The sequence below is a fragment of the Lepisosteus oculatus genome, chromosome 1 (assembly GCF_040954835.1).
Source record: "Lepisosteus oculatus isolate fLepOcu1 chromosome 1, fLepOcu1.hap2, whole genome shotgun sequence".
NCBI lineage: Eukaryota > Metazoa > Chordata > Actinopteri > Semionotiformes > Lepisosteidae > Lepisosteus > Lepisosteus oculatus.
Genome location: NC_090696.1, coordinates 4,626,385 through 4,750,500, shown reverse-complemented (window position 1 = coordinate 4,750,500; position 124,116 = coordinate 4,626,385). Strand labels below are relative to the sequence as shown.

The 124,116-nt window shown below is 37.3% G+C and overlaps 1 protein-coding gene and 1 long non-coding RNA gene across 2 annotated transcripts; both read right to left on the bottom strand.

Annotated features, from left to right (window-relative positions):
* Positions 1–2,885: 2,885 nt before the first annotated feature.
* lbx2 (ladybird homeobox 2) lies at positions 2,886–6,398 on the bottom strand. Its single transcript, XM_006629102.3, has 2 exons — positions 5,309–6,398; positions 2,886–4,159 (listed from the first exon to the last, which is right to left on the bottom strand). The coding sequence occupies exons 1-2, from the start codon at positions 5,631–5,633 to the stop codon at positions 3,699–3,701; spliced, it is 786 nt and encodes a 261-aa protein (XP_006629165.1). The 5' UTR covers positions 5,634–6,398; the 3' UTR covers positions 2,886–3,698.
* A 10,223-nt stretch (positions 6,399–16,621) lies between these two features.
* Positions 16,622–72,413, bottom strand: LOC107076979 (uncharacterized). The gene is made up of 3 exons (XR_001478100.1): positions 72,307–72,413; positions 67,267–67,358; positions 16,622–16,820 (listed from the first exon to the last, which is right to left on the bottom strand). It is a non-coding gene; the product is annotated as an uncharacterized lncRNA (long non-coding RNA).
* Between the last annotated feature and the right edge of the window lie 51,703 nt (positions 72,414–124,116).

Here is a 124,116-nt window from a genome sequence, read left to right as displayed (position 1 = left end):
AAAGCTTCAGCAGCTACAGCTCCTAACCGGGGCTTATCGGGTGCAGTGCAGCACGATTCTGACTGACGCCAGACGAGCTATGACGTACACGCCATATAAAACTATTTTAAGGGTCTTCAGGATTCCAACAAAAGCCTCACTGATTTTATATTTTTAAAAATATTTTTGAATACATAGAAAAATTGAATCAATAATCCAAATTTTCAGCACTCCATTTCCCGCTCTCCCACTACATGCGTTTTTATTCGAATCCTTTGTTGGTACCTATTGTTACCAGATACTGTGGGGACACAGTTATAAAGTATTTCTTAACGCTGGTTTGTACAATAGTCTATGACGTATCTCACCGACGTAAAATATAATTTCCTCCTAGCTAAATATATTAACAATATAACGGCAATGTGTAAAAAAATAAAAGTTCTTTTGATACAAATACAAGAGCTTATTACTGTGATAATAATGATGACGATACTTTAATTATATTACCGACAAACGATATCATGTATACATCACCGAGGATTTATTTATTTTTCAACCATTTTTTTAAACAAATGGGGTTTCGTCTCCAAGTCTTTCAATACGTTTGACGTGAAAGCCGATATGTAAATACACTAAACCTAATTTAACTTAAGTTGAAGACATTCCTATATTTAGAGAAGGCTAGCTTATTTTCCTGATATAATTATAGTTGCCAGAGTTATCCATGGTCACGAAGTTAAAAGACTAGCATCTTCTGCATGTTCTGTGATGTTTTGTTGGAGTTAAAAAACACATCCAGCTCACATTTCAGCGTTTGACGACCTCAGTTCGCTGTGTCAATTCCACACGCCAACAAATCATTTCCTTCGTTTAAAGGGGTTTTAACTGTGGAGACGATGATGTTTAAAACGCCCCAGACCAAGTCATGACTGTATACGTTTTATAGAAAATTAAATTTAGATTTCCCAATTTGTTTAATTTCATGATTAGGGAGGTTACTGTAGTCCGGGGTGCACTGCAACTTTTATTTGCTACCACAATAGCCATTATATGCACACAACATGACAGGTCATTGATATTTATATATATATATTTGAAATTACATAAAAGAACACAATGAAAACTATATTATGATTTTAACTGAATCATAACATTTTTGCAACAGAGGGTGAAACATAGCCTAATTAATTGCAAAGTTTAGATTAAACATGCAAAAGCATATCAAAACACCTCATTGACTGCAAATGTAGATTGAAAGGAGAAACTACATTTTTTAGCATCGCTTTATTCCCTCTAGCTACGTTCCTTTTACTGAGATTTACCTAAAATTATCATTATATATATTTGGTGTGATCTGTATTGATTTCTACATTAACAAAATATTTTTCGTGCTTTCTTATTGTATCGATTACTACTACTAATCTTGCAACGCTGAAAACAATCTGACGCCGTTTTCAGAAAAGGTCGCATTTTCGACAGGCCCCGTTCGTGAGCTCACACGACAGACATACTCCAGATGCCAGAATTCTAATAATGTACAGCCTGAACATCACAACCAGTATCAGTTTCGAAAACTTTAGCACTGAATAGCTTAGCGTGAGGGAAGAAATAAATAGCAGCATTTCTCGAAGACGGTATCTGAAGTTTCATAACTTTAAAGGGTGACAACGAAACAACTGCGGACCTGGGGCTGCAATTGTGTAGGAAGAGAAAGAAAACGTGTTTAATTGTGAAATGGTGGAAGAAAAAAAAAGAAGTTGTCGGTCATAGGCTTACTGGAGAGAGAAAACATTTGCTGTCGTGCAATAAACGTTCTGGCAACAATTTGGGGATATTTCTCAAAGCAACAATAAAAACCTGTTTGACTTTTCAACCTCTCAGCAATTCCATCCGATTGCGCCAATTGTGCACTGCAGCCCCGTCTCTCACTCTTTCCAAAATAGCTCTCCTTGATCTGGTTAAGTGTTACAAATGGACTGAACAACGTGCCAGCAGACAGCAGGCTTGAACAACACGGAGGCAAGGGAAAGAAAACAGTCTCCTTATTTTAACCGGCCTCCTATTGAGATTTATTCATTAGGAACCCCTTGCTAATCAATTGCTATTCATGGGCGTTTTTTAACACACACATTAAAAGAGGCACAGATGCGTAGCATTATTGCTGCTGGCTTGGGGAAACTGTTAAAGTACGTAGAGGCGGGTTAAACTAATCAATCATGCTGACTAGTTTGTGCTGGAGAAAATTCATAAACCATATGGCACAGGGATGCTCGCAACTTTTTCTACATCAGCCCCGAGTCCGAACTCCCTGTGACAGTTGTTAGTTGAGAGAAAGTGAAAGGGGCGATAAGTGTACAATTGACCCTAATTGAATAAGACTGGAGGACAAAACGCCAGCCACTTAACATAAAGTGAAAGTCGCCCAGTCATTGTTTGGGAAAACAAATTGTTTTGAATATCAAACGGCCTGTAGCCTTACAACGAGTAAATTGAAAGTTAACTACAGTCAGAAAACGCACGTTAAGCTCAAAGGCCCTTTTCAGTTTTGAAGTCTCCTTAGGTGAGTTATTGTAGGCTAGGTCTTGAATATTAATTGCTCAACGATAAACAGCACATATTGAAAAAATAAAAACGTAGATTTATATACCACCTCGTTTATATCTACACATATTCACTTTGTACAATTTATCATATCAGGGTATGCACATCTCTCATTCTCAAAGACTTGCGGTTTATAAAAGGCATCCCTCCATATTATTAACTCTAGCTGTGCATTCCCATACAATCGCAAATGTATATTCCATACCAGATATCCTCTTCTGTACACCCTTTACGTTATTTATATTAACACAAATGACGTCCAGCTGTTTAAAGAAAGAGCAAATAAAACATTACAAGAAATTTAGTATAATAAGATGTCTCTTATTTTTATTTAAAATTATATACACAGCCTATAATAACCGTTTTGGTGATAGGTGCTTGTTTACAATTTACTGATTATAGAAGGTTATCTGTATTACAACTCAATTCGTAAAGGAAATAAAATGCTCAACATGTACGAAAACAAATTAAACGGGGCTTTTTTCTGCTTTCGTAAACAAACATTTTTAAAATTTGAGGGCCGCAAGAGAAAACATCCATATAAATTTCTCTGTCCACTGAACAGTATTTTTACGAAGAAAACAGAAGTATCCAAGTCCCAGGAACATAAATTATTTTTACCTGCAGCCGTTAATATAAAATGCCATAATCTGGCAAATGTTTGTTTTGTTAGCAGCGAAAAAAAAAACAAAATTATGTGGTTTGAATGGATATATAAAAAATGACAAATTGCACTATTTCCCTCAAAACGCTGAAGAAATTATGACATACATACACACTTTGCAGTAGCTTATTTCAGTCTTAACTCTGTACCTGTTCAAGAAACGACAAAGCTTTCTTTAAAAAACCCAACAGATTTTCAAAACGTCTTCTCTATTTTCAGTCCTCGGGTTGTTTTGGTTTGTTTTGCGGAAGGTTCATAGGGAATCAACGTCCCCACCTTTAAAGTTGCATGAACGTAAAACCTGCTGATAAGGAAGAAAAAAAAGGACTACTTTGTACATTCCTTTAAATAATTTAAGAAAAGAAAGTCTCCTCCGCTTTACACTTGATCCCCATAATTGTTCGTGTCCGTTCAGAGCTCCAAAAGCGACTGTCCCGCCTCCCGCCTTTTCGTTTTAATCATCCACCTCAATTTCTTCGTCTTCTTCTGAGAATTCGTCTGTTGTTTGGTCTCTGGATGAGGAGGGGGACTGAGGGAAGACCCCGTGCCCCTGTGAAGACGGGGAAACGCTGGGGGACCCTGCCCTGGAGCTTCCTCGGGGGTCATCAATGTCTCCCATGGAAACCAGCTTCTCCAGAGCCTGCGGGGGGATCTTCTTGAGCGACTCCACGTCCGCTTTCATCTCCTCCAAGTCCCTCTTGAGCTTGGCCCGTCTGTTCTGGAACCAGGTGATGACCTGGGCATTGGTCAGCCCCAGCTGCTGTGCGATCTGGTCTCTGTCCGCCGGAGACAAGTACTTCTGATACAAAAAGCGCTTCTCCAGCTCGTAAATCTGATGGTTGGTGAAAGCGGTGCGGGATTTCCTTCGCTTTTTCGAGGCCTGTCTCTGGCCGAAAGCGTTCAGGTGCTCACGACCTGAAACGAGAGCAAAAAAAAAAAAAGAGCGTTAAAACTTCATCCGCAAAGGAGGCTGTAAATACAGACGATGGGGTTAGGACGTATCTAGCAAACGTCTCGCGATTAGAGGGAGGAAAAAAAAACATTTTTTCCTCTTCAACTTTCTAGATTACATTGTGTTGTTACAACGATTTAACAACAACAACAACAATAATAGTGCATCCACAGCTACATGTGAAATTCTACTCTGTATGTATTACACTCATTCCTTTGATTCAACGTTGTGCTTTGAATACTCTACATGTATCTCCAGACACATAACACGACTCTCCGAGTAGCGGTTTCTTTTTTTCGTTTTCGTTGTGTAGAAATTTAATGTTCTGTTATTTTTTTTACATTCCATGTCAATCAATCTATTTATTTTTTAACCTAAATAGCTTTGCCTCTTTATCATTCGGTTTTGGTCTTCATTTGATCATTTTAAAAATAATTCGCGTTACCAGTAAGGTGGGCACTTGATTTGTGAAGGCTGCGGAGAACTGAATGATATATATATAACCCCCTTACACGATAACATTGTGATTCAGACATTTGCTGTGAATAGATAATTGTTATGAACCCAGCAGTGAATGTCCCGATACAAGAACGTACGTGAGGCTACCGCGACTCATGTATTGCAATATTAAAAAACGAAGGGAGTCTTCAAAATCAATAAAATTATATTTTAGAATAAAATTAGAGCATGGAGAATGAGTGGGAGATTATTTCATTTGCAGTTGTTTTTAAGACAAACGTATAGCTTACCAGCACTTGTGTACCGCAACACGAGACTTAAAACTATCAAATCACAATTTGTGCACTTACATAACTACTTTATTAAAAAGTTATAAGGTATTTCCTAACTGTAAACCAGCTAAAATGCTTTATAAACGCATTACTCTTTATGAGCTGTTTCAGATTGTCTTTACGTTCAGCACTCACTGTTTTGTAGACCTCCGGCCATTGAGCGTTACCGTACTTCATTTTAGACGAGGAAAATATCGATATATATTGCAGCAATTGCGTTTCTACGTGTAAATAAAACAGTTTACGTCAAAAAATAAATAAAACCCCGTCTGAGACGCGCATTGTTCCAAACGATTAAAACACAAAATCACGCAATGATACCTTCGGCTGCTTGTATTACGCTGACTTCCAGCCCTTTAAAAGTTTTGCTGGCCAGTTCCTCCAGCGCGCACAGCGGAGAGGACGGAGTTGTAATGCCGTTCCTGGGCGTGTTGGAGCCGTTTACTTTCTCCAAAACCCTCGGAGGGCACAGAGCGGCCGCCGACTTCTTTATCGAAGGTTTGTTTAAAATGTCCTCGATGCTGAAGGGGGTTAGCGGCTTGTTGGGGTTGGCCGGAGGCGGCAGCTGATCCAAGCCGGCCCGTCTCCTGTCTTCGCTGCTGGATTGCGGTACTGTTCCTGCCTTCATATCTTTAGTGGAGGTCATTGCACTTCCCAAAGAAAATGTTTGTGTCTAAATTCGGCGAATCGTATCGCATTCAAAGGAAATTCAAACCTGCCAACACAAAAAGAAACGATCTGTTCTTCTCCTTCCTTGTGCCTTATATCAGGGCTTTAAAAGTTCTCTTTAGTTAACTGTCTTTTCCCCCCAAAAAAATCATGCTTCAACGCCAGCTGAAGCATTACAGACACCAGTATTGTATTCCCTTTAAGAAAGCCGGAGTCCTTCTGAGACACTCCATGAAGACCTCTAGAAAGTATAACAGCACTGTCCAGGGGCTGTTTTGCTTCAAGGAAAAAAAAAGAGGTCTCAAGGAACAAGAAAAGCAAGCGATTGCTAACGAGTTATTGTTGATTGGGTGAAGATCAATTAGAGAAACACTACACCACTTACTGACCCGGCGCAGAGTCTTAAAGGGCCAGGCCACATTAATTAATTGGGTACTGGAATGGGAGGAGTTTTCCAGTGTTACCAAACTTCGAAGAAATCGCTTGAAAGGTTTATGCTTCTGCCGTTTTACTCCCCACTTAGGGGAACCACGTGCTTTTCGTGTATATTTTGGTGGAAAGAGGGAGTGAACGGCTTCTTTTAGCAATGCATCAAAGCCTGTACGTCACGACTGGGTGATAATAGCTGTACTGCCGGGTTTATTAGTAAACTTTTAAATCTTCCAGCAAATAGGTCTGAGAAGGGTGGGAAAAAAAAGTGTCGATAAATTATCTGTTTAATTTAGAGTTAAGAAGGGAGGGGACGGTATACGGATTAGAATGCTTTATTGAGGGGCTCAGTTTCCTACCAGAAGAATAATATCGCAACTGTCTATGAAAAAGCTCACTCTGTCTCATGCTGGCGCAGACCAGCACATGGGATTTCATTAATAAAGCAAGAGATTAAAATTAAATGGATTATAAATGAAAGATCTAAATGTGTTTAGATAACCGGGTTAGTGTTGAAGGTGTGTTTTACGAATACCTGTAATACTCTCTTATCCTTCGCAAAGGGATATAGATTAATAAAATGGAAGTATCCAAGAGTAAGTGGAATGGCTGAAAGGAATCACATTAGCACCGTATGGCCACTAAAATGATCTTCCTTGATGTAAGAAAATACAACGTTAATGTTCCAATAAAATGTTTCTTACATAAATGTAAGAGACAAGTGTACGAAAAAAAAACTAATTTCCACTGTACTGGTGCCGTTTTAGGAAAGCGGATTAATGTTGTATATTTTTTTTTTTCATTCTGATGTAGTTGGACTAAACTAAAAAAAAAATATGAGAAAGCCAGAATTGGGGTTTCGACCAGATGAAACTCCTATCCTTTGTGGCTTCGTTTAATTTATTATCTCTTCTTTTTTCCCTAATACACCATAAAAGACAGAGAGAGCCTGGAAATGATTAGTAGAGAAAGGGGGATTTTGTGGGGTTTTGAGTTACAGTGACCTGAAGCTCTATAAAATCTCTTACAAATAACTCACCGATAACGCAACCCCGCGAATAGCTTCCCCTGTCTTCTTTTGATTTTTCCCCCCGTTCACCGTGTGCAGCATATCCAGGTAAATATAATCTCGGAGGCCCGCTGTCGTGGCCCGAGTCATCACCATGCAGATGAAAATTAACATTCGGATGTCGCACGGTGGGCTTGTCTGTTTGACAGAGCCTGAATGACTGCAAAAGTCAAGGTGGACTCAAACGAGCAGGTAGGTTTCAACGCTTACGGATTCATTTTCCTATCTGCTATCCTCAATAGTAATAACACTCCATGCTGCAGAGGAAGACATTTTATGCGTTTAAGTCTGGAGGGTTGCTTAAGATCGCATAATACAACCGAAGTGTCATCTTTATCGAAGTCAATTAGTTATTTGTTCGTTATTCGTGAATGTGTTGTACATATACATTTTACTCTCTGCGCGCTGTAGATTCATTTTTCAGCAGCGTTTATCATAGACTAATACACAAGCATGAGGAGCATTATAAGTAACCCAAGCGCATGGTTTAATAAGGCAACGTGTTTAACATGAATAAAAAAAAGGGAAAGCGTTAAAATACATCACACCGGTTGTCAGATTTTTCTTATTATTTATCAGACCTGTTAGTTTAAATGATAATTTTAATATATAACAATGTCTAAACATAATTCAGATACCCTAATGTTCTTAAGGCTCGTTTAGCACGGGGCCTTGCGAGGTAAATGTTGGGAAATTGTTGTTCTGTCAGAGTTACAATCACTTTTAAATTAGCACACCATAAGCAATATCGCGAATTAGCTGTATAATGCATTGATGTATTTAATTATAGGCAGATACACATTTTAAAATACTTGGTGTTATTAGAGTTATTGCCAGTAACATTTACTGTAGCTAAACAGCTTGGGTAACTTTTATGTTATAATGAAACGGACACTTGAATGCAGTAAACCCAATTTATTTCTTTATTCTGTAAAGCACACACTGCAAAGAAAACATCTCCTAGCAATAATACTAAATTGGTGACATAGCTTATTTGGGAAACACGTGTTATATGGCCCAAAATAATAAATGAACAAAAATACATGTTATACCTCCAGGGAAGCGTGCATTTATGTTTTAATTCTTTTTTTTTCTCGAAAGCGTCTACAAGAACTGATGCTACGACTACCTCTTAAATCCAGCGAAGTCTTTTATTCTTTTAAGAAAAAAATGTAATCCGCCTCATAAAATGTAATTTCTTTGAACAATTAATTTCGATTCCGAAGGTAAAAAAAAACAATTTTGACAGTAGTTTTCATTTTATATGAAACGGTGGCTTTTTGGAATGAATAATTCACAACATAAACGTATTTCCCTTCCCTCCATTCTGACACGTGATGTAAAGATTTACAAATTAAAAGTGACAATTTTTTAGTTTATTCTCTTCGTTTTCGCCGCGCGTGTCAACAAAGTGAATTATTTTGAATTGTAAATGCGATGAACTTCAGTGGGTTTACGGAGGGAAACGGGCGTTGTCGAGATTTGATCTGTTTTAATAATCGATTGGAATGATAGATGTCCTTTTTACACGAATCATTAGAGATGAATGGAGTCCTTACAGCAACATCACATTGTCCGTGCCAAGAACACCATATGGTGACATCCGTGTAGGGACAAAATAGGGCCAAATAACATTGGAGTTATTAAACAGCGTGAGATTCTATTACACTAGACGGAGATTAGGAGGCGCGGGTGTCACAGAACACCGAAAAGAGTGCATCCATTAGAAATCCACATTAAAAAGATATACAAGATAACTGCTGATATAGCCAACACTAGCAGCATTATAATATTGAAGAGTTACGGATAAAGAATAAAGAGAACTGAATATATGTGGAATTATAAATGTCACTGAGGCTCACATTTTAAACATAGGGATAAAACGGTTTTAAAACAGAATAATCTCTTTAAACACCAATATATCTGGTAAACATAGATCGCATAATAAAAATGGAGGATCACTGGTAGCGTTAAAGAGCGCACACACACAAAACAAAATGTTTCCTAGGAATCTTTTTATTATATCGAAGAACCCCAACTATATTTTATCTTCCAAGATATGAATGCAGATTAAAAAGACGTAAAATTATGTACACATAATTGATAACAGTTAGCAAATTAAACGTATTAAAAAATATAATTCAACAAAGTAGAAACACGTCATCTGTCTAATTTACATAAATCAGATCAAATGATTCATTTGGAACCTGTTCTAAATTAAGCGCTTTATTACATTATGCAGTATGTTTATACAATGTGGGACATCTGATAATGACGCTTTTATGGTAGCGTATTAATGTCTTCATTGGTTGGACCTTTTTAGTTATATTATTTTTTACGATAGTCTTAATGAAAGCAAACATCTTGAACAGTTGAACACAATATACTAAACAATACAAACACAATGTCTTTCTATATTCTGGAAAGCACAGACCGCAAAATAATATTTATATATCTCCGGGAAACTAGACTACGAACTTATATGTATTCTTATAAAACAACTGGATTCACTTTCTACACCCTCACTGTACTTTTATCAATAATATTTTATTTTCAACGATCCAGTTTTAATAGACATTACTCATTTCTTTTGTTCTTAACATGCTATAATTGTTTATGTCAATTAACTACATTTTAGATAATTATTATGACCATTTGTTGACTTTTGCACGGTGTCTTTAAGAATCCATATTCTACATACAATAAAAGCAGAAAATCATCAGTGCATCATTTTGTAGTTAGAACTAGTCATAATATTTTACCTTATTTTACATCCTGTTGTATTTTATCACAAGACTTGTAACTTCCTCATTATTTTTCGTTATTCGTTTGAAGAAATAGACCAACGTGCGCCAATTAACTAAAACACCTTTCTGTGAATCCTCATTACCTCTCACCTCGACTGATTGATATAAACCTCCTGCAAAGGATTTGAAACGAAACGTAAAAATAAAAATGGCGTAACATTTCTCACAAGTCTTGGAATTATTAATAGATCCGAAGCAAACACTACAGCTATCTCTTTTCAAAACATGTATTAAAAGATCTTTACGGTCTCCAGCGGTGCAGTGCTAATCCAAAAGGTCTTCTTTGGCCTAATTTAAACGTTAATTAGAAACAGAACACCTGACATCATCAATCATCAAGTCTCTCAGTTCTTAACTGGAGGTGGACTTTGTTTTCTCTCTCAGCTGTATCGCCTCTTTTTCGCGACACCTCTGCGCTCTCGATCAGATGAGCTCTTTGCCGTAGCCTAGACTATCTGCATCACACCCCGCGAATGACAAATTGTGCGTTTCACTTATTATTTAAAATCATCATCATCATCAGTAGTAGTAGTAGGCATCGCAAATGCAACAGGAGTGCGCTTCTACCACGTCGCTGACAGTGGACACTTCTCGGTATCAGAGCAAACACTCTTTCATCTGCTGTCTCTCTGCTTACCCATGGAAAGACATTGACGATTTAATTTCTCTTAATGAAGCAACTAAGCGAAAACTAGGCAAAAGCACATTGTGACGTCTGCCTTACGAACTTTGAAAAAAGCTGAACTGGGTTGTTAAAGTGATATCGCATCCTCGTATGTTACCATCCTGTTTTGCTAGGGATAATGCACAGAAGCGAAGATTCTACGAAAAAACGGGACTGCGATGTTTTGGAACTTTGTTCTTGAATTATTTAATGAAGATATTTTGTTGAACTACACACAATTTAACATAGCTCACAGCTGTAGTCTCTGTTAAGTGATTACTACAGTGTGTGGTTGATATGATAAAGAGATTAAAATCATTTAAAAGACTGAATTCTTTAAGCAAGCCATCTTTAAGTAGAAGCACGATGTTAATTGGTTAGTTACTATCAACCCTGCAAAGAAAACTTGCTTTTGTGTGATAAGATGAAAAGGAGAGAAGGCTTGTTTCATTGATGCAGCTATACGTTACACTATATAAAAAGACGGAGGGTGGGTGATGGGGTTTGTTAGCTTTTTTTAGCATCAATCTCACAGATTCAGAGTAACACAGAGTGACACAGTAACACGCAGTTTTTTTAGGAGCTGTAAGAATTTGTCAGATTTGAGAGTATGAGCCCATATCTATCACTACCAGGTCTGGAACCCATGATCTGGAGTTAAATGCATTTACAGTACAAAATACAGTACCATATATGCAGAATTAGGTCTAAGCATTTCTATTCATTTTGCATTGAACCCTCACTTGGTGTACCAGTATAATGCACCTTTGTTTGAATCGGTGCTTGAAAGGGATAAACACAGCATTAGGACTTTAAACAACCAGGTAACCATATCTAATGTGCAGCAAATTTAACTCTATGCTTTGATTTAAAATGAAAAAGCCCTGTGTTATTGTATAGTAAATAGAAAGTCTGTACTGAAAAGTGAAGATACGGGTTTAACAAATTTAGGTATTCTTTTCTGAGATACTGTAAGAAACATATGCAGATAACACATTAAATATCAGACATGTAAACTCCTACATGTTTGAGGATAATCAATCAAGTTGCTTTCAATTTTGATCAGCTGCTAAAAAACAGAGCCAGTACCTACAAATCAGAAATTACAATCCTTTGACAAATCCATTGATTGCTTGCTCAAATAAATGTGACCCAGATCATATGTTTCAGCAAATATTGTAATGAAATCTGAAGCATTAATTGATATTTTAAAAATGCTGCTTTTTGAGAGTGTTATTCTTCAGAGTGGGTCTTGTTCAGGACCCAGCTACACTGAAGCAAGCTCACACATTTTATGGCTTCCTGTGCAGGTAAATATTTTATTTTTCAAGATGGCATACGATAGTTGGAACAGCTTTGGAAAGAGGAGGTTATTTGTTTGTTGAAACACTGACCTTGGCCCCTTGTAACGGGGAGCAGTTCACACCAACAGAAAAATATTTGCTTCACAGGCTATGATGACATTTTACATTTCAAGTTCCTAAGTGAGGATGTACAAAGTAAAATAAAACGGAAAAGATATAATGATTTCCTACAATGATTGAAGGCTTCTCTGTGAAAGGTCTTACTTCCCTTTAGATTTCATTTTCTCCTTCCCTGCACCTTCCCAGCTTCACAGTCCTTGGATCCTGGGGCACCCTTCTGTGTGGAGTCTGCATGCTCTCTCCAGGTCACTGTGGATTTCTTCCCACTTCCTGTAGACATGCTGTGTTAATGGGTATCTCTAAATTGAGCACATGGGTGCCCTGTGAAAAATCCACGAGTCAATCATCAGTTCACATTTTCTCTCATCATGTTCCGTTCCATACTGTAAATAGACCTGTTGCTGTGGCATGGTGGTTGGTGTTTAGACCCACTATTTCCCACCTCTTGCGGCCTGGTTTCAAATCCAAAATGGGGTGGAGCTTGCATCTTCCCCCTGTTTTCTCTTGGGTTTTCTGGCTGTTTTAGTTTCCTTCTACCCTGGAACGACATACTGGCTTGGTTAACTGGTGTCTCTAAATGGTCCCAGTACCTGAGAGGCGTGGGGTGTATGTCCTGTAATTTCATCCAGCGTGTAGTCTGGTCTTGTACCCTACGCTGTTTTGCACAGGCTCTGTGTTGCCATGATCCTTAGCAGGAATCGAATTTTTACAGCTTCAGCAATTGAACACGTTCAGCAGCAGATAGAAACTGAAGTTGTGTATTTCTTCATGGACTACGAGTGATGATACGAGGACTGCATTCCTCACTGTATTTCATAGTCATTATTTGTCACGGTAATTGTTATTTTTCTAAAATATTAAGGCTCACACTGCATGAAACATCTCTGCGTATGGAACTAAACACATGGCTGATTTTATTTTTAGCCTACATTATTGCTGAAAAGCTCTGAGCGACATATCTTGCAACATAAAGGTGTGATCCTCTGGTATGTGACCCAACAGCACTCCGTCATGGGTGCAGTGCCCATAATGCACACTGATATGGATATTTGGCTGTTATACCTTCCAACATGGAGGCCCTGGTGCCCGACGTGGGACACGAACCCACTATCCTGAGATTATGAGGCTCATGCTCTACCAGCAGAGCTAGTTGGGGTCCCTCATGCTAATATGATCCACTTAATAAAGATCTGTTATTTAACATCAAGGGTCAAGTTTAACACATGTCAATTAGTTGAAGTTCTAGTGGACAGCTGCCTCAGTGTGCAATGTCTGCAACAGGCAGAGAAAGGGCACAGAGGAGGTGGGAAAGAGAGGCCAGGCAAACAGAGATCTGAGGGAGAGGTGCGAACACACCCCTTGTTATCCTTCCTCTCTTTCCCCACACCTGAAGAAGGCTCGACAGCCAAAATGTTGTTTCTTTTGCTTTTCGGCGTGGAATTACCTTTAATTGTCCCTCTATAGTTCTGGCTCTCAATGGGAAATAAAGAAACATTATATCATTGGAAGTGCTGCTTTTCATTTGCATATTTTTTAAAGTGTTTTTTTGGCTAATTCAAAACGAATAAACGGAATTTGATTTAAACTAAATATGCCCATACAGGGTGCTTCACATAGACAAAATTCAGATCACCGTGTGACAATTTGGTATCAGGAAAACATCTTTTCATTCATTATTTAAGCTTGTCCGTAGCTATGCTAGAAGGACATTTGTTTCTCATTTCAGGTTTACTGTATAGATAATCAACTGATTATCAAATTTATTCAGATTTTAAATAACAAAGACTGTGCCACTGTGCTCTACAACCCATCACACACACCCTTAGCAAATACGTCCTAGGTTGACATCATGTGAATGCAATCAACAGCAGAAACAGGCTATGTAAATAATGTATATTGTATAGACATTTTCGACTTTGAAAACATTGAATTAAGGTATTTGGTGAGAGATTTATGGATGCAAGCCAACAGCATGAATTTTTATTGTATTAGTTCATTGGTGCATTTTATACTCATTAGTTTGGACATTAAGCAAACATAGGACACATCAACTGAAGCTTGCTCTGAATAGTCTAGCTAAAAGGTTAATATATTTAGATGTTTTCCTTTTATTGTGCAGGCTAATGTAATTTGCAATGGATTTTTATTGTAAAAAAACCTGAGAGGTGGATTGCAATAAGGAACCCCACAGAGAGAATATCAGTGGATGATCAGTCTCCCTGGCCATCAGTATTTAGTTTTACAGTTTTACATTTTTACATACAACTTAGAAGCATGCTATACTAAGCAGTGCAGGTCAACCATTCTCTGAAGGGCTGATTGAGTGTACACCATTAGTTAAGCATTAGTACTTTTTTCATGTCATTGTATTTATGTTGGTAAACCAAGATATGAATCTTTAGGACTGACCGAAAAAAAATGGTAGGGACAGAATTGAATATTTGCAAATTATGTGATTTATGTACAAGATGATTTACAATGAAGAAATTTCAAAAATAAACTATTGTGTTATCACAATAAAGACAATTTCTTCTTAATGTGTCTTTAAAAGATGAAATGTATAACAACCATTACACAGAGGATCCTCTGGGTCATTCTAAGTACTCAGTTGTTCTGATCAATTACTGGTTAAATTAGTCACGATTTACATGATCTTTGGTCACTGAAAAAAAAGATATTCAGCTGGAAAGACTGGATCCCTTCACGATAGTTGCACTCAATGTAGTTTTTAAAAATTACTTTTTATTTTGATTAGCATTTTTGTACAATTGTTTCTTTGTGAGAAAAGTGAACATATTTTAAGACGAAAATGTTTAAAATGTCTGTTGCAGTGAGACAAATTGTACCTCTAATGTACCTCCAACGATTTCTGAAATACGCAAGTCGTTCATAAATAGAAGAAGAAACCTGCAGCTGGACGACTCAGGAAAATAAAATCTTGAATTCGGATGATTTATATATGTGTTTCCGTGTGTCTGTGTACCTGGCCATTTGCTAAACTCCCGTCTTTATGTGTTTGCAGCCTATAAAACGGAACTGGGAAAAACCTCGGATCTGGTGGACCAACACTTCTCTCACCTTCCTGATCTATTTAGTAAATACTCCGGGTTCGCTGCCATACTACACAGTACCTGGGGGGCGGCAGCAAGTGTTAACGTTATATATCGGAGTACATGCTTCAGTCGTCGATCTCTTAAATGAATACACACTGGTTTATAGTATTTATTATTCTTGTATCCCCGACCTTACATTTTGTCAAACGTTAAATATGCGTTTAGGTAGAATGAACGTACCTTGTTAAGGTTAATATTAGATTCAATTTTCTCTGTTTACCAGCTTTACTAATACGTTATGGTTACATGCTGGCAGAACGGCCACTCTTTTAACTATTTAATCTTAACGGAAATTCGGTCAGATCAGGCTGTGTTGACCATCTGTCGCAACATCTTCTCCAGCAGCAGCAGGCATCTGAATGCAGACTTTGCACTCTGCTACAGTCCATATTACATTTGGCAGTGTCGTGTTCCGCGGTGTTTAGTACCTGTTGTTTCATTTCCAGCACTACATGACAAATGTTTGGATTCTCAGCAGGTCACCCCGTGCTCCTAACAAGGCCAAACGGCTCCTTGACTTTCTCACCTCCGCCGAGCTCATTTTCTCCAGCGGGTTGAGGGACTTCTAATCCCCGGAGAGCCGTGGCACTCAGGCCTAATACCCCTCGGGGGTCCATTTAAGATCACACACAGAGGGATTAGGATGTTTGGAAAGAGAAACTGAGTGGGGGTAATTAAAGGTAATTACGAGGTGTAAGTAAACAAACATATCAGGATCGAAATACATATTCAATTATTAACAGCATGTACTTAAAAAGTGAGCACGGGCTAATTTTGCTGACGAAATCAAAATAAAACCTTACCGTGTCGGAACTCCAATTGCGAAAATATCACTTTCTGAAACATTCAGGTACATATAATTGTATATTTGGTGGAACAGCATGACCAAAATGCAGGTTACAGCCGACAGAGAGAAGCGCTTTTACAGCCACTATTGAAAATTAATTACCGATTATAATAGCAACAAAACGACAATACAGCTTACACGACTGACGTGCACATATTCGTGATCCGTTAACTGCTTATCAGCATTCCTCTTAAAATGTGCTAGATTATGAGCTGACAGTTTCATTTGAAATATGCTCTTCAGTCAAAGCAGCGCAAGAGCTCGAATTTGAGATGGAAAAGAGAGTTTTTACACATTGAAAATTCGCGTAAAATTTCGCACCTAGTGTTTATTTATTTATTGCTGCTATTTAACATACCATGCTTGAAATGTATCGTATTTCCAGGGTCTATAATATTTAATTATGTGCATAGATTCTGTGGCTTTTCCTAAATATATTTATATATGTTTCGATTTATGTTAGAATTCATTACCGAATCTATAAAATAGGCCTTGTGGTTATTTTTTTTTCCAGTTAACCCAGTTATTCTCTTTTATATTAGTTTTCGTTTCGGAAGCAAACGTGATCATTTGGAACTGTTTACAGCAGTTATTTAATTTGTACTAGTTAAATCATCAAAACCAGGCAGTCGTTTATTTTTCCTAGTTATCCAGAAATATGAAGTTTTCTTAATGTGGGGTTAAAAACAGACGTCTTCCGCAATAATTATTACTGGCAATGGAGAAAGAATGAAGATCTCGAGATCTGTGTCCTCTTGAACGTTGAACGTTGAAAGGTGTTGAAAACAATTTTCTCTGAATATCGGGTTTTCTGTGGACAAAAAGAAAAAAAACCTCAGTTTGCACGCTTAAGCAGAAAGCATTACAGTCTGAAACACTTAACAAATACTGCTGCTGATGACAATAATAACTACATCAATCATTCGTATTATTGTTGTAATTATTGCTTTAGTCACTGTCATTTTTGTTACTTTCACTGACGGTCACGGTATTTTCGCTAAGCTTCTTAAAAATCTTCCCAGAACAGGCTACAGGCTAGGCTTCATTCACTCTGTCTTAGCCCAGCAGAGTCAGCACGTTTGACAGCGGACAAATACGACTGGAGAACAAGGGGCTAACTGGGCTTCCAAACATTTTCCATCCAAGTTCCTCTTGAGAGCTCATTTCTGAATTCACAAATATTCGGTAGTGATGAATGTGACACAATCATAAGTGCTCCTTCACCTGAGCTGGAGTGAGAAACAGGTTATGCGGTAGAATTTCATAGCAGCCCATGTTCAATTCTCAAGACACACATTTAAATCTACTGGAACGTGATAGCGTTCAGGAATTTCTCCCTTCGTGGCTGTACAGCCCTTGTGCTGAAAATCGTAAATAAACTTTTGCAAGTTGTTATCCGGTAAGTATTTTATTGTAGGAGTCAGTAATAACAGAGCGCGTCAATAAATTGAATTATTTCTATCCCTAAAAGTTCAGAAACGATAAATTAAACCCAATAGATTGGAAAGAATTTTGCCTTATTGAAAGCACCATTTTATAGCGCCTCGTAGTTTATTCTGTGAACCGGTGCACGAATCATTGCTGAAGATCAAATTTTGTTCCAATAGTTAAAAATGTTCTCAGTTCACAAGATCGAGAAATCTACATCTAAGAGAATGAGGCTAGCACAATTTTCTTTCTCGATATTTTTCTGCCTTTGTGTTTTATCTTTAACACTACCACATATTTTACAAGCTATATCTTTCCTATTACCTAGTTAAACTGTTAAACTACTCTTTTTATCTTAGAAGTTTCCAAGGTAATATTTGGCTTTAATATCGACGATATCCACCGATGCTACAACAACAAAAACAATAATAGTAACTGTTTCTCGGTTATTCTACTTTTTCCCTTCTTGTCCTGTAAAAGACCTCTTTCATCAACACTTTAATTATAGCGCCAGAATTACGAGTACAAGAAATCTGAGGGCAAAATCATTATTAGAATTAATTAGAGAATAAAAAAAAAACATTTCCGTAAGCTTGGGTGGAAGAAATTGAATGTATAAAAGAGCTTTGTAATTTCAACTCCAGTAATTCATTCTTGCTGCAAAAGAAGCAAAACGTTCACTGTGAATTCGGTACACATCTCCCGACATTTGTCTTTGAAATAAATGAATTGATCTGCAGTATCAGGGAGCGGGAAAACAGTACAGCGTCCTTTGAGGTGAAAGATAAGGGGATTGAGGGGATTCAACACAAAGAGAGATGCTGCAGAAAAACGAAGACATTGCAGTTTATCGACGATACTTCTCTGACTTTAACACATGATAAATTGATCACTATATAAAGAAAGACGCTTGTCATTTGACAAAAACACTACAAGTGAATCAGTGAATGTTTTTTTGAGAGAAGGATCTTTGCGTTTTGAGAAGTATAGTAGAAATCTTCAGCTGATCAAAGGAAACAACCACAATGTGCCAGACATTTCTGTGCTGATGGTTCAAGAGAAATAAAAGATTTAGATTTTAGACATGAAACTGTACAAAAACTAAGTCATTTGCATCCCAATGTTTAGACAATTAAAAGCAACATAAATACATACAAAGTATCATTTAAATTTAGGATGTACTGTTTGCATATTATGACCATGTAAAAGTAAGATATTGAACTCTAGATAGACTTCCAACTGCAATAAAGAATTATTATGATGTATTATTAGTAATAAAATATATAGATGTGAAGTCATTCAAAAACATTTCCAAGACACAGATTGTTTAAGAAACCTAATTTACTGCATGTAGCTTTAGATAGATTGTTGAAGACATTGTTCATATAAAAAGTTCTATGACTACATGACATTTTGTTAACTGGTTGGACTTGTTATAAAGAACTAATCTAACAACAACAACAACAACAACAACAATAATATTAAATAATTAAAGTAATTAATGATCTTTTATTTCAGATGGATATTCCATACATACATATATATCTTAAACTGTTTTATTAATCTTTGGAAAACTTCCTGAATAACTATCACATACAGTAAAGGATAAGGCTTTTCAAAGAAATAGTACTAATGTGCTAATAACTTTAGCATTAGTAAAAACAAACACACTTGATACAAAACGCATGCACAAGCAAACTCACTACACCACTCAGTTTATTCTGTCAGCTGGTGCATGAAGATATTCATTAAGAAAAGCAACCTATAATAACAAAGTGTTGCTTTTGATCTGAGAGAAATATTAACTACACAATAACAAGATTATTAAGAGCCTTATTTAAGACATTATACAATCGCTTATCAACCACCATTTACTTTCATGTATATGGTATTGAAATATTATTTAATGGTATACAGTGGCTTTCAGTGAAATCTGTCCTTTGTTAAGTGTGTGAGTTTGTGAGTTTTTATAAACAGACAAAGAATAACAGCCAGCATCTTTGTTATCTGTAACTGCCAAGAGTATTAACGCATTTTAATGTTTAATATTAATGGGAGCAATATGAGAGCGGTCACTGAAAATAGCAATTTCATCATTTGGAGTGCTGAATTATTTTCGCTTTTACAGAAAAATATAATTATGTGAATAGCCACTTGCAATGTTCAGTACCAGATAGCTAAGAGTTAGCATGAATGCTTAATGATTTCTACCAAAGATTGAAAGTTATAAAAAAGGTTTTGGAAGCATAATCGGTGGTAAGATCTCCAGTAAAGAAGATAAATTCCTTTTCTTTGCACCCTTGAGCACACAACATGGGTCAGGCAGAATAAGAGTTTCTGCATTACATCACTGTAATTCTTTTGGCTACCACTTGGTCATCTGGACAAATTTTACAAATTTGTCCCTTAATGTCAGTGATAATAAATGTAAGTCGCAGTAAAAATGTACAAAGGACAGAATAAAAACTCCCCAGAGATGTGTATTTTTTTTAAATATCTGAGTGCCAGGGACACAGAATATCTTAGCTCTGAAAACATCAGGATTTAATTAAGCTGTGATCAGTGGTTGCCCTCTACCTCTCTTGTTCTCCATTGCTCAAAATAAAATGAGGAAATAGCTCGTCTGGCCGCTGACAGACCCTGGGTTTGCCGTAAAGATAAATGACCCAAAGTATTAAAGTTTAACACTTTGACAAAACCCACCTGATCTGGGGATTAATGCAATGAAAAATCCATCTGCAGAGTTCTCTGAGGGGAGTGATATCAATACTCCAGGAAGGTCACACACTTTTTAGGATAAGTACATATCCAGCACCGAGAGTAGAACTTTCCCAAGCAATTTACAGTAAACACACAGACACCCACATACATAAACAGTCCCACAGTGAAATTGCAGCATGTGGTTTTGCATCACCATCTCATTGGGCACAGATAGACGTTTACCTTTTTAAATAGTGAGCAGATAAGTTTGTTAATCCTTTGAGTGGTATTGTTTTTTAAAACAGCTAAATACTTCGCTCAGGTCTGGTCATTTCATAAAAATGCTAGGTAAAATTGCCGACATGTGTTTCTTAGAAATGTAATGGGATTCTGATTAACTCACATTTTCAAAACAAGTTAATGACTAATTTGTGTAAATTGCCATTCACAAAGCTGCATGATTTTAATGAACACAAAATCATGAAATATTCAGCCACGCCCCACCTGATTAATGAAGCTGCTGTTATGGAAAGCAGAGTGTGAGAGAAACTGCCCAGAAAATGAGACTTTCTGATTCAACATTCAGCCGATGCATCCAGAGGAACGAGGAACCCGGCTATAACCCAGAGAGTCACCATGCTGGCCCAAGACTGTCACAACTGCCTGATTCATCTGCGTAACCGTTTTCAGACTGCAGTGGCAACACGTAACCTGCACATCTGAGGCATGGCTGTAGATCACACAGATGATCCACACGCTCCGAAGCTGTCCAGAGGTAAGACTGACAGCTGGGAAATTGAGACGCCATCTTTTGTGGGCCAGATGACATCTGGCAGAAGAGAGAGTGATGGATGAATGACAGTTTGCTGTAAACAGACCTAATGGAAGAACATAAGAGAAGTTGATTTGGCAAATCTAGCCTATAGTGGTTGATTGAGCCAAGTATCTCATCCAGACTTTAATTGAAAGGAGGCAGAGTAGTGATTCAACTATATGATTGGGTAGCTTGTTCCAGATGTCTGCAACCCTCTGAATAAAGAAGTACCTCCTGTTCCTGGTTTTAAAGGCATTTTTATGTACTGTAGTTACCACTTGTGTCCTCTGATTCATATTTCTCTCTTCATTCTGAAGATGTCCCTGGGGTGACTTTGTCAGTGCCTGAGATGATTTTTGAATACTTGTATCAGTTCCTCCTGCAATCTTCTTGGTTCAAGGATAAAGGAGTTCAGTTCCTTCAGTCTGTCCAGTCCCAGAGAGCATCTGTTTACTCTTCCAGAGTAGCAATATCTTTGCTACAACACGGTGGAAAGACAATGTGTAGAGACATCACCATAAGCGTTATGACAGAAGTGGAATTGTATGGGGAGACATCACCTTTAGCACATCCTTGCTGTCCAATAAAACACGGATGAGGTCCAAGAGATTGTCTGTTCCTGCAAGCCAGTCCATACGTCTGCCAGCACAACAATGCTGAATGTTTCAGTGCTGGGAACAGTTTCAGGAAAATAATGTCATCAATTTACTGTGGCCAAATCAAGTCACACGATCCCATTCGAGTTGTGTTGCAATTTGTTGGTATTTGGGAAATGTGTGTCTCTTATTTTTATGTTGTCATGGAAATCCACTCCAGAGTTGGGAGTGTTGAATGTTAGGCTTGGGGATGTATCTTGAGGACGCCTTCACCCTTCCTGTTTCTAGAATAATCACAATCATTGCTCTGTATGAGCTAGCCTCCCAAACTACTTTTCTGACCTAACATTTAGGTATAAAGAAGTTTTCTTCTTGTTGGAGTAGCAGCCATTCCTCTAAATTTGAGATTCGTTTCTGATCATTTAGCTGCTTTTAGGTTACTGCTGTAGCTGATCTAAATCCTCCAGAAGCACAATTCATTTTGACAGGCAGCGCCAAAAGGTCTTAGAGCAAGAACAATACATCACCAAAATGATGTAGTTTTTGTAGCTCTCTTTACTGATAGGCTTTTGCAAGTGTGGAGAGACGCCCCTGGCTGTCACACCAGTGCAATTAGCAAGCACTGCATTGTGTTTCATGTCAGAATTGAAAAATATGAATAAAAAATACCAATAAGAAAATATTTAAAATCAATAAAGACAGTGGACAATCACCATGGGAAAAAAGAATGGATATTCATTCATTTCTCAGGGAGGTTCACTGATTGCTAAACAATGAGTGGGGAGGTAGCCAGTGAATTAAAGGAGAACTTCCTGATACAAACCCTCTTTAAGTCCCTCCCCCTGTGACCCTGCAAAGATCCTCAACACATTGAGCCAAGACCTGTCTAGTGAGGGGAAAACATACTATTGATGAGAATGTTGACATTACTCACAGTTGGTCTTGGATCAAGTGTTTGCAGACCTATCAAGAGACTATTTTCAGGGCTCTTGAGGTAAATGAACAGCACTAACTACTGTGTACTCATTAAAATAACTCCATATATAGCAATTTAAGCTAACACATATTTTGGCATAATATTGCTGGGGGGGGGGGGATTCTTGAATGAGGATTTTAAGAGGATTAACCAATGCACAATTAATGTAGTGAAAAAGCTTTTTAGGATTTGAACAGATTGAACAGATGAACATGATCAATTGTCTATGCCAAATAAACAACAATAAATTAATAAACCTTATACTTATATTGCACCTGGACATTCAAAGTGCTTTACAGGTAATGGGGACTCCTCTCCACCACCACCAGTGTGCAGCCCCGCCTGGATGATGCGACGGCAGCCATATTGCACCAGTCCGCTCCCCACACACCAGCTCTCAGTGGGGAGGAGAGCAGAGGGATGAAGCCGGTTCAGAGATGGGGGTATTAGGAGGCCATGACGGGTAAAGGCCAGGAGAAACTTGGTCAGGATACCGGGGTTACACCCCTACTCTTTTTGAGAAACACCCTGGGATTTTTTAATGAGTACAGAGAGTCAGGACCTTGGTTTTACGTCTCATCCAAAGGACGGAGCTTTTTTTGCAGGATAGTGTCCCTGTCACTATACTGGGGCATTAGGACCCACACAGACCGCAAGGTGAGCGCCCCCTGCTGGCCCCACTAACATCTTTTCCAGCAACAACCTTAGCTTTCCCAGGAGGTCTCCCATGTAGGTACAGTGGGTTTCCAGTTGTGAGTTGCAGGGTGATATAGCTGCTGGCTAGAACAGGCTCTGTAAGAAATGCTGATCTCTAACATTGAAGATGATCAATGTCAAAAGGAAATGCAGAAGGGAAAAATTCTGGTTTCTGTCTTCTGTTTTGTGCACTGTGCTCACTGTGCCACTGTGCTCTCCCTTTAGCTATAAAAGCACAATGGCTGCTTATGACCTACCCATGTGCAGGAAGCCATTACAAAGAACCCTAAATTCTGACTAAAAGATGTCTCTTAACATATGTCCAATCATGTTGGCAGCTTTCACCATTTGGTAATGTTTCAAGCATAAAATTACTTTGCTGATTTCAGATTGAAAACCAGCAACTTAAATGATTAAAAAGATGTCATCTACATTTAAAGGTTCTGAGTTTTCAATGTCCCTTTTCATGTGGTTCTCTTTTGCACTGAGGGTAACTTTGTGGAATCCTTCTGCATGGATTAATGTCTTTGGCTTCTTCTAGTATTTTTCTTAACACACTCACAGCACATGAAAAGAAGGAGAAGGATTCTTATGAATCTTCTTATACAGAGTACTGTATATGCAAAGATATCTGTTTAAAGTACATGCAAAAGTGTACATAGATGGGAAAGTCAGCTAGAATTTGTTTTAAAGAAAAACAAATTTCATGAAAATAAAAACACAAAGGGATGCAATGCCACTAAATGTAATGAATATTAAAAACAGGTCCATACCAAACCCATAGTACAAGGAATAGCAGATCCTACTAAGACACATTTTATAATCTCTTTTAAGAGAGTTTTTAATGCCTTTGAATCTATTGCTTTTCTGTTTATGCACACTACTTGATCCAAGTGAAAAAGTGTTTCACTGCATTCTGTTGCTGAGGTTTTGCAATTTTAATCAACTTACTAATTTAGTTTTTTTTCCTGTTAATTTATTCGGCTGATGTTTTTGGGCAAACTAACTTTCATTTATAAAGGAATTGAAGAAGACACTTGAAGAAGAAGACACTTGAAGAAGGCCCCACAGCCGAAACATTGTGTTTCTTTTCTTCTCTTTTCAGCAGGGAATAAACCTTTACTTGTAATTTTCATTCATTCCAGTTGCTTCAGGTATTGTTTTTATTATTTCTTTCAAAAGCTTGGTTTTTCTCCGGAATTGAATAAAGACTCCGTGTTTCTACAAAAGCAGCTGACAATGAAGTGATACTGGATTTGCCGTGAGGGAAAGGGAAAGAGAAAAAGACCAAGGGAGTCAATCAGAGAGAGATGAACATCGACCCCGACAGGATACTGTTAACGATAGGAGATAAAATGTCTGAACTCCTACTAGCAGAGATCATTATGGTAACCCAGGGGGATAATAGTGTATAACTATCGATCATCAAAGTTTATGTTTCAGGCTGCTCTTTAGTTTTCCTATGTCCCATGGCTTGGGGCACATTATTATTATTTTTACAATTATTGTTACAATAACTAGTATGCCACGTGGACTAATTGCTTTTCTATATGTTAACCTCAGTTAAATTTTAAATATGTTTATGTTTTGTCACAGTTCAGAAGACATCTGCTTTGTGTCTCCCTTTAAGTCTCACAGAGAAAAAATAGATACTGTAAATCACTACTTCTTTTTTGGAAGCTCCTTGTGAGTAGACTAATTTTTTACTCCTTAGAATCCCTATAGATTATTTCCTCATGCTTCCTGTGGTAAGGTCATTACCATGAATGCTTATAGAAATGCGTACAATAATAAAGGCACACAGTTTGTGTCACACGCTATAACATAAAATGGTTATTCTGGAGCAGGAGGACAAATCACAGACAGAGATTGGTTGAGTTTACTGCAGTCTGGTTTGGAGTTGTTCAATTCTCCATGTACTGTAGAAGTTGAGCCTGGTCAGCACTGGGAGGAAAAGTCTCTGAAGAAACCAAGTCGCTGTTGTAAATGGTGTTAGTGGAATAGAAGGAGGGTCAGTAGGCAGTCCTCTTCCCTGTGGACCAGAATTTCCAATCCAATGTGACTGAGGATACAGTGCCGAAGGCTGAAGTCCTCAACTACGACTTCACCTTCAGTTTTTGTACCTTCTGCTCTCAGAACCTTCCCGGCTTTTGACCTCCTAGCTTTTGTCCAAGACTACGTCTTTGTCCCTTGATTTGCACTGAACCACAGATACCTGAATTGCCACACACCAGGTCCTACTGTACCTCCCGTTGGCTAGTGCTATGTGACACTAGGCTAACCTGTTAACTTTATCTGTCCTCCTTTTTTTAAAGCAATAAAGAAATTGCAATTTAATTAATCAGAACCATGTCTGGTTTTCTTTATAGAGTCTAACAGGATGGTAAGTACTATGTAAATCCAGGTACATGAAATTGCTGTTGTTATGAAACAAGAGGCGCAAAAGAACAAGTTCACTGACGATTCCTGTGAACACTTACAGCTGGAAGCAGGTCAAGGTTGAAGATTATAAGGTATATTCATATTCATATTATGAGGTATATTCATAGAAGCATTTACAATGTCTAATCACATTTGCTTGTTATTCTAGCTAAAACAGCTTAGCATTATTTTGTATGTGGTGATGATGAAACAGATCTGTTATCAGTCCAACATACTGTAGTCAACATAGTTGAATGAAATTGCTTCACCGAAAATAGCAGTTCACAAAGTAGATTAATGATCAAACTTGTGCATGTCTTTATATCTCCTGAGTGCAAGCGCCGTTGTGTCTATTTTAAGAAAAACTGGGTTTTTGATACTTGAAATTGCTTCATTAAAATTTTTACATTGTGGTTATACACTGCATTTTATCATTTGTAGGAAAGCAAATGTAATGTTTCTTGTGTAATTACCAACATCTTATAACAAGAATAAAGCAATACGTTTTTTAAGAATTGAATAACCCATTCATCCTAGCACACACAAGTTTAAATGTTCCCCAGAATGAACTAATTCATGAAACAGGGTGTTAAAAGCTTTGCTTTCATGTCCAAAGATGTCTGCTACAAATTACTAGTGGGACTACTGGAGAGTCTCTGCCAATTAAACTGCCCTGTTTTAAATTGTTTGATTTTACATAAAACACTGAGTGTCATGATGAGACTTCGCCCCTGAAGACACATTCCTGGGAAACACATACTAATCAGTGTTTGCTACTGTGGAACTATGCTGTATTTCTCCAACTAAAACATTGAAATCCTTTCCACCAACAAAGATTTTTCATTCTCTTTTTAGCAATTAGGCTGTTTGCCAGCACTTAATTCCATTCTATAGTAGTTCTTTGAAAAGAGATTTCCTGATTTGAGTTTGCAGACAATACCACTCCATTTGTTACATTTGCTGACATAATGGTATTTACCACATCCCTAAAAAATCCAAACCACTGGGAGAGATTCTCTTGAATAGCTGAAAAAGGCACAAGACATTATAGATGTGACACTCGTAGATGTCTGTGAACTGTAAGTTTAAAATCGTTAAAGAGTCAGATTTCAGTCAGTCCAATAGTCAGGATTACCAGTCATCTGTGGAGATAAGTGCCAAAGCAGTTGATCATGAAGATGATAGGTATGGTAAAAAGGAACAAGTAAAGGTTAATTCCACGTTACAAAGTAGAAAGGAAAGACACAGTGTTTCAGTTGTAAGGCCTTCGTCTGTCAAACTCTCAGTTGCACCTGAAGAAGGCTTCACAGCCCAAATCTTGACTTTTCTTTCTACTTTTCACGAGGAATCATCCTTGTTCTTTCACATCTAATGAATGCTGATGCAGCTCCTCGTTGATACCTAGAATGTAGTCTTAATCAAACAGACCTGCACCAAATCCAATGCTTTCGTGTCACAAATGGAAATTGCTGTCCAATACCTATTTGCTGGCCTTAGTCAGTGCTTCATTAATATCATATTAAATGAATGTAAATAATATTCTAAGAAGTTAACACAAATCTCACTCTTTCCCCCATTCACCACACACAGAAAAATACTTAGTTTAGTCAGATACCTTTAGAGTTGCTTCTGATACAAACAGAAAGGTTTCACTCTGTCAAAATGCACATGAAGACTATTTTTTATTGATCAAGTAGCCGTAACTTCCTGTAATTGGCCACACTTCAGAATTAATATTTATTAAGGATGCAACAATAAATATATTTTTATATAGATGTGATATGTCATAGTTTAGGTGATACTGAAAAAACACATACCCAAAACATCCTTAATTGTTTGCCTAATCTTCTTTTAAATATTCTCGGCCTCACTTGAGTATGTGCTAGATGGTGATGTGTTGCACGACAGAAAATAATTACTAGCTCATTTAATTCAGTGATACTGCAAGGTCTTAGTCAGCACAGCACTTACGCTGTTTTAAATATAGCTGTGCCTGCCAGCACCATCTTTTAGTGTAAATAGGAGAAAAGAGATAGTGGAAGCATTAAGCTCTCCTATGCTCTCCTAAGAAAAAGCAATAACATCCTTCAACAGATTTACAATAAAAACAAAAGATAAATCAAAGCAATGCCATATTATTTAACGTACAGTAGTGTAACCTGCTTATCTGAGAAGAGAAAAGACAGACCAATATTACAGCCCACAGTAGAACTTTCGAATCATCTTGTTGTCTCTTATAAATTACCTCCCAGTGGAACACATTACTTTTTATGAAAGAGTAAAAGTTTTTTTTTATTATTTTCCCTTCCAGCCTTCTAATATTTCAATAAAGGATTCATAAAAAATGCATTTATGAAATAAGAAAATAACAGTAGTGAGTAATTGATAAAAGATGCTTATATTTGTTTCAAAGTTTGGAACAAATACTTTTTTTCATTTGGTGTTGTTTTATTAGCATTACTATTATTAGTAGGAGTGTTACTATTTGCAAAAGTTGTCCTGTGGAGAAAAGTATATAGCTACAATGCCTCAGACATAATAGTCAATTAATGACTTTAAAACACTGATTGAAACAATTAATTCAGCATATCTTTCCCCCCGTAACTGAAGTATTTGTTGAATATTGTTTTGAAAAAATAATCTGTATATGAGCAGAAAAAAAAACCCTGTCCATAGAAGCTCAAGAGCTGATAGTCACTTTCTGATTCCTTGACAGTAGTTCCTTTGAAAATGTGTTGGTTGACACATTGACAGTAAGCAAGGCATCATTTTGTCTCTCTATTGAAAGCATAAGCTCTTCCCTTGCAAGCCACATTTTCCAAAACAGGAAGTGGCCCACAACACAGAAACAACAATCAATAAAGCAAGGGTTTCATTTCCTCTGTGGCTTTTCCATGTGACTGGAGCTGTAGATGGCACATCTGTTCAAGTACGAACGCCAAGTGCAAACCACTATCACTACGAGTGTCAAAAGATACTAATGTAGGGAATGTACAAATGACATGTGACAAATATCTCCTCCAAACCCTTAAATCCAATGTCAGAAGGCCTCTTATCTATTATTGGGTGGAGATATACTGTATGCAGGAGCCTGTGACTTGCACGTAAATGGGCAATTAACCTAACCAGCATGTCTGCGCAAGGAAACTGGAGCAGCCAGAAAAAACCCAAAGGGAATGTGGGGAGAATATTCAAACTCAACAGAGAAGTAACCGAACCAAGGACACAAGAGCTGGGGGGAATAGACAACATCAAGAGTAAACTACCCTACCGACTAGGATTCCTATAGGATACAGAGAATCCTATTCTGCTAGTGCCATGTGTGGTTGAGTAATGAACTGGTTTCTTCGTCAGATATATTATTAACAACTCCTTGCATTTATAGAGCAGTTTCATTCGGAGTATCCATAAGTGCTTTATATTTAGGAGGAGAATCCTCTCATCCACGATGGATGTGCCGCCCTCCCCCCGAGTAACACACAGCAGTCCAGCATCAGTGTCCATCATGTGGAGAGGCGACAGACTGCTCCAGCAGCTGGATTTTAAACAGAAGCTTGGTAGGCCAGATTGTGGAAACCCACAGTGCCACAGTGTTCACAGAGCAAGGTTACTGGCAATAACAACCTTACTTTCAAGAACAGTGCCATGGGATCATTCTGAAGGAAGGTGCTTCCTATAGCACAGTGATACTGATTCCCATACTGGACTGCATTGGTTTGGAAATCCTGGACCAGAAGGAAAAACACCACCTACTGGTCCAACCTGTAGTAACACAAAAACACCACCTATTGGTCCAGCCTATAAATCCACTGACTGGAGCAACGTGGTTTGCCTTGGAGGTCTCCCATTGCAGTACTGACAAGGCTCATCTGCTTAGCTTCTGAGATAGGATGAGATCGACTACAAGGTGGTAATTCTATACAGCTGTCTGTCTATATGGTTACTTATATTTTCCTTACTATAATGCAATCTAGACTCACTAGTTTTTTTAGTCAGTTTTAATGTGTGTCCATTATGTGTGCATTTGTACGGTAAGTACTATGATTACCATAACACACTTTTTATTATTGAATATAAGTACCCTGTTGAGAATACCCATAGGAACGTTAGGGTTCAATAAACAAATCAAGAACTCTTTAGTGACTTCCACAGCTGAGAGTCATCAATCCAAAAACGGAACACTGGCTTCACAGTGACAAATAACATGGCCCAGAGATCTAGTTTTTTACACACAAATCACTTGATATTTCTCCTAATTTGAATTCTATCCTTCTGATTTACTTAGTCTTAGGCAAAGGAAGTAATTATGCAATATTTATTTGAATTAATTTTTCACAATATGAATGATATGTTGATTCAAGTAAAATAAATATTGTTCTATATGACTAATGTTTTAAAATTTGTTTTACCAACAACATACCACACCCGGGCAATTTTGTTACATATCTTTGAAGAATTAACACATATCTGTTTGAGAGCAAAATGATTCTATCATCATTCAAGCATAACCATGAAATTGTACAAATAAATTGTGCTACATGAAAGGAAATACAGAACTCTGGGTTCAATTAGAAAATTGGAAAGGAAAAATGAATAAATGAGTTTAAAAACTCAAAGCTGCACTTTGAACTGGGAGATTAGAAACAAACTGATATTGTTGTAGTCACACAAGTAAAACATGAGTAAAACATAGTTATATGAAATAGCAGTTTTAGAAACATATCAAAGTCACATGAATTTTAACACAAGGGTAAAAGTTTGGAGGTATTTGTAATTGGTAAATGGTATAATTATTATTTTTTGAAATATTGTAGGGATTAGATTTAGGAATTTCTCTACCAACCTCTATCACTCAAGGATAATCAAGACAAATAAAGCAAAAACATATTATTTTCTGCTTGGTATGTAGTGGCATGACAAACCAGCATAAATTAAATAATACAGACTTTGGAAATTTACTTGTGCAACAGGATGAAAGAAAAGACTGGAACAAGCGACTGCCTGGGGCGCCCTTTCATGGTTTGGCTTAAAAGAAAATTACAAAATACTTCAAAGAATGCCAATGAAAAATTAGTATTTAGAGTAATTTAAGCTGTCAGTTTTTTTAAAACATCATCATCATAATAGCAAGATCAAGTTCACATGAATCTTTTGGACGTCTCAGGTTCTGTATTAGATTTTACACAATGTTTTATTTCTGTTCTCCGAAATTATGATGTATTTTGTCGAAATATTTGTGGAAAACCGAAGAATAGCGAACGCGTTTGCACTGATGGTGCCTTTGCAGTACCTCAGTGTATATTAAACAGGCAGATGATAACTTAACAGTTGAACGTACGTTTGCAATAAGTATTTCAAGGACAAGAATCGAAGTATTCCAGAGAGGTATAGTCAAGTCCTAGCCTGAGGCTTTCTTCACAAGTCAGGCCTGTGCTGTGGGTTATTTGCCTCAGGGCTATTTAAAGGTAATACACTTTCCCCGAGTGTATTTTACCCCAACTTTTTACTTTTAATTAACCTCTCAAAGATACTGTGGAGTTGTTTTTTCTGTCTGTGTCATTGGGGTTAATGATTTCTATGACCCTCTCACTGTGGAGAAAGGACAGATCAATACGCACCTCTGTTTTTGATCCGTGTGTTCTTTTCCCGTTGCTGCCTTGATTGAAAAATACACTTTTATTTCTTCCCGTCCTTTTGAATTTAAAAACAACCCTTAAAAAAATCTGCCCTACCTTCAGTGTGGAAGCTGGTAGGAGAAATTAAGGGCTTGTTGGAGGCACAGAGCAATGTGAAAATTCTATTATCTCCATGTCTCACAAAGGGGTGGCGGGGATGGGGTGGGTAGTTTAAATTATGATATATGAAGGTCTTTTTCTGCCTTTTGGGCAATTTATCAATTGCTGTTTGGTTAAATAATAAAGGAACATTAGTTATTAAATTTTCATTTTGTGTGTCAATTGCTTTTTGCGCATTCACGCTAGAAATATTGAAAATTAGATTTCCCTGTTGCTTTCTTCTCTGTATTGAATCAATTATATATGCGTTTATTCTACATTTCAGTTCAAGGAAAGCTACGAACGTGATCTATCACAAGGAAATCATGCAGTGCCTAAAGGTGCAGATATTTAACCTCTGCATCTTAACGACTTCTCAGCGCCAGCTACAATATAGCTGCTTTATTGAATTTGGTTTTCAGTCACTGGATGCAGGAGGAAAAGGGAATGAAATAAAAACACCCTGTGAGGCTGCTTTGAGTACAATTATAATCATATGCCTGATTTTCTGGTTTTAAATGTCCTTTAGGTTCAAGTGTTTTCACTTCCAGAAAAAAGAAAACAGTTCGATAAAACACTATTAATTATTATTAGAGAATGTTCATTGTTACTTAATTTAAATCTTGTTTTGTTCTAAATTCCCCAAAGTTATGTAACAGAGAAGTGTTGTTTCCGTGCTGACATCTGAAAACTATATTGATTACGAGGCTTGTAAAACTATTTCCGATGTACAAACTGAAGTATGTACTGTTGTCATTATCCGAGTAGCTCTGGCTAAACAAATATAAATATTATTGTAAAATGTTAGCTAAGTATTAATGGATATTATTTCACAAATATGTTTATACATATCAATGTGTATGGACAAATTTAATTTCTAAAAAAATAATGTAAACTGAATTCTTAAGCAAGAAGGCAAATTGTATAGTGCTTTGCAAAATTTACTAATTACTCTGCAATTGTAACTTAAAGAAATATGAAGACAAAACATGTAAGATAAATTTCAATTAATATTAAAGGACATTAAAATGTGTTATACAGTGCCTTCAGAAAGTATTCAGATCCTCCACTTTTCCCACACTTTGATGTGTTGTAGACAGATTTCAAAATGGATTGAAATGATTCTTTTTTGCCATCAGTCAACACACAATGCCCCATAATGCCAAAGCGAAAACACATTTTTAGGAATTTGTGCAAATTTATTAAAAATAAAAAACTGAAACCTCCCATTTACATAAGTATTCAGACCCTTCACTGTGACTCTCCAAATTGAGCCCAGATTCATCCCATTTCTTCTGATCATCAATGAAATGTCTCTAGAACTTGATTTTCCTAGGAGTGAGGCTAATAACAGCACTCGGCTGTGGAGCCTTCTTTAGGTGTGGCCTTCAGTAGGACACCTGAAGAAGGCTCCACTGCCACAACTTTGCGTCTTCTTTCCTTTCCTTTACCCGTTCCTGACTCAGCTACCTACTGGAACTTCTAACAAAAGCTTTGACAATCTTCACGCGGAGAATGAACCTTTAGCAATGTTAAAGTGTGACATACTGGTATACATTATGCCCAGTATGTAGAATGTTGCAAATAAAGGCTGCTTTTCAAAGGTAAAAGTAGACATTGCTGTATTGACTGTGCTGTGTGATAAACACAGTAGGTAAATCATTTTTCTACTGCGTGTCCTCTCAAGCACTGACGGCACTGAATCCTGCACACGGAAGGTAAGTGACAAAACATTCAGGGTCCAGTTATGAAGCAGGATACATATTTTGTTTCTCATGACAGATAAACTATATAACTAAGATCATTAATCAAAACTAAACCGACAAAGGAACAAGACATTTGACTGCCTTGGGCCCATATTTTATATTTAACACAAATATCAAGGAAGCACCTCCTGGAATGTTTATATTATATTGAAGTTTTCAGTGAATTATCACATTTAGTAACACCTTCCATGACGGACTGTATCTTATTTACAACAGCCAGGAGCCTAGCTCAATATTTCTATCTGTATATTGATGAATCATTTAAATTAATTAAGATGAAACCGAGAATCGTATTGATGTCTTGTGGTGGCTCAACAACCTGACACATCTATATTTATGCAGGACATAGAGACCTGAATGATTCCCAGATGTTCTCCCGTTCTTTGAATGAAAATAATTCTCCTAACTATCTTATACTAAGTGACCTGTTTTTACGTTTTAATGAGACAAAATCTCTGAGTGAAGGAAAATGTGCATACAGAGAAATTTTGTTGCTGCTACTGAGGCTTAAAGCCTGCTTTTAGTTTAGCATTCCTCTTGTCTGTGAATATTTTTATTATTTTCATCAACATTATTATTTTGGGCTCATCTCTTATGACCAGTTCACATTGGCAGTTGTTACATTGTAGATCTGATTATATTAGTACTGTTTGCATTTACCTCTATAGCAGTAACAATACAAAAGGGTTATGATTATTACCAGGTTCATAAAAAATACAGAAGATACACCATCAGCCTGAGTCAAATTTGGAATTCCATGACACTCCTCAGTTAGTTCCAGGTTGGTGTCACGAACCGCACGCAAACACGCAAAAACGCTCCTGCATTCTCACGAGCACTCTTCACCGTAAATGCCCACGCACCAGTTAACACCACACACTCTCTTATTTAAACCCTCACTCTCCTCTTGGCCCTCCCTCACTATTGAGGTTTCCCCACCGAGCTCCTCTACAACTTCCTTCTCCTGGAGACTAGCTTTTCTCTCGTCTGTCCTGACTGGCTTTTGACTCCTTGCGACCGTTCTCGACCACGACTTTGCCTCTCGTTTTTGGATTCGTTTTTGATTCAGAACCTTATCTACCTCCTGACCAGACGCCACTGGAGACTGTTACGCACAGGGTCCTGCCTGCTCCAGCCTGCTCCTCCCTGACAGTTGGAACATCAATGTTGACTATGTTGTCATAGCACAGGACTGTTTAAGAGGCAAATGAAGAAATGAAAATCCCAAACAGTGTGATACATTTTGGTTTTAGCATAACTGTTGGCTGCAATACCTGTTCTTTGAAGAAGAAGATTACCTCCATCAACACCTGTGTCTCCAGAGCATCGACACAATCCCCACACTCCTATCTTTATTCACAACTGTAATCTGCTGTAGTTATAGTGGCTTGTCTCTTCAAGTCCCTGCATTAATCAGGAATAGACTGCTGAGAACTTTTTATATCCTTCAAAAAAGAAAAGAAAAATGAAAGCAAAAAAAGGCTCAGAAGAGTTTCTATCGAGTGACCTTTTAATTCTCCCCCATATTCGTGGAGATTTCAAGATTGTGAGCTCACATAGAACACAATCTATTTTATTTCCTGACATTGATGGTGTGATTATATAGAACAGTGCCAGATCTCTGATGATAATAGCCTTTCATGGATGGAGATGCACATTTTACACAGATGACTGAAAACATGTTCTTGGATAATTTTATGCAAAAGTACTTAAAAAATCAATTTAATGGCATATGTACATCACACAAGAAATTCGAAATAAATCTGAAGACGTTGACTGGCACAAACTTGTTGTGACTCCAAGTCAAGTGAACTATTTCTACAAGGCGCCCTGCCTACATACTTGGTTTTGTGATCTTGAGTGGGATATCTCAATTGAGGAAAATCTGTCCTTGCTCTCATGGAATTTTGGTTCTGTGGGCCTCTGTTCAGAAGCGGAGCCAGCCCAAATTAATCATGTCTGTCGGGGGAATTACATCATAACATTATCTAAGCATGCAGAGCAGTTCATCTTCTAGATAAATACCAGTTATTTAACTTGCATCCTACTCCGTGAGAAACTTAGCTTCATCACTTTGAGGCAGACAGGTCTTTGCTATGAACTTCGGTTTAAACTTTACAAAAACCAGGTGAACTTATAGCATGTGTACTCTTAGATGTGGAAATAAGGGATGGACCATAATGGCTCATTATGAAGCAAGGAAACTCGTGAAAGATGTTTATATTTTATTGCCCTTAAAAATCCAGTCATCTTCTATATTGGTAAATTTTGTATTCGTTTACAGTTTTGCAGCTAGTTATATATCTGATTTTAAGATTTCATACCACGTGGTTCACGTATCTATAATTCCTGGAACGTTTCAGATCTCATTGTTTGAATTTTGCGATTGCCATTTTGCAACCTTCCATAAATTGCTTACTCAGCAGGCCAAACAACTTCTTTAAATAAGTCTGATTAATCTAAAGGAGACTGTGCAAGCCCAGAGTGGAACTCAACCAGGTCACTGAGGATATCACCTCTACTCTTATGAGAGATATTAAAATATTGCTTTAACGTCTCATACAAAGGACAGCACCTTCTACAATTTCCATCAGCACTAAGAATTGTAAATTCACAATTAAAACAATAACAATTTTTCATGACAAATTATGGGGCATGATTACAGAGGGTATCTGTTATGTGAACAGGATCTAGCAGGGTCTTTATCTTCTGTAAGTCTCCCCATTTAAATTCTGTAGTTCAAGGAGCCAATAGGAGTAAGAAAATACATTTCCTAAGTGGCCACAGGTAAATAAGGTTAATGTTCACGTTTTGTTAAGAAGTGGAACAAGAGACATTTGTCCTGAGTTATTGGAGCACAGGTGCAGTCAAACAAGACATATGCTCAAGATACACAAACATGTGCAAAATGAGGAATACTAGGCTTTAAATATAAACCGAGTTAGATTGAGGCCAGTTTGCAATCATCAAATAACCAAAAAGAAGAGTTCTTGAAGGTCTTTTAGCCTGTACCAGTACTGAGAATAAATGGATTTGATCTTTTGTTTAAACATTGTTGAGCCACCCAAACTTCCAGATAAGCTTGGGAAATGAATCATTAGCAGTCTGGGAAGAGAGCACGATTTCTTTTGTTTGTTTCTTGTTTTGAAAGTGTTGAAGGCTGAAGCTCTTTGTTGGTTCCCCAACAACAACCTGCTAATGAGAATGAAAGCACTAGAGACAATTTCAATTACATCACCAGTGTGCAGTATTTTGTATGCTGGAGGATGAGCTAAAAAGCCTGGCTGAGGTGAGCAGCACCCCAAGGTGGAACATTCTTTACTGTTATGCTATACTGTTATGCAGCACTTATACTTTGCTGCATAACAGTACTGTTAGGTCATTAAAGCATATTAATGCAAATTTAACAATGATCTCAGCAGGTAAAGCATCATTTTCACTCTCAAGTAAAGGTAATAAATTAACCTTTAAGTATATATCTAAGCCTCTCATGCTTGGGAGAGCAGCAGAAATGGGAAAAGGAATGAACTATGACCTCCAAACTCTTAACCTGTGCCCTGGATTCTCCACTCCTCTGAGCTCCTTGTGTCGAAGATCACAATTAAATATCACTGCATCTTCCAAGGGTCTTCCGCCGAGAAGCTCTGGGTCGCTCTTTAATAACTGACATTATTTATTGCACTTGGGAAAAAGGCAAGGATTGATGAGAAAGCTTATTAAAATTAAAAATAGAAAGAGAACAATTTCTTTATTTTGGTCAGAGAAGGTGGGAGTAAGGAGAAACTGTGAAAGATATGCTGACAAGGAGTTACATGTGTTAAGTGGATTTGAGTTATGTACAGCTGGGTTCTGTTTGTTTAACTAGTAGCAACTTCTTTAGACCGTGATGTCACTGCCAGCAGATAGCTTCCCCCAGTTTCCCATTTTGTTCTGGTTTCAAATATATATATATAAAGAGTGTCGTATAATCCTTCATTTTCATTTTATTTGCTTTTATCCTGTTAAAAATGTATGCATTTAAAAATAAATGTTTTAGCATTGGATGACATATCCTATATAGTATTTATAACATAAAATGTGCAATTTTTTGTCTTTTATATTTGTATTATTTTGTAAATTAATACAATAGTATAAACCCGTTGGTGTTCTAGGTGTGTTCCAAGGAATTTCGGCCACATCTGAGGTACAAACTTCCTGAATGTCGCAGAAAGGACTGCCAATAAAAAAAGTACATACAAATTGTTTCAAACAGAAAAGGCTAATCCATCAGCTCCCTCAATCATGTTAGCAATGTTATTGAGGTGCACTGATGTTAACAGGTGTTTAACATACTTAATAGATCATTATTCCATGTAATGCAAATACTTTATAACTGTGCTGAAACACAAATACAAGTGCATTTAAATCAAACCATCCCTGACATTAACAGTTGACATTAACAGTTCAGAACTAAAACTATATATAGCTAGACAAATGTAGGGAATTTCCTCATATTACACAAAGATTACAACAGAGTGATGCATTGCAATGCTGATCTTTTCAAAAATCAAACGTTTCAAACTGGTTTTCAAATAACTGCAGAATCGAACTGTATAAATATTTAATTTGACCTGGTTCTGCACTTAGAATATGAATTGAAAGAGTGAAATATCAAGCCTCAAGACATTTCTTTTTTGAGTATCAATCGATTAAAAACCAATAGGAATATGTTTTCAGAATGAATTTTGATTGGTAAAGTAATGCAAACATTGAAAATGTTTTCTTGCATAAATTTTTAAGATGCCTGTTCCTCAAATTCACCTAAAAAGTATCTCTACAAGCTGTCTTTTAAGTTAACGAACAGGATAAAAAGAACAATCATGAATAAAAGGCTTAGAAAATGAAACTTAGTAAGGTAGCAGTTAATGTGATTCTTCCATAGGGTTACCATCTGGTCCCTGATAAACTGAATTTTCACATAGGATGAGCCTTAAATGTTGCTTCTAAATTGAAACAAATGTGTAAATTGAGGAAATGGTTTATTCTCTTTTTGCTAATCAAAGCTTGCCAGCTTGCCTTTGTGAAAAGGGATGTGTATGAATTAAATTCCTAAATCCAAATAAAGAGTATTTGTACGTGAAGTCTAACTTTAGTTTCATTTTGTTTAATAAAACTGCTGACCTATTTCAGTTCTGCCAAGTAGTAATTGATCAACATCATCCATCTGGCAAACAATTAGTGAATGAACATGAACGTCGATATATGCTCTAATTTAGAGGCAGGATGAAAAACCAGGTCTGTGTCTGTTCCAGTATCCGGTCAATCCAGACTGAAAATCTGTGTAGCAAATGCAAAACATGTATGTGCTTGTAGTGCGTGAGGAGCAAGTACACCGGAGGTGACAAACCGCGAATCGGTGAGCAGGTGGCAGCACTAGTGGCGAGCAGCAGTAACAGGACCGGCTGTCTTGAGATTGGAACTCTTATGGAGGGCAGTGCATGACTCTGGGCGACTGAAAGAGTACTTACTGACTGTAGAAACTGTGAGAGAGCTACCAGTTAGCCAGTGGCCGTACTGGCTGCTTTGAGATTGGAATTCAATGGAGGGCAGCAGAAGATACTGCCGTAGCCCAGAAGACTAGCCTGATATGGAAGAGATCTGTGGGGAATGCCATACCCTGGCCATAATATATGACTTGGAGCCAGCATATCACCAGATAAGTGTGTGATTTGGTGGTCTGTCACTGTTATTAGCTTTCAGAACCCCTCCGAGCTCCTAGGATGTACCGATGGACCCCTTTGGCAGGCATCACAGAGGTAAAAGATGTATTATCCTCCATTTCTCTTCATCCTCTGCATCCCCGCAATACATAGTCAGGGTTCCGCTTCTATGGGAAGATATATGTTCTTTATCTCCTCAGAGATCTCCTGCCATGCCACACTTGGCTTAACCCTTTTGGCTCCCAGTTTCCAACTACAATCAATACCACTCTACAACTCTTTAGAGACTATGGAGGTTTCAAAGTATTGCACAAATCACATAGTATATTGAGCTGGACCAACCGAAAGAGAAGGAATAGCACTTTTGGGTGGGGATAGCATGGGGGTGAACGAGAAAGCCTTTATCTAGTGCTGACTGATGCCATGTGTTTGCACACACGGGGTGGCATGAGAGTCAGTGACCGGGAGTTCCTGTGAGAGAGAAAAGAAGAATGGGGGAGAGAGGAGAGACAAAACAACATGTAGGTGCGGCGGGTTGGACTTTCAGAAATGGAAACAGAAGAGGGAAGGAAAGGAGAACGGAGCGGACGAGGTAAGGAAGAGAGAGAGGGAAGGGAAAATGGGATCCGCCGCGGGGACAGCACTCGCGATTGCTTGGGAAGTACGAGAGACTCGCTGACATCAGAAGACCTGAAAAACGTTGTGGAGGACACAGATTCATTTGTTTTAGTGGAGCGTTGAGATTGAAGGGGTGAGAGTTACCCCGTTCCTGGTTGAACACAATGAAGGCAGGGTCCCCGTAATTCAAAATGAAACGCATGTCTATGACGAAGCAAGATATTAAGTGCTACAATGATGTGCGCAGATCTAGGTTCAGCCAGTGAGCCTTTATGCACAGAGAAGCAGAAATGTGAAATTAGAATTTCACCTCTATCTGAACTTGTGTTCAATAATGCCATAATTCCTAATAAAAGACAAAACGATTCAATTAAGATTCTTGAAACAAACCACAGGGTATTAACTGTAACAACATGGCAAGGTAACTTTTTCCAGACTCACAAGCCTTTCAGCAAAAAAAACTTTCCTTGTCTCTGTTTCAAACACACGTTCTGGCTTTTAAAGTGTATATAAATTCTGTTATTTTAGTATCATCTATGAAGTTTACTAATTTATGTAAAGGTGTTTCATTAGAAATTTGGAAAATTGTTGATAGGAATTAACTCCTGATTGTTGGAAGACTTGAGTGACCGCTGAAGAGCTTTTTTTAATAGACTATGAATAACATCTTGTTTCCATAAGTACAGTTCAGATAATACTAGCAGGTCTTGGATATTTGTTATTCTTAAATTAGTCATAAGTTCTACTCATTCCTGTAACACTTCTGAATATCCTGTGTGAATACTCTTTAATATATAGAATTTTGTCTTTACTCAGCTTGAGATATACTGTCACTTTGTCCTTTGTTAAATACCTCAGTGAAACATTTAATACACTAGCCATTTCCATTTCATCAGCAAAACATTTCCCATCTCTGAGCCATATTATTTCATTCCTTTGCTGTTTGTTTGCAGTTGTAAAATACTGAAAAAATGTATTGTTTATTTTAACACCCAGCGCAATATTATTTTCTTCTTCTGTTCTTAGAATTCATTTTACATAGTTTCTTTAATTGTGTTTGGTTTTAATTGTTTTTTTAAATTTTCTTTATTTTCTTCTTTTCCTTAATTTTTAACCATTTCTAGACAGACATTGATTAGTTTAATCTTGAAATACATCTGTTCTATGGTTCAAGGAAAATATATCTGTAAAATTGTCATAACCCTTACTACTGATTCTTTTGTATTTTCTGTCATAGTCTACTTTTCAGTCTACTTCAAATCATACTATTATGATGAATGGTGATCACAGTTCTTAATAGGTTCTCTCAGCTCTGTTTACATTACTTTGTCTTGACTGTTTGAGACTTCAGGAAAGTAACAGGTTGCTGCTGTAAGTGATGTTGATGGACCAGTATGTGGCAGTCTTCTTGCTGGACCAGAATTTTCAAAAACTAATTTATTTTGGTAACTAGGAATATTATTTTTCTATAGGGGTTCTATCCTTTGAATACCATCTATGGAAAGTGAGGTTCTGACTTCATCATAAACGATTCCAAGGTAGGTAGGAAAGGTAAGATTGTTAACTCCATTATACTGGGCTTTCTCATATTGCATTCTCTCTTCACTTAGTTGATGAAGCAATTTCTCACTTATCCACCTGATCTGCTGTAAATTGGGACATTGGGTTCATAAAGCACTACATACTGTAAATGCAATTAATCAAAATATCATTAATATAAGAACTAATTAACTCCTCTTATTAATTAATCTGAAGCTAGACAGTGCAGCAAGTACAGCATGTCAATAAACAGGCTGTTGAATTGAGGAGTACTGAAGCCTATTTCTTACCATAAGAGGTACCCCATTAAGTCAGCAGTACAAATGTTCTTGATTAAATAAATACGTATATCAATATTTCTGCATCAGATTGGCAGATCTCAGGTCTTAGTTGGGTAATGTTATGAAGGTAAAAGAACAATGCCCTTGTGACATTCTTAGAATGCACTTTAAATTATAACACAAGATCAAAACCAACACCAGACAATTTCAACACAATCAACAACAACACTGAAGTCGCCGCACTGAACTTTGCACAGCTAATGTCTTGTCACAGTTTATATTAAGAGAGGGTTATCCAAAGGTTTATTAGTCAAATTACTTTGGTTATCTCAAACATTTACTCCTTCTTTCTAGTTTTACAGGATTTTTTGTTGTCCAGTGTTCTGAAATACAGTAATGAAATATGCTCCAGGAAATTAAATGATTGATCTTAGTATGATTAAAGTTAATAAAACAAGATCCATTTCAGTTGGCAGAGAAAAGCTTCCATGTTTTGTTAGTGTTTTGTTTGAACTACATGTACATGATAAATGTATTTATATAACATCCACTTATTTAATCTCAGTAATATCAGAATTCTTATTGGGATATGAAACACGGGTGCTTTTGGATTTGCTTTTTTGAAACAATTTGGTGAGCATTTGTATTTGAATGTATATTTACTGTAACCCTGCACCAAACACTATAGATTTTAAATGATAATACATTTATCTATTTAAATGGCAGTTTAGGTTCTGTAGATAGCACAAAATGAAATTAAGGAATCTTTTGCATTAACAGCAAAAGGTCTGTCTCATAACAGCACAACACCAGCACACTTTTGATCTTTTGATAATTTGTGTGTGTTTGTCTTTATCCTTTATCCAGGCACAGAACTGATAAACCTTTGGCAGTGCACACTTAGGTTTTCACTGTTCTGCAAAATTACTGACCGTTTCGCACAATCCTATCCGGTTATCCTTAACCCCATTAATGCCCATAAATGCCATTTTATTTTCATGGCTGTAGCTTGAGTGAACACATTGATGCAAAACCCAGTTGTATTTTTATGCAGAAAATAAAGGAATACTGAGTTTATACAAGTGAACACTATCTGCTTCTTCCTGACATCTGTAATGAGAGTAATGATTGTTACACTTCAATAACATTTGTCTTACCAATAAGTGAAGGGAAGCAGTCCATGAATGATCCATCAGTCACTCACTTATGCAGCCTCTCCCAAACAAAATACAAGGGATTTATTCATATTTTAGGAATCCTTACACATTGACAATTTTCTTCAATCATTCCTGGGCATATGTAGAGGCAAATCTAGATGCAGCTGGAGATGTTTATTTCCAGTAAAGCTATTCAGTTAAACATCAGATGAAATACAGTTTTTGATAGCTCACATTTCATTTATCATTGTATTTCTTGTGTTTTTTTAACACATATTTCTCCCAGCAATGTAGGTTAAGATTTAAAGTGAAAGAACTAACTGGTATAAATACTTATTTAAGCAACCACTGAAATCTGAAGAGCAGAAATTACACGCATTAACACACAAATACAATGCACATTGTTAATAATCCATGTAATAGAATGTTTTCTATTCATATTCTAATCGGTTGCTGCTCGAGGACAGAATGTTTCATACGTGAACCTTCCTTGGGAGATATATCTCTTGTAGCTGCATCTTTCATTTTCACCAATTACAAGTAAAGCATCTCTAAACGAATTACAGCTTTTATTGAAATGTTGACATGTTTAAGCTGTTTGTCCCGAACTAATTACCCTGTCTTTTAATAAAATGGTAATGGATCCAGTTTTTAATCTCAGCCTCCTGAATTATTAAGCAGTTGCTCCCTCCCTGACAGTGTTTGTCTTGATCAGGGACAGCGGTTTCTCATGCTAAATTAAAATGTGCAGATATTATGTAGACAGTGTTACATAGGACTGAAGCTAAACAAAAGGAACCCAATTTCTTACAGTGTCACACTGGGAGATAAAATGACTGGTTCACAGATGGTTTCAAGTCACCTTTGAGATGGGGAATTAAGTCATTATATTTAACATAGAGGTCAGATTTTAGTGAGGTGAAATATACAATGTGAAATTGCTCCAGCAAAATACTAATTGCTGGAAATTGTGTGCAAATGTTGGTGCAGTACAAACAATAGAAATGAAACAGATTATGATGTGAAACTTAAGAGCAACAATAGTAACAATTATATATGCATAAGAATCTGCGTATATAATAAAGAGATCTGATATAAACAAGATATGTAAGGAAACTTGCCTTCAAATGGTAAAATGGTGCTTATATTTATATAGATATAAGGAATCGAAATATAAGGTGAAATTATTGTTAAAACTTTTGAATGATTGAACAAATCTATGGTATGTAACAAATAGAAAACTATAAAGATGAACAAATACCTTCATTGAAATAAAAACAGATCAAAGGTTATGGCAAAATATTAAGTTTCAATCATGTAAGAAAAGGGTTTATCATCTGAATGACTTTTTATATGACGTAAAATATTTATCTGAAATGTCTTGTTACTTGACCATCAGAAACTGCAACAGGGAGAATTTCTGCCATAGTCTAGGCTATAATACTTACAGACACAGCTTTATAATTTGATTAATACAACAGTGCTTAGTCTGGTTGCAACATAGACTATCGACCCTCATATAAAGCCATGAGGGTTCAAATCAATAAAACCTCTTTCTAACAGGTGAAATAAAGTATAAAGTGGTAGGAGAAGGTTCATGCTCTTTCTTTCAGCATGCAGTTTTTCTCCTTCGCTGAAATGTCAAAGTAACTGTAACCACAAAGGTCAATCTAGTACTAACAGCCAGACCAGTTTTCATTACAGACACTGCACTATGTAGGGAATAACTTTCAAATGTTTTGGCACATATTCTGACATTTGGTTTGTTTCTATACAGTGTAGTGCCTCTCAGAACAGTATCACTCAATAAAGGTCAACATTAGTGTTCTGATATCAGGCTCCATTTTGTCTACTGCACCTACAGAAGAAACAATTTACTGCATTTTGAAACTACGGGAGTAGTATCTTTTTAGACCTGAGCCACTTTAAAATGATGCTTTTCATTGAAAAATACATCTGAAACAACTTTCCATTTTCCTCTCACTGTATTGTGCAGTGATATTTATTGATTCAAGTATTTAGTGCTGGTTAAATGTACACATCCCTATTAAAGTTAAGAAAGGCAAAATACTGCCTGACATTAATTTTGTATTAGCATGCTAGTATCAATACAGTCAAACATAAAATGACATAAAATGGGTAAAAATTTCATCCCAAAGTCGTATAGTATACAATGTAAAACTCACATATCAGGAGTACTTATAGGGAATATTCCTATAGGCACAAATTGCATTAAAACATGTTTTATTATCTATGAAAAATAAAATTATTGAATTTAATCTTATATAGTACAATTTGATCTTTGGTCCTTTGCATAATTGAATAAAACTATGACTGAATCTAACTGTAGTACAAGTTAACGTGTTTAGGGACTGACACGTGAATTGACATTTCACAGTAACCCAGCTGGAGGGGCAAGTGGCAACAAATGAAGAGACTGGATTGACTCCACAGACACTCCCCCCAGGCCAGAGGTTAATGAATGATTACTTCTAAGCCTAGCAGGAATTGTCTACTCTCATGTGACTCTGAGTGTGAAAGAAACCTGATTTACCAAGTTAAAATTACACCTCACATGGGGCAATTAAATTACAAATTGTTATTAATTCAAAACCAAGTTTATTGCAATGAAATGTAAAATTAAAGAGAAATATTCATTTTCTGTGTTTCATACAAGTACAGTAATTTACCTTAAGAAGCAGATTTTTAGTTCCTCAACATCATTATATTTTTTAAAGAAAAAGAGTCCTATTTTTTAGTGTTGTTAAACAAATATGTATTTCAATGATTAAATGCTCCCATATGCACAGAATAAATATAGTTGACCCACTATTCATTATATTAAGTACTAAAATAATCCATTAGAAATGTTTCTGTAGCTAATCTAAATGCTCACTTGCAAAACATTTCTCACATTATACGGAATTATTAAAATTAAGCAGCACTCAGAGAAGCATATTAGAGAAGATTGTCCATAATTTTCATTTTAATAACAAACACTAGACTTGATTTAATCCACCCCAGCTTGATCTGTAAGAGCAACGATTTTCTTGTTTGTATTTGTGTGTGCCTTAAATATGCTGATGTATACTTGTGATCATTCAAATATGAGCAAAAGGTTAATGTTTTTTACCGAATTTATTACATTGAATTTCTGTTACAAAGCAAGGGGAAAACAAGGAGAAGTACAGGGCACAATCGTGCTGAACCTTTATTCTTTCGCTTATTCTTCGATGCGGGACTAATACAAAACATTGTTATTGGTGCACGTTTTTGCTGAATGTACAAAGAATGGTTGGCAAACAATTAGATATTTTTATTTGAACAAAAAGAACAACTCATATAGTTAGATTTAAATCTACATTAGATTTAATGTGAAATATTAAATTAATATCTTGATTTGTATATCATTTATTTGAATAAATATCAGTATTGGCACTGGAAATGTGAGCAAAATGTTTATGAATGGAAATTCTTGGTTTGTCACTCAGTAGCACAGAAAGATCAGAAATATGCTTAGGTGTTGACACAACATATGGTTTATACTATAACGAATTATCTGTAAAGATACAAGTAAAGGTTTATTCCAAGTGTTACTTTTCTTCTCTTTTCAGCATTGGATAAACCTTAACTGTAAAGATACAGCATACAGAGTATATCAAGATACTGTAGGGTATATTGGTAAGGATGTTTGTTTAAAGGGGAACTGCAAAGCTATTTTTATATTTTGGTGTTAGAAAGAATCAACAAGAATAAGAGTAGAATATAAACAGTAACTTGTAAAACCTCCAATTTAACATCACAAAATATACAACATTTCCAGGTATGCGTGGTGCCATATTCTGTGATTCAGAACAAAGCAACCAAACTTCCGATTGTGAATACATCTCTTTTAATCCAAAAGAAATATTGCTCTCAACTGTGAGACGGTTTTTCCAACAAATACTACTTACTTGTTAACTCTCCATGTTGATCACGCTTGAATATTTCTGTGGTAAAATGTCTGTTGCACAACCTGTTCTTATTTGTCGCTACATTGCATTACATTAATCATTATAGTGACTAGTGAGCAGGAAGGGCTGCATCATGTCACAGTTTGTAGGAACTCTCGCTCTCGCCCATGGTGAGACCTAGCGTTTATGGTAACATGACGACTTACAGTACTTTTACAAATCTCATGATTTTGTGCTTGATTTAAAATTTGTACAATTTTTCTTTAAAATATATTGAATTTATTTTATTACTGAAGTAAAATAACCAGTCTGAGAAAATTGAAACTGCAGTTCCCCTTAAAGTCATTTTGACAATTATTAGTATTTGTACATAGTTTTGTGTAATACCATTATCCTTCTTTAGCATTCCAAGATTATGGTTTGTTTGTTTTTTTCCTCTGTAGTAAAATATTCTAACATGTTATGCACATTTACAATTTATTTGTTTTTATTTTAGAACATTCTGGGAGATCATTTACAGTCCCACTAAAGTCCAGGAAGACCATTCAGGCTTTTTCTTCACAAGCAAGAATATCAATTCCATATACCAGTTAGCACTGTTAAAAATAACTGCTGTGGAAAAGTTATTTGTGTAACAGACTGCTTCTTGGAAATTTCTCAACAAGAGGCTGTGGTGGAGGTGGGACATGGTGTCTCAGGCTCTTCTGGAAGCTGGCAGAGTCTTTTAAAAAGCAGAGGAGAAGGTTGTTGGGTTGCTGTAATACCAAGGGAATTTACAATTGCTACAGCTCTTATTATGAGTGGAAGAGGCTTCAGGGACCCCAAACTCAGGCTGAGAGCAGAGAGCAGAACAGCACAGTACATGTCTAGAAATTGGTCCTCGAGAGCCCCAATCCAGCAGGTTTTGAAGTTTATTTCTACTTCAATTCCATTGTCATTCGATTTGTTAAGTCTAAGTAGATTGATTCATCAGTAGTTTACAGATATTGTCAATCTTTAGAGACAGGACTCTGAACTGGGCTGGGTCTCTCCAGGACTAGGACTAAGGTTAGAGATGCCTGTCCTGAAGGGTCTACTGGGATTGATATATTTAGTCACTTATTGTTCTTTTTATTGCTGGCTTGCAGACAGAATCATACATTTGAATACTCAGTGGATTTCCCGCGTACACTCTGTAGCATATACTGTAGCAAAGCCAAATATTGATAGGGAAAGATTGCTAAAAAAAGAAGAAGAGAAGTTTGTTTCTTATTACTAAGGTGTTACTTTTAAACGCTTACATCCATTTACAGTATACAGCTGTGTATGTTAACTGGACAAATATGAGCAAAGTACGTTTCATTAGCATGCAACAGCAGTTTGGAATTCACTCCCAAAACTTCCTATCAGGGGCCTACAACTCTAACCTCTACTCCTTGTACAATAGCTGCCTTGCTCCTAATACCACTACTTACAGTAAAATGAAATGTGTTCTGATGCAAGTTACAAGCCACTATACATTTGATTTGCTCCTTAACCTCAGGAAACAGTGCTGGGGATTTTATGATAGCTGTCAGTCAGGTTGCCACCTCGAGGAGCATTTGGGATAGAACAGAAGTCTTCAGTAAGTCTCTGGGTTCATGAGTCGTCTGCAACATGTTCAATTACAATGATTGATCAAATATTTATCCCTGATTTTGTCACCGTTCTTAGAAACTCTTGCAAGTCGGTGACCTACCGGAAATAAAAAACGAACAAGACAATTTATAAAATAAAAGAGAAATGTTTTAATGTGCATAAGGTTGTTGTTGCTTACTCCAGTATAATCACTTTACCTTATCTTTTTTCCCAGCTGTTACACTGAGAACAGTCTGACCAAAGGAAACAATCAGAGAGAAAGTTCAGGATAGATTCAGTTTCATATCTGGCCAGGTGTTTGCTTTGTACTCCCTGAGAACCACACAAGCATATGGACTTTGAGTGCTGCCCTGAGTTATTTATGCCAGAGTTTACTTTTGCACACATTTTTCCTGTCACAACAGTTTTTATTAATCAAACTTAAAAGGTTAAAAGTCAGGCGCTGACTTAAATTTTCCATGATTACTTACTGAATATCGGGCCCTTAACCATTTATCACATTTTGCTACTATGCTCAAGGATTTTTACTACAGTTCACTGGTTTTTCAAGTAAGCGCTCATAGCAGCTCAGAGCCCTTGACAAATAAAAGCTGCTGGTAAAGAAGGCACTAGCACCCTTTTGTAGAAAATTCTTATAAACATTGGATTCAAAATGTCAATTTTTTATGTCTGAATTAGTTTGTTCCTAGAATTGATTGTTTTTTGGCTTGCATAATTTATGTATCATGTTGTTTACAAAGCAGCACTTTAAACGTAGTAATATAGTGTATGCGAAGGCTTTTGAACATCAGGAATTTGCTTCACATGTTATTCTTTAAAATATTAATTTTAAAAAGCTAAAAAAAAATAATTGTAGGTTCCTAGAATATTTTCTAGCATTTCTAAATGTAAATACCTTTAAAATAGAGGCTGAATTAAAGTACAATACATGTAATTTATTCTATTGCTTGTCAAATAAAGTCTTGGATTGTAAATATTTTTAAATTATCCATCCATCCATTTTCTGTTGGCTTTATCCAATGGATGCAAGGGAGTGTACACTCTGGACAGGATGCCTGTCCATCACAGACACACACACAGTCATTATCTCACACACTCACACCAGGGCCAAGTGGACTCCAGAACCTCACATTTGGAAATTATTAGTAGTAGTAGCAGTAGTAGTTGTATTTTAAAGATATCAATACCCAAAGATCCTGTAAGAGAAGAAGGCTCTGTCACCTTTTCAACAGTGTAAGAAGGACTGATCGTCATATTTCATTTTAAAAGTTGCACTATTCCAATGCAAGAAGCCCTTACAATATCCTGGAAAGACCATTCAGAGCCCCAGTGCATCATAAAGTCCACTCGAAAGACTCACAGGGAGCCATAATAATTTACACAGGGTAGGAGTTATGTGGTGATCTTTTAGTACTTTAAGTTTCACAGCTCTGGTCACTGTATTTAGTACCCTAATGGGCACTCAGGTAAATAAGGCAGTTCAGTTGTCTAATCTTGATAAAATAAAAACCTATTACCAATACTTCAACATCACATACCCAGAGCAAGGATGTTAACCGAACAATGTTATTCAGCTCCAAGTGACAGGACAGATCCAAAAGTAACACAAAGTTTTCTATCTTCTGTGAAGGGTTTAATTCCAGCACTGTCAGCAACAGCAATAAATTAGTCTGGCAAAACTGCTGCTGGGAGTCTATGAGCATAACCCCAGTCTTCCTACACGTTAGGTTAAAAAAATTGGCTTCATCAGAAAGTTTACAAACAAGGAGCCCATCTATCCTGTTGGGCTGCTAGTATCTAAGTGATCCAATGATCTGATTCATTTCACGCCTTGAAAGATGCCAGTGTAAATTTGGCTTTATCCACACGGCTGGGTAGCTTGCTGTAGACTCCCACAGCCCTTTTCATGAAGAAGTGCCTCCTTTTTTGAGTGTGAAATGTGGTTCAGTGCAGTTTCCACACTTGAGCTGATGCTTCGCTGTAGATTTTGATGAAGTGTACTGGGTTGACTCTGTCAGTGCGTTTGATGCTTTTTAATACTTGTATGTGGTCCCTTCATAGTTGTCTCCTTTCAAGACCTAAATGATTCAATACTTTTAGCTTGTCAGATAACAATGTTAGTCATTAAAATTGAACTTTACTAGTTTTATCCCTTTAACTGAAAAGGTTATATTTTAGAGACTATCTGACCCATTGACTAAATTCAGAATAATAAAAAAGGCAGTATCTGTTTCAAAAATTATCTAAGCAAATATTCAGTCGATGAGAGTTATAGTAACATAGATTTCACTCTAGGGGTTTTACTAAACTTTCAAAAATCTCTTTGATTTTCTCTTACATGCTGCAATTTAAACATGCAAAAATGATGAAGAATTATTATTAGATTGGATTATTAACTGAAGGAAATAATAAAATGATAGAATAAGGTGAGGGTCACTCACTTACAGTTTACATCAGCAATAATGGTAACTGTTGTTATTGTTGTTGTTATATAAACACCAATCAATCATTTATTTTGTAGACTTAATTTCTTCTGTTTTTTTCCTTACTTTCATTCCAAGGCATAAACATTAGTCTGAACCCTAGGCACCATTTTCATTTCTCACTTACTCATTGGACAGTTGTCCTTTGGGTTAATTACTCACAGAAGATTTGAACTCCCAGGGATGAAAGAAAACCCCTTGATTCCTCATTAATCATTGTTGTTTTCTTTAAAGTGATCTTTTCACCCGGGTTTTAAGAACCTGTCTCTTGGCTTGAGCTTGTCTTAGGTGCAGGAGGCCATTTAAGGTCTATCAGTGCAGTGTGCCCTCCTCTTTCTGGCCTCCCTGAGCTCGAGATCAGGCTGAGAGCTTAATGGATTCTGTAATGGCAAATTATAAAACGTTACAAGGGGAAGATTAATCTGAGGTAAATTCTTCAGGACTCAGACTTCAAGGTAATCCGAGATGGTTAACATTGTACTAAAAAACCCAGACAGTTACCCCAGTGACCACAATAGTACAAACATATAAACTCTCAAACATGACATTTTACTGTGCTGTTTATTTGCCTTGGGCTATCTCACCAAAAACCATTATCATTTGTAAAATTAACAAATTGTTTTGTCAGAATTTTCAGCACCACCATAAGTCCTGTGCTAATAGCTTCTCAGTGGCTCCACGGGCTCTTAATTTCCTTCAAGATGAATATAGAGAAGTCATATATCCTGTGCTAAGCTTGGGCTCTCCATTTAACCCTAAAGCTGTTGGAAATGAAAACACATTGAAATCAATGTGCATATACTAGTACATACTGCAGATGTATGCAGCACCACAAAATTCTATACTGTAGCTGTGAAATCAAGTGTTACATATAAGTATACACAGGATGTTTAAACAATACAAATATGCCATCTATATAAGGGACAAGTAGAGGTGAAGTCCATACTTAAATTTAAAAACGAAAGAAGAAAACTTCCTAACCTCTGAATGCATTATATTTATTTTATTAACACATTGTACATGTAAAAAGACAAAATAAGGTCACAGGACAAATGTAACATGGTGAATGGATAAAGAGATCATTAATATTCACTGCCCTTCATATAGATACAGATACAACAGCAGTGTCTCAAACACGCTGACATGTTAGTTATGAATCCAAAGGCTTACCCACTACATTATACTACACTCCCACACTAATGGCAATTTTTAATAATAATAAACTAACCATATATATGCATTCTGTTATTCTGCATTCTATAGTTCCCTCTCCTGTCCCTTGCACGCTTGAGGCTACATTTTCCTTTGCGTCCCCAAACTCAAGTCACAAGTTTCCATTTGCACTGATGACTGCAGTGCTGTAGTGGTTTTTTTTCACACTATGGCTTTATGCTGCTTTGTTAGTTTTCTGCTTAGATTGCAATAGTGAACTTAATTATGTCCATGAACGGTATGGCATTGTGTCTTGTACAAACAAGCCCCTAAGTTCCAGAAATGTCACACTCAAAACAGATCTGTAAGTTGTGCTGCATGAAAATGTTTATCTTATTGTATCTATATCCTTGACAAAGACACCATTAGATAATCAATAACCTGACACACAGCACTGAAACTTCCCAAGAGAATGGTAAACTGTTTGTACCTTAGGACATTTGTATAATCTTGTGTACTTTAATATTGTCATGGAGCTAAAATATACAAAGGAAATGTCTTCAAGAGTGAAAAAGAAGTTAAGTTTTTTCAAGTCAGAAATATTGAGTCTTATGTAATCCATACAAAAAAATGAAATTTCTGATTTGAATGTTACTGAAAGACAAAAGATATAAAGTGGAACGTCTTTCAAGGGCATTATTAATACTGGGGCAGGTTACTCAACAGTTACCATGCCATATTAAAGTTTAACTATTGCACTGACATGTAAGAGAATGATTGAAGCAGTCCAGTATCAGGAAAAGAAAATAGTTGACACCTTACATGATGGTTTAAGTAAATATTTTCTATTATACAATACTGCATCCTGTGCAAAATAAAAAAAAAAAAACAATGCACAAGGCCATATTAAATTAGCCTAGTAAAGAAGACATATTTTTAAAGACCGCATGAATGCACCTCCAATCACTATCTTCAAATGTGCACTGTAAATTATCAGGTGGGGAGCTGTGTCAGCATGCGTAGGCTGCAAAGGAACAAGTAACAGGTTTATTCCATGCTGAAAAAAAGAAGAAAGACACCTGAAGAAGGCTCCACGGCCGAAACGTTGTGTTCTCTTTCTTCTTTTTTTCAGCATGGAATAAACCTGTTCCTTTGCACTGTACATTATCTCCACCTTCATCCTTCTCCTTCTCGCAAAACACAGTTGTACAGGAGGCTTTAGGATAAACGGTAAAATCTACTTCACTTCAGGGGAGGAAAATAGGCTGCATAGAATGATTCTCTTCAAGAAGTGTGAGATACATATTCTTTTATTCTGTACTCTGATTAGAGGCTTTGACCAAATGAACCACAGCAGGACCCACCCCAACTTTTCAACTTTTGAACATACATCTGCACATCGTGTATTTCTGTCTTTATTTTTCTAGTACAGCAGGAATCTGCAAGCGGAACTCAGCTTGGTTTCCTCTGGAGCTCCAGCACTTGACCCTCATAAGGGTCATAATCAAAATGAACGAAATGGGAGGCCTGTCCTGCCCACTCATATCTCTTCTATATTAACGGGTTTACTGTTGAACCCAGGGGTCCTCGTAAAAATTCAAGCGGGGGTTTCAGTCAAGAGTCCCTTTCCAAAGGAATGAAAGAATTTGTCTAGTTTATGGTTACCCTTCAGAATTTTACTGCATGTTTTACTAAAGTTCCCATTTTTACAGATCCTGGTTCCAATTAGCAAGGCAGTGGCATGGAGGCCAAACCTGAACTCCTCTTTACTCTCTCTCTCAAAATAAAAAAGAAGAAGGACTGATGACTGACTGTTGATCTCAGAAGGCGCTCAAGTGTGGGGCATTGTGGACAAAGCTAAAATGTCATACTTACAATTTCACAAGTTTTTGGAGGCTCCCGAAACTCACTGGTAAAAATGTTTCCTCCGAGCATAAGTTGAGCTCAATGATCCAGACTTTGCGAACTCAAGCCTGGATCACGTCACCAGCTTGACTGTAATTAGGATTCCCCAAGCAGCAACACACTAGGGTTCAGTGGGTTCAGTGCTCTCTCTTGGTAAAACCCTTACCCCTGGTCACACAGTGACATCAGCAAGGGAAGGGAAATAGTACTAAACCACCTGGGTTTCACCACAAAGCTTATAGTGTGTGAAATGACAAGTCATTTGATGGGCAGGTAAGCCAGAGCTCTTCCTCATTCTCCCTGCGTGGGTACAGAGGTGGATGTTGTGAGCCTAAACATAGCGACACAATGTGTGAATCCAAGATTGCTGGCAAGATTAATCAACCAGTATCTGCAACAACATAACTGCAACAACTGCAGTTTAAATATAAGAAGTAATTTTCACTTTAACATTTTAAATTTTGATATATGCTGTATTATCTTACTTGCTGATTTTTTCAGTAGATGCTTTTATCTAAAACAATTGATGTTTGCACTACGTTATACAGCAGGGTATTTTAGTGGGACAATTCAGGTGAAGTACCATGCTTAGCAGCAATGTCTCACCTTCAGTTTGAAGCCACAACTTTCTAACTGCTTTGAACCCACGACCTTCACAGTCCAGAACACTATCTACAGTTCCTCTTTGAATGCTCTTTAATTTCTTCTGAGGCAAAGCAGTCTAACCAGTTGCTCCTATAGAACTTAATCCTATCAATCTTTTGTCATGAACGGCGCTCATGTTCTATTTAGACGTGTTAGAACCAAGATCATGACTATTCTAATATTTTGTTATACAGTATTTGAGCGTTTTTGTTCACAAAGTACAATGATGTTAGGTAGTTTGTTAGGCAGGATATAAGACTATGTTTCCCATTAAATGTAACTATTGTACATTTCTGTCTCAGGCAGAAGACAGTTTCAGCTCTTGATGTGAAAAGACAGATATGGAAACTGGGACAAGATAACAGCTAATAAGTAAAGCAGTCTGCTCTTATATCTTGCAAGCTGCAGTTGCAATTTCTCAGACCATTTATTAAATCTCTGTGACAAATTAATTTCATTGACGGTACAGAGACATTTTACAAATTTTGAATTAAGCACAAAAAATATTAACTTTGTGAAAGTACTGTGTGTCGTCATGTTGTTGCAAACCCCTGGTCTAGCCACGGGAGAAAGTGAGAGTTCCCACGGACTGGCGTGATGCGGCCTTTCCTGCTCACTAGTCACTGTAATGATTAATGTCATGTGATATATGAGTGAATAAGGACAGGTTGTGCAGCAGACATTTCACAAGAATTGTTCCAACGTGAGCTGCATGCAAAGTTAACAAGTAAGCAGTATTTGTTGGCAAATTCATCACTGGAAGTTTGGTTACCTCGTTCTAAATCACAGAATATCGCGCTGCGCATACACAAAACTTTTGTCTGTTTTGTGGTATAAATTGGAGGTTTAACAAGTGACTTTGTACATTTTACTTTTAGTGTGGTTTGAAATGCACTCATCAATGCTGATTCTTTCTAACCCCGAAATATAGAAATAGCATTGCTGTTCCCCGTTAAGCGGGGAGCAAGAAAAACAGTAGAGAAATATGCAGTAAATGAGTGCTCATGGTTAGGAAGAGAAAGGAAGATGTAATAAATGTGATCCACAGTATTATACTACAGTATTGTCAGAGAGTGCTGACACACTGTGACAGATCTACCACATACTAACCCAAAGGTTTTGAGAATATGGAACAAGCTACACTGCCATGTTGTCGAAGCCAATATTGAATGAGATAGTAATTTATCAATTAGCTAGATGAATTAATGCCCTCTTCTGGTTTGTACCTGTTCTTATGTACTTACCTAACAGCTGATATCAGCCTGTTACAATGTCAGAATCCCTTAGCAGCTTGGATAGCTCTATATTGGCAGGGCACCTGATCTTTTGGCACAGTGGAATTCTCCACTGTCTAAGCAGTGGCATGGCAGAGACGCTGGGGCTCTTGTGAGTGGTGGCAGTCATATCTCTGTGGGGCCTCACTAGTCCAACTTACACAAGTTAACATGTCTAAACGTAAAAGAGTGAAACACTAAGCTGACAGGGCTGACTGATTGTAAAGTCCAACAGAATGTCAGTATGACCAGTCAATTGTAGAATTTAAATCAGGAGATGTTATAATAACATTGCTAAATGCACTATTTAATCCACTAATAAAGACCTCATTTTGTACAGTCTTCATCTCCATGTCCTTAAAAAATATTTTGCTGCCCTGAAATTAATTCAGAGGAGAGTAGCACGGTATATTTTGGTCTGAAAGGGACGACCTACACTGACAGGGTAAAATATTTCTTAAGTTCCTTAAAGGTATGAGCGAGGTGAACACTGAAACATGAACCAGAGGACACAAATGAAAATGAGGGGGAAGTGCATTTAAAACTGACCACAGGAAGCATGTTTTTATACAAAGTGCAGTGGAAGTCTGCAACAAGCTACTCGGCTACAGCTCGTTGCTAAAGCCGACTTCGGCTTCTTTTGAGAAGTAGCTAGATGACATAGTTGAATCCATTGGTCATTAACAACAAAATGAGCAAGGGGGGTTGGCAGAAGGGAGTCCTCTCATTGTAAGTTCTTACGTTCTGATGTTTTAAAAACCAAGGCTAATGAGTATGCACTGCTGGTTTCAGTTCCCCACTCAAACAGAGCAGTTATCCTTCTGACAGCTTAACCATAAAGACCAGTCAGTGAGGAAGAGTGTAATGTGAAACAGTAGTTGTAATGTTCCGCTTCAAACGGAGTTTGTGGAGAAAACTAGAGATTATTAACAAAGCTGTGTAACACTTACAGAAATAAACCTTGGAATTGGTCATATTAAGGCTTTGAGAACCCTTGATGGTAAATAAGCAGATCATACAGTAAAAAAAGAAGATACACATATAATGGACAAATAGCTATATAGTTATCAATTATATCAAGGTTTTCAGTGAAGGGTTTGTTTTTCAACATGATAATGACTTGAATCTGCTGCCACTATTGTTTCTTCTGTAACAGGTACATTTGGTAGGATAGCTAGCCCTGGAAATTAAAGAATTTCAAATGTTTCTAGTACCCTAAAAATGCCCTTTTGCAATATTGCTTTATTAATGAACATACTATAGATTTTGTTCTTCTGCTTCCTGTGGCATGCTGTTGAATTCTTCCTTAGCTAAATAATAATTTTGTATTTCATCCAATTTCCTTTCATTTCTTGATATTCATGTTAAGTGTACTTTTCCTGTACCTCTAAAAGGATCTGAAAAGAGTAGCAAACCAGTGATCATCTGCTGTTCCTCCCATAATTAACCATAATGAGGAGTGGAGAGCAAGCTTGTGATTAGTCCCTGTTATTACTAATACCGTGTGTTAGTTAACCTCTGTAAGACAAAATACATATACAAGTACTTTTGAGTTCTAAAATTATCATCAATATTTTTTTTGGGGGAGTGGTACTGTGCATTGAGAATCTTTAATTTAAGTTGATGTGGCTGTCTATCATAGTCTGAAACAGATAATAATTCCGGTAGGTTAATTAGCCCTGATGTGAGTGTGTGTGAACTATGAGCATAGGCTGCAAAGTAACAGGCTTATTGCATGACAAGAGACACACCATGTTGGCTGTGTAGCCTTCTAAGGCTGATTACTTCTAAACCCTGGTATGAGATACAACAGTGATATAGTGGCTATTAGAAGTTAAATCAAACTTTATTTTGTAACATTCTGCTGTGAATTATTTCATATTATTACAAGGGACATCTAATGGCTGACAGATTCTTATCTAAATTGTGCTGAAAAAGTACAGGCTGTTAACTAAGAAAGTCTAGTCTAAGAAGTCCAAAATGTCCTTGACAAATCCCTGAGCGAGACATGCAAAGGAATAATAAAATACGAGGCACAAAAAGTATACGTTCTAGTTGAGGGCAACAGAGGTAAATGGTTGCTCGAGGCACTGTAAGATTACTGAGGTACGTCAAAACTGCAGCAGCCACAGCTCATTAATAATTCCTATAACAAATTGTCAGTCTGAGCCGAGCTTGCCAAGTACATAATTAACAAGTTGCTTTTCCTTCTCGACCGGTCTTCAGAGACCAGGAGGAGCCAGTGCCAAGCTCCTCCTTTCTATGAAGGAATGCATTAGCAGCAGACAGATTCACCAATCCAATATGCTAGAGTGCTACCAGAAACACAGAAGAGTGTTCGAGATGGCTCTCAAAGTGAGGTAGGGAGTGAGGGGTAAGTGAGGTGTTACTTCTCTCATAGTTCTTCGTAGAACAAAAGCAACATTTGCTATCACAGCTGAATTAGCAGCCTAAAAATATGACTCTCCCATCTTTCTTCCAACACTATTTCCTTTAATCTGCTGCCTCATTTGCTTAGTAAGGCATGTTCCTTAATTATTAAATGACTAAATGTAACTCCTACATGCTGGACACCTTCAAACTCAGCACCCACATCTGATGGTTGTCACCCACTCCTTAAACATTGTGCAAATGTTTCAATTTAGATTCATTTTTTCCATTCTACTTTAAAGTGAATGTTTCATATACCTGTATCTCCAGGGACTGCTTACAGTATATGTACAGCACAGTGCAGGATGCAGTACATTATATATTATTCCTTGGTATGGGAAGGTCTTTAAAATGCTTATAATAATTATCACAGTTTATTTTGGAAAGTAACTCACCCCACCAGTCCCACCGTTTGTGGGGTCGCTATAAAAAGTGGATAATAAGGTGTTCGCACCTTTGCTGTAAGGCTAGACTTGAGACCAGTGTCTAGACAACACAGATGAGTAGCACACAGATTAAAAACAGACAACACTGACAGAAATATAACATTTCAGCAGCAGAGACAAAGAGAAATATACAGTAGCCAGAAACCCTCATCCAACCACTACCACTGAATTTCTCCTTGAAGAACCAAAAATCAGGTATTTGGGCAACAAAGGGACTTTAGTGACAGAGAATGAGAAGTTAGTGACTAACTTTAGTGACAGAGAATAATTTAATATTTGTGATGTTATTTAAGTTTCCTTTTTAACTCCACCAGGCAGAATTTATTAGATTTAACAACATTAGATGCCTGTTACCTACAGTCAGACTGTCCTTGTTCACATCAAACAGAAGGCAGAGAGAAGTAAATGTTGTCAATGCACAGAAACCATTCTGCACAGTTCCGGCAGCATAGGGTCAGTCTAATGAACCCAAGAGTGAACCAAACTATCTGATGAAATATTGGAAGTAGTCTTGTAGTCTTACATTTAGAAATAAAATACAAGTGCTTCAAAGAAGATTAATTGCATTTTTGTGACTATTAATTTTTCCATCCATTCATTTTCCAAATGATGCCAAAGCCTGTCCCAGCTAGCAACAGGCACAAGAGAGGGTACACCCCAGACTGAGCACCAGTCCATCACAGGGCAAACATACAGACATAAACATGCACCCCCTCAAACTAGAGCACCCCGAAGAAACCAATCCAAACACAAGGAAAGTGCACAAACTCCACACAGCCAGTACCCTAGGGCTGGAATTGAACCCAGGACCCCAGTGTTGCAAGTAGAACCACCATGTTGCCCACTATTAATACGTCTTTGTGTTTAATTTGGGATTTTGACTGCAACTGTGATCGCCTATGCAATTAAAAAACTCAGTTCATCATGTTCCTGAGAGAGTTTTCATTGCTTGGTTTAAGGAGTGCCTCCTGGAACTCCTTCATAGTAATGACCTGCATTACTGTATTTAAAGGCTTGTAAATAGTCTTTACATTTGAATGTTTTTAGATACAGTTCTAAAATATAGTTTGAAATGCATTGGATATCTTGAATGCCAAAGTTAATTCAGCACATTAGCATCTAGAGCACTCTTAAAATGTTACTTGGGTATGTGAAAATAAAGAACTACTCTAATCATTCTTGACATTGTTTTTTGTTAAATATAATCAAGGGGGAGATTAATGTGCATTGTAGGTGCCATTTCCTTTCTGCTTCATTATATGTATTGCCACTGACAGAAATACTCCACAATGTATTTAACTCTGCATTTGGGAAAAATACTACCTAGTCATTGTTCTTAATGTTGCTGTTTCTGCAACATTATACTTTGAATGTGACTTTGAACTCATGCCAAATTCTAGAATATTACAGGCTAAGAGATGTTAGTTAATTTACTGGAGCACATAGTACTTTTTAAGATAACATACAAAAGAGAAAAAAATGATGAATATTATTTTCTGTAACTACAACAAAACTAGACATGTCTTTTATACAAATGTTGGAAAATACATTAATTAGTTAATTATTCTCCCTCTTTTGCACTTTAACTTCTACCCTCCAAATCTATGTCTTTGTCATGACAGATTCTGTAGTTGTACCCAACATACAGTATATATTAAATCCAAAGACCTAACACCTTAAATCTACTGTAACATACTGTACAGTGCAGTTTCGCGGTTGGACATCATCCAGTTCTAAATTGTTGATCATTTTGCTGTCAGTTTCCATTCTTTTTTAATAAACGTTTGGATTCTCCTACACACAATAAAGCAACAAAAAATGCAACAAAGAAGTTGTCAAATTCCATCATGTAGTATCTAAATTAAACCAATACATTATAGGATCTTATAGTATATAAATTACACAATAACTTTAAGTCACTGAAAGATCTTGAGTGGACCGTAAGTAATATACTGTATACTACACTGTACACACTGTAAAACTAAAACATTACACTTTATTAACTCTCTGAGAACTGATTTTTAACTCACTTTGAACATTTGTTTCGGCATCTGGGCACTTGAAATCAAACACACTCATCTCAAGTGCTCAATTGATTTGATAAATGTTTGAGTCTTTAGTCCCCATACTTTACTGCTTGTACAGTATGTACTTCTCCTTTTCAGCATTCAGCAAACGAGAATGGGGAAGTAATGTATCAAACATCTTTTAAATCAATACTGTCTAGACGTGAGCCTTTTTGATTTTCTGCACCAGATTTTCACCTCTCTTTTATGTTAAAAAGGGCGCAGGAGATTAAAACACACAAAATAGCTCACGCATATTGAAATATTGTGTAAACTGTTGAATATTGAAATATTGAAAGCATTGAAATGCTTCAGAAGGGGTAGCAAAACAACACTGATAATTCAATAGATTGAGTTTGCTCAAACACAGAAGTGCTACATCTTATTATTGAAATTGAAATTATTTTATTATTTAAAGTGGCTTGTGGAAAATAAAAACAAAGATTATGAGGGAGGACGTGAAGGGACCCTGTGCTTGTATTAATAATCATAATTTTCAGCATCGGCTCAAGGTGCTCTTCCATAAAACAAAACAAAGAAAAAACATCCAGGAGGGTGCACATAAATCAGTTCAGTAAATTAAAAGCAAGTGAATAAAATAGGTCTTTAAGATTTCTAGACTGACTTGTAAATCTGCCTGATGAATCATTTTAGCTTGAACATTAAAAATGATAGTTTCTCTGGAGAGGCAATTCATTTTTTATTTTGTGAATTCATATTCTGCTGTGTGGTTTAATTAACAGTACGGTTCACACATAAACAGTGTTTCTCTTTTTCCATAAGTCATTTTATTTTATAGGTTTAGGTTAGGATCTATTTCTATAAAAAGCGACAAAACACATAAGAAGCCAATTTCTTGCTGGAAAGTAAAAAAAAAACACAGAATAATTCAGCTGTGGAGCATCCTTTGGCTTTCCAGATTTATCTACTTTCTTTTTACCATTCAATGTGCAATTAATCTTTACTTGTCCCTAAAATCTAATATGGTCTAGGTGCATGGTCTTCCAGTGTTCGGAGTCTTGTTTTTGGAAACTGAAAAAAGGCCAAAGAGTGTTTTAAGTCTCAAGAGCATAAAAGCTGTGAAAGTGTGGAGGGAAGTAATAGTTCATTGCTGTAGTCAAGAAACAAATCTTTCAAGTCCTTAACTGTGTAAAACCTTTAAAAAAAAACTGTTTTTATCTACGTAATCTGAGATTTACTCAGGGTGCTATACAGAGCTGGAGCCTTTGCTACATACGTGGTACTCTATGTGCAGGGGGTGGACACAATACTAGAAACACCTGATGAAAAAGGACTTTACGTGAGTTTCTAAAGTAACATGAACGATGTGTGTCAGTCACAGAAAAGATCAAATTATTTAATACATCAAGGGGAACAGTGTAGAAAATCATGATGAAATACAGCATCAGGAAAGAGGAACAGTGGTTGCAAGTCCAAGCTCACTGACTGGGATTGATGGAAAAATAACAGGACAGGTGTTATCCTAAACCAGAATGCAACAGCCTCAGAAACTACCACAGCACTGAATTGGTGACCCAGTCTCAACAAAAACTGTATATCATGAGCTTCACAAAGCTAATACTTGTGGTACGGCTGTCATTCGTAAACACAATGCAAAACCTGGTGTAATGAGCACCAAACCTGGACTTGTCAGCAGTGGAAGAAAGTAATATTTTCTGATGAGTCAACTTTGACTCTTTTCCTACATCGGAATGGGTTTATGTTTGGGGAAAGGCAAAGGAAGCCTTCAGCCCACACTGCCTGTATCTCCCTATTAAACATAGTGCTGTATTTGTCACGGTGGGAGCAGTCGTCTTGAGGGGGTCACTGGCTCAGGTTATTTCTAATCTGAATACATACTAGGACTACAAAGCCAGTTTAGGCAACCAGCTGCATCCTATAGTGCAAACGTTGTTTCATTCATATTTTCCCATATTCGAAGACTATAATGCCCCCATGCACACAAGTAATCAGATTTAGATCTAAACATCACTGAACTTCATGGGACGTTTAAGAACACAGAGAGCAAAATAATTTTCCGCCTCCTTCGCCTCTCAAAGAACTGGGAGCTTCCTTGAAGAATGGTCCAATATCCTAATAGAAACAGTTCAAAACTTGTATAACAGTACCCCAAGGAGGACCGAAGCTGTGCTGAAGACAAAGGGCAACTCCTTATTAGCTAATAAATATTAATATATTGCATGGTATTTCCATGATTTTCTCCACCCCTGTTCAAAGTATTTTTCCAATTGGTCAGATTTCCAGCACGGACTTGGGTTTCACAGTGAACTGATTATAGGAGTGAAATAAAAGCCTTAACAGCAGCTAAAAGATGTTAGATGTTACATTTCACCTTGCCATTTGAAGTGTTCTTGTCATGTTAGAAACACCACAAGAACATCTTTCTTCTACTTTGTAAAAATGCTCTTTGGACATTTGTACTGTCCAACTGATTCTGAAATACTGATCTATTGTTATACCTGGACAGAACCTGCTTACCTGTCTGTTTTAGAAAAAGGAGCTCTCCTACCATTCAGCTTCCTGTCCTCTTCTAGCATGTCCTGCTCTATTCATCACTTGTATACTCCAGTCACTGTTGAATACTTACTCTTTATTATGAGCATCTTAAAGACTATGGTGTTAATTAATACAAGTGAATTATTAGGAACACTCTTTGTTCATCTGTGTCTTCCCCCAAGCTTGCTTGCAACCTAGCCCAAGGACAGCAAGGACAATATCGCCTGAACAATAAGATGTGTCCGAAATCTCTTGGGTAAGGCAATCGAGATGGGAAGAGAACATTGCTAAACTCTGCTGAAATTATGCTTCCCCCTCAGTCACAACAGTATTTTTTTATATACTTGTATGCATTAATGGGTGGGGTTTTTCCCTCTTTCTCCATTACAAAATACAAAATCTTTCTGTATAACATTTATGCTCAATGGGAAACATTGACATCTGAGTAACATGTTTTTTTAACTACTGTACAGTAGCAACAAATAATGGACACCCAGATAGTATATCATGTATTAGAGATTACATTTTAATCTATTAGAGATATGCATTTAGGGTAATTGAACTGAAAACTTGTTAACAAAAAACAAAGAGCACAGATAAAGGGTGAATGCTCCAGTTGGGAAGATATAATTAATAGAATGCCATAGGGATCTGTATTACAGCATCTAGATGGTGGTTTAGTTTGTAAATTAATCAGGTTTGCACATAAGACCGAAATGTGAGATTTAGCAAACACTGCTGATGCAGCAAAAGAAATGTAAAAGGATTCAGATAAAATTCAAAACAAGGCAAACAGCACACAATTCAGAATATTACATGCAAGTAGCAAAAACATACACTAATAAAACGTCATTTAGAATATACAGTTTTGGTCAATTTGGTACAAAAAAAACTGATGCTCTGGAATAAGTCCAGAAAAGAGCAACCAGATACATTCCCATGTTCAAATTGACAGATTGAAAGGAACTGAAGTCGTGAACAGAGAAGACTATGAGGGGACCTGATTAAAGTATTCAGACCTCTCAAATGAGTTATATGGACTGAATGGCCTTATCTGACTTGTATCTGTTCTTCTATCGTAGCCTATTCCTTGTATGGTTATGTATATTTTCCCAGTGGCAGAGGAGCGTTCCTTTATAATTTCACTCTTGATTTAGCTTAATTGATCAATGAAAACTCAAACCCAAAACTGCAAGGTTTGCCTTTTTTTGTGTTAATATGTGCTCACAGTTTGACTTTACAAACGTTTCTCTCCACAGCGATAATCTCTAAGCTGCCTAGAGCTGCAATCCAATTACTAGAAGGCCGGGGCATTTATCAGACACTGAAAAATGAAACGCAGAGAGAACAAATCTAACTCGATTTAAACAGAGCGGAAAATCCAGGGGAGGTCACACAGTATGGAGACTCAGTTTCCTAGTCTATTCTTTCAATGATCTCCACAGAACCTTTCCGTAGCTATCATTTCACCTGTGTGTCCTGCGGAATGAATCTTATATTGAGCAAAGGTCAGAGATTCATCAAAGCTTAAGTGTATGTGTTTTTAAAGCATACAGACACTTTTTTTGATTGTGCAGTACAGTATGTGCAGTAAGATAAATATTTCATAAGAACTAAACACAATCCAGAACTACTACATGTTGGGAGCATTTGGATTTCAACACTTAGTCAATTACTTTAATTGATTACTCGTAGTCAGTAGCTGTTTGCAAAGTGTATGAATTTGACATTCCTAACCTCTCCTGCTCTAGTTCCTGAGATGAAGAGGGATACACGATCAATCCTCTACGTCCAAATGCTGTCACAGTGCCATTGTCACCGATATCTTCCTTCTGCTTGTCATTGACAAGGTAGACTCTAATTTTTGTTAATTCTGTAGCAATGTAAATTTCATAAAGGTTCCACCTTGATTTACTGTAGCTTTATAAGCTTTATGCTTGTATAAAACGTGGGAGGACTCAATATATTCAAGGTGATGAGGAGTTTAAAAAAATCCCGAAACACTGACTGTGATTGGGAAATTGGAAAAACAATTAAGAAAGAGCAGGAAAATTCCCTTGAATTAGTTCAATATCAAAATTTAATTCCAAACTCTCATGACCTTGAAGATTTATTTTGGTTTGGCATGCACTCATCTTAAACTTAAAAAAATGTTTTAAAATGCAACTGGAAAATAATTTAGTAGTTTTGTCATTTGCTTAACCAAAGACAATCTGTTTAATCCCACTGGAAGATTTTAAAGGGATTATAATCATGTACTTAAAAGCCTCAAAGGCACCGACAAAGTTGACTCAATTAATTTTTTTCCCCGAAATCAACAGGGAAACACAAACCAGAGATCACAAATGAAAACTCATTTTCATGGGGGAAATTATTTAAAAGGTTGTGGGGCTCTGGACAAGCCACCCAGCCATATTATTGAAGCTGATAACACAATTGAAAGGAATTTCAAATTCTGTAGTGCCAGTTATAAGATGGGGAATTTGAAGTTCATGAAGTTCTGACTGAAGCCTCTGCTTTGACATTTGAACTTTTTCTCACAGTTTCCCTGAAATCCATGGAATACTGGCTTGGCCGCCCATGTCATCAGGTTCTGAATCTATGACATTTCTAGATGTAAGCACATGTGAGCATATCTGAAGAAGGAGTACTGCAGGCTAACACTGCATAAATAAGGGTTTAAAAGCAACAACAGAGCTTCGCCTCACTTGCTTCAGAGCGTGTTGAGGAATTTGAACATCAGATTTAACTTTTGAATCTTGCTATGCATTTCCCGGTACCTATAGATAATTTATATACTGGTATATGTTAGTTGAGATTATTATGAGGATTGCATAAGCCATATGAATATAAAATCACTGTTTTCCACACTTTGCCACATTTGCACCAACATTACATAATTATTTTCATTGCAAACATCAGTACGTGATCCTTTGAAAAACCCATTAACCCTTAAGTCCCTCAGAAGAAAAGTGTGCTTAGGAGGATAACCAGACATGAACAGAGTAGGAAATTGTTTTGACGTTTGTTGAAATCTTACAGGTGTAAGTCTATACAGTCCAGCTTTGAATGAGGCGATCCCCTTCACAGCTCCCACGAGAGGATAAAATTGTGCCATTTTACGAGAGTAGCAGGGAAGAGTAAAGTACATTTGCAGAGCAAGAAAAAGGAAATGGAGGTATTAAGTGACTGCTGGAATCATCGTTGTTGCTTTTTGGACTGAATTAGGTAGAACAAAAGCACAGGGTCTTCAAGAAGGGAGAATCGTTTTTCTTTTGCATGTCAATCTAACATGCAATTTTGTTTGAAAACTTTTGATGCAAGCATCATCCATCTCAAATCTTGTGTCAGCCTTGTTCTGCCATTCCGCACTGTTGCAATCTGCAGTTCTTTCTTATTTCCGTTTGGAATTGCGGATATTTTATTGATATGAGCCGAGTGAAAAAAACTCAGTGCATTTACTGTGCCGATGGCACCATCTCCACACTCCTGAGAGTGAGCAGACGACCGTGAGAAAATAAACACAGGAATCGGTACTTTCTTGAACATTCTACTTTGGTAATTGCATTTGAGAAAAGTTTTCTGCTTTGTGTTCGTACCATCCAGTCAACAGTCACAGAATTTCTTTTCCCATCCTTAGGTAAGTAGTGATGTATTAAAGCCAAGTAAAAAAAAGACTCCACAATAATGTAGAACCAGAAACAACAGGAATGTAAGAGAGATTATTAAAGTGACAAAGAGCAAGATAGGAAAGGAGAGAAAGTGAGCCTCTGGTTTATTGTATCTAATATGCTCCCATACACAGTACGGGCGCAGGCACACACAGAGATATAATTATATCCTCACTCTGTGCCGTCTCCCTGCATTAACATCTCCTTTATTTCACCGGCTGCGACAGAGACAAATGAGAGAGTTTTTCCAGCGAATCATTCTCATCCGTTACTGCCAGTTCCATGCAATAGATCATCTGAGTTAAGGCGGCAATAGATCACTGGGTAAAAGAGACTCCATTGCATAGCCCAGCAGAGCATGGTTACAGATCAGTGGTCGCCTAATGCACATGTGGATAAGAGTCAAATCCCGTTAGCTGCATTTCCAGGCCGATTAAGCCAGAATAAATGGCAGTCCCCATCTCACTGGCCACTGGGGTGTCTCCGTCTCTGGTTGTGGAGGTGTTTAGGGGGTGGTTTAATTTTTATCAGGACTTTTTTTTACGCTTTTAATTTCACCAGGCAAGTGAGTTGAGAACGAACTCTCGTTTACGATGCTGACCTGGGGATCTATTTAGACAGCAGGGCACTTACTGGGACGACCTGAGTGAAGCACCTCGCTCAAGAGTACAGCAAGCGGGGTTTGAGCCCACAACCCGCAGGTCTTCAGCTGCCACAGGTCTGAGCTGTGGATGAAAAGTCAGGTGAAAGTGTGAAAAAAAAAACAATGTCTGAAATTAAAGTATCAGCCCGAGAGACAGTGTTGTCAGCTCCATCAATTTGAATCTATTGTCTGCTGTTTTGTTATTGTCATTCTGTTTTGAAAACCCAGTAGATTGTATTGGCTCTTTCCCCAAACACTAACATCATAGGAAATCAAGGAAAAGGACATTTTGCCCTTTCACGTTTTTAACTGCAAATTCAGCTTTGGCACCGACTACTCTTAGCTATCAGACTATCAGTGAAAAGAAACAACGGATATCTCTTAATAAGAGACACAATAGGCACTTGAAATAATCATTTGGCACTGAACGAAATATTTTTTTTTTTAATATGAAAAGACATTTACAAGTATAGTCCGGGTCACCAATGCATCATACTGAATAATCATGTAAATGTAAAGCGATCGACTGAAGCACGTCGTGTGCTGCGGACTAACTCCTGTCACTACAAGACATGGGGTAGGGTTGGTGTACAGCATTAGCACAATCTCCATCCTGATAAAACATAAAGATAATATATTCACTGTAAGGTAAAAGAACATATTGTTAATTGGAATTTCGTCAATAATAAAACACTTCATCTGAATCCTGCAACGCGTTTATTTTATGTTTTACAAGCCACGGCCAAACAGACACCTCCAAACCATAATGGTTAGCTCAGTACAGCGGCATTAACTGTGAATAAATTAGCAATGTCACAAACAGTTGATGTTTCAATTAATTCTGTTCAGCACAGATGTTGCTTTGTGTTGTGGAAAAAAAAAACAGAAAATTTCAAATCACGTTTCGCAGATGAGGATTGCAAGTACACAGCGCGTCCGATACAGGCTAAAATCTTGGAGTTAACTCGTGATGTTCATTGGTAAAGGAGGGGGGGATACATACATACATTGCTGTCTCTTATTAACATCTTCGTGTACTTAAACAGATATTTCCACCGAAAGAAAAAAAATACAACAGGAATATGATAGAGCGATTTCAGCCAAGTGTAACGAAAACCCATTGTTTACTCGAAATGGAAGCTACTTTAAACTTACAGTATAAACCCTTCAGGTACCTGCATGTTAATTGCCACGATTGTAAAAAAACACCTTTCAGCTGCACAGGATTTATAGCCAAAACCTTGTGTTTCTTTCCCTTTCCCTTCCTAACCTTTTTTTTTTGTTCCTTTGCCTCGCCCACGTTGACGCATCTCCACACTCGAACCAATTAAACACGATGAATTCTCTGAAAAGAGCAGTACTATTTTTTTAAATATTTAAAAACATTTATTTTAAAATTTAATTTATAATAATTGAACTGGCTAAAATCTACATTATGACTTTAACCACATACCACAATATTAGGTCACCAAAGAATAAATCAGTTGGCTCTCAAGAGAAACCAGCGTTTTAATGTTTCAAGCTAAACTGATTTAAACAACATAATCCGCTCGCCATGTCCAGTTTTCCAGCTTTTCCAGCGGTGAATGGAGAACGCCAGGGACTGAAATTGATGCGACAGCGACGTGTTTAGTGAATTTAAAGGACACAGGCGGTTAGGGACAAACGTGTTCATACTGTAGGTCTTGGTAATCCAGGAAGAATGTAGACTTTACCCTCAAACCCTCTGCACACCTACAGTATATCGCTACCAGATAATAAAAGGGATACATGCCAGGGACTCTTATACATGTTGTGTTTCTTTTGGTACACAAGCCGGGCCGGCAATGACATAGTGCACTAAAATATCCAGTGCTGTGTTCATACTGTACAGTATGTGCTATTAATAAATTAAACAGAAAAAGATTAAAGAACGAAAGCAAATAGAACTTTGTATCGCAAATTATTAAGAGCACTGTATGTCCGGGTCTCTCTGCTGCTCTGAGCATACAGAGCGTTGCTAAATAACCTCGAAATGGCAAAACTATTATTGTTGATAAAACAATAATAGCATTTTTCACCTCCATTGAAAAAATGATACTTTATTATTAAAATATAGGTCTGTTCCGAAATATTGTTAGTTATAAGCTCTGTATTCATTTTGACACACTGCATCTGAATTAAACTGAAAGAGGTACTGTATGTGCTACACCATACACATATATATATATTGGAACAAGTAATAGGTTTATTCCATGCTGAAAAAAAGAAGAAAGAGAACACAACGTTTCGGCCGTGGAGCCTTCTTCAGGTGTGAGAATGCTGGTTTAGTGAGAGAAGCGGGCAAGTGGCCCAGGGAGGAAGAGAAGGTATGACGAAGAGATCTAGAAAAAGATTTGGAGGAAGGCATACTGTAATATCAAAGTGGTGTTGTAAAGGCAACATCCCTTCTTTTACTTAAAAAAGGGAATGAGCAAAAAGGAATCCACCGTTTAAGCAAAACTACTTCTGCATATTCTGATCACTGTGATTTGCATATTTTATGATGACCTCTTTTCATGGCACTTTAATTGATCCTGAATTTTTAACTTGGAGCCTTGAGTATATACAGTACCTGTCTTCAGTAAGTGCAGGGATACCTGCAAATAATGCAAATAAATGTGACCTCCTGACGTCAGAAATGCTTACTCATTGCTCATCTGATAAGGGTTATAGAAATCCTTTCATCCAGCAGTAATCTCTACTGTCCTGAAAACTGTCTCGTCTCTTGACTATTCCAAACGTTCCTGTTCCCACCTCTTTCCATTTTGTGTCACCTGCACATTTCTTATGCTTTCAATACCAAAGTCAAGATCACTGACATGAATTAGATAGATTAGATAGAAAAGATGGAGCAGTATAGCTAATATAGGTTTATATAATAGACTATAATATATATATAGACTCTTGGCTTATGTTCTTCATTTGGTAGCTTAGTAACTAAATTAATCTAAAAGTTCATCCAGTTTCGCAAAACACAGCCACTTAGTGCGGCTCTGAGCTTGTTCCAGATGTTCACATATATATAAAGAACAGTTTCCTATTTTTCATCCTAAATACATTAATTCTCCAGTTGTGATCCTGTGTCTTTGTTTCTCTTATAATGAAATATGCAATAATCCTTGGGCATATACTGTCTATATCCCTTGGTATCGTATATAATTGACACAAGTCTCCTCTCAATCTCCTTTAACTGAAGATAATTAACCTTAACCTTTATATATATATAAGAATTCACCAAGACTAAGAATCAATTGTGTTGCTTGTTCTTCATTGACACTCTCTGTGTACTACATGTCCATTTGAACTATTATGTCCTTTTGGTGGTATGGTGACATAACTGAACACAAAATGAACTTTTACTAATGCATTGTAAAACTTGAGTATAGCTTCCACCAATTAAAATGTCATACTTTTTGCTATACACCCAAGCATTCTATATCTTTTTAATGGTTTCACATCATTGTCTGAATGAGGATATACGAATCTACATAAACACCCAGATCCCTCTGATAATAACTTCCTGCAGCTATGAATCAGCCATGTGATATGTATTTTGTTTGTTCCTGCCACTGCTATGGAGCAGTTTTCGTTTAACAATGTTAAATCACATTTCGTCAAGTGTCTCAGTCTTTTTGCAATTTCCTTGCTGCTGTGTCTGTTCTTGCTACTTCGTCCATTTTTGTATGATCTGCAAATGTATCTAGTTTGCTAAATAACCAGTTCCAAATTGTTGATAAGCATTTTGGTTTCTTTTCTGCATTTCATTTAGTTGTTTTTTCACTAGACATTCAACAAGTTAAATCACCTCATGACCAGTGCCTACTAAAGAGGTGATTGAGTGCTTATATGACAGTCAAAGTCACTCAAGTGTATCACAATCAGTGGTGAATGATCAATTAGTCAAAATGATGCAAAAATTGAATCAATATCCAAAATCCAATATGTTATTTGTATTCTTGAGATATCACCAATACATCCATAAAGAGTACCATAAGTTTCGTTTGGTGTTGGGTATATGATTTTGTTCGGTTTTATTACAAATATTTAATTTGATTAAATTGGTAAGTACTGTAAAAAATAAATCATTAGCTGCTAAAATCACAGGTTGTAGCATTCTCTATATCCCAGTTGTAAAACTATTTTATTTTGTTGCTGTTGCTGCTGTTGTTGTTTTGGTCTTTGGCCTCTATGAATTCATTTTTGTCTGAATTGTCACCACAGTTCAGTACACCTGGGGTATCTGCAAAAGCTGGCTCTTGCACATAAAAAACACAAAGTTGTTTGCAAGTAATTCACACTACATAATAACCAACCTACAAAACATAATTCTATAACCTCAGATATGTGGTTAGGATAAAAAACTGTATGACGAATTTACGTATTTAGAAAAGGTTGAAGTATCTATTTTAGTTTTTTTTTCCCTTGGACTGTACAATTTTATTGTCCTGTTTCTAGGTCATATCTAGCTTTTGTGCCACTTCCTTTGTGGACACTAGCTAAACAAGCTAATAAATAACTAAGAGAATCAAAGCAGAGGATACAAAGAAGTGAGAAATCGACATGCAAAGCCCTGGGGTCTGAGCAGCTGATGACAATATCTGCAGGAACTCTTTCAGATTACAAGGGTTAAAGTTCACCCCGGGAGCAAACAGGAAAGGGTTAGGGCTTTCAGGGGTGATGAAAAAACATATTTCTTTGGTAATTTCAGTGGTGTTGGTTTAGCAAAGTGTTTAAAAATAAAGTCTTTCTCACAGTAACTAGTGACACATGTAGCATGTTTTTAGCAATTTTACCTCACAGTTTTAGCCCTTTTCCATGTTTTTGCTTGCTAACATGTCATTTCATTTTTTTTTTTGCTGATTTAATCTCCTTTCTGTCTTGTGAAATGTTAGACTAACCAGAAGAGGTTTATAACGTACTGTATAACACAAATAAAAAATCGTAGTTGTACTGCTTTCTGCAGTTAGGTTGCCTCAGATCTCTAAATAAGATGACGATTGAATACTCACGTGTGAGTCTTTGCTGGTTAGCTTCGTACTACTACTACTGAACCTTCATTAGACAAAGAGTGACAAGACAACATTTGTTAGGGCCAGCTTCCAGGTCACAGCTTTCAGATTTGGCTTACTAAAGACTGACTAGAGCACATCAAAACCAGGATAAAAAACCACTGGTGATTCATGAGCATTGTCAGCAGTGCGGTCAAACCCTTTATTGCGTATTCGGGATAGTGAGTAACCGGTTTGGATGAAGAGAATGACAACCCGTTGGTAACCGGTGGCTGAACTCTCGCGATCCCCCATTTGCACCGAGCACTGAGCAGAGGAGCTGCCTCAAAGAGCAAATACCACGGGGATACGAAGACGACACTCGCAAAAACCTTTATTTTTACATTGTTTTCGTAGGTAGGCGGCAGTGGGGTTTGACGTACAGTAGTGCCGAACTGTCGTTTTTTCAACTCTACCGCAAGATCAAATGTACTGTAACATGGTGTACATAATCTGGCCACACCTGCATCACAACCCAAACTCTGGACCTGCCCTACCGCCGCTTTATTTATATCCGTGAGGCACCCTTCTTAAGAATTAGGGATTCAGATTGATTACATAAAACAGCTTAGAAAAATGCTTACAAAAATAATATTTTATGAGAATGTGTATATACTGCACATTGTACTCAAGATAATGTCTTGTCTTTCTTTAATGATAAAAACTAAACGACCTATTTTAAGCATAAGAACAATATTATCAAATTACAGAGGGTGGGTCTTATTCTGTAGGTTTCTGCAGATTATATGCTGCAAGGTGGCAAGAATGGTAATACCCATGCAAAACATTAAGACAAGAAATAAAATTCCCTAATTTTGTAAACTTTAAAGACATTTTTTCCAGCAAGCAAAAAGCTTAAACTTGATAATATGAGTTTGTTAAACAGTTTCAAATACGTTATTTTCTCATGATCTAATTGGGTGAATCTGTAAGAATAATTGGACTGGGCTTCTGCTATTACCATAAAATGATTAAATAACATAAATTTACACATATGTATTTCCTATGTGGTGCTGCTTTTAGATTTCTAAAATATTTCAACAAACTGAAAACAATAATCTGTCCTTTATCTGCCTGTCTGTGTGGATGTTGCATCATTTTAAGTACTGCATGTTTATTGCGACTGCTTCAAGTGTCTCTGTCTGCTGTTTATCAGTTATACAGTTATCAAGGTCTTGACGGGGTCTTGAAAATCCACTTTAATCTTGTGGGATGGAGAAGCCTCAGATGATTTTGATGACTTTTACGGTGTTCCTTGCTGTCATGTCTGATAGACAACAAGACATGCTAATAGACAGCACCTTGCCCTGCCAGGTGAGCAGTGCTGCCCTTATTAGTTCCTGTTGTGGTAAGATAGTGGTGTGCCTTGTTTATCAATTCACACTCTGCAGTGTCAGTGCACGCGCTGGAACAAGCTATCCAGCCCTGTTGCTGAGGCCGATACCCTGCCATCTTTGGAGAAATGACTGGATGAGATCCTCAGATCAATTAGCTACTAATTATCAAATGAGCTAGATGCTATGAATTAATTCCTCTTGTTCGTAACATTAATTGTCCTGTGTGCTTATATTGCTATACGATGTTGAAACTGTGGATTTGGGAGCTCCTTGGCATAAAAATCATTAAAATAATTTAAGAGAATTGTCCTTTGTTTGGAATGAGTGAATGTTTTCCTGCACATATGTGTGTGTGGTTTTCGTGAGCAGGAGCCACTTCTCCCCTGTTTTGAATGGATGTATTAATTCATTACATTCAAATAAAAACTTGATTCTGAACAAAAAAGATCAATTTGCCCACCGTAACCTTAAGACAATTAAACAAAGCCCTGCTGAGACTCTTCGATTTTCTTTAGCATCAAAGCAAAGAAAAAAATCATGACCACTCAAGAGCTAACCGTTCACACAAAAGGCTGCCATACTGTTCCTTTATTGCAACAACTAACTATTGAGAGTACAAGACCAGGGGAAAGAGAACTAAATCACACCTTAATGACCTCCATTTTTCTCAGTCAAGATGTACACCAGTCTGTGGATGAATTGAAGCCAAAGGGCATTACAGCTCTTTTTCAGAATTTATTGTCTAACGCACTGACTGAAGCAAGGAAAATTTCTCAGCTTTAAAAAAAAAAAATCCACCTTAACTGTCTAATTGTTTCAGGTCCTCTGAAGAGAGGAATCTTTATGAGCTAAGACCCTGTCCCACAGAGCCTTTCACTGAAAGTGTCACATGGACCCTGAGAAGCTAATTTCCTGGCTGTAAAAATGATGGAGTCGCAAAAACGAAGTGACATTGAGAGATTAATTTGCACAGTCTTCACAGGCTAGCCCAGGGTGTCAGGCTCTGTTCAGTACGCGCACGTCACTGGATCTGCTGGAGACAGCCAACCAGCACCCCCTGCCACCCCTCCTCACCTCAAAAATGCGGCATACGGCTGTCATCTCCAAAACGAGATGTCGTGTCAGTCTGGGAAAATTACACAATAACGAGGCACACTTGAGATTAGGCTAATGAGAAAATCAAAACACAATTTAATTCTTGTCAGTGGTGAATTGTCTTTAAATTACCTCTTGCTGCATGCTGATTAAGAGAAATCTGCCACTCATGCTGCTTTCTCCTATAAATAGCCTGGAGGTCTCTTGGACGATGGCGTGCTTTGTTCGCAGAGAGTAAGACTCCACTCAGTTCTTGCAGTGTAAATGTTTGTCTGAAATTGTCTCCTAAGGGGTCAGCACATTGGCATGACTTAATACAGGATAAATATGGAAATGGACAAACCATATACATTACATTCATTAATGCACACTGTACTATTTTTGTATCCATCCATTATATGAAAGGTGGTGATTGCTGGTGAGGTTTGCGGCATTCCAAAGCCTATCCCAGGATCCCAGGGCACAAAGTGGAACTATGCCTCGGCTGAGACGCCAGGCCATTGCAGGACACAGGAACGCTGACAATCTAGAAGCATTGATTAATCAATAAAGCATGTCACTGGACATGGGAAGGAAACTGGAGCATCCAGCAACAGCCCATGCAAACATGGGGAGAACAGGCTAACTACACAGAGAGAGGGTCCCCGACTGCAATCAAAACCAGGACCCAGCACCTGCGATGCAGCAGCACTAACTGCCACCCACTTTTGTTTTGGTCAAATAAATATATACTGTATATAGAAGCTATGTGTTGCAAAGCTGTTAAGAATATATGTATATTTAAATGAATGTAAATGTGGACTTTATGTCTTTTGTTTGACACAAATGAAATTAAAGCTGGTACACGTTAATGAGATCAAGACAATGGCTAGCTGATGCAGGAAATAATTAAAATAGATGTAAACTGTAAGTCTCTGCTTGATCTACAATTGCTGCCTGTGGACAGTCACAACATTGCACACATTTAATTTGCTGTACAAATGAAGAAATGCATAAAAACCAATAATACTGAATGACATTTTCTGTCAGGGGACTCCCTTGGCTTTTACACACAACCTAGTTTTCAAGTTTAAAGCTGAAAAGGATTAGGAGTTAATGTGTTTCTGACTTGATGAGCCAACTGAGAAATTTCAGTGCTACTAGTTCAGCCACGAAAGCATGAGTATTATTCTAAAACTACAGCCGACTTTAAATTCCACTTAGTTAAACACACTGATTGATTATCACATGATGAGAATTGCATAATGAAATGAAATGTTAAATTTGCTAAAATCCTGGAGCTATTTAATACAGTACAGTATGTGCCCAGACGTTCAAAATGTAATAAAATGGCATACAGAATCGTAAAACTGTCTTGCGAAAGACAGTTCATATTTCTTAATGATGTTTGAAAATAAAACCAATAAAATGCAAGAAATATCAAAACAAATTAAACATTCAAAAGGGTGAGAACACACGCAAAAGAACAGGTTTATAGGATAATTGAATGGAAAATGACAAAAGGCATCTGACCAAACTATTCCAGATTGGCACTATTGACGATGGTGTTATCATAAAAAACACTTCCTACAGATGAACACGATTAAGAGCTAACTAAGAATATACCAGTCTGCAACCCCTGCATCCATCCATTCCAACTGCTTTATCAAATAAAGGGTCACGGGGAAGCAGGAAAGGGTTCAAGGAGGAACGGACCAGTCCATCACAGACCCAGACACACTCATACCAGGGCCACTTCTCCCAGAAGCCAGTTAATCTACCAGCATGTCTGTGGTCTGTGGGAGGAAACCTACAGGATCACTGAGAGAACATACACACACTGCGCAGACAGCACCCTGGGCCTGGAATTGAACCCAGAGGCTCTGCACTGCAAAGCAGCAGTCGCTTTTCACCACAATTATTCCAGTATCATTTAGAAATCTTGTCTCGATATCCGATTCCCCTCGTACTTCTGTGATCTGATAGTCATAATGAGGAGGGTATGAAAAACAAGCTAAGCCTTTTGTTTTCATGGCCCTGATAACTCTGTTTACACGATTGCCAGATGAATGGTTACATGCTAGCCAACCTGCACACTGAATATTTTTACTGCAAAAAAAAAAACCCACTGGCAATCACTGCATTACCAGAACAGGATGTTGTACATGTGTTCTCCTATAAATCTTATTTTACAGCTTTTGGCACTGCTGCTTGCTTCTCTGTCACTGCTTAAATGTCACCTTCAGCCTTTGTCCCTCACCATCCAATTATCCACATGAAAATATAGAGCAGCACCACTGCAGTACTGTGGGCACAGACGCCTGAGAAAGAATCTGACACATATTTACTGTACAAGTTACTATACCTTGAACCTCGGCAGTGTTCAACAAATTGACCAAAAGAAGGATTCATTATTTCAGTGAGTCAAACTCAAAGTCTTGTACAAACTCATTCCCTGTGCTGTAACAACATCATCAGCCTGTCTCGATTGTTTCTTTCTCCTGTTCTCTCAGTGCTCTCAGAGACTGTTTCTAAGAGGAAATATGCAGCACTTTCCATCCGAATGAAGTTATATTGTGAGTGACTGCATTGCACAGCTAGAAAATACTCATAAACTGTGTGTGATTTCATGCATGTAAAACATTTCCACAAGTGGAAGTTCTCATCTTCAAAAAAATATGGAATGTTTCTCCACTAGCCAACATGAAATGTGATTTTCCAAAACAAAGAAAAATAAGAAATGATATGACACTTATTCAGTTCACCCTAAATATTTGACTCATCTCAGAACTTTCCTGGGTTGACAGGCTAGAAAACAGTTGTCAAAGAAAAATCGTCACTCGGGTTAGGTGTGGTTCAGCAGAGTCCTTCATTCATGCTCACAGAGAGGATGCAACCATACAGATATGAGAGCAGCCTCTCAATAATGATGGCAAAGGTAATGGGTTTTATACAGCAGGGTCACAGAGCTTATTCTAAATTTCCATATTAGGAGTTGTTTTTCTCTACAAATACTTCTTTGTAATTGACCACTTTATTCTTAAGAAACAAATTTTATTTAACTTTTTATTTGGTTAAAAGGAAGTATGTAAATAAAAGGTGTGAAATGTAGCCAGACATTCTGTGGTTATAGCATTAGCATCAAAAGCTCAAATAATGTGCCTGCAATTTGTTCTTTCACTCTGTTGCTAGGTAAAAAAGGCATGTTAGCAAGGACAAATAGTTACAGTACACTATTTTACACCAAATCCTCTTAGATATGGTTAATATCTGACCTAATCATCAATTTCCCTTCGGGATCAATAAAGTCTTATCTTGTCTAATCTAATCCATAATGTTAAATATATACTATAATTTCACAAAATCAAAAACATAAACCTTGTGTATGGTCCCTTAGACATACAAGACGGTATTCATTTTTAATACAAGGAACACAGGCATCACAGTGTCCTCTTGATAAACCAGTAGGGAATCAGGTATGTCAACCACGGGGGGTTAAAGAAGTTCAGTAGAAGTTTGAATAACACTTGCTGCCACAAGATGAACCCCTTTTGATATCACTGTTTTTATTATTTCAGAGGGGCACGTTTTCAGCACCAAGCACCTGGCAGCTGTGAATCGTTTTCCATTATTGATGTCACAGTGGTAATTAACTGGCAAAATGTAACTTACAACAAGCCACATTAAGACTTCATCTCTATTCCCAAATAACCTGCTAGCATATGGCACCAAATGTTACATTTTCCTAATAGCCCATGAGAGTTGCCGTCTTGCCATAAAACAGGAGGAAAGCTGTGCAAAATTCACAAAAGACTAAGCTATTAGTTTACCAATTGACCGTTAAACTAGCTCTGTTTTTTTATATATAAAATGTTCCAGCTATAGTCCATGAATTTTAAAAGTTGAAAAACAGTTCACATTAAAATCAGCAGATGTCCATAGAATATTCATTAAAATCTAAAAGATAAAAATTTAAACTTTTTAATTATTTTTAAAAGATAAAAAAAAACTTTAGGAAACTTAGGAAATATAGAACAAGTGGGATTAAATAGAATAACTATACTTCATACACCCTAAAATAAATTCTTACAGGAATACGTACTGTACGTAGTGCTGAGTAGATGTGAGGGTGCAAAAAGAACTTCTTTAGTTTGTTCAAATCACAACTTACATGGCAATACGATGACATTTAAAGGCAAAGTGTACTGGATATCTTTGTATTTGGCATTCACTTGTCTGGTTGAGGCAATTACAGCCTCAGTTGTAAGGTTGAGACGGATAAAAAACCCTGGCTTGTGAGGAATAATCCAGGGAGGCAGTTACAAGGGTGAAGATGGGGTGGAGGGTGTTGGAACAAATGGCTTCAGGCAGTGCTTGAATCTCAGTTTTTGAATAATTTCTCAAGGAATAATTTCTCAAGGACAGAGCTCACCGATTCTCTATTATTTATTTTTTTTCTGAGACACTGTTGTCCTCTGTTGTCATCATCCCAATAGGCAAATACATGTGTATCTCTGGAGTCTTTCAAAACTGTAGTGAAAACTAGAATTAGAAAATGAATATTTGAAGAAAGTTTCCGGAGGAAGGATTGAAATGTAGTAGTAATGATGCCAAGGGGAGGCAAGATGTGGGGCTGTCTCCCCTGAAATTTGTGCCTCCCACCCATTCCACCTTCTGTCCTGCCGCGAATCCAGAAATAATCATATAGAGAACAAAAAACAAAAGGCTGTAGATACAAGGGAACCTCCATACGCCACCTCTCCCCAGGCACTGAGAAAGATAAGAGAGTGACCCAAAAAAGTGAACAAGCTGAAAAAATCAACAAGTAAAAAATCAAAGAGAGTGATAGGCTTCCTCACTGATGACCCCTGCTTGATATACTCACACCCCTCCTCTATATAGAGGCTGGCATTGCTGCTGGAACACAGAGAATGAAAAGGACTGGTTTGAAGAGGTTTCAGGCTACTTCGGGAAATACTGGCCTCCAAGGGTTTTTGAGTCATTGATTCTCGAAACTTTATGGCTTTTTGAGTGCCAGCTATTCCAGGTTCTCAGACACACCTCGTCCTTCAGCTAATTACATTATGATTGATGTCTCCAGCTATTAATCTCATTGTGATTGATGGGCTTAGCAGTTATTTTGTGTTCCGAATATTTTGACGCTGTGAGAGCCCTTCGCACGCCCTTGGGTTCTTCATTAAGAGATTCTGCCACACTTAGGGCACATGAGAGAAAGGAGACATGCCAGGGGTGATGGAGGGGAAGCTCTTTAAAAAATAAGCCACAAAATAATCAGCTGAATGTATAGGTCTGTCCCATCATAATACAGTATGGTAAGAAACATCATGCACTGCAATTTATATTTACCTGCGTGTTTATGTTTATAATATATTAATATATATGTTCAAGTAGGTAGCTGCATCAGCATGTGTAGCCTGCAAAGGAACAAGTAATAGGTTTATTCCCTGCTGAAAAGAGAAGAAAAGAAACACAACGTTTCGGCTGTGGAGCCCTCTTCAGGTCATAATTTCTTCACGTCAAAAATCTACAGTATATGTACTCTATAAAACAGGACTGCCATTAAGTTTGAGATTACACAGTTCGAGAAACATTATTTTTCAGAATTTCACTACTGTATGAAGTAGTTTATAAAACAGCCTACAAAAGCTTTCAGGGTCTAAGGGGAAAAAGTGTGCAGCAAACAAACAAACCATGCATGGTGCACCTCTTTCTTCCTTCTGCCACTTTCACTGGGTCTGCGGTTAGAGAGCTAACGTTCCTCCCTCCTTCACCAACAATGCCCACACAGCCCTGCTACATTAACATGCTCTCATGTGTCTGTTCCTACCAGGGAAGCTCAGTTATATCGGGTAGTGCTTCGGAGGAGTTAATCTGCAGTCTTGGTAGCACATGTCGACGCTGGTTGACAGCAAAGGTATGCATGACAGATGAGAGAGAACGAGGGGATGAATTTGGAAGAGGGAGACGATTGGGAAGATGAGCAGTGGCACACTGAGCCCCCTTCCTCTCAGGCATCCTCTCATCTCTTTGACACAGTAATTACAGCACACGCTGATTCGTATGATGGATGGTGTCCCAGGCTGGGACTCTCTCTCTCTCTTGCTCTGTCTCATGCTCTGTCCCTCTCTTGCTACCTTTCCCACCTTCCCCAGCTCTTTTCCTCCGGCTCGTGTCCATTCGGCCATCCCAGTCAGGTCATGAACAAGACGCAGCAGCAACGCTCCCATCTCAAAGTACAGCACACTGCATTCCCTGTCATTCTTGGGTTTTTCAAGGCAATACAATATGACAACATTAGTCTATCACCAGGTGTTGAAGGAGAATTGCGTACTGAAGGCACAGTCTATAGCATCATTAATGTATTGTTTCTGTCATCACAATCTCACAATCCATTTAAATTTCATTGCAGAAGCAGTAAGTGCCAGGTAAATGGGATACTTCCTGATCATTCCCCACACAGTTTGATTATAATAACAGAGACATGATTTTTAAGCACATTTTTAAGTTATGTCATATTATCTCAAGAAAAAGTTAAGTGGGTGTTTTAGCAATCATGTAACAATTCATTTCATTTGTCACATCTCTGATCAGCATCTTCCCTCAAAGGAATCTACTACAGTGTAAATTCAAGCCATGAAAGCTAAATGTCCGCTCCTCCATTGTTGGTCTCCTCGTCCTATTAATGATCGCATGTCAGGTAAGGAGGACCAGTCACTTTTTTCTGCTGCAGCAGATTCCAGATCCTCCTACGAGATTCTCATGCATGCCAAAAGAGGCACAGCAGTGTTGTCCCTTCAGTGTGTCCCGGGTGTGCCTTGAGGTCTCTGTCCAGTGGGACACACCAGGCAGAGTGTGAGTGGAAGTCTCCTCAGGTGCATCCTTACCACGTACCCAGAACCAGCAGAGATCTGGAGGATTCTCAGGGAAAGCTTAGCTTCTCACCCTGTCACACGTCCAGCAGCACTTGGAGAAACCTCATCTCTGCCACTTGAACCCGTGTTAGTCCTTTCTGTCGTTACCTAGAGTTTATGTCCAAGGGTGAAGAGGGGGATATAGATGGACCTGCAAACTGAGAGCGTCATCCAAGAACCTGGCTCTCACTTCACCGCAAGACGGCTGCTGCCACACCAGTCCATGAGGCTCCAAGCTGCTTTAACTCCTGCATTAAAGGCAGCTGCTCAGTTTTTGTTTCAGTAGGTTCAGTAGGTTCTCTTCATTTCATGTCGATACTGTACATGCGTTCCTCAGGGGAAAATACATGAATATTTTTTTTAAGCAAGTAAAGTAAAAATAACAATAATGGAAGAAGGTTTAGGGAAGCAGAAACATAAACACAAAGCATCCACAATCTTTGTAAGCAATCGTCTTACAGATGACAATAATGTTTAGCCACAGCTGCTTCTACAGGTTAAGGTCTTGAGCCTTGAAGGATAAAATCGTTTGTTATAACTGATTAGGGTGCCAGTAGGGAAGAAGCAGGCTTTGCCAGGCTCCGTCACGTGTGTGCACCCACATATGCACGCAGTACACACAGGGATACGCGCGTGGAGGTGAAGAAAGGGCCAACAGAGACAGCGCGAGAAAGAGCGAGAGCCGCACATTCGCCAGCACGGCACCGCGGCAGCAGATGCTCAGATCTGTTTAATTGAGTTGTTAATCCAGCACAAAGCAGAACAGAATTAGATTTGGCTATCTTGTCGCGTCCCAGTGCCCTTTATGTTTCATTAAGAGGAGCCAGAACACCTGGTGAGAGCCCCGGGAGAAGTGTGGCCACGGCGGGCCCGAGCTGACTTGAGCCGTGACAGGGAAGGCGGGGTGCGATCGCAGAGGCAGGGGACGGTGGTAGAGATAGCCTGCGGCACCGATCCACACGGATGCACAGGCTGCGCCACTGAGGCGGCACAGCCATATGCACAGGCAACCAGCGACCCCCGACACATCACTGGAACTGAGCCTGTCAGGGGAAAAGGGATGCATAGCAGGGCAAGTGGAACAGTCACTTGACTGTTTGACCTTCCCAATAATCACGTATGTCTTTCTGATTCAGGGCCAAGGGCTGTGCTGCTCACCTATTCTGTCAGAATATCCACCTATTCTGGTGTTTGGAAAACAAGCAGTCAAATATAATGCTCTTTGTGACATAAGCTATTTATTTGTACTTGCAATGAAAAAATGGTATAAACATAATCAAAATATAATAATACCTAGTGTCTCAATATGCACATTTTACTGCTATAAGCTGTTGTGTTTTGGTGTATTAAGCTATAGTCAACAGAACAAGTGCTTGCATTCTGTATACAGTACCTCAAAAACTGCTTATATAGAAAGGATCTGAAGCAATCTGGAACATGTGTCATATTCACTTGTGAATCTTCACCATGGTTGGTCATCTTGTACCATGTTCACTTAGAAAGGCATTCAGAAATGCCCTGCGTAACATGCACACACTCTAACACAGGCACATCACAAACCAAATACTGTATGCTTAATACAATACACCGAATAATAATCACTTTAAACACACTGTCAATATTTATTTTTCACATATGCAAAAGCGATCCTACACGCTGCTATGAAGAAGCAAGTCTGTCTGTTTCCTGTGGTTTCCACACGCCATGAAACGACATCAAGATGCTGACAAAGGCCAGAGCCAACCAGTGTGCAACATCACTGCAAGCTCTTAAGGAAGTCCAGGCTTAAACAGATGACATCTTCACGGTTGAAATGCCAGTGAGGAGAAATGTATATATTTCCAAAGCCTCGGTCTCTTTTTCCTGTCAGTTTTCAGATCTAGGTTTGGGGTGTGTTCTATAAAAATGCATTAAAGTAATACTGTATGTTTTTTGTTCTGTATTAACATCAGTTGTTTTTTACGTGCTGCACTTGTCAATACAAACCATAGATTGTAAAATTGAACGTTTCTTCCTAACACAGTAAACTTTATTACCATTTATAAAAATCTGTTTGGCTAAATCTCTTATGAAAGAATCAATAGAACATAACTTCCTCAATATCTTTACTCTAATGCACTAATTTTGTGTGAGAATTATTAATACCTTACAGATTCAAGGGTAAAGGTTGTTATGCATTTCAAAAATAATTTGATTCTTTTGAAACTACTACAGTATATGAAACTATATTAAATCCTCTTGAGGCAGTATTACAAGAGATATTTAAAACTGTAGAACACTTACAACAATTCATTTAACTTCAGTTCATTCTTCTACATTTTATTATTTAATAGACATTCTGATTAAACAGTGAATCGAACCACATCAATTGCATTACCATTTATATTCTAGAAAGGAGAAGGTGACATATACAGTATTAGAAAAGCAATACAATTAAATAAATATCTTACTCCAGTTTAATAAGTAAAGTTATATCCTTTAAACTGTGAGATAAGATTAAGCTCAAACAAGATAACTGATGAATATACATTTTGTTTCTGTGCATTCATTGTCAAAGAAGGAATTAATGTACTTGTAGTACTCTGTATTACATCATCTTACAACTTAAAAAATGTCAAAAAACACAAATTAGAAAGGAACTGGCAGAAAAATAACTGAACAGTATCAGGTGTAACACAGAATGCAGTGAGCATCAGAATATTTTCTCTGCATTTCATCCTTTCAAATAAGTACTCCTTTTAAAAGTGGGAATCTCCAGCTCTGCTTTTCACTTGGCACGCAGTTTAACAAAGAGCACCGCGACAAGAAATCACCACAGTTTATTCTCCAGAGACGTACCGTACGTGTCCACCGCCATAGACCCACCAACACTCTGAGTGAGTCTGCACGAAGGCTTACTTGCCATGATGGAGCAGCCCTACAAAATGACTGTTTCCCTCCAGAAACATAAAGACATTTTCAGAGAGGAAGAGTCTGGGAAAGTAGCTATTTCCAGAAAGGATGTGGGCACAGGACGCTGGCACATTCTTGGCCTTGGACGGTTTATAGAATGTTTTTCAGGATTCTGGTTTGCTCGGGAGCTCCACCTTGTGAGTTTCCTGTCCTGCTGGCGGAGAGCCACGCCAGACTGGAGAGAGAGTTGTAAAAACCCCTCCTGCTGACGTCAGTGATGTTTTGGCTTCCTACACCATGATGATTGTTATGGAGGGCAAAATTGCTCTGCCCTCTTCCTCTTCTGATTCAGCCGCCTGTGTTTATGGAAGAGTTATTGAAACAAGTGAGCCTGTCATAGTCTGATTTTTAACAAGGCAGCAGAGGAAACAGCTCCTCTTCTAAAAAATCAAAGAAGATCCAACACATTGTTGAGAACAAACTTTTTGTTTAAGATAGTTGAAGGAAATATTGCTGGCAAATCCCTGCACAGACATATTTACAGGTTAACTATGGAGAGAAGTGAACATACCGTATGTAAACATTGTAAATACTCTATAGGGAAAGGTTTTTACTGTATAGGATGGCTAAACTTTGTTAAAAGGTCTAATGTATATGAAACAATGGTAAATGTTGATTTAACTTAGCATAGTAGTTCTAAGTTTAAAATAAAGATTGTGCCATCTTCATTTGATAAGTGCAGTTCTATACAGTGGGGTTCGGTCCTGGTTGTTAGTGGGCTCTGAGCCCTAGACAGAAGATAACTCCAACTCCACAAAGACCTTGTCTTACCCTTCTACATTCACCCAGCACACTGATCAAAGCTACGTTTGCACAGAATGCATTCTGCTACAGTTTCAGTTCTTACTTTCGCCCGGTGGAAAGTGACCATCACACAAGGTTTAAAATGTGTGACTGGTAAGACAAAGCAGTGCTTTTAGCCAAAATCAGTGGTACCTTAAATTAGCATTATTCTGAAATAAGGTACCATCCCTTTTTACACTTCTAAGCGGTATCAAATGAACCTTGAAGAGTAAGGTGAATTCAGAGGTAAAATCAGAACTGTGGTCTGAAAACAAGAACGCTGATCAATGCTGCTCAAACATAAATTAACACAAGTTTCAGTTTGAAATGACTTAGAGGTTCTTCATGTTTGGACAATGAAAGATTTTAAGGTGTATTAACAAAAGACAAGAATAATATATCATTACAAAGGTCCCCTCAAGACAAGAGCAGACCTTACTTTGTATGACGATGTTTTTACTGTGTAAATGTGCCATATGTAGAATAAATGTTGTTTTGTAAAGAAAACTGCATTTATAACGGAAACATTTAAATGCCATTAAGAAAAGGATGGCACCGTGAAAGCTATAAAATAGACCTTGGAATGAATGAAAAACTTGGCATATTGCTTGCAACATCCTGTTCCATTGTCCCCTTGGGAGCATAGAAATATTCTGAGAATCTGACTGCATGATAAAATGATTAATTTCAATAGGACTGTTACTTTTCTTTCACAGCTCGATATCTCTTAATAGCTATCATCTCATTACACAATTCTTTTGCAAAGTGCAGTTCATTACCATGTGCATAATGTGGTGGTCAGATGTGGAACCGAGATATGGAGACATTTTTAGACCTGATTAACTTTCACTCCCTTCACTTCATACTTGCTCATTCAAACCCATCCCACAACACAGGTTTTGAGAGATCTGCAATTAACCTGTTGGCTACCACCATGTAATTTAACAATACTCCTGGTGGAACTGTAGTGGTTTGAACTGCTCGGACTATTTCAATAAATGCGACTAGTGATGCTGACTAATGGCAATAGCAATTTTCAGTAGGTGAAATTCTGTTTTTGAAGAGTAAACATTTCTTTTAATTTGGATGAGAAGATGTTTTTTTTTCTGAAGAAGTTGTTTTCATGTTTCATTAATTTCATAGTCTCTTACAACGGATAATGGATAATGAATAAAAAGAGGTGCCATTATTATTTCCCAACTTTATTAACTAGCAAGTGACCGAGATGGGTCTAATAACTTCCTCATATTGGTAACCTTTAATATGTTCTTATGCTTTAAAATATTTTTGACATCTCTCTATATTCTAACTGCTTCTTCTAAAACAGAGTCGCAGGAGAAGCCAGAGCCTATCCCAGCAAGCAATGGGCGCAAGGCAGGATACATCCTGGGCAGGACACCAGTCCATCACAGGGCACACACAGACACACACTCTCACCAGGGCCAGTCCATCACAGGACACACACAGACACAAACATGCATACACACTCACACCAGGGCCTGTCTATCAAAGGACACACACAGACAAAAACATGTACACACACTCACACCAGGGCCAGTTTTCCCAGAAGCCAATTAACCTACCCGTCTGGTTTCTCTTCATATTGTACCTGTTGCTTTTTCAACTGTGGGAGGTAACCGGAGCAGCTGGAGCAAACCCTGGGAAAACATACATACATACTCCATGAGGTAAAATATTTTTAGAAATATCTAAAAAGTTATAGATAATTAGAAACTATCAGTGCCTGCACAAAACGGGGGGGGGGGGTTCTGTCACACTGTGCAATCTTTTCGATTTGTTGTGTAGCTCAGGAACAACAGAAAACACCCAATCCTTGTCTCACCCTCACAGTGCTGTAACATCAATACATTGTCTCCAAGAAACGCTGGTGATATCACTGTAGGGATTGAGTAATCATAAACTACAAATAAAATCGATGCAACGTGACTCGACTTTGTCAGCGATACATGTTTAAACGTATTTACATATATAAACATTTGCTTTATACCATTATTTTACACAATATTGATTTAGCATTGTATGTTTTCCAAAAGAAGGGGGTAAAAGAGATGTCAAAACTAGAAAATTGTGGGGAAACTGATTTGCTATGTCCAAAAAAAATTCTGTCATCATCAAAAGAAATAAATTACCACATACTCCAAATGTCAAAATTATTGATTTGTTAAATTCAAGATTAATTCTTAAATGTTTTATCTTATAATAAAATTATCTTTCATATTTGACTCAAAACACTATGTTTATTGCAGTTTTTTTTTTCCCATGCAGAGAATAATGCAGTAGCTCAAATGTTTGCCTGACTATCTACAGGAAGATAAAATGAAAAGCAGTTTCCTAATTTTACTCCCGTTGTATACAAAGATGATCTTTACCGTATATCTGTTTAACATAAATCTTACTTTACAAGCTTTCATCGCTTGAAGAAAGTGTCCCATTTTGAAGCCCCCTGCCTACATCCTTGTCATTTTTATTTTTCTGGCCTAGGTCTGATTGTTATATGTGTGGCCAACAGGGACTAAGGGAGGCACTTTGATGTGATAAGTGATTTAGTGCTAAAAGGAAACAAACAAATGGCTCATACTGTACTATAAAAACACTGGGCAGGAAATCCCACCAACTTCAAACAGTCCCTTATACAACAATAGTCTGAGACCTTTCTTTTTCTTTATGTATCATTCAGGGCTTGGCGTGGTGAACAAAACTGCTCAATATAACCCAGGAAACTATTATTCATTTCACCATCAAATGGTATTATGTTGTTTTGTTTCTTCAATGTTAATGTGTTATTTCAGTCCCTCATTTTACAGGGAGATTTTGAACACCAGTTTCCTCACTTGTGCTAATATGATTTGTCAACCTGACACAAATGACTTCTGAGATTCTTATATTGCAGATAAAAACAAGAGAGAATTTCAAAGAAATTCTGAGTGATAATATTTGAAAAGTCATGTTCTGTTTTTATTCCTGTGATATTGTGCGATATTGACTATCTGCTCCATATTGTTGACTGTCCACTGTTGGGCTCCTTTGCAAAATACTAGAATACAATTAGTGGACAATAAACACCAAAACAGGGCTGGCAACATTTTTATTTCTCTTCTAAATGCCTTTCGAATTTATCAAACCAAATGTACAGTATGAAATGCACAATCAAAGCAGCCCATGTATGAGGATGCACGGTATGTGCAGGCAGTTTGACAGCTGACCTACCACCAGAGGCTGCTAAAGGCTTCTATTATTTGTAAATAGACACAGTAGGTGTTAATTAGTTAATTAGATAATTAGATAAATTACTTAATTTGATCAAAGGATGTTCGGAATTCTGCTAATCACACTCTTGCAATTGGGCTGGCTTGGGCCTCATGGGCTGGGACGGTGGTTGAGCGTTTGGGTGTAGCAGCCTAGGGTTTCTTACTGCTGTAGGCACCCCTTCAAAGCTCTGAGATAAAGCCTCCTGCGCTGAGCAATAATTCCATCATGGGTTTTTATGTGCACAAATCCCTGTAGCCATTTTAGTTAAGGCTGGGGTCGGTCACAAGGTACATAGGCTAAAACAGGATTGTGTGAATCCTCTCCACAGTTACGGCTCATTTTGCGATCCTCCAAAGGCAGTTTGGGAGGTTTTTTGCACACAGCATTGTCAGATAGAAAAAAATACTAAACATTATTTTACTCATTTTGAAAAAGTGATCAGTAGCTGTCTGCTTGTGTGAGTGATAGCTGAAGTGTTAAATCAATTGCAAGTTGCAGAAAAATAAACTGTATCTACAATACATGATAGGTGCAAATTATGAGAAAAGTGCCTATCAAGTCTATGGCTTCAATAACTCTCAACAATCTTATTCACTGTTTAGTTATGATGTGAAGTTTGTAACAGAAACAATTAAAAATCATTTTCAAAAAAGTTCCATGCTTGAAGAGAATACTAAAATGAAGATAACAGTGAAAATAACATTCCCATTCCCTAATGCTTATATAATCCCCAAAAGGCTCCTGGAACAAAGAGCATTTGGATTTTTGAATTTTAATGCTATCTTTTTATTGTAAACCTTTTCACTAGAAAAACAAGACTACACTCTGTATGATAAAAAAAAATTAATAAGACTTTCAAATTATTTTCCATATAACCAAAGATTTTTATTTAACTCAGTCCAAGTGATACATTTACCCCGTGACATGTACTGTATGCAGAGGCTGTGGGGTTGTGTTTCTGTTTGAACACAAAATACCCATTTTTGTTAACTTTTGTTCCATGCAATTTCTGATTAAGGATGTTACTCTTACACTTAAGAATATATTACACTTTTTTGATGGAGTGCATTTTTTTATACTGTGTGTTTCAGGGGCTGTAATTATTTAGTAATTAAAATAAAAATGCTGTGATAAACTTCACCTTGCAGGTCACGTGGTAGAATCTATGACATAAGTTACAAATATCACTTATGTATTGCTTGTGATTGTTTCTGCTACCCGGTTCGGTTCTGTATCCTGTTTGCCCCATTCTGAAATTATATAGCAGGTTGATATGCAAATGAGTATCTCATTTGAATTAGCCATAGAAGCCTTAACTTAAGCAACTAAATCATTAAATAAATGATGAACTATAAAATGATTTTTGCAAAAGTATTTGCATTATTAATAATATTAGCTTTAATAATATTGTTTTAGGTTTCCCTGTATAATATAAAATATAAAAACAAATTGTCCCCCTCTAATATTTTAGCCTGATCAGATGCATATTGCTCTTCCCCAAGGGAAAATCGAATTCCCTTTGGATCAAACATCCTGAAGCAGTACAAAGTGAGAAATAATCATTCATTAACCCTTGACCTGGAAGGGACTTATATTGAGTCACTCCTGAGACACTTCTATTGTTACTTCCCCTGCAGCTGGGTTACTACAATTGACAATTCACATAATGATCTAAAATGGATTAACTTGGTTACACAGCAGAGAGTTTCTTTTTCAATTACACCATGAATAATTTACATCAGAAGCAGTCGCTTAAACAAGTTGAGCTCTGCGCTGGGAATTCTACAAAAACACCGTTCACCCTTCAGTGCAGTTGCATGAATTTCACTTGATGTGGTTTTTTTTATCTCAACGAATTTATCAGTGGTTGAGGTGCAGCCCTTCAATAACTACACAGCAATTTGGAGTTTATTGTTATCTGGCTTGAGCTGGTAACACAGGTGAAATCAATTGGGCAATTTCATGTCACAGAAAATAGATCTTTTTCTTCAGCCCAATTACATGTTGCATTTGAGAATGTTACCACAACCTCAAGGTGTATAATCCAATACATAAACAAAAGGTATTAATTGCAATCCCCCATGAGTCATTTTCACAGACATTTTTTACATTTTTACTTCCTTTTTTCTCTTTACAATCTGTGATTATTTTGACCCCAAATAAAACATTTAGGTCTAAAACGTAGCATTTTTTTAAGTGAAAGTATCAAGGGAAAAGCAGCTTTGCATTAAATATAAATGCTAAATAAAACATCATATTAAATATTAAACTTTCATTCTTCTTTCTTTGTTTATTTTGCAAGAGCACAAAAATTAATTGTTTTATTATTGGCATTCTTATTCTCCTAAGTCTCTTTACAATTAATATTGTCATTTCAAAACATATTAGCAGAAATTGACATTTTATTACTTCAAACCATCTTTTTCTTCTCCAAATGACTCAGTTTGTAATGTCTGTCTGCCAAAATCAAATAACTTGAATCTGGGCATATTGTGGAAGCTGTGTTACATTCATATGTTTTAACGAGAAGAGGTTCATTCCGTTGTTTTTATTTTCAGCGTGGAATTCATCTATCCTTGTTCCTTTGCTACTTGTATACTGTTTCAGATCCAAGATTGAAACAATATTACAGCTAATATGTTCATTTGCTTTGCTAAGACTTTGTCCGAAACACTTTGTCACTTTTGAGGTACTGTACTTTAAAATGCATGTACAGTATTACATAGCCATGAAAGACATGCAAGGATGTCACTACAACAGAGGCACATGTAATTACTGTATAACTGCATTAAAAAATATTAACATTATTTTATTTAAATGAAAGTTGACTATACCCAATTGTTTTTATTGCAGGACATAGTGCTTTAGGTAAATGAGGCCTATATTCCAAAACTTTCGTTACCATGTAATTATATGTGCCTCTACTGTTTCCAAATCTGAATCCACAGTCCTTGTTAAAATAGTTTAAGCTGTCAAGCTGTCTGAGTTTAGTTGGTCATGTTATGACGAGCTTCTTATACTCTATTATTTTTCTAAGGTAAACTGAAATTGAATAGAAACCTCTTTTTGACCTTCTATTTTATATAAATAAATTACATAACTGAATGCAATGTAAAAGAAGAAATAATTATCTAGTGTTTTTTTTTTTGCCAAAAGTACAGAGAGATGACATTGCACTGGTAGTTTACTGGTGTGTGTGTTTGTGTGCGTGCATGTGATTGTATTTATGAACAGCACCGTATACTGTGACAGGAGACTCCTGACAGAGTGAATGCACACAGGAAATGAAAATGTTCGCTTTCTATTGTTTACTGCCAACAGAATTAATGGTTAGAAAACTGCCTCATCTTTGTCCTAAGTCCTTGAAAAAATGCATTTGACTCCAAGGTTTTTGTTAAAAGGAAATGTATAATTTAATACATTTTTTAAACTAATATTAGTTCCAGAAAATTAAAAACAAAAAGCTTATTTCAAATGGCACTTATTTATCTTCTCTCAGGATTTAATTAAATGCTCAAATATCCATTACTTGTGTCTATAACCTACTTTTGTACTTGTGAAATTTAATATCTTGCATTATTTAAATACAAGACTGCCCTCTTTAGTTAAGTGCAATATCAAGATTATCTAAAGTTAATGAACCAGTGTTTGAACCTTATTTCTGTGGTTTTAAATACAGTAGATCACTTCCTATTTAATAAGAGATGATAACTTTATCTTTCTAACTATAACTTTATTCTATTCTATTGCTTAAAAAAACAAATGTGATATTAGCCTTGGGTAGTCACTACAATAATTCATTACAATACAAATCCAGGGTGCATTTTAAAGCAAAATATTTTATCTTTTTAAATGCATTAATAGCTTCACATGAATCATGTCAAAACCTGTTAATCATACCAGCATAATATTCATTTGCTGTTGATCTACTGTCTATGATTTCTACAGCATTATTGTTGTAATAAATTCAACATTGTGGAAAAGAAGGAGATGTTTTCCACAAGAATGCATCCAGTAAATTATACTTTTTCAATAAGTGTTTTGTCAGTCCCAACCGAATTCACCACTACAAGGTTATTTAATCACAGTATTAACTTTAATTTCAAACAAGAACTATTTCGGAAGATGTAGTAATTAGCTGCAGTTTTTTTAATTTATTGGAATGAAATTCTGATATACTGTACAGTAGCACATCTAATGTGATTTAGCAACATGGAAAAAGGTAAATATTTGCATTTCTGTAACTGACTTGCTAAATCACAAGCACAATGGAAGTAGTTTCTTATGAATATTGTCTGAATCATGATGTATCAAGGAGGCGCATTAGAGTAGGGGGACAAGTCTCAGATGGACACATGGCACATTGACAGTAGTTTATATACTCTTAAGACAGATACTCATTTAGAAGTGACATTCTCATAGCCCACTCTGAGTAAGTCATTTACAATTTTTAATTAGTCGAATTTAACATACAGTATTTCCTGATTATGAGGATAATCAACAATTCTCTAAAAGTTAAAACTTTGCATGTGCAAAGACACGTAAACATAATTCCATATTTCCAATAACAAAGTTTAGGTTTCATGTCTGAGTGTTCCTTTCTTGGTTATAATAACTACACAACAACTATAAGTTAAGGAACTTAAAGTAGTAAGAGGATATTTGCTGCATTTTAACAATGTCAGTAATAAATCAATGTAGACACGTAAACTTGCGTACTTTTCAGGGTATGTTAAATTAATCAAAAGTTTATTTTAAAATTATATCCATATACAGTTTCGTTTAATCCAGCGAGACTGATATGTAATCTCTTGTCTTTTCCATATGTGTGAAACCACCATTAAGTATTACCTTTCGGTACTAAACACTGAAATCCTTGAATATACACATTAACACTCAGAAAACCAACCAAACACACGAGATAACATCAAGAGGCTGAATGAAATTTTAGACATTTTGGAGATCAAGGTTGATTTTTATTTCAGTTAGGTGTAAGGTCATGAGGACATTTGATCAAAATCTGTCAAATGCATTATGTCATATTTTAAAAAGACCATAATATTCCTTTATCCTTAGAGGTAGCAATGAGGAATTAAGCACCTACATACAGTAATTCATTGAGAATAGATTATTTATTATGACCTAATTAACCTTAAATTATAAAGACAACACCAGCCTAACTGCAACTGAAAAACAGAATGATTTCAAAGTTATAATCAATATTTCAATTTTTCCTTGCCCAGTGCTGTCATGTCCTCAGCCAGATGATTTAAAGTGAAAGCACGCTATCTCCTTAGTGGCCAGCTCATTTCGCCATCATTAGAATTTGACCAAACAACTGAAAAGAGTCATTTTCACTTGACAAAGCTTTGAGAACCTGGAAGATCTCTAAAGAAGTCCCGACAAAAAGAGCATACTTGTGCAATATACTGTAGAGTGCATAAGGAATAAAGAGACCCAGGAATTCGATGCGTTTGAGGATGTTTAATGTATGTGTAGATACACTAACCTGCTCGAGGTGGCTGGGACCTCCATAGTGAGGAGACTTGACATATGAGCAACTGCAAGGTGGAGTTAGAGTGGAGGAAGGATGCGTGAAACAGGAGAAATGTCAAAAGAGGAGTTGCTTATGATATGTGTATATTATAGAATGTATATCAATAAATGTTGTTGGGAATGAATATGATTTTGAACATTCTGGGCAAAGGCTGGTTCGGTTGTTGTTGTGCCCCCCGAACTCAAGTTTCTGCAGCTTTCAGTTGCAGTTCAGGAGTCCATTTAGAGTGCAAAGACTTGCTCAGTTACACGTGTGAACTCTGGCTTGGAACCACTTCTGGTAATCAGATGAGACAGAGCAGACTATATGCTGCTCTGTAGTACAATGACACACCATGGCGTCTGTCACTTGACTCACAGAGTCTTGCTTTTCTAGCTATACAAGTGTTTCCACATGAAGTGTGACACAGCCTACGCAGGCTTTAGAGTTACTGATGTACTACAGCACTGCTGCAGTTGCTGCTGACACCACATGGCACAACTCCTGAACCTTCCTCCCTAAAGCTCGCCTTTGTATTAATAAAATACATATTTTCATATTAAGAACTACGGCATGAGTACTGCTTCATACGATATATTATTCACTTTAGTCAGTGGGCACCAGGGTTACAGTCTAGGTTCGATCCTAGTTAAGAATCAGTTAATGAGCCCAAACCTATGTGGGTTTGCTCAGTGGTTTGAATTGAATATGTTTGGTCTCTTTTCTGACACCCTCTCTTAAAGGCCATGAAGAGGAAACAATTAGATTAAGGCCCACACTTTCTCTCATGTGTAAACCAAAATTTATATCTTCTTTTAGTCATTTTGAAAAACTTGTAAATCATATTTTATTCTTTGTCTCTCTGTAGATGATTTCTTTCTAAATGATTTTACTTGTTGACCAAAACTATTGCGGTGTATTAAAATGGTACTCTACTGCAAACTGGCTATGGGAAAAGCAGATGCAGATTTCTAAGGACCGCAATGCAATGTCAGATTTAAACACATAGGAGATGATTCAGATTTCATTCAGATGAAATCTCTCACGTTTACTTTTGTAGACAAACGAGCCTACTGGCTCTTTCTTTGACCACTATATTGAATCAAAATCATGTAATTTTCTTATTTAGTTATACTAATGACTTCCTATCACTTGAATTCTGTTGTAAATGAGCACAGAAATTATTATGATTTCTTCATTTACATCAGTATTTAAAGCATAGGAAGCATAGGAGCTTCGTGACTTATATGTTTTGGAGCTGCAGACAGAAAATAGTTTAATCAAATTAGTTCACAGGTGTTGACTGGAACCTGAAACTTTAATCCATGGTGTAGCAGATTCCAAACAACTTGGATTCTTCACTTGAATTCTTGGAATCTGATTGAGACTGTGATTTATGCTTTATCCTTAAGTCAGCATAAATAAAAATATTAACTGCATTCTTATGTGAATGGTTGTAAACTGAGGATCATTGAAAAAATGCTGTTGTTGTTATAAGTATTGTGTACTGTATATACCAGATAATGTGCTTCAAAACCATTTTAAGGCGTTACAAATTAAGCCCTTTATTGTTAATAAGATGCACTAAGGCAGCTTCTTCTTTTGAAATGCCTTTAACCTGTTTAAATCTTGCTCGTTAACGTATGAACTAAGTGTAATTTAAAGATTTATGCATTACTTAGAGGAATACGTTTTATGATACCTTTGCCAAAAAAAGAGTATACAGTATATCTCTTAACAATATATTTTAATCATTTAAATATTTTATCTCTAAATTCGTTTAAAAATGATTTCAATATTATATTAATGCCTCTTTCTGTAAATCTTCTGCTAACGTAACATCTATTAAATTGCTTGATATATTATTCATATCTTTAAGAATACTTTATTTCTGATCACAAACATAACCTAAAACCCAATTGCTCCGGAAGCCGCTTTTTTCATCGGCTGATGAAATACTATTGAATTTTTTTGTTAAAAAAATATGTTTCACCTTCATGAAAATAAGCATTTTCTTTTTCTTAAATGGCACGAAGTTCAACTCTCAATCAGTCGTGTGTCACACTATTTGAAATTTAGGACTTCGCATTAAGCCCACTCGAAAGTTTTAATCGTTTTTGTGTGTGTGATAGTTATCTGATACCCCGGCCTTCTGAAATCCAATACGACATCTTTTGTCTCCCTGCGCAGTAACTTCTCGGTGCTTTCTAAGATATCTGTGTTTCACTCAAAAGGAGAAAAAAAACTGGATCGTGTTGCCTGTTCTTAAAAGTACCGCGTATCACATTAGCTGGTAAAGAAAGACTGCTGTGCTTTACGGTGAAAATTTCATGGGGTTTGAATCCTAATCCAAAAAATGGGGCGTTCTAGACAGCTGCGAGGGGAAATTGTTTCGTTGTTTTTTTAAAAAAAAAACACGTGAATAAATTTTTGGAAACTTTTGGCCCCAAATTATTGCAAACGAAATTCAATCTGCTATCCGAAATGCTGTATCGAGGAAATTTTAGACAGCACAGCAGCTGTAGAGTGACATCGATCGTTTTCAAACACTTTTTTCTCCCTCCTCGAGTAGAGACTAGTCACCAGCAGAGGTTCTTCATAGTCAAATTAAGGATGAAGTTGCTTGTGTAGCAACTTTATATATAAAGTATAAATTCATATGATATTGTCTAACCGGATTAACCGAGGCAATAAACATTTGAATTGCATCGCATATTGTATTTTATTATTTGCGGTAGATGTAAAGCGAAAGAGTACATTATCCCTTTACTGCTCTTTTAAGATGTAAATGGAACGTTATCTGATAATTTCAAATTGTAAATGTTGTGTTATGTTTCGGTATATATATATATGTAATAGTGATATAAACAACTTCACAAACTTATAAAATAAGGAGACATTACATTACAGAAATCACAGAGCTTCTGTAGTTTTTGTTCTTTCTTATTCAGGCTCTCCGGTGTTCATTTTTATCTGTTTTCTTGCATTCTGATTTTTATTTTGGCTGGATCCCGATGATGCGTGTTTCAAGTATGGGATGGGGATGGGGATTTTTCTTCTTGTGCTGGTTTTTTTTTTTGGGGGGGGGGGGGGGGGGCATCGCAAAGGATGTGTTCTTTAATATCTGAGCTCCGAAATATCAGATTCTTCATTTACATGGTTTCATGCAGTACACTTTGAAAATGTAAAATTTCAAAAGCAAAACAGATTGTTTAAAGTGTGTATTTGTTGTTCTCTGCAGTAGATTGATTTTGTTCCAACAAAACATTGATTTTGATGGGTGAATTCTTAAATGCAAAAAATGATGTGCTTTACTATTTCAGAAACAAAATGGTGCATTTGTTCCTCTTTTAATTACTTAAGCCCCATTTCTATTGCTTTGTAATTATATTTTTTCTCATAGAAAATAAACTTGTTTTGCTGAAACCTGTCATAAGAGCACAATGTTTTGGCTGTGGTGATGAACACACCAGTGAAGACACACCTGAAGACGGTTCCACAACCAAAACAGAGTTTCTTCTTTTTACGTTTTACCTCCACTTGGTCCTTTGCTTCTTTCCTGCTAAAACCGCTCCCCACTCTAACACCTACAGTACTGTAAAATAATTCTGATATTCTTTACTAACTACAGCAGGCAGCCATACTTGCAGTCTCAAGTCTAAAAAAGTTGGAATGGGATTTTGTTTGCCAGTAATGTTAGTGCAGACTTAAAAAAAACATTTAGTATTAACAGCATTAAGTATTTTACTTTATTACAAATAAATCATCCTGTATTTCTATGTATATTTGGAATTTCAAATACTCTCTCTGTTTCATCTATGCATAATGGCCAGTTATTTGATGGTTTAAGGGATACCAGATAGGGATAAAGAGCTTTTAGTTTTATAGATGAAAATAAAGTGTCATTCGCCCATATTTGAACCTTTTTATCCAATACGAGGAGCTGGAGTCTATCCTGGCATGTAACGGGTGCAATACAGGATACACACACACTCGCACCAGGGCCCGTTCTTCCAGAAGCCAATAAACCTACAGGTATGTCTTGGGATTGTGGGAGGAAACGGGAACATGTGGAGGAATCTCTCATGAACACAGGGAGATCATACAGAACTCCATGCAGAGCGCACCCAGGAACTGGACCCAGGGCCCCAGCACTGCAAAGAAGCAAATTGCACCACTGTGCCACCCTGCAAAATAGATCTCCCCCATAATAAGAAGAAAACGTGACAGGGTCAGATCTATGTAACTTAAACAGAAAATAATAGGTGCAGAACAGTGTCATAAAGCAAAGCAGTTTGTCAGCACACTTCAGAGGATACATTTATGTGACTACCCTGCAAGAAATATGTTCACGGTGCTTTCTTACATGTTTTCTGTTTATAGGAACTGTTTAAACGACAATCCTCCGTGAAAGCAAGTCGGGTTTTCAGCTGATGTGTCTTTCCTTGGGCACTATTAACACTCCCTGGAATCAATGTAAGCAGGGAAATACTTTTCAAGAACAGCCACCAAGAAAGTGGTGACAGAGCTTTGTGATGTGGAAACTAATTTTGGGTGAATTATGCTTAAAATAATGGATTTCATGAAAGAAGAAAAAGAGTAATACAATATGTCACCGGAGAGATACTTTTCTCTGATCTCTTATTGAGTAGTTTGGACAAACCCCAATCAAGCCTCAGTAAAAGTGTGAATGAATGTGATTTATTGTCTTAGATGGCCTGGCTGAGAGATCAACAGGGATGTTAGAATCTCAAAATAAAGCAAGTGGGTTACCTCAAAGCAAAAGCAGAATTCTTAAATGATAAAATTTAAATAGAATCTGAGGATAGAAATTCTAGTTAGAACAGAAAAGGTGATATAGAAGGTCTGGTCTGATGGGAGCCTCGGTCACATTATTGAGCTGAAACGTGTGAGAGTGGAGAGTTGGGGTGATGATGCTCTTAAGAGAATTGTTTTGACTGAGGGCGACAAAACAGGGGGTTGGGGTTCAGGTTTTTTCTTTATGGGTACCAGGAGGTACTGGAACATGACTGCTGAGGATGAAGGAGGTGGCATCAGCACACTATTGCTTCTGGTTCAATTGGAGACCACCCTCCCCAGGAAATGTTGTCACTAGGATGAGGGAGATGGGCGCTAGGAGCAGTGAAGGTTGTGAACGGGGAACCTGGACCTGACAAGAATGATGCAGCAATACTCAGGCCTGCACTGGAAAGAGGGGTGGTGGGTGGAAGAGAGGGAGAGAGGGAGAACACAACATATGTTGCTGGGGCCGAAGATTTTGGTCAGTCGGATGCCCTACTATGAAAATGAGAATGAGAATGAGAAGAAGAAAGGTTGAGGAAAAGAGTGGACCATGTGGGACCGTGGAGGAGCTCGGCTTACATGGCTAGTGGAAAAGTCTGACCGCTGACTTGCTCGTAAAAAAGACACAGGGCTGAAGGCGGATTCAGCTGATGGGACACTTGCAGGTGTGCTGGTAAAGGCAGGGGTTGGAATGACAAGAGCCTGGGAAGAGTTAGTGGACAGGAGGATGAGGAATGGTGGTGGATGCTGTGGGGATGGAGGAATGGTACAGGTTTTGGAGATGCAGAAAGGCATGTAATCAGGTAAGGATGATAGCAGATTGGAGTTGGATTTCTGAGAAATTGGCCTCTGAATCAGCCTGACGTTACGTGGTTTGCCAAGCACGGGGAAGCACTGGGATCTGGTTTCCTTGGAGCATGTGGTAGAAGAAGAGAGGTGCACAGTCAAGACTGTCTCTTACAAGGGTGAGCACAGAGTGGCCCCATGCAAAAACAAAATGTGCAATTAGGAAACCTACAATCATGGTGTTTCATGAAGCAGACTCCATTTGATGTTTTTTTAACCAAATGTTATTGGATAAAAAGTAAAGAATGGAAACACAATGTTTCGGCCGTAGAGCCTTCTTCAGGTGTGAGCACTCAACGAAATGTTGTGTTTCCTTTCTTTTCTTTTCAGCATGGAATAAACCTGTTACCTGTTCCTTTGCAACCTACTCATGCTGACGCAGCTACCTACTTGAATTATTGGATAAATAATAACTAGTCTAGTCAATAGCAATAAATGGACTTACAAATCATTTAACTAGTTACAGACACATTTACAGTAATCATACATTCACTAAGTTCTACATTGTACTGTCAGAAAACATAAAACCCATGCTTGCAATTCACATTAAAATGTAATGTCTGTCTGGCAATATAACCTGTTAGCAAAGGCCAAAATGAGTCCTCTGGAGGTGTTTTGATATAAAAATGAGAAGAATACATACCAAAACACACACAAAGAAGGCTCCACGGCCGAAACGTTGTGTTCTCTTTCTTCTTTTTTTCAGCATGGAATAAACCTATTACTTGTTCCTTTGCAAATCTAATATAGATTATTTTACAGAGGTCCAAAATGAGTATACTACAATTTAAAGTCTGCAGTAAAAAAATATTCTTTTTACAACAAATATTCTACACAGCTAGGTGAATTGACAAAACAAAATTACTGTTTTCTTAATGGTCTCAAAATAAACACCAGCATCTGACGATATTTATTTATTAAAATTAATTTTACCCCGGTTGTCTCCTTGCAGCAACTTTCAGAGACACTGGCGTTGATCCCTAGTTAACGTCAGCAACTAAGGCTTTCTGTTCAACCATGAAATGCAGTAGGTATCACTCTGTGGGTCATCTGCAGTTTATATTTAGGAACGGCCTGGAATTCAGCTTTGAACTTGATGGAAACAATTCTGAAGATAGAAATGAACTAGGGAGTATAATGGAGCATACGTTCATTGAAACTATTAATCATTTGATTTACACAGTGGGCAAGGGGCACGAGGGCAAGAGGGAGGACTCAGGAGTGAGTAGGGAGAGCCGATGAGTTTTAAATGTTACAGTGCCAGGAGGAAGCAGGTCAAAAGCTAGATGGAAGGCAAAACTTAAATGCAAAGCAGCAGGGATGACATGAGTTCAGGATCCTCTTTCAAAAAGATTTATGGGCAATCTTACTGGCTTCAGTTGTGTTGGGAACTTAAAACCATGGATGAGAGCAAGAGACGTCTTAAAAGTCAAGACGAATTGGCTCTTCGTGGCACTGCAAGGCACAGCAAAATTAAGCAGACTTTTAATCCTTGTAGACCTAACCATTGCAGAATTGGCTCAGCTCCACTCAGAATCCACACAACATCACGTAGAGTTGGGATATCGTGTTTTTGTATGTTAAAAGTCAGAACTGATAAAATATGTTTGAAGGGTTTTCTACTTCTCTGAATCAATCATCCGGTCCATGGGTTTATACAGTATATATTTACAAAACTATGTAAAACTTAAAACATAAACATATGTAATTTTCCAAAGCAACTGACAGAAAGGCTGTATGCTTGTCCCATTGCCTTGTGCATCTATCCCAACTTGTCGTAGAATCCTAATGCTGGACTGTAATTAAAAGTAGGTGTGAACAAGGTAACCTTTCTCCATCACTCAGTTTAGAGCAGTTTCAAATCATTGTGCTCAGTTGTGTGAAAACATTAGTCACTGCTAGATTTCCCCTATATGTACTGTATATTGACATAGCATGCATATGTAGTCAAACCTATGTTTTATCATCACACATTATAGAACTATTGAATAAGATGTTTCAACGTTCATGTGATGATTACCATGATCACAATTCATTGATACCTGCATTTTCCTTTATTGCTGAAAATGTACAAACTGGTAATTCCTATAGTTCCACTAAGGATGATCAAGCACCTGTAACAGAAGAAAGTTTGATATGGTAAAATACATTTCAAGTGTTGTTTTAGCTATATCACTGATATTACCCTCCTACCTCCAATCTCCAACTGCACACAATGTTATTGTTTTCTCCTGTTTGTATTTTGACGTATTCATGAATGTAAATCCTTTGACTGAAGATAGCAAAGGAAATAGGACTTTTCTCCAAAGTCACTTGATGCCCTGATGCAATTCTGCCAAGAGTGCTGTGCTGTTGGGCACTGGGAAATTGAGTTTACTTGGTCCTGGAATGAACTCAGACAGGGTCAGTTTGCATTAGGTAGACAAGTCAATCCTGACTTTTGTTTTGGAGTACAAATAAAACTTTAATACTCTTCACAATTCACAGAAAAGTTTGAAAATTGAACATGGTCAAACTAAGAACAGATGGTGATATAGCATGCCATCTCCCGGGATTTACCACTGAAAACCTAAATCAAATACAAAATGACTGTATGTTTAGTGCACAGAATCGTGGCCTCATTGATCCCCCAGATCAAGTTTAGCAAACATACCTGAATTCGATTGAGATATTTCACAATATATCTCTCAGAGGGACTGGTGGTGAACAGGAAGCTCAGTCACAGTTCCTGGGCTATCATGTTGCTTTGCCATAGCATAAGGCTCATGTTTGAAAGTTTGAAAGATTTGCAGGTTGTCTTAAATACATTAAAATAGGTTATCTACACAGACATTAAAAACCTATAATTTGAGCAAAATGCATACTGTACCTAGACTAAAGGTGATTATTTTGCTTCTTTTTAAATTTAAATGTAAGTTAAAATTAAGTAAAGTAAAGCTTTATATTGCACTAAAAGCTGATATCATAAAAAGCACTGTTTTTTTCTGTAATGATTCATTCAATCCTTTTTTGTTTTCTCAGTGCCTTTCCAAAGGCTTCTTAAAGGTCCTCTATAAAAGTTCATTCTGGTTTTGTGGCTTAACAGTTTAGGTAATAACTAATAACAAAATAATTAAAATTAATAAGAAACAGTAGAAAGTTATTGTGCATTTTAAACAAACTTTAGTTTGCAAGGCTTAGAAGCCTGATGTACTTTTCTCCAAATTCAAAGCACACACTTTACCTTAATGTTTTGTAAACATTATTTTAAACTACAGGGAGTTCCCCATTTTATGTTTAAATTGTCAACTTTGTAAGTGTGTTACATAGAAAAGTTATATGGAAATCAGGATAATATCAGATTTAATACAAATAGCGAATATCCTGCATTTGCCAAATACACATTTATGCTTTAATGTCTACAGAGCTTATATATTTTGCTTTTATTTAAACTAAAGTACAGATTTAAATTAACTTAATTTGTTTGAACTAAATCTTCAAAATTAACAATTAGGATGATGCTCCGTATCACTTCAGTCACACATCATTTATAAACTTTACAAAACAGTGGTTTTTGTCTACAATCAGCCAAGCATGTGGTAAAACTTATTTTGGAAAGAAGTCTTAAAAATGTATTCTTAAAAGCAGTGCACACTGATGACAGACATGTTCTGATTTCACATGTGTTGAGATACAGAAAGAGTTACATGGCCACTTTGATATTCTATGATTTATTGGATCCTAGCACCAGTTGTGTCTTCAGCAATGGACCCTGTAAGGAAAAAGGATGTTACCAATTAAAACCACATTCAAAACAAGATTATCACTCTTTTGTAGACCAGGGGAAGAGATTCCATTTTCAATAAATGATTCATGTTGAATTTATTAAAAGGTGCATCGGCAAAGCTTTTTCAAGCCTATTTCACCTCTTCAATTTGGCTCAATTCTCTTATCGCTACCTGAACCAGTCTTGATTATTTTATAGGCACACAGTTTTGTAAATCTTCAATTTGACAGGGCTGCTGTTCCATAGGTTTTGGCCACGAGGACAAGAGTGATAAGGGTCTTTCCCTGCCTGAATATTTTAGCTAATTTAAATATAATTTCAGACTGTTTATCAGGTTTCTAAATTATGTAATCAGAAATGTGTTTCACTCTTACAGAAGGACTCAGTGGAAGGTCATGATGAAGACGTGTTAAAGTTCTATAAAGAATGCTGTTACACAAGAGAAAATACCACTGATTAAAAAGGTAGAGTTATACAGAAAATAACTGTGGCAAACATCAAAGTAAAGTATTACATCATTCATAAAGAAGACATGAAGTGTTTCAAGAGTCAAGGCACAGTCAAAGGCTTGATAGGATCTGTGTCCCCAAAACATTCTTCTTTAAAATGCAAAGCAAGCTCAGCAGGGATTTAAAATCCAGCTGTTTTATGAGTCTGCTGTATGTTTTCAGCTGCAGTTGTTGGAGGAAGGGCAGCAGTTTCAAGATGGGTAAAGACAGGCAGAGGTCAATGTGGTCCTGCTGTAAATATGTTAATGGGTTACTGCAAAGCACAGAAGATCTATTCCACCGATGAAAGGCGATTCAGAGAAGCTCAGGCTTGTTTCCCATGTGCAAACAGTCTGTGAAGAAGTACTGCAACATGGTCATTAACACTGTCAAGCAATTAATTCAGCTTTTCACCAATCTGCCAGAAAAGAGGGAGGAGTTTTTATTGTGCTTTGCTGAAAACAAATGCAAAAATAAATAGGTTAGCTTTATAAAGGTATCAAGATAATTATTCTTGAAATTCGGAAGAATGTGGGGTGATGAATCCATATGCAACATTTATATCCTTAAGGAAACTACTGTGGAGAATCCTGAAAAGCCCTTCAGAAACTGTATAGGATGGGGTAATAATGGTCCTAAATTAGCCAAGAAACCATCCAGAAACCTTCCCGATGTGGCCCTAGATCTTGCTGAGTCTGAAGTATTGTGTGCAGGGAACATATTAAGGAGAAAGCACTACTGACATCTATTGAGAGATGACTTGGGAGAGGCTGACACATAAAATGTCATGAGAAAGACCTTGTGACCATGCTTATAATAGATGACAAAAAAAGGTCACTTGGGTTCAAGCTACCTGCTGGACATGCACACTACTGTCCTCCTGCAAGAAAAAAAAATCCTTCCACTTGACCCTATATTTAGCCTCCCTGACAGAGAAACTGGCCGATCCGTGCTGGGCTTCTCCCCTGTCAACAGCCCCCACTCTTACTACAGGGCGGTGCTGCATCTGGTTTGTTCGGTACACAAACGATTTCTGCTCGTTTCTGTCACTGGCGGGTTTCATGGCACGGAGGGGCTGTCACAGGACCCTTGAAATAAAAAAAGGGATTAGGATTCCAAAGGACAGGGTTGGGAACAACCAGTGTCAGTGGAGGGCTGAAAAAGGGAACAGGGGAACACGCGTGGGCCTGGACACCAGCTCTGTCTTTGCCACAGTTATTTGTTTTCACAGAATGTTCTGCTGCAGTTCCACCTGCGCAAAGAATTTTAAAATGGATTTGTCATCATTTCAATTTGCGTTAGTGTTGTCCAAGCTGCCCCTAGTTAGTGTTGTTTTTGCCCATTCACTCAGAAAGTTACTCAGAAAGGCTTTTTTTCTGCATGAGATGACAAATTGGACATGTTGGTGATCCACTGGAAACTATGTGGAAGAGCACTGAAACCTGAGAAGAGGAGCACTTCTTCACACGAGTGGGTTGAGGGATGAATCAAGCTACCCAGCCATTTTGTTGCAGTCAAAACCTTTTGGCTTCTTTCGCGAAATGGCCAGTGGAGATCCTCAGTTCAATTAGCTACCAACAACAAAATGAGATAGATGAGCTGAAAGACCTCCTCTCGTGTGGAACCATTGCATTGACCGAATCATTTGTATGACCCTACTTATAAAACTGTGTGGCTGTCAGACAGTGGGTTGGCCGATTTGTGTGCTTGTCAGCCCAGCTCTGCACAGGAGAGAAAAACAAATGGGAGCTGTAAGCAAGCACTGCTGTATCTGCTTTGTTTATGGAACTAAGTAATGGAATTAGGTTCCCTCTGCTGATGTTTGAGCTAAATCGAGCTAAACCGAACCACTACAACTGAATGCCCTTTCCTTGAAGTCCTCTCCACTGCACATGCTGTATGATATTGCGTTTTGTGTGGATGTGTGCGTTTGTGAGTAGAACAGCATAATTAGCTTTTAATGAATGGGGATAGAGTGCATACTATACTTTTATACCTGTGCACTCTGTGCTTTCAGTTATGACATAAATACACGATAGATGTTATATATGTTTATAAAAAATATTTATAGATTTTAGGAGACTATCCCAAATGCATAAGACAGAAGATAATACTGCGCTCTGGATTATACAACTCACTGCAAAGAGATCACAGATATAAATGGAATTAGTATTATTAGCTGCTTCATGACATTGCCTTGCAATACTATACATTAAAATATAACACCCTGGTATTACATTTACTGTAAATATCGTCAGTTATTTTTCCTTTGTTTAATTTAAGGTATTCTTCCATAGGTGACATGAGAAGCCATGATTAGACGTTTAGACAAACCCAGGGGGTAGCAGAAAAAAAAACATACAATTTAGCATTTTCATATAGTTACATTTTTAAAAGAATGACACAATAAGTAAACCAGTGTGTTTAGGGGGTTTGAATACAGATACTGTATATTTGCACTGGAAGTAATTATGGAAAGGAAAAAAGATATGCAAAATGCATATGGCAGAATAATATATTTTGTGTAAATATGACATTTTTGAAACTTTAAATTTGAAATTAGTGCTATGTTTACAAGGTACAATGTACTGTAATCGGTTGTCTAATAACCAAGCATGCTAAACAAGTACAAGGCCTATGTCAGTAAAGGCAGTATTATCATTAGAAAGAAGCACAAAGTGTTACTGAAAATATTACAAAACAAAACGGAAGGGCTAACCTGTGGAGTCAGGAAAGAAATGCAGAAGCTCCCAAGAACAACAGCTCATCTGTGAAGCAGTGTCGTAGCCTGGGCATTCAGCTCTGGAGCTGGCTCACTCATCTGTGTTGAACGATGGCAGCAGCAGAACGAGTCATGAAGTTTACGGAAACATTGCGTCTGCTTATCGAGGAAGAACATGCTTCCGTACTTATTGGGTGTCTTACGGCATGATAATAACCAAAAACATCCGGCTGCTTCAACCAAAGCGTTCATCCGGAGAAAAAGGGAAAGTCTTTGCCTATTGATGATTTCAATGCAGGTATTACCTCAAACAAATATGCGAGAAATTTACTTCAAGTGAATGTATACCAATTCTACAATAACTTGAAATCAATACAAAATATGTGATCTTGTTCTAATATGAAAGAATGTATAAATGGAATTTTCCAAAACTGAAACCTACCATATATTACATTGTACTGTAACACTCACTCACTATAACTCCTGAAGGGGGTGCAGAAGGAAGTCTGGGGCCTGATCTCACCTACCTGCTTGCCTACAAATATAAGTCTCACCCCCGGGACATCCTTTCCCCCAGCCTACCCTCCACACCTGACAGCAGCAGACTCCTCACAATAGAAAGGGTGGTTTGGGCAGCCTATCCAGCCTCAGATCTAACTGAACTACTGAAATTCATCTGATCTTCACAACTACAAATTGCTAGACTGTATACTTTTGGAGGGCACAGTTTGTTTGTATTGTTAAAAGTATCTATCAATCTAACAGCCACCTGCATATACTGTACACATCCCAGTTGCTACAACAGACCTATTCAGACTACAGTGTGTTTAGCAGAGTCTATATAAAGAGTCACAGAACTAGCCACAGACCACAGAAGTAGCAGCATTTTTGTTGTGAAGAAATGCACTATCTGTATAATCTGTATCATATCTGAAACTAAACTCCACGAGCCATCTTATCTGTTTCAGCTTCCATGCACTGGTTCCCTGTGGATTTCAGAAGAAAATCACAATACTGCTGTTCACCTTTTGGCTCTTGACTACACCAGTGAACTGTTAACTCCCTAGACACCTACAGTACAGATCATTGTGCTTTTTGGTCTCTGGCCTTCTTTGGTCTTGCAGAAGCCTGTGTTCTTAATGTTGTGAAGGCATCTTTTCTCATTCTCAAACAATTGCTGATACTATGTCCATGTTTCTTCCAATCTAATTGTTATGTCCCAGTGTGTGCTCTGTGTGTCTTTTTTTATGTTCCACACTGCTGACTCTTGATTGTTCTCCCTTCCCCATTGGCCCACCATTACACCACACTCTGTATGACATCATGATCAATTAGCTTATCAGCCAATCAGAGTGCATCTTATTCAGGATATAACATGGAGGTTTTCTGAAGGAAAGAGCCCTTTGTTTGACTTCGTTCCTGCTTGGTTTTGGTTATTGCTTCGGCTTCGTTGGTTTGTTTTTTTGCTTTGTGTGTGTGTATTTTTGTATAGCTTCGGCTTTGTTGTTTTGTTGGTTTCTGTTAGTTTCTGTGTACTTTTGTTTGTTTGTGTGTTCAACTTTTGTGTTCTTTGTACCCTGTTCCTGTTGATTACTCCTGTTTTCCCTTATTTGTATTCCTGGTTCACTTGTGTTTTTGTGTGAACTTGTATTTAAGGTTAGTTTAGGTTGTCGGGTACATTCTACACACTTAGTTGATTTTGTGTTAGTAACACTAGTTTAGTACGGGTGAGTGCCATTTGTCTTGTATGGTTTTGGGTAGTCAGTGCAGGTCAGCTAGGGTGTTGAAGACACCGAAGACCGTGTGTTTCGGGTTTTCTTTTGTAGTCAGGTCAGCTTTCCCTCACTTTCCTAGCCAGCTCCATTTTGTTTGTTATTTTCTTTTCTTTGGCACCACTCTAGTTCCTTACCCTTGTTATCACACTTCCTAGTCCCTCACCAGAACCCACCTGCTTCCAAAAGAATTATCCTAAATGTTACACCCCTTTACCCCTAGACACTTGGGGTTGTAACACTAATGAAGAAAATCACATGCATGCCTTTGCTTTTCCTCTCCTGATCGTTGTAGTGCAGTTTTCTCAACACATTACAGCATATTCACAGCTCAGCTTTTCATCTTCAAGTTTCTCCAAGTTCTGTAGCTTCAAGACTGTGGAATGACTGTCCAGACCATAGTAGATTTTACACATCATTCAGTATTCAAATCCTTTTTAAAGTTGAACAAGTTTTTAATTCTGCTTAAATTATTAATTTAGTCATTGAATATCTATATGTGTTGCTGATCACTTTATTTTAAAGTCCCTTTAGACGTTGTATCATGAAATAAAGATTACAACTACTAATAAACTTGTGAATAGTGGATTATAGAATAATAGATTCATAGAGCAAAAAAGTAATTTTAAAATTTATGTAGGTTCATGTGACTTCATTATATACTGTATTGAACTCAATAGTCAAGCCACATTCCCCTTAGTTTTCATAGTAGTGACAAAATGAAGTAAAACATCCATTCATAAGAAAATGATCAAATGTTAAATGTTATAAATCATGGGTTAAATATGGTAACTACAAGGTAAATCGGGTGTTCCTGAGGTTGGTGTTGAATACTTCATGGATGTGGACTTTTTCTTTATTATTTTCCCAACGCCACTGCATATGGTATGTAATTAAAAAACAATTTAATATGTCTGAATTCTGTTAAGAATCTTACATTTCCCCTGAGTAACAAATTCTAACCACATGGGTAGGCATTCAGATCGAAAAGTACAATATCTACGTTCTTACATTCATGCATGATTTACAATAACAAAATAATCTATATTTTGTTTTAAACTTTGTATTACAAAAATTGGATGTTTTTTTTTAATCAGTGACATTTTTAATGAAAAACATTGGTGTAGTAAATTAACTACATTGTTCAATACACTTCAAAAGAGGGAAGGATAAAGACGGATCTAATCAGGAATGTTTGATGCTTGCAAAGAAAACTTAGGTGCTCAATCTTCTACAATGACAACAGTACAGTACGTGCTGCTGAAGGTGAAACAGTCATCAAAGTTTGCTTGTTTGAATCCTGATCTGACTGATGATCTGGGATGGCATAGATTCCTAAGGGGGAAAATACACAGGCTTTGACATTCAAAAAAGACAAAAATAAAAATATCATCCTGCAGACAGAAACAAAAACGCCTCGTTGTGGCACAGAAACACCAAACAGCAGATTCCCCAGGAATGAACAAAGTGTCAAAAGGTAAATAAATGATACATCACCTGGCAAGGCCTGTGGAGAGGAAGGGAATCTTACCAACTTCAGACCAAATGTGCAGCATAGCTTCTTTGTGTTTTTTAATGTAAATTTTAGTGTTAGGACTATGTATAAATTAAAAGTCTGAAACCTGACTGAAAGCAGGACATAGCGACATATAGAAAGTTACAAGCTTGAGGCAGTGTCTGCTCTTGGGTAAGCTAACCAAAAGTAAGGGTGGCTCATTTATTTATAAAAGGTTGTGCCAATGGCCAACAAAAGGGTCCAATCACAAAGTCCTCCAATGAGTATGGACTTCAAAGCATGACCTTGAGGTCATCTTACGTCACTGTGCTGTGTGATATAACTATCTATTTGAGCTAATCCATGCCAGAACATTGGTTGGACCAGATTAGTTTCTCAAGTTAAAAATGCTAACCCAATTATCCAGAGCAAGGTCAGGGCAACCTATAATGGGGATTCTGAGGGATATACACACTTGTTCTCAAAATTAATTACCTCTTGTAATTTTCAGGCCTCAATCAACCCAGCAGACTAACACAAATCTGTATTTGAAAACTGCAGTGTATTCCATTACAAATGCCAGTCATCAGCCTGACAGCAAGTGTGATATACCTACAGTACGTTCAGTGTTGACCTCTGCCCCTGCTACAAAACCCTATTGCAAGAGCTTTTTAGTTATGCCTTGGGAATATAATAATTAGGTGTATATCCAATAAATATATAACTACAAAACTGGCATTCAAAATAGATATGTTGGATGCGGTGAGGGTCAATTAATAATATGTAGTTATATTTGACAGCTGTTTTGCTTCAGGCAGATAAAATTGACACAAACTGCTCACAGGTTGCAGTCCTTTTATTGTACTAAAACTTTTTTAGCGTTGGTCTGACATGACGACCTAGAATGGTTATCAAATGAATGAATGAACACTCTGGTATGCAAAATGGCTGTCTGAAGAGAAGTAAAAAAAAAATCACTTCAGCATTTACATATGTTGCAGTACAGGTATTGTGGATTTGTAACTGAACACCAGTCAGAGGCTGCAAACTTGCCAGGAAGGTCTGGGAATGTCCGGGGCTGGATCAAGTTTTTAATAAGCTGGCACTGGCAAATTCTTCATGAGCTCTCACTCCCCTAAACTGTTGTACATTATCGAAATTCAATCACGATCTATAACCATCAAGCAGCCTCTGAAAAAAGCTTGTCTTGTCAGTCTACTTCTTATTTTATTTTTTGTTGAATAGTTTTCTAGCCCCTTTTACAAAATATGCTTCTAGTGTTATAAGTTCTGGCAAGTGTCATTTTGTTTTCAACTTTTCCTTTAAACATTAGCCTCTTGTGCTTTGCACTGGAGGGGTTTAGCAAATATTTCTGAAATTAGTCTCGCTCTGTGATAGAATTTGGGGTTTATAATTTGACGTAGGAGTTAGCAGCAATCTGTTTCAAAGCTGAATGTTACAGAATCTGTGTCTGAAGGCAGGGAAAATGCTTTGGGTGGAAATTTGCATTTGTGTTGGTCATTTTTTAATTAGAGGGCAAATGCAGAGATTTGATGAGAATAAAATAAGAGGCAACAAGAAGTTAAAATCAGATCCAACCTAAATCCATAGTTATCTCATCTGTTTAAAAAACAAAATACAGTACTTGGTAGGCATGTGCCCTTTCAAACTTGTTTTAGATATTTAGCTTTTTTCTGAATTAAAACACAAATCAGTCTGCAATGACATGGTTTGTCTAATCACCAATCCTTCCTTCATAATACAACCCCACCGGAGTGAAGGCTTAATAAATCTCAGAATATCAATATCAATTTTTTGGGTTATTGTTTTTTTTCGTTTTGTTCTACGCTGTCTCTATCAAACACATGTCTGTTTTGTTCCATCTCTGCAGTACATAGCGGGCTGCACTGGCACTCTGTCTGTCTAGGCAGCTAACTCAATTTGAGATTTCTAAATCGGGACGGATAAGCGAATTTCTCAGCTCGGAATTTCGGAGCCGCTAACCCTAAAGATGTAATGAGCCGGAGCTGTAAATACAATGTAGTCTGCACTTTGGCAGGTTGTTTGTTTACAAGCTCTGAGATAATTAGCTCAGAAGTAATGACTGTTCTCTGATGACAGCAGCTGCAATTTAATCCTTCGCAAGACATGCTTTTCCTGTCACTCTTCTCTGTGCAGCAACTGCAGGGGTTCTATTTTTTACCAGATTGCCAGCTTGGCTGGCGCCAGCACACGAGGCCATGAGATCAGCTCCGAGCTGACAGGGCTAGCCTCCTGCCCAGGTGTCTCAAGCCATTCCAGTCCTGTGCAAAAATGTCTGCTTTCATTTGAAGATCTTTATCGCTGTTTTTGGGTGGCATGGTGGTGCAGGGGTGAGCATTGCTATCTCGCAGTGCTGGGGGCCTGGGTTCAGTTCCAGACCTGGGATGCTGTCTGTCTGGAGTTTGTATGTTCTCCCCTTGTTGATGTGGTTTCCTCCAGGTGCTCTGGTTTCCTCCCACGGTCCAAAGACATGCAGGTAGGTTAATTAGCTACTGGGAAAACGTACCCTAGATGTGCTGGTCTGTGTGTAACTGTGTCTGTGTGTGCCCTGTCTTGTGTCCGTTGTGTTTTGGGGTGGGCTCTGGCTCTGCTGGAACCCTGAATTGGAAGAGGTGGTTAGAAAACACATTTCTATATTTCTATAAACAATCACAAATCAGCAATCAAACACCAGAAAATAAAAGCACCTCCTACTCCTCCCCTCCCAACCAATAATGATTATATTCATATCACTTTTATTGATATAGAATCAGTAATGATCATTGATCAATCATGATTATGATTATCATCAATAACATTTAAGCAATGGACAGCTTTTAAAATGATTAAAAGGGAATGGATGAAATCATGTATGCCACTTGTTGCATTGCATTTTGACATCTAAATCATATTGGATGAAGACATATTCCCAGATGAACTATTCAGTTAGTAGTACTGTATATTATAGATAAAATAATCTCCAGAACATTCTGACCATTTTTAAATTGAAAGCAAAAAAATGTATTGTGTACTAGAGAAACAGGCAAGGATGCTGAATTTGCCAGTGAAAGGATACACAAACTTTTGTTTTTATCCAACATTCAGTGTTTTTTTTTGTTTGTTTTGCAGATTTTCATGTAATGTATTTTAGTTCACGTTACCGTAAAGCTGGAAAATGAAAAGGCATTTTTACCGAGCTGCTCAAGTGCAGTGCATGTTGCCTTACAAGAACAAATACTGTATATACCTGTACAAGCATCTGCAGACAAGCACACACTCTGCACTGAATTAATATCTTGTTATTGTTATATAAAAAAACACAAGGAAAACTCTAGGAATTTCTGGAATCAAGCCGACAGTTTCAGTGATGTAACGCTGTAATGGATTAGGTTAGTGTGAAAATGGTTGAATTATTGATGTAAAAATATTTCTGTGGTTTTCCAGTTTGGATGAAGCAGAAGGCAGTCATTACCTTGCAATGGTCATTCTGTAGCTGCCCCCAACAAAATGAATAAACCTTTGATATATTCCACACTGCAAACATTACTATTATCAAATACAATTGGTAAAATTCTCTCCAGATGTAGGTATTTTTAGACATATATATGTGTACATATTGTACATTAACAACATATATGTGGAAGATTACAAATACCATCCAATGCTAGAAGAAGTTCCTGTAATTTTTAATATTTATGAATATTTACCCACTTAGACTTCATTACTGGATTTACAATATAAGTAAACATATTATTATTACAGCAGCTATATATCACATCTCTTGCAGCATTTACAAAAACACTAGCAGATGAATATAGAAATTCTAGAAATGTGTGTCTGTTTCAGAGTGTAATTGTGAATTTGTTTGTTTTATTTTAATTAAAACGTCCATATGTACTCTGATTTTGTCTACCTTCTTAAGAAAAACTACAAACTAGGGATTCAGTTAAATGAAAAAAAAAATATCATATTACTTTTCTCACAGAAAGGTTGGGCATGTAAGTTGATTTTGTATTTTTTTTCAAACCTCGTAAAAGAAATTAAAAAATACATTTTTGCTTCATTTGTTGCCTTGTCTATGGAATTCGTTTCTATAATTTAGAGCAGCTCTTCTCCGGATAACTACAACAGTGTGACCTTTCCTTCACAGACAGTAAGTACAGTACTGTAGATGTGTTATCTGTGGCAGCTGCAGGCCAGGGTGAGGAATCTATAATATACTGAAGAGCACGTTGCAGCTTAGAAAGTTATGCATATGATCTGCTTAAAATCTAAAGCAAACAAATGAAGCATGACGCACCCACTAGCCTGTATGAAAAGATTTAAAAGGTAAACATAGTATCTTCCCCTCACAATCATCAAAGCTTTGCTAGTAGCTAAGTGTGAAGGCCATGCAATCCTACAGTCTGAGTGCTTCTCTGGGGTGCAGCGCACAGACTAAGTGAAAATAAATGGGAAAAGCTTTTTCTTGCTAATTAATGAGACTAATGTGATCATATACAGTAGCTTTCAGATACTTTGAAGGCAGTGCATGGCTTGTATGTGCCTAATGGATTGGACTTCTGAACTAAAAATATCCTAAACACACACACTTTAAAAAGTAATGCTTTAGAAACTCAGATAACTTTCTAGAGCTTATATTCAGTTTAGTTCATATTTTCTTATCTCAAAATAACATTTCCAGAAAATCAGCATAAAAGCCAATAAAATATAAAGAGGGCTCTCATCAATGTGTGATGAAGTCCCCTCTTTCTAGAACGTATTTATTTTCACTTCTTAGCGAGTTGCAGAGAGTTTGGTTCAAACCACAACTTTTTAAAATAGCTGTTATGTTACATATTCCATCTTTGTTTATTTGCTTTTGTAGTTTTAAAATATTTAAACTCAATTCACTGCTATAAAAGTTCAGTTTGTTGGTTTTTCAGTTTGGCATTGCTTTCCTTCACAACTGCTTTCTTATTATCATAAAGAGTATTTGAGCTTTATGCTTACAAAATACGGATAAATATGTTTTCCACATCGCAATCAAGTTAAATGACATTACTTTTAAGTAATTACTTAAACTAAGTAACTAATTTAAATCTTAAATTTAATCTAAAATCTTCCTTATACTAATTCAGTATCCGGAAACCGATAGTTTCCAATGTGGGTTTTCCTCTCTCGGGTTTAGAGGTTATATCCCCGTATTTGAAAGGCAGACACTAACATTTAAAGGGATGAAGGACTGCCACTTGTGACCTCCAAATGGTCTTCATTCTTTACTGGGTCGGTGCGTGAAACATTTCTGTTGACACCCGGCAATGCAGTGTTGATGAGTTAATCTAGCAGCTGAGATCGTTCTCTAACTCCTCCGCCCTTTTTAGCGCAAGGCTTAATGTCCACGGAGAAAAAGGCTCTCCGTAAATTCAAAATATTTTTTTCTAAAACGCTCAGCATCCTGATTTTTTTTTACATCTTCCGGCTCCTAACAAATATATTTCGATTCAATGAGAAGTTGGATCTCCTAACCTGCTATACTGTGCGAGATAACTAAAACAATAAATCACTACCTATGAAAGATTTTTAGTTGAAAAGGACTATTAAAATTCCTTAACTAAATCAGAATATAGCTTTACCAAAGCTAATTATATTCCAGATACATCTGTAGTTATATACTGTGTATATACCAGCTGGTTTTGTTTGCATTGTCCATATGTACTGTATATTTTCTTGTAATTCCAGGTATGAAAGAAAATGTGTGATGGGATATTAGCTTAAGATAGTATTTTTGAATATTTGGCTCTTTTCCAGTGCTGAATGAGAACAGGTTAGCTAAATCAGTATTATATCTATTATATTATATTATTATATCTTACAACACAAAATATTGTGCCCTATAACTTGTATTTATTATATTTACTGTAGTTAATGTGTCCCCTCCCCAGACTGCAAAAAAATCACAAAATGAACTTGAGACTCTGACTGAGAAGGTAGTCGGCAACAAGTTAATTGCAAGAAACACAACCTAAAAGATACTTTCTAGCCATAATTAAGATATTACAGTATTGAATCATAATGTATTTGATTGGGATTTTTTGCCCTTGATCGACACTTTATCATGTCAAAGCAAAAACTAAATTCTACAGATCCTCCTACATTAATTCTAATTACCAATGCGGCAGTGTTTTTTTAATCATTAATGTTCTGGAAGTAATTGATAATGTATCCCTTATGTGTATCTAATCCTGCAACGTGTCTAATGATATATCCTGAAATACAGAATGAGACCCAGATAACTGCTTTTATGTTTCATTTTCATTTGTTACCTGTTGAGTAGCAAACAACAGTGTATATTAACAAGCCTTTGTTAAAACTGTAATTGAGAACTAAGCACCATGATTTGCAATATATATAATATGCCATCCACAAATTAAGCAAAACTTAAGCAGAAATTTCCATAATAAACAGGTACCTTACAGTACATAAATAAGAGACTATAATGGTCATAATGTCATGCTTAGTTACTTAGTTAGACAGTTGCTAAATTCATACATGCCCACTGAGCAGAGGTAAAAGAGTTGGAGCACAGATGCTAAATTAACAAGGAATTCCAGTAGGTTTGAGTTACAGTCTATAAAAATAGATGTTTTATTAGGAACACTTAATAGCTAGGAAAATATTAAAGATATCTGTGTCTCACATTTCAGCTGTTTTTAAAGGTCTGTATTATTAAATCAAATAGAACAAAGGTGACAGAATCCATTTTTTGATGTACATAAATACCGAATTAGAAAAGATGCACTGGTTATATTTTGCAATTCAAACTTTGTATTTTAAATGATAATTTTGAAATAAATTGTTTCATCAACAGTGATATACTGTAAGCAGGCTACTGTACACTATATAAAAAAGGGCTCTCATCAGACACAGTGCCTTGCAAACATATTCAGACCCATCCTATGGTGCCCCACTTTATGAAATTGCAAAATGATGCAGACACATTATTTAATTTAGTTCTTATTAAAAAGGTTAATGCTTAAACTGAGGACTTCTAAGGGTCAGATAAATTGCATTATGTGTCAGCAAAAACTAAAGAGAAAATGCTAATATGTATATTTATTGCTTTTGACTGAAGCACCTTTAGAAGTAATTACAGACGCCAAGTCGTTTTGGGAAAACAACTGCAAACCGACTTTGCATACTAGCTTGGTACAATTTTTGGCCACTTGTCTTGGTTTATTTGCCTATATCAAGCTCTTTGAAGTTTCTTGGAGATAGCTTATGAGAAGTAGTTTTCACATCTTTCCACAGGTTCTTAGTAGCACCCAAGTCAGGACTTTGACTGGGCATTCGCTTTCTTATTCCTTAGACATTGTGAGCTTTGGCATTGTGCTTTGGATTAATTTGGATAAATTTTTATCCCAGTTTGAGGCCTGAAGTAGGTTGCCCTCTAAAAATTGCCCAGTATTTTTCTCCATCGTGTCAGGTGCCCCAGTCCCTGCTGACGTGAAGCAGAACTATAACATAATGCTGTTGTGTCCAACCACAAAACCTTTTGCCATATGCTTGCGGTATTATTTACTGTAGGTGCTTTATTATAAACCCCATACAGGATGTTTCAGTTCTATATCAGCCTGCTTTGTGGAGTGACTTTGATATTGTTGACCCATGAACTTTTTCTCATAGTGAGTCAGTAAGTCTTTTAAAGTTGCCACTGGCCTCACATGTGCATCCCTAACCAGTTTCAAGCTGGCCTGGCTATTTGGTTTGGAGAAGCAGCCTGATCTAGGCAGTGCCCAGGTGCCTTTTATTCCTTAATGCTCTTAGTTCAATGTCTCATCCAATCTCATAGCACAATGTCTCCAGTTTTCTGGGTGTTTCTGTACACATATATCGAAATTTTATGTTGCATGCGTTGTAAGGCTTTGCTTTCAATCTGGGAATATTCAACAAAACCTTCCTCTGCCCCCCTAAGAATGTAGCTTCTTGCAACACATAATTAACTTACACTCCAGTATTTAACAAAGAAAAAGTGTTTTCTAAAATGTGGTTGTTTGAATACTGCCACCCTTCTCTTTGGTTTTCCTCATTCTCGTAATTACCAAAATTACACTACCCTTATTTTGAAGATATACTTTGACAGCTTAGATAATTGCTATTTTGGCTTCCTCAGGAGGAACAAGCGCATGTATTTAGGCCAGTGCTCAAGGTGGAAATTATGGGGATATTCTTTGACACTGGAAGTATGGCTGATGTTTTGTGACAGTTTGTCCTTTCATAAAAGTGCTGTGGCAGCAGATTTAGAGATGATGTGAACAATGTAATAATCCCCTTTCGGGAAATCATGCTTTCTCCACATTTTGTCCTTTCATTATTAGTGCTACAGTAATTCTCACCAGTGTCCATTAAAGAAATATTTCGTATCCTTCTCTACTGATATACAATATACAATAATGTACTTTCACTTGCTAAGGGGTGGAGGGGTTTTCAAACTTTTCCTCCATACACAGCAGTTGCAATATATAAAGGGACACAATGTGTGTGGAAAATTGGTGTGTTTGTTCATTAATTTTTCACATCGTTATAGCTTTGCTTGATTTATTTGGAATACAGGAAAAGAGAAAAAAAGTTCATGTTAGTGCTATACATTTCAAACCAGAATAAGAAGAACATTCAGGCAAATAATAATTATTTTAAAATTGGAAATAAACAAATAGTGGAATGCCACCTACATGCATTTATTAATTGTGGGTAAAATTATTTAAAGCTTAATTCAATGGATCCATTTGGCCTGTGTGGTTGAGTTCTGTCCAGTTCTGTCCAGTTACCCATCCATCCAGCTCATAGCTGGGAAGGGTTGTGGCCACCCTACAACCAAAGAGAACAAGGCAGGACTGCATCCTAAGTAGGATGGCCGTCTGCGTCAGGTCAGACACATACAAGCACAGTGCTGATTTAATTAATTGGCTAGTGGGTGCCAATGTTCATTTTTTGTTTTTTTACCTTGGGAAGTTTAAGAAGTCTCCAGTTACTGTATATTAGACAATAATGTACACAAGGGCTATCCGCATTAATACGTGTTTCTGTGTTTTAGCGTGTGTTTCTGTGTTTGGAAGGATTGGTCTTTATTTGCTTTCCATACTATATCTTTCTGCAGTTGTAAATCACCAATTTAAAAATAAACGTATCGGAAGCTCTTGGTTCTTCTTGGAATGTGCTATTAGGATGGGAATGCAAATCTAGGATCATATCCTGATTGCTGTGGGAGTTCACTGCTCCTCTCTGCTCTCTCTGTGGCTCTTCAGCTCCTCTCTGGCTGCACACTGGTTCCTGCCAGAGACTCTACCTCAGTTCAGGATGAATTTTCCATTTTGGGGGCAGCAGAAAGACAGTCTTGAGGGGCACACAGTCCCCTGGGCTGGAGAATGAAAATGTTTCAAGGGCATGTCTTCTCTTATCCTTTCTGAGAATCATGACACTGATATAGTGAACCTGCTTTCTGACAAGTTTTGCACAGCAGCCTACACTGCTGTAGTATTAATGGTATTAATTAATTGGTGTTAATTATTATTCAGTAAATTGGTATCGACCAACTGGCTCATTCTCTTCACTGTTAAATTCATACATTTTCATTTATTCACCTAAAGTCACAGACAACAACATTGGCAGGCAAAACAATGCTTTTCTCCGATTGATGCTGTTGAACATTGTTTCTTAAAATTTAGCTAATGATAGCTTTCCTGTGTTAATTGATTTAATCCAAATGAGAATCAGAAGGGAAGATTCCAGGTAAATTATACAAATGCAGAGGTGTAATGTCTCGTAAAGACATAAAACCTCTGCCCTTTGCTTGTATTGCTGCTTGATAAGGTGAAGCCTGCCAATGTTGTTCTATTACAAAACATACTAGTGAGACGAATAGTTATTAAACCAAAAGAGCTATAAAACATTGTTCAAAAAGCATGACACTAACACCTCTGTCTGCTACTGTTTACTTAATATAAAACAATACTCATATGTTTTTTTTAGAAATTATTTAAAAGAAAAACATTTTTTAGAAATTATGTTGACCATACCTAGTAGTGATGGCTTTGAAGGTTTTCTTATTTGTATCTTGCACCATATATTTTAGAAAGGCCAATTCCATCACTGACGCCCTTTCACCCAACTTCTGTAATTAACCTTTTGGGTGTTAGCAGTACATGCTACAAACATGAGGTTTTCCACAGCAGTTGACAACAGCGGTGATCTGATAGTTGAGTGGAAAAGATTAACCCCTAGCGTCAATGGGATGATAAATTCCTTCTGTCCTCCTGTTCCACCTCAACATCCCTTTAACTCCTAATTAAGACAATAAAGCTGAAGGCACTTCAGATAAAGTGGGACAAGATACATGGAACTTTAATGTGACACCAAAGGATCTGGGATAAGAGATAATGATGCTTATAAAAAAGAGCCCATAAATACGGTTTAAATGGGACTGAAAAACATGAACCGTAGTATCCCTTTTAGAAGCCACATAACTTATAGCTTCAATAATTCCAGACAAGCAAAGCAGAGATATTTTTATGTGCTTATCAGGGGAAAAAGCCTCAGTCTGCGATCATTAAAACCAGCCTCCTGAGTTTGCTAAGTTTGGCTATACTCCATCACCACACAATTAAAGATCAGTTCTCATTTTGGCCATTAAGATAGTTAATGGGGTGATTTTTCAACAAATGTGCTTGAAAGAGTCAGTCAGGAAAGAAACAGGTACAGAAATAATTATTAATACCATAATTAATACTCAAACATTCTAAACTGGTTAACAGAGATTCTCTGTAAGCAGTGGGTGTGTTCTTGGATTAATAAAAAAATAAAATGTATCATATAGCAATTCCTATCCTCCCAAAACACAAAATACTTAAGAGGCACAGATAATTTACAGGATTTATATTAATTAGTTCAATTCTAAAGCATCAATATCTAGAATTTATTTTACTATCTTGTTTCTTGTGGAATTGATCTTTTTTTTAGAAAGTATGATTACAAATGGAAATTTAAAGATTTGTGAAAGGAAAGCATTAACTTAAAAGTATACTGTTGCTAGTGCTTTTATTTATATTTTTAAGATGTATTATCAACAAACTGTATTCATAAGAGCAGAAAACAGTTGTTGACTGTTTCCTAAAATGTATTTTTACACTATATATTTACAGTTATAATTGTATTTTTATGTTTAAGTACAGTATGTTTATGTGTTTCTCTTTCCCTGAAAACCAGACACACTTTTCTCTCAAGCTTTTAATGCAGTGGACAAAATATTCACCCCTTCCCATGTTCTGTTCTATTGACTTACACACAATGAAATCAAAAATGAAAACTAATAAAAAACAATTTTAAATAAAAAGGTGAATAATGTCAATCAACACTGAACTTTCTGACTGAACTAACATTGGTTAAGGACATTCAATGTCAGCAAAAACTGCAAAGCAAAATCCAAACCTTTCATACAGTATGCTGATTGCTTGAATATTCACACTCTTTGCTATTGCAAAACTAAATTTATCAGAAAAAGGTTTATTGCCAGGAATTGAATACTTAGTTTTACTAAAATTATTGTGCTTTTTTCTTTGCCTTTACTTCTGTGATGTGTGTAATATGTATGCTTATTTACAGACCTTTGCATTTTGAAAAATGCTTATACTGTAAGTAAACTGTATTTTCATTACACATTACAATCACGACCATTATTCCTTTGATGGGGGGATATTTTAATGCAAAAAAATGTCTTCTGGGAACTGGGCAGTTTTTAACAAATGGAGTTTTACAAGAATGAAAGAGGTCAAACCCTAATCTTGCCCACTTCAGCTCTCATGCATATGAATACGTCAACGACAGAGCACCCAGTCATACATTCTTATCAGCTGTACCTCTCCCTCCACCCCTGCATCACCCCTGAAGCAGCTCCCTGGCTCCCTGGTTTGGGGGGACACCCCCTCAGAAAAAACCCTGGTGGGGGAGAGGGGTAAGTCAGGCCTCCATTCTTCTGAACCTTAACGTTTTAACCATTTCAACAGCTCTGTACTGAACAGTTAGATGAATCAATTAGCTACTTGTCCAGATGGGTCCATTAATAGAATAAAAGCAAATGAACTTTTTAAAACTACTACTATCTTTAGTTGCTCTTTAGTTATTCCCACTGTGGGTTTGCTAGGGCTACCTAGGTAAAATTAGATACCTCTTCTGTATTATTTAATACAAGTTAAGTCCTATGACATCTATGTTCTTAGGCAAATTGGGAAATCTGTACATGTGTACTGAAACGCATAGATAGATGGGTATCTCTTTTCCACCACTGTGACCCTGAACCAAAGAGCAAACTCCAAGCAGATGTTTGTGGCTTACAGCTGCTATGCATTCCTTCCTTTTAGGATTTCTCCTTGATGAAGTTGTGAATGAAAGCAGACTTCAAGTCGTTACTCCCAATGATTAGTTATTCCTTGGGCGCTGGGCTGTCGGAATCCCCCCCCCTTGATGGATGGGGTCCCTGTCACAGCCTGGTTATAAATAAAGTGCTCTCGCCCGTCCTCCATTACAGCGCATGCCCCCGCCTGTCACAGAGGTGCGTCGTCAACTGCTCCTGCCCCCTGTCTCCCTTTCCAGTCCCAAGCCACATGGAGGTGCTTTTCAGGAAAGTGGCTTCAAACATAATGAAGAACACAGTCCAAAACATTCCCAGGCCTTTTGTAGCTCACCGTAGATCTCCGTGCCAATTTATTACAGAATCCCCTGTCTGGATCTTCACTGAAGACACACTTCACCAAGGTTCTCTCTTAATGTGCTTCATAACCCTCCTTGTGTTTTTCTTTGCTTTTTTTCATCTATTTCAAAATTCCAGACTTGTCTTAAAAAGAATCCTCTGAGCTATGTATTGCATCATCTGGACAGCTTTGTCCTGTGGATTGGTGTTACAGAAGTTGGTTAGTTCATTGCAGGTCCTCTGCATTCTGCTATAGTTTTATTGTATTTTATTGCAACTTGACTCAAAGACATTTGCTTCGGGCTGGTGCGTACATTAATAGGACTCCCTCTACTGTACGTCGAGCCTTTTACAGAAGATGACATCACCAGCTTGGAGGTCAGCCGCCTGATGTTACAATTGTCTGGCATAGAGGCTCTGTGGCTCGGAAGTCGGAGAAGTCAGAGGTGCCCATGGGAGCTCATGTTTGCATCATGGTGAGGACAGAACTATATTCATTACACTGGTGATGAGCACACTCAATTCACAGGGACGAACGCCCATCGATTGCTGAGGCTGCTGTGGAGAAGAAGGAGTTCAGAGGCTTAACTCATCTGGTACTTGGCCTGTAAAAGAAGATGACATCACCCCCCTGATACTGGGATAGAGCGGAATTCTCTCACAACAGGAGACCAAAGCCTTTTGGTGTCATTGAATTCACTGCTGCCCGGGGAGTGGCACTGCATGACTCTGAAGCCAGAAATATGACGCTGTGTTCAAATCCCGGTGGGAACATAGATACACTCCTTCCGTGTGCAATCACCGGCAAACACATACCTTCCCACGTTCTCAAGCAAACCCTGCTTTATTTTTTGTTACAACTCATGAGAGATAGGGAAATGAATGATTTCACATTTTTCCAAATAGTGCGATGGGATGTTTCATAATCAAGTAGCCTGGTTTTCTTTAGAGGTCTCCTATCCCATTACTGACCAGGCCCAGCTTGGCTTGCTGATGTGTCCTGATCCTTTGATCCTCACTTTGCCTGGCCAGGTAACATCCTCTCTCTTTTATATCTTAGTTTTTCATTTGTATATTATTTTCTCGCTTTTCTCTTCTGTCATCTGCTTTTCCTGGTACAGTAGTTCCATCTGTATTTATAGTCAATCACGCACTGTCAATACAGATAGACCCGACTATCACGGAAGCTTAAATGGTGCTAAAGATGTACATATGAGGTGGTTGCAAACACAAATTTGCTAAATTACACTGGC

Bases quoted from the DNA above. Each gene is read 5' to 3' on its own strand.
- lbx2 (XM_006629102.3), bottom strand. From the start codon at position 5,633: ATGACCTCCACTAAAGATATGAAGGCAGGAACAGTACCGCAATCCAGC. The intron at 4,160-5,308 runs GTATCATTGCGT...CTCTCGTTTCAG, and splicing joins CGTAATACAAGCAGCCGAAG to GTCGTGAGCACCTGAACGCT.